Source organism: Macaca thibetana, chromosome 16 (genome assembly GCF_024542745.1).
Source record: "Macaca thibetana thibetana isolate TM-01 chromosome 16, ASM2454274v1, whole genome shotgun sequence".
NCBI lineage: Eukaryota > Metazoa > Chordata > Mammalia > Primates > Cercopithecidae > Macaca > Macaca thibetana.
Window position 1 is genome coordinate 75,591,230 of NC_065593.1, and position 105,499 is coordinate 75,696,728.

At 49.3% G+C, this 105,499-nt stretch overlaps 7 protein-coding genes and 2 pseudogenes across 13 annotated transcripts; all 9 read left to right on the plus strand.

The window, feature by feature from the left end:
* The first annotated feature begins 3,777 nt into the window (after nucleotides 1-3,777).
* LOC126939559 (somatotropin) lies at nucleotides 3,778-12,367 on the plus strand. Of its 4 annotated transcripts, none has more exons than XM_050764981.1 (5): nucleotides 3,778-3,939; nucleotides 4,199-4,359; nucleotides 4,568-4,687; nucleotides 4,781-4,945; nucleotides 5,200-5,505. In XM_050764981.1, the coding sequence occupies exons 1-5, from the start codon at nucleotides 3,930-3,932 to the stop codon at nucleotides 5,395-5,397; spliced, it is 654 nt and encodes a 217-aa protein (XP_050620938.1). In that variant the 5' UTR covers nucleotides 3,778-3,929; the 3' UTR covers nucleotides 5,398-5,505. The 4 variants fall into 4 exon arrangements, with proteins under 4 accessions (XP_050620938.1, XP_050620939.1, XP_050620940.1 ...); XM_050764982.1 differs by lacking the exon at nucleotides 5,200-5,505 and adding an exon at nucleotides 12,062-12,367 and having other exon boundaries at nucleotides 3,781-3,939; XM_050764983.1 differs by having other exon boundaries at nucleotides 3,785-3,939; nucleotides 4,613-4,687.
* On the plus strand, nucleotides 10,661-76,775 carry LOC126939561 (somatotropin-like). Its single transcript, XM_050764984.1, has 5 exons — nucleotides 10,661-10,782; nucleotides 75,451-75,611; nucleotides 75,837-75,956; nucleotides 76,050-76,214; nucleotides 76,476-76,775. Exons 1-5 carry the CDS (start codon nucleotides 10,773-10,775, stop codon nucleotides 76,671-76,673), a joined length of 654 nt encoding a protein of 217 aa, XP_050620941.1. The 5' UTR covers nucleotides 10,661-10,772; the 3' UTR covers nucleotides 76,674-76,775.
* On the plus strand, nucleotides 21,422-26,650 carry LOC126939474 (growth hormone variant). Its single transcript, XM_050764823.1, has 7 exons — nucleotides 21,422-21,466; nucleotides 22,665-22,732; nucleotides 24,364-24,483; nucleotides 25,233-25,503; nucleotides 25,713-25,832; nucleotides 25,926-26,090; nucleotides 26,346-26,650. Exons 1-7 carry the CDS (start codon nucleotides 21,422-21,424, stop codon nucleotides 26,541-26,543), a joined length of 987 nt encoding a protein of 328 aa, XP_050620780.1. The 3' UTR covers nucleotides 26,544-26,650.
* LOC126939557 (somatotropin-like) lies at nucleotides 32,071-33,591 on the plus strand (annotated as a pseudogene). Its single transcript, XR_007720412.1, has 4 exons — nucleotides 32,071-32,243; nucleotides 32,505-32,665; nucleotides 32,891-33,010; nucleotides 33,104-33,591. The product of XR_007720412.1 is annotated as a somatotropin-like (transcript).
* LOC126939566 (growth hormone variant-like) lies at nucleotides 46,586-48,054 on the plus strand. Its single transcript, XM_050764988.1, has 4 exons — nucleotides 46,586-46,595; nucleotides 47,185-47,300; nucleotides 47,394-47,558; nucleotides 47,814-48,054. The coding sequence occupies exons 1-4, from the start codon at nucleotides 46,586-46,588 to the stop codon at nucleotides 48,009-48,011; spliced, it is 489 nt and encodes a 162-aa protein (XP_050620945.1). The 3' UTR covers nucleotides 48,012-48,054.
* LOC126939556 (somatotropin-like) lies at nucleotides 53,546-55,068 on the plus strand (annotated as a pseudogene). Its single transcript, XR_007720411.1, has 4 exons — nucleotides 53,546-53,718; nucleotides 53,980-54,140; nucleotides 54,368-54,487; nucleotides 54,581-55,068. The product of XR_007720411.1 is annotated as a somatotropin-like (transcript).
* Nucleotides 68,176-69,582, plus strand: LOC126939475 (growth hormone variant-like). Its single transcript, XM_050764824.1, has 4 exons — nucleotides 68,176-68,445; nucleotides 68,655-68,774; nucleotides 68,868-69,032; nucleotides 69,288-69,582. The coding sequence occupies exons 1-4, from the start codon at nucleotides 68,176-68,178 to the stop codon at nucleotides 69,483-69,485; spliced, it is 753 nt and encodes a 250-aa protein (XP_050620781.1). The 3' UTR covers nucleotides 69,486-69,582.
* Nucleotides 76,776-87,922: 11,147 nt separating the features above from the next.
* LOC126939562 (somatotropin-like) lies at nucleotides 87,923-105,178 on the plus strand. Of its 2 annotated transcripts, none has more exons than XM_050764986.1 (5): nucleotides 87,923-88,003; nucleotides 103,863-104,023; nucleotides 104,247-104,366; nucleotides 104,459-104,623; nucleotides 104,873-105,178. In XM_050764986.1, exons 1-5 carry the CDS (start codon nucleotides 87,994-87,996, stop codon nucleotides 105,068-105,070), a joined length of 654 nt encoding a protein of 217 aa, XP_050620943.1. In that variant the 5' UTR covers nucleotides 87,923-87,993; the 3' UTR covers nucleotides 105,071-105,178. The 2 variants fall into 2 exon arrangements, with proteins under 2 accessions (XP_050620943.1, XP_050620944.1); XM_050764987.1 differs by lacking the exon at nucleotides 87,923-88,003 and adding an exon at nucleotides 103,429-103,587.
* Nucleotides 88,034-89,485, plus strand: LOC126939476 (somatotropin-like). The gene is given in 6 exon segments (XM_050764825.1): nucleotides 88,034-88,090; nucleotides 88,218-88,424; nucleotides 88,702-88,776; nucleotides 88,871-89,035; nucleotides 89,289-89,328; nucleotides 89,331-89,485. Coding segments are annotated over 6 exon segments (699 nt in total).
* Nucleotides 105,179-105,499: the final 321 nt, after the last annotated feature.

The following is a 105,499-nucleotide window of genomic DNA, read 5'->3' on the forward strand; positions in this document are numbered from 1 at the left end:
CGGGTGGATCACGAGATCAAGAGATCGAGACCATCCTGGCTAACACAGTGAAACCCCATCTCTACTAAAAATACAAAAAATTAGCTGGACATGGTGGCAGGCACCTGTACTACTACTTGGGAGGCTGAGGCAGGAGAATGACATGAACCCATGGGGGCAGAGCTTGCAGTGAGCCGAGATCGTGCCATTGCACTCCAGCCTGGGTGACAGAGCAAGACTCGTCTCAAAAAAAAAAAAAAAAAAAAAAAAAAAAACAAAGAAAGAAAGAAATCAAAATCCAGCCTCAAAGAGCTTACAGTCTGGTAAGAGGAATAAAATGTCTGCAAATAGCCACAGGGCAGGTCAAAGGAAGGAGAGAGGCTATTTCCAGCTGAGGACACCCCATCAGGAAAGCACCCCAGACTTCCTACAACTACTAGACACATCTTGATGCTTTTCACTTCTCTATCAATGGATTGTCTCCCTGGAGAATCATCCCCAAAGTGAAATTACTTAGCACGTCCGGTTAGGTAGATCGTTATATACTTCTTGGTTGTTCAGAGATCATCAACCAGTGCAAACAATACCCCATCAACACACAACAGTGCCTGCCCCTCTCCTCCCCGAGCCTTCTGAGGCCCTTTCTCTGTGCCTGAACCCCCCCCCCCGAGTGCCTGAACCCCCCGGCCATATCATGTGGCAAGCTTAAGGGTCCAACGAGATACAGGAAGTGAAACACGATGTACACTGAAACGTGCAATACAAATAGGCAGCATGATGTGCCTCGGTTCACTAAACCGAGCTACACTGGGTGGTTGTTTTCTACCACTTTCCTTAATGCCTATGGACACCTTATTCCGCAGCTGAAGTTCCTCGTGTTCAATTCCCCCCATCTTCATGGAACATCCTCTGTGCAGGGACTTGACCCCTGTCCTGCTAGCTTTGCACTGAGGCAAGCTCTGTCCATGCCTAGTAGTGCCACCATCTTTACTAGATGAGGTTTCTAAAGATCTTGGCATGGAAGGAAAGCCTGGGGGCCTTGGATAGGCATCACTTAGGAACTGGGAGAGCTCCAGGTAAACCATCTGATCTCTTTGAGCCTCAGTATCCTCACTCACATCCCTATGGCTCAGTAGAGTCCCAAGCACATGGTGGACATGCAGAAGTATTGATCATCTTCCTCACCTCCCCTAGGAGAGCCCTTGGGAATCCCCACATAATATTCCCTGAAGACCTTAATCCAATGAGCTGAGTAATTGACTCGGTACCGAACTCAGAGAAAGGACATTAGAAGCCAAAAGGAGGTAGAGTATGTCCCAGTACGAGAAACAGCCTCTGATCTCAAAGAAGAAAGAACAGAGCTGCAGGTGGGAAGTGTGCACCACAAATCACCAAAGTGGGAGTGGAAGGAGCACCCACTAGTCCCTCGGAGGCGATCCCTAAGACCCGGTGAGTATGGCTTCGAAAAATGTGATTGTCGTCAACCCCACAGTCTTGAACCTAACAGGAGATCTCAAAGCCTGAAAGACACCACTTTAGGATCAACAGCAGATCTGCAACTTTCCACAGCAGGTACACAGAACCCTAGAGTTAGTCAAGGTTGGACACAGGAAGGGCTTCCAAACACACAGAGAAATTCATTAATCCTAAATTATAAAGGGACTTTCTTTAAAAGAACCAAGATGATTCTGAGATCTATCCTGAGATTCTTTTTTTTCGATATGGAGTCTCACTCTGTCGCCCAGGCTGGAGTGCAGTGGCGCAATCTCGGCTCACGGCAACCTCTGCCTCCTGGGTTCAAGCAATTCTTGTGCCTAAGCCTCCCCAGAAGCTAGAATTACAGGGGCATGCCACCAGGCGTGGCTAATTTTTCTATTTTCAGTACAGACAGGGTTTCACCATGTTGACCACGCTGGTCTCAAACTCCTGACCTCAGGTGATCCACCTGTCTCGGCCTCCCAAACTGTTGGGATTACAGGCGTGAGCCACCAGGCCCAGCCTATCCTGAGCCTTTAGAGGCTGAAACCAGAGATGCGAAGCCCAGTGTCTCCCCACTGGCCATGCGGAGGCTGTTGTTGGGTAGTCTCTCAGCCTGCAGGAGCCAGGGATCTGGCCCCAAGTGATGCCCCAACAGTGGGCCATTTCCCAGTACTGTCAGGAAAATCCCAAGTCTAAATCAAAGTTGATTTTTTACTAGCAATGAATGATGGACAAGGTTTCCATTGCTCAAGGCCCTCGGAAGATCTAGACTAGAAATAAGGATCACTGACTTCTACCCACACCTGTGGGCCTCAGTTCTTCCCTCTGGTCCATGGTTACCATGGTAACCCTTTGTAAAGGTGTTTCCCCAGGGGTCCCTAGAGTCCTCTGAGTCACCGTAACTCTGAGGTCAACAGAAGTGGAGAGGTGAGAGGAGACACTCCCGTGCCCTGGCTGGTCCTACGTGTTCCTGGCTGTAACCTGTCTGGGGAGCCTCGCCACCCCCGTGTCCATCTACAGAGTTCTGGATTAGTCCCCAGTTCAGGCTCCTGCTATCCTCATTCCTAAGGGAGGCTGGAGACTTCTTCCATGGCTTAAAGTCCACATCTAAGTCCCCAGCACTAGCAAAAGGGCCCTGTCATGGGGTGCTCCCTGCCTCAATTGACATTGGAGGAACATGGGAGAAGCTAAAATAACTAAATAACTGAGTAGCATCATACTACCTGCTCTAGAGAAAAAAAATTTTTTTCTTTTTTTCTGAGATGGAGTTCTGCTCTGTTGCCCAGGCTGGAGTGCAGTGGCCGATCTCAGCTCACTGCAAGCTCCACCTACTGGGTTCAGGCCATTCTCCTGCCTCAGCCTCCTGAGTAACTGGGACTACAGGTGCCCGCCACCACACCCAGCTAATTTTTTTGTATTTTTAGTAGAGACGGGGTTTCACCATATTAGTCAGGATGGTCTTGAACTCCTGACTTCGTGATACACCGGCCTCGGCCTCCCAAAGTGCTGGGATTACAGGCCTGAGCCACCGCCTCCAGCCTGATAGGGCATCTTTTGGTGTGATGTGTTCGGCGTTCCAAAGCTAGGGAAGACACTCAAACCTTCAAGAGCTCTTCTAACTTTGAGATTCTCTGATGGTTTCAGGGCTAGGGGAGGAAGCGCTTGTGGTCCGTGTCTGTCCCCGAAATTTCTGCTTCTTGGCTTGTATCTCTGCTGCAGGTCCAAGGAGCTGGGGCAATACCCTGAGTCTGGGTTCTTTGTCCCCAGAGACCTGGGGGAGCGCCCCCCACCCCCACCCCATCCCCCAAGGCTCAGGGAAAGGGGAGAGCAAAGTGGGGAGTTGGTTCCCTCTAGTGGTCAGTGTTAGCACTGCATCCAGCTGCCTCAGGCGGGCCCAGGAGGAGTCAACAAAAGTGGAATTCAGGACTGAATCGTTCCCAGAACCCCCACAATCTATTGCCTGTGCTTGGCCCCTTTTCACAGCACACACATTCTCTCTGCTGGGTGGAGGGGAAACATGTGGGGAGGAGGAAAGGGATAGGATAGAGAGTGGGATGGGGTCGGTAGGGGTCTCAAGGACTGGCTATCCTGACATCCTTCCCCGCGTTCAGGTTGGCCACCATGGCGTGCTGCCAGAGGACACCCACCTGCTCCTTAAGGAGAGGACAAGTTGGGTGGTATCTCTGGCTGACACTCTGTGCACAGCCCTCACAATGCTGGTGACGGTGAGAAGGGAAAGATGACAAGCCAGGGGGCATGATCCCAGCATGTGTGGGAGGAGCTTCTCAATTATCCATTAGCACAGGCACGTCAGTAGCCCCATGCATAAATGTACAGAGAAACAGGTGGGGTCTCGCAGCGAGAGATAAGGGGCCAGGGTATAAAAAGGGCCCACAAGAGACCAGCTCCAGGATCCCAAGGCCCAACTCCCCGAACCACTCAGGGTCCTGTGGACAGCCCACCTAGCTGCAATGGCTGCAGGTAAGTGCCCCTAAAATCCCTTTCCGCATGATGTGTCCCGAGGGGAGAGGTGGCACCCTGTAGATGGGAAGGCAGCACTAACCCTCAGGTTTGGGGCTTCTGAATGAGTATCGCCATCTAAGCCCAGATATTTGGTCAATCTCACAATGTTCCTGGTCCCTGGAGGGATAGAGAGAGAAAAACAAACAGCTCCTGGGGCAGGGAGAGCACTGGCCTCTTGCTCTCCAGCTCTGTCTGTTGCCCTTCGGTTTCTCCCCAGGCTCCCGGACATCCCTGCTCCTGGCTTTTGCCCTGCTCTGCCTGCCCTGGCTTCAAGAGGGCAGTGCCTTCCCAACCATTCCCTTATCCAGGCTTTTTGACAACGCTATGCTCCGCGCCCATCGCCTGCACCAGCTGGCCTTTGACACCTACCAGGAGTTTGTAAGCTCTTGGGGAATGGGAGCACATCACAGGTGGCAGGAAGGGGTGACTTCCCTCGCTGGAAAGTAAGGGGAGGAGACTAAGGAGCTCAGGTTGTTTTCTGAAGCAAAAAGGCAGGCAGATGAGCGTACGCTGAGTGAGGTTCCCAGAAAAGTAACAATGGGAGCTGGTCTCCAGCGTAGATCTTGGTGGGTGGTCCTTCTCCTAGGAAGAAGCCTATATCCCAAAGGAACAGAAGTATTCATTCCTGCAGAACCCCCAGACCTCCCTCTGCTTCTCAGAGTCTATTCCGACACCCTCCAACAGGGAGGAAACACAGCAGAAATCCGTGAGTGGATGCCTTCTCCCCAAGACGGGGATGGGGGAGGCCTGTGGTCAGAGCCCCCGGGCAGCACAGCCACTGCGTGTCCTTCCCCTGCAGAACCTAGAGCTGCTCCGCATCTCCCTGCTTCTCATCCAGTCGTGGCTGGAGCCCGTGCAGTTCCTCAGGAGTGTGTTTGCCAACAGCCTGGTGTATGGCACCTCGTACAGCGACGTCTATGACCTCTTAAAGGACCTAGAGGAAGGCATCCAAACACTGATGGGGGTGAGGGTGCTGCCAGGGGTCCCCAATCCTGGAACCCCACTGGCTTTGAGGGCTGGGGGAGAGAAACACTGCTGCCCTCTTTTTAGCAGTCAGGCCCTGACCCAAGAGAACTCACCTTAGTCTTCATTTCCCTGGTGAATCCTCCAGGTCTTTCTCTACACCCTGAAGGGGAGGGAGGAAAACGAATGAATGAGAGAGGGAGGGAACAGTGACCAAGCGCTCTCGGCCTCTCCTTCTCTTTCTTCACTTTGCAGAGGCTGGAAGATGGCAGCTCCCGGACTGGACAGATCTTCAAGCAGACCTACAGCAAGTTTGACACAAACTCACACAACAATGATGCACTGCTCAAGAACTACGGGCTGCTCTATTGCTTCAGGAAGGACATGGACAAGATCGAGACATTCCTGCGCATTGTGCAGTGCCGCTCTGTGGAGGGCAGCTGTGGCTTCTAGATGCCTGGGTGGCATCCTGTGACCCCTCCCAATTGCCAATCCTGGCCATGGAAGGTGCCACTCCAGTGCCCACCAGATGTGTCCTAATAAAATTAAGTTGCATCATTTTGTCTGACTAGGTGTCCTTCTATAATGTCATGGGGAGGAGGGTGGTGATATGGAGCAAGCAGTAGGTTGGGAAGATGACCTGTAGGGCCTGCGGGGTCTATTGGGAACCAGGCTGGAGTGCAGTGACACCATCTTGGCTCACTGCAACCTCCGCCTGCTGGGTTCAGGCAATTCTCCTGCCTCAGTCTCCCGAGTTGTTGGAATTCCAGACATGCATGACCAGGCTCAGCTAATTTTTGTATTTTTGGAAGAGACAGAGTTTCACCATGTTGGCCAGGCTGGTCTCCAACTCCTGACCTCTGGTGATCCACCCACCTCGGCCTCCCAAATTGCTGGGATCACAGGCATGAGCCACGGCACCCTTCCTTGTCCTGTTATTTTAAAATAATTATACCAGCAGGAGGACGTCCAACACAACATGGGCGACCTGGCCATGCCCAGCCTAGTAGACATTTGACTTCTTTGCTTGGCACTGTCCTCTCATGTGCTGGGTCCACCCACTAGATGCTTGTTGAATTCCTGGGCCTGGGGTTGTGCCAGCTGCCTCGTCCCATCACCTTCTGGCTTATTCTCTCCCTCCATATCTTACCTATTTTCCTCATGGGACTGTTCTCTATTCGAAATTTCTATTTTTACTATTTTATATTTACTTTTTTGCTATTATCTCTGCGGCCAGTAGATTGTTAGCTCCAGAAGAGAAAGGATCATGTGTTTTGTTTATCTAGATATGCCCATCTGCCTGGTACAATCTCTGGTACATGTTATAGGCAACAACAACTTGTGGAATCAGTGAATGCATGAATAGAAGAATGAGTGAATGAATGAATGGACGAAAGGCAGAAATCCAGCCTCAAAGAGCTTACAGTCTGGTAAGAGGAACAAAATATCTGCAAATAGCCACAGGACAGGTCAAAGGAAGGAGAGGCTATTTCCAGCTGACGGCACCCCATCAGGAAAGCACCCCAGACTTCCTACAACTACTAGACACATCTTGATGCTTTTCACTTCTCTATCAATGGATTGTCTCCCTGGAGAATCATCCCCAAAGTGAAATTACTTAGCACGTCCGGTTAGGTAGATCGTTATGTACTTCTTGGTTGTTCAGAGATCATCAACCAGTGCAAACAATACCCCATCAACACACAACAGTGCCTGCCCCTCTCCTCCCCAAGCCTTCTGAGGCCCTTTCTCCGTGCCTGAACCCCCCTCTGTGCCTGAACCCCCCGGCCATATCATGTGGCAAGCTTAAGGGTCCAACGAGATACAGGAAGTGAAACACGATGTACACTGAAACGTGCAATACAAATAGGCAGCATGATGTGCCTCGGTTCACTAAACCGAGCTACACTGGGTGGTTGTTTTCTACCACTTTCCTTAATGCCTATGGACACCTCATTCTGCTGCTGAATTCCTCGTGTTCAATTCCCCCCATCTTCATGGAACATCCTCTGTGCAGGGACTTGACCCCTGTCCTGCTAGCTTTGCACTGAGGCAAGCTCTGTCCATGCCTAGTAGTGCCACCATCGTTACTAGATGAGGTTTCTAAAGATCTTGGCATGGAAAGAAAGCCTGGGGGCCTTGGATAGGCCTTGGATAGTGGGAGAACTCCAGGCAAGTCACCTGATCTCTTTGAGCCTCAGTATCCTCACTCACATCCCTATGGCTCAGTAGAGTCCCAAGCACATGGTGGACATGCAGAAGTATTGATCATCTTCCTCACCTCCCCTAGGAGAGCCCTTGGGAATCCCCACATAATATTCCCTGAAGACCTTAATCCAATGAGCTGAGTAATTGACTCGGTACCAAACTCAGAGAAAGGATATTAGAAGCCAAAAGGAGGTAGAGTATGTCCCAGTACGATAAACAGCCTCTGATCTCAAAGAAGAAAGAACAGAGCTGCAGGTGGGAAGTGTGCGCCACAAATCACCAAAGTGGGAGTGGAAGGAGCACCCACCAGTCCCTTGGAGGCGATTCCTAAGACCCGGTGAGTATGGCTTCGAAAAATGTGATTGTCCTCAACCCCACAGTCTTGAACCTAACAGGAGGTCTCAAAGCCTGAAAGACACCACTTTAGGATCAACAGCAGATCTGCGACTTTCCACAGCAGGCACACAGAACCCTAAAGTTAGTCAAGGTTGGACATAGGAAGGGCTTCCAAACACACAGAGAAATTCATTAATCCTAAATTATAAAGGGAGGTTCTTTAAAAGAACCAAGATGCCTGTGAGATTATCCTGAGCTTTTGTTTTTGTTTTTGTTTTTGATACAGAGTCTCACTCTGTCTCCAAGGCTGGAGTGCAGTAGCGTGATCTCGGCTCCCTGCAACCTCCACCTCGCGGGTTCAAGCAATTCCCTGCCTCAGCCTCCTGAGTAGCTGGGATTGCAGGCACCTGCCACCATGCCCGGCTAATTTTTGTATTTTTAATACAGACGTGATTTCGCCATCTTGGCCCGGTTGGTCTTGAACTCCTGACCTCATGATCCACCCACCTTGGCCTCCCAAAGTGGAGGGATTACAGGTGTAAGCCACCATGCCCGGCCTATCCTGAGCCTTTTGAAGCTGAAACCAGTGGTGGGAAACCCAGCCTCTCCTGACTGACCATGAGGAGGCCCTTGTTCGGTAGTCTCTCAGCCTGCAGGAGCCAGGGATCTGGCCCCAAGTGATGCCCCAACAGTGGGCCACTTCCCGGGACTGTCAGGAAAATCTCAAGTCTAATTCAATGTTGATTTTTTACTAGCAATGAATGATGGACAAGGTCTCCATTGCTCAAGGCCCTGGGAAAATGTAGACTAGAGAAAAGGATCACCGACTTCTACCCACACCTGGGGGGCTCAGCTCTTCCCTCTGGTCCATGGTTGCTGTGGTAATCCTTTGTAAAGTTGTTTCCCCAGGAGTCCCTGGAGTCCTCTGAGTCACCATAACTCTGTGGTAAAACAAACGGATAGATGAGAGGAGACACTCACCTGCCCTGGCTGCTCCCACGTGTTCCTGGCAGTAACCCGTCTAGGGAGCCTCACCAGCCCTGTGCCTATCTGTGGAGTTGTGCAGTGATCCCCAGTTAGGGCCCCTGCTAGGGCTCATTCCTAAGGGAGGCTGGAGACTTCTTCCATGGCCGAAAATCCACATCTAAGTCCCCAACACTGGCTAAAAGACCCTGTCATGGGGTGCCGTCTGTCCCAATTCACATTGGAGGAAGGATGGTGGGGGAGGCAGAAGCTACATGGAGCTCAGGGACCCTCCTCCATTCCCACCTGGCTCCTCCTCTTTGCTGGTGCTGGAAGGAGAATGGGGAAAGTGGTGTCTCCACCCTCCCTGGGCCCCAGCTTTCTCAGAACTGGTATCATTGATGACACCCCTCTTGGACCCTCTTGCAGCCCTGCCTGGAGAACAGCCCACAGCCCAGGGCCCTCCCAGCAGATGATGAGTCTGGGCTGCTGGTCGGGTAATGCTTCGGGAATGACGGCAGAAAAAGGAGGTCTGTCTTCTGCTCTGAAAGAGGGGAGACGGCAGGGCCCCAGTATTCACATCCTGGGCCACAGGGCTGTGGGTTTTCAATGTTGGTTGCCAACACCACAGCCAACCACTTCTAGAAGCGTTTCCTTGCTTCCTTCCTTGTGTTTCTACAGCGTCAAGTGCTAGATGCTCTTAAACTCAGCGGGGGATGATTTCAGTGCCCGTGAGGATGTTCTTTCCTGCTCTCACCTCTGGGGGCATCTGATGCTTGTGACCTCCAGATGGTATTGAAATAGCCCCAACTCTGGGCACCAGGAGACAGGAGGCTCAGTCCTGGCCTTCTCTTCCTTCGCCTTGTCCTGCTGTGAGGTTTCTACAAGGCACCCCATGCCACTGGGCCATTCTCACCTGAGAATAGAGAAAGAACAATCTGCCCCTCATGGAAAGACAAAATGAGGCAAAAGGCCCCTTGTGTTGCGGGCAGAATCCCTGCACTCAGAGGGATTTAGAAGCTGAAATTACTGGGTTGGGAGCTGTGGCTTGCGCCAGTGATCTCAGTATTTTGGGAGGCCAGGGAGGGTGGATCACCTAAACTCAAGAGTTTGAGACCAGCCTGGCCAACATACTGAAACCCCGTCTTTACTAAAAGTACAAAGTGCCCGGCATAGTGGTGGGCGCCTGTAATCCCAGCTACTAGGGAGGCTGAGGAGGGAGAATCACTTGAACCCAGGAGGTGAAGGTTGCAGTGAGGCAAGATCATGCCACTGCACTCCAGCCTGGGCAACAGAATGAGACTCCATCTCAAAGAAAATAAAATAAATAAAACTGAAATAAAAAAACTAAAATAACTAAATAACTGAGTAGCACCACACTACCTGCTCTGGAGAGAGGACTTTTTTTTTTTTTTATCCAGGGCATCTTTCCGCGTGACCTGTTCTGAGTTCCAAAGCTGGGGAAGAGTATCAAACCTTCAAGAGCTCTTAAAACTTTCAGATACTCTGATGATTTCTGGGCATAGACGAAGCGCTTGTGGTCCGTGTCTGTCCCCGGGATTTCTGTTTCTTGGTTTGTATCTCTGCTGCAGGTCCAAGGAGCTGGGGCAATACCTCGAGTCTGGGTTCTTCCTCCCCAGGGACCTGGGGGAGCCCCCCAAGACTCAGGGAAAGGGGAGAGCAAAGTGTGGGGTTGGTTCCCTCTAGTGGTCAGTGTTAGCACTGCATCCAGCTGCCTCAGGCGGGCCCGGAAGGAATCAGCAAAAGTGCCATTGAAGACTGAATGGTGCCCAGAACCCCCACAATCTATTGCCTGCGCTTGGGCCCTTTTCCAACACACACATTCTCTCTTCTGTGTGGAGGGGAAACATGGGGGACGGAGGAAAGGGATAGGATAGAGAGTGGGATGGGGTCTGTAGGGGTCTCAAGGACTGGCTATCCTGACATCCTTCCCCACGTTCAGGTTGGCCACCATGGCGTGCTGCCAGAGGACACCCACATGACCCTTAAAGAGAGGACAAGTTGGGTGGTATCGCTGGCTGACCCTCTGCACAACCCTCACAATATTGGTGACCGTGGGAAGGGAAAGATGACAACCCAGGGGGCATGATCCCAGCATGTGTGGGAGGAGTTTCTAAATTAGCCACTAGCACAGGCACGTCAGTGGCCCCATGCGTAAACGTACAGAGAAATAGGCGGGGTCAAGCAGCAAGAGATAAGGGGCCAGGGTATAAAAAGGGCCCACAAGAGACCAGCTCCAGGATCCCAAGGCCCAACTCCCCGAACCACTCAGGGTCCTGTGGACAGCCCACCTAGCTGCAATGGCTGCAGGTAAGCGCCCCTAAAATCCATTTCTGCACGATGTGTCCTGAAGGAAGAGGCTGAGCCCTGTAGATGGGACGGGGAAACTAACCCTCAGGTTTGGGGCTTCTGAATGTGAGTATCGCCATCTAAGCCCAGATATTTGGCCGATCTCACAATGTTCCTGGTCCCTGGAGGGATAGAGAGAGAAAAACAAACAGCTCCTGGGGCAGGGAGAGCACTGGCCTCTTGCTCTCTGGCTCCCTCCGTTGCCCTCCGGTTTCTCCCCAGGCTCCCGGACATCCCTGCTCCTGGTTTTTGCCCTCCTCTGCCTGCCTTGGCTTCAAGAGGCTGGTAGGGTCCCAAGCGTACCCTTATCCAGACTTTTTGACCATGCTATGATCCAAGCCCATCGCCTGCACCAACTGGCCTTTGACACCTACCAGGAGTTTGTAAGCTCTTGGGGAATGGGTGCATGTCAGGGGTGGCAAGAAGGGGTGACTTTCCCCGCCTAGGAAGTCATGGGAGGAGACTAAGGAGCTCAGGGTTGTTTTCTGAAGCGAAAATGCCGGCAGATGAGCATACACTGAGCGAGGTTCTCAGAGAAGTAACAATGGGAGCTGGTCTCCAGCATAGAGACCAGCAGTCCCTCTTGGTGGGGGGGGTCCTTCTAGGAAGAAGCCTATATCCCAAAGGAAAAGAAGCATTCGCTCATGGAGAACCCCCAGGCCTCCTTCTGCTTCGCAGACTCTATTCCCACACCCTCCAACTTGGAGGAAACGCAGCAGAAATCCGTGAGTGGATACCTTCTCCCCAAGGCAGGGATGGGGGAGGCCTGTGGTCAGAGCCCCCGGGCAGCACAGCCACTGCGTGTCCTTCCCCTGCAGAACCTAGAGCTGCTCCGCATCTCCCTGCTGCTCATCCAGTCGTGGCTGGAGCCCGTGCAGTTACTCGGGAGTGTGTTTGCCAACAACCTGGTGCATCACACCTCGGACAGCGACGTCCATGACCTCCTAAAGGACCTAGAGGAAGGCATCGAAACGTTGATGTGGGTGAGGATGGCACCAGGGGTCCCAAATCCTGGAACCCCACTGGCTTCAAGGGCTGGGGGAGAGAAACACTGCTGCCCTCTTTTTAGCAGTCAGGCCCTGACCCAAGAGAACTCACCTTAGTCTTCATTTCCTCTCGTGAATCCTCCAGGTCTTTCTCTACACCCTGAAGGGGAGGGAGGAAAATGAATGAATGAGAGAGGGAGGGAGGGAACAGTGACCAAGCGCTCAGCCTCTCCTTCTCTTCCTTCACTTTGCAGAGGCTGGAAGATGGCATCCCCCGGACTGGGCACATCTTCAAGCAGACCTACAGCAAGTTTGACGCACACTCACAGAACGATGACTCACTGCTCAAGAACTACGGGCTGCTCCACTGCTTCAGGAAGGACATGGATATGGTCGAGACATTCCTGCGCATGGTGCAGTGCCGCACTGTGGAGGGCAGCTGTGGCTTCTAGGTGCCCATGTGGCATCCTGTGACCCCTCCCCAGTGCCTCTCCTGGCCCCGGAAGGTGCCACTCCAGTGCCCACCAGCCTTGTCCTAATAAAATTAAGTTGTATTATTTTGTCTGACTAGGTGTCCTTCTATAATATTATGGGGTGGAAGGTAGTGGTGTGAAGCAAGGGGCAGCTGGGGAAGACAACCTGTAGGGCCTACAGGGTCTATTGGGAACCAGGCCACTGAAATATAAGAGATTTGGTTGTTCCTGTGCCATAAGAAAGCTGACACATCACTGCAGTCTGTTACTCACTAAGGCCATTCCACCAGGTCAGTTGTCCCAGCTCACTGGTCATAGCTCAATGGTCATCCCAGAGATGACTTGAAGGCATTTCTTCCTCCCCCACCATCACGAGCAAAACCAAACCTGGCCCCCCAGGAGTGGGAAGAAATGAAAACAACATGGGTTATTAAGTGCAGAGGCAAAAACTTCACAACAGGCGAGGAAACAATATAATAGAATTACTTGTGTGCAGAACAACTTTAAGATCAATATTCCTTAAGCCCAACTACTTTTATGAGAACAATGCAAAAATGAGTTGGAGACATACAGAACCAGAGCATTTGGGATCTCAATTAGGGCAAGGAAAGTGGAAGAGAGATTTTATTTGGGGTTGCAAATGCAGTGACAACAGGTACCAGGAAGATAACAACGTAAGCAATGAGGGTTGGATGGAATAGGATAAATCCCAGATGACACTCGCTTTCCTTTGGTGGATGCAACACAGAGGGGTGAGAACTAGCACAATCTGCAGCACTTAAGCCCCTGCTGAGGTAGGACCCAGCCAGCCTGTCACCATCAGGACTGCAGGGACAGGGCTTCCAGACCTTCTGATTCTTTAAGACAGCTAGGACATCCAGACTTATACAAAAAATCTAACATTTAAACATTGGAAACACATATCGAAAATATAATAAGGGCAAAAATTAACCCAAACACACATGGTCTCCAAGCTGTCTGTGAGCAAGTTTGTTCTGAGAGATGCTGATTGGGGAATTTGGTGTAAGGGAAAGAATCAGAAAAATTTGGTTTTTATGTAATTTAGTGCTCTTGAGTAAATTACTTGACCAAGCTGAGATAATAATATATTGCTTTACTAGGATTATGAGAGGATTAAACACCATGACATTTTGACATATTATAGTACTCAAGAAATTGTAGTTATTTCTGCATTGAATTTTTGGATGTTTTGTGTTTTCTAATGGAGGGTCTAAATACCTGCTGTGAAATTATATTGTTTTCCTTGGCAATTAGGAAATAATAAACTTCTCAGATGTTTGTTATTTCCAAATAAGCACTAAAGAGCGTGGTTAGTTCTTTAAAGTTAAGAGTTTACTCTCCCAAGCACTTTGGCTAAGTGACTGGCGACCTATAAATCCATACTAAGAGGCTCACAGGAACTCTAATATCCAAAAATGATTTCATGAAGTCAGGAATTATTCTGCAATGCAAAAAATCAACCCCCTAATTAATCTTCTTTAGAAGTTCTGATTCTTATTGCTATAATAAATTTTCTTGATAACAAGATCCACTTGTGTTCATTTTTGGCTATTTTACAGTTAACAATTCAGTCTTTGGGAAGTGGTTGAAAGCTGAAATAATCAGAACTCTGGAGCTGCTGCATTTCTCAGTTCAGAAGTCATTCTTGCATCTTACGTAGTTCTTCTACTATCTGGCTTTAAACTCATGGCATTTTGGAGTTAGAAGGGCCTCATAAGTCAGTCTAGTTTCTTCTACTTTGGGAATCTTATCCTCCGGCATCCATTAAAGTCAATATTCCAAATACAAGTGTGTAGCACTAGAACCAAAGGAATCACTTTCACAAGGCTCCTCATTCTATTAAACCACTCTCACTGTAGAAAACTATTTCTTGTACGGAGCTGGAATCAATATTCCTGCAATGTCCTTCATTCGGCCTTAAAATTATTTAGAAATCTCACGGTCTTTAGAAGTCAATGGAATGAACACAATTATCATTATCTCTTGGCTTGCGTGTTTTTAAAGGAAAGGTGACCCATCTTTGTAAGTATTTGTTGACTGCACGTGACAGGGGAATGACAATGTCCAGCGCCTACCTGGGTGACTAAGAGGGTTCTAAAGTGGGGTGGTCGTAACATATAACTGAACTGCAGGGGGAGCAACACTCCAGAGAGTGTCCACCCAGATCCCCTCGGGTGTAGGTGAATCCACTCAACCACTGCTGGTTGAGAATTAGAAAGATACTACATGACTTTGCACATTTTCGAATATAAAAAGACCTTAAAGACCATCTACTTTAAACTCTTTTGATTTACCCACTGTTATTCTACTTTTCAGCTCATCAACTTGGTATGGACAGCAATTTCCGGTGCAAATTTGAGATGTCTAGGGTGTTTTCTAAACGATGCACACGTAAGCTCTCAGTCCCTGAGATTCTGATGTAATTAGCCTGGAATCTGGTTCAGGCAAGAGTCGTTTGAAAACTTTCCCAGGTGATTCTAATGTGTAAACAAGGTTGATAACCACTGTGTTAGGGACCGCAGAGATGAGATCCTTGTGTCCACAGCTGTTGTATTGGTGGAACAGGGAAAAAGGAGAAAAAGGAGATGAGAGGCCTGGGCCAGTTGTGGTGCCACCTGCTCCGAATTCCAACCAGTCATCTCAAAAGTGTTTCTCAGGAGCCAGTCACAAAAAGACAAATACTGTCTGATACCAGTCATATGAGGTACTCAGAGCAGTCAAATTCATAGAGACAAAAAGTAGGATGGTGGCTGCCAGAGGCTGTGGGGAGGGAGGGAATAGGGAGGTATTTAATGAGCAAAGGGTTTAGACTGTGCAAGATGAAAAGGGTTCTGAAGATGGATGGTGGTGATGGTTGCATGACAATGTGAATGTACTTCGACGTGACTGAACTATATACGTAAAATGGTTAAGATGGAAATTTTTATATCTTCTCACAACTAAAGAATGTTAATAGTCTATTTTTGTTTTGGTTTTGGTTTTTATTTTTGAGACACAGGCTGGAGTGTGGTGATGTGAACTCGGTTCACTGCAACCTCCACCTCCTGGATTCAAATGATTCTCCTGCCTCAGCCTCCTGAGTAGCTGGTATTGTAAGTGTGCACCACCACACAGGAGTAAGTTTTATAGTTTTAGTAAAGACAGGGTTTCACCATGTTGGCCAGGCTGGTCTCAAACTCCTGGCCTCAGCGGATTCACCTGCCTTGGCCTCCCAAAGAGCTAGGACTACATGTGTGAGCCACCACGTTTTACCCTTAATGGTATTTTCTAACGAAAACTCTCCCTGAAGATAGGATTAGCAAGACTGGCACAAGGAGGAGTTCAGTAGGCAGAGCTCGAGTCATCCTTGACCCCTGGGATAATGTTTTCCTGACTCTGTCATTTTTCTGAATTTACCCTAACCTAAAATGACCACTTCTGAATTTCTTCCAAGAGCATTGTTGAAATACACATGGTGAGTTTTGTCCCTTTATACACAGTTGAGAGCAGAACTGACCCCTTCCCTTTTCTTCTGAATTATCAGGTCTGGGCTTCTAGGCCAAGACAAGCTGACACTTTGCCTGGCTGCTTCTTTAATTCAGAAGGCCCTGGAGTGCTGAGGCATGTGATGAGCACCGCTGGGATTAGGGTTACCAACTTGTCCTCATTTTCAGGAGACTTTCTCAATGTCAACACTGAAAGTCCCACGTTCCTTCCAAGAATCCCTCAGCTCAATGCAAACTCAGCTAATAGGACTGGTCACCCTACTAGTAGTCCTAAATCATAGAGGACCAAACTCGGGGGAAAGTAGGGGAAGGAGCAAGAAAAAGACTAGAAAAATCGGAAAGCTGTGCACGGTGTCTATGACTTTTGATGGCCCTCAAGGTCACCATGGATTTCTGATTCTTGCTTTGAGTTTATGTGATTATAATGATGTGCTTAATTCCCACCAGAATTATCAGTGTAATAATTAAAACCAACAAATGTGAACACCATGCTAATTTATTACAAGTATTATGTCATTTCTTTCTAATTATAATCTTCTAAGGTAAATACTATTATTAATCCTATGGTAAGAAGTCCCACTAAAGATATAACTTATGCTTTCTCAGGACTAGAGAGAAAGACACCAAAATGCCACCCTGACCATCCTTGAGAGGATAAACGGCCAGGCACGGTGGTTCATGCCTGTAATCTCAGCACTTTGGGAAGCCAAGGTGGGAGGAGGTCAGAAGTTCAAGACCAGCCTGGCCAACATGGTGTCACCCCATCTTTACTAAAAATGCAAAAATTAGCCAGGTGTGGTGGTGCACACCTGTATTCCCAGCTACTGAGGCATGAGAATCGCTCCAGCCCGGGAGGCAGAGTTGCACTGAGCCGATCATGCCACTGCACTGCAGCTGGGTGGCTGAGCAATATTCTGTCTCAAAAATAATAATAAAGACGACAAACTTTTGGAGTATTAAAGGCCACTCTTCCTCTGGAGATATTCAAGGTAGCTGCAATTTAAGCGTGAGCCACTTGCTTTAATGTTCAGAAAGAATATGATCAAAACCATTTAGGGGGTGGGGCCTCCTCCTATAGACAATGAAGGCAGCTACCCTCAGAAGCTCTATTATACTGGAAGAGAGATGTGAGACCCTTCCTGCTTTAAGAATCAATGAAGCCGGGCATGGTGGCTCAGCCTGAAATCCCAGCACTTTGAGAGGTGGGCAGATCACCTGAGGTCAGGAGTTTGAGATCAGCCTGGCCAACATAATGACACCCTGTCTCTACTAATAACACAAAAATTAGCGGGACATGGTGGCACACACCTGTAATCCCAGCTACTCCAGAGGTGAGACAAGAAAATTGCTTGAAGCCAGGAGGCAGAAGTTGCAGTGAGCCGAGATCACGCCACTGAACTCCAGCCTGGGAGGCAGAGCGAGACTCCATCTCCAAAAAAAAGAAAGAAAGAAAGAAAGAATCAGTGAGAAGGGGCTGCCTGACCCCTGGTGGTGTGGATCCTTCGGGAAGGAAAGCAAACAGAGTTTCCAAGTCTACAAGGGTTCCAAGTAACCCAGCCTACTCTGAAGACCGTTGCGGGACAGCTCTTCCAAACTACTGAGCTCTAAGAACTGGAACCCTGGAAACCCAAGCAAGAGGACAAGCGCAGCTGGACTAGGCCCCGAAGAAGGAGATCATCCTCCCTCAGAGATCCACAGCAGCTGGGAACCTGGATCTGCAGACCCACTTGGTTTGATGGTATTGTGTGGGACCATCTGTCAACACTGATACCCTGTGGCAGTGACAAGCAAAGGCAGCAGCCGGCTAAGTCTCCAGGCTCTCCCTGCTGGAACTAGAAAGTCCAAGTGGCCCCCTTCTTCCCTCCCTTTTTGGTTTTGTTTGTTTTGTTTTGTGTTTGTTTGTTTGTTTTTGTTTTCATTTTCTTCAAGACGGGAGTGTTGCTCGGTTGGCCAGGCTGAAGTGCAATGGCGCGATCTCGGCTCACTGCAACCTCCACGCCCCAGATTCAAGCGATTCTCCTGCCTCAGCCTCCCCAGTAGCTGGGATTACAGGTGCACACCACCACACCTGGCTCATTTTTCCCTTCCTTTTTAGATTTGCTGTGCTTCAAGACACTGAGGCCATGAGGCAGGGTTTGCAGATAAAGGATAACTACAGCCCTGATGCGGCTGATCCTGACACCGAAATGGCTGTGGATCCCCGGATGGGGCGGCTCTATACTCCTGTCTCTGAAACCTGCTTCTTAACTTATTTCCCCAAATGCTCGATTCAGGGAAGGTGGATGATTTATATCAGACTCACAGGATGAGAGAGCAGTAGCTCCACCTAGTGGAAACATCCAGGTTGAAAAGGTCATGTTGGGGGATGATGCTATTTTGCAAAGTCAAGATAATTCATGTCCCTCCAGGAAGCCTTCTTTGATCTGAGTTATGCTTTCTCTTAACAATCTGCTTTCCCAGTCATAGGAATTCATGCACAAATGTAATCTCCTACTTGTTTGTCTAAATAGCTTTCCTAATAAATTTGTGGAAGCCAGGGACAATGTTTTGTTCACCGCTGCATCCCCACTGCTTTGTATGTGGTGAAACCAAAGGGTTATTTTTATACTTAATCTATAACACCAGACTCAGAGGAGGTCTGAGAAGAATGGGAAAATGTTTTCTCTCTGGTGTCTGATGCCACGATTTTTTCTAGCTAGTATCTGCAATTTGGAAGGCTACGCACCTCTCTCTATCTGGAAGTCTGAACTTCAGTTTTTGTTTTTGTTTCATTTGTTTTGTTCTTGAGACAGGGTCTGGCTCTGTCACCCAGGCTGGAGTGCAGTGCATGATCTCAACTAGCTGCAACCCTGCACCTCCCGCGCTCAAGTGATCCTCCCACCTCAGACTCTCTGAGTCCGCAGATTCAAGTAGCTGGGACTACAGGCACGTGCCAGTATAGTACACTAAGTTTTGTATTTTTTGTAGAAATGGGGTTTCACCATGTTGTCCAGGATATTTGCCAACTCTGGGGCTCAAGTGATTCGCCTGCCTCAGCCTCTCAAAGACCTGGGATTACAGGTGTGAGCCACCTCCCCGGCCTGAATTTTAGTTTTGAAAGCAGGTCAAATAGGCTGCTGCCCTGAGCTAATGCACCCCCTGCCCTGGGCTGGTTGTTTATGCTATCAACACGGTGTTTTTTTTCCTTAGAAATTGTCCTTAAAGTTATAAAATGCAGCTGGGAGCGGTGGCTCACACCTGTAATCCCAGCACTTTAGAAGGCCGAGGTGCGTGGATCACGAGGTCAGGACTTCAAGACCAGCCTGGCCAAGATAGTGAAACGCTGTTTCTACTAAAAACACAAAAAATTAGCTGGGCATGATGGTGGGCACCTGTAATCCCAGCTACTCTGGAGGCTGAGGCAGAGAATTCCTTGAACCTGGGAGGTGGAGTTTGAAGTGAGCCGAAATTGCGCGACTGCACTCCAGCCTGGGCAACAGGGCGAGACTCCATCTAAAAAAAAAAGTTATAAAATGCAACTGTTTGACATAATAAGAGCTTTCAGCAATGACACAGAAGGGTAGAGAAATGCATTTGGATATCATAAAATCACTTTTATTTTTACCATAGCAACTTTCCAGTGAACATTTCTTGACTGATTTGGAAGAAAAGATCTGGTTTTATGATTCCTCATGCCTTCTCCGAGGGTGAATATACTCTTTTCCAAGGACAAGAAAGGAAGCTGAATCATAAAATCATATGAACATTTGCACAAGAGGATTCCTCTTGAAGTTTCAGGGAAATTGTTTTCAGACAGATGAAAACATCCACTTGTTGATGAAAAGGGAGAGTAAACATTGGAACTGTAACCTAGACGCCCATATGGGTAAAAAAAATAAAACTGGCAAATGCCAACTCACAGTTGATCTCTCTGTCAAAAGGAATTCAGAGATGTTTGGAGTGCTTAACCTATGACGCCAATTCCGTGGAAGAACTCTACCTTCTACTTCACAGAAAGCACACTGGGCTAGATAGGATGCTTGTCCGGCCCAAAGTGGAATTTCTTACCATCTGTATACTCCCCCAAGACCCACAACAGATGGTTACTGAGTTGAAGCTTGCCACTGATCCTTAATGATGTCAACAAGCTCAGCTCTGGGAGCTGGCACTCCAGAAGCCCAGGTCAGGGGAGCAATGGAAAGTGGAGATGGGAACAGAGCTCTGACTCCTAGCCCCGTATTTGATACTTACTCCCTTCAAAGTCCTGTCCCTGGACTACAAATTGAGTTCCCAGTTAGAAATCAGAAAACCATGAAATATGAGTTGCATTTCTAAGATGTGCCTGTCTTTAGCATGACGTTTAAGAGAAAGGGCAGTGGGAACCATAAAGAAATGGCAGCCAGGCGTGGTGGTGTGCACCTGTAATCCCAGCTACTGGGGAGGCTGAGGCAGGAGAATCACCTGAACCTGGGAGGCTGAAGTTGCAGTGAGCCGAGACTGCATCATTGCACTCCAGCCTAGGTGACAACAGTGAGACTCCATCTCAAAAAGAGAAAAAAAAGGAGGGGAGAGAGAGAGAGGGAAAGGTGAGCTTGTGGACATACTGGACACACAGGACCTGGGACATGGGGGCCTGAAACACTGTTTTACCGACAGAAAAATACAAAGGGAAATGCAGCCTGCCATTCTGTTTCTTCCTTTCTCCTCTATCCCTTCTTCCCTCCCTGGGAAACCACAGTAGCAGAAGTCTCATTCAATCAAATAGCTGTCAATTATATGAGTTGTACTTTTCTCTTCCTCAACAGTAAACTGGCTTTTCTCCTCTTTGTCCTCCTCTTTCTGTCTAGAGAGCAATTTCCTCCCGTCCACTTTGCAGGGCCGATAGCTCAAATACAGTGCTATGGTGATGACACCCACTCCAAGGGCAACGGTAATAACGACAAAGAGGGCAGAGCTGATTCCTTCATCCAATCCTGTCCAAGCACAGAAGACAGAGTTAGGAAGGTCACAAAGTACGAGGATCACCCACCCCAGCCCACCAGGCCCACTTCTGAGTCTCATTCTTCCCAACCTAGTAGAATCTTTCTTATTTTCATCCTTGGATAAGAATCCCAAACCCCTGAGGGATTTCCATCCTCCGCCCGGCAGCAGAGCAGCAAAGTTTACCTTGAACAATGACAGCAATGTCTTTGCTGACAGAGCCCAGCTGGTTAGTGGCTGTGCAGCAGTAGGCTCTGGTGTGGTTCTGGGTTGCCTTCTGTGGCACTTCAAGGTCAAAGACCACCCCATTCCAGGTACACACCAAGGCTGGAGCTGGGTTTCCCTTTGGGACACAAGCAAGCCTGTGTTCCATCCCTTCCAGCCAGGTCTGTTTGCCAGAGCATCGGGATTCCTCTAACCATGGCTTGTCTGCAAAAACGGTTTCCCAAAGAGCTGAGTTCGGTGCACCACACTCCCTCACTACCTTCACACCCTGCTCCCTCTCCTCACCCAAATGTGGTCCCCTCCACCCAACAGCTTTCCTTACTAACGGAGCACTAGCAGATCTCTGCTTTGAGTCAACTCTTCTTTCCCATCTTCCCCATGGGCAGGGAGTCCCAGATGAAACCTAGGGTGTTCTTATGGATTCCGACTAAATGATAATGCTGCTCGAGCCATGGTGGCCCTGGGGCTCCTGCTTCCCATCTGTGCTTCTCAGTGGGTAAGGAGCTAGATAATGGTGACCTCAGAGATTAGGATTTTTCTACCTTTTTTTTCTTTTTTCCTTTTTTTTTTTGGAGACAAAGTCAGTCTCACTCTGTTGCCCCAGCTGGAGTGCAGAGGCATGATCTTGGCTCATGGCAACCTCTGCCTCTCGGGTTCAAGCAATTCTCATGCCGCAGCCTCTCCAATAGCTAGAATTACAGACGCACGTCACCATGAGCAGCTAATTTTTCTATTTTCAGTAGAGATGGGTTTCACCATGATGGCGATGCTGGTCTCAAACTCCTTACCTCAGGTGATCCACCTGTGTCGGCCTCCCAAACTGTTGGGATTACAGGCGTGAGCCACCACGCCCAGCCTATCCTGAGCCTTTTGAAGCAGACGCCAGAGATGCGAAGCCCAGTCTCTCCCGCCTGGCCATGTGGAGGCTCTTATTGGGTAGTCTCTCAGCCTGCAGGAGCCAGGGATCTGGCCCCAGGTGATGCCCCAACAGTGGGCCACTCCCCACGACTGTCAGGAAAATCCCAAGTCTAATTCAAAGTTGATTTTCTACTAGCAATGAATGATGGACATGGTCTCCATTGCTTAAGGCCCTGGGAAGATCTAGACTAGAGAAAAGGATCATCGACTTCTGCCCACACCTGTGGGCCTCAGTTCTTCCCTCTGGTCCATGGTTGCCATGGTAACGCTTTGTAAAGTTGTTTCCCCAGGGGTCCCTAGAGTCCTCTGAGTCACCATAACTCTGAGGTCAACAGAAGTGGAGAGAGGAGACACTCCCTGCCCTAGCTGGTCCCACGTGTTCCTGGCAGTAACCTGTCTGAGGAAACTCACCAGCCCTGTGCCCATCTATGGAGTTCTGGAGTGATCTCCAGTTAGGGCCCCTGCTGCCCTCATTCCTAAGGGAGGCTGGAGACTTCTTCCATGGCCAAAAACCCACATCTAAGTCCCCAGCACTAGCTAAAAGGCCCTGTCACGGGGTGCTATCTGTCCGTCCCAGTTCACATTGGAGGAAGGGGGGTGGGGGGGGGAGGCAGAAGCTACGTGGAGCTCAGGGACCCTCCTCCATTCCCACCTGGCTCCTCCTCTTTGCTGGTGCTGGAAGGAGCATGGGGAAAGTGGTGTCTCCCACCCTCCCTTGTCCCCATCTTTCTCAGAGTTGGTATCATTGATGACACCCCTCTTGGATCCTCCCGCAGCCCTGCCTGGAGAACAGCCCACAGCCCAGGGCCCTCCCAGCAGATGATGAGTCTGGGCTGCTGGTCGGGTAATGCTTCAGGAATGAAGGCAGAAAAAGGAGGTCTGTCTTCTTCTCTGAAAGACGGGAGACGGCAGGGCCCCAGTATTCACATCCTGGGCCACAGGGCTGTGGGTTTTCATTGCTGGTTGCCAACACCACAGCCAACCACTTCTAGAAGTGTTTCCTTGCTTCCTTCCTTGTGTTTCTACAGCGTCAAGTGCTAGATGCTCTTAAACTCAGCGGGGGATGATTTCAGTGCCCGTGAGGATGTTCTTTCCTGCTCTCACCTCTGGGGGCATCTGATGCTTGTGACCTCCAGATGGTATTGAAATAGCACCAACCCTGGGCACCAGGAGACAGGAGGCTCAGTCCTGGCCTTCTCTGCCTTCGCCTTGTCCTGCTGTGAGGTTTCTACAAGGCACCCCATGCCACTGGGCCATTCTCACCTGGGAATAGAGAAAGAACAATTTGCCCCTTATGGAAAGACGAAATGAGGCAAAAGGCCCCTTATGTTGTGGGCAGAATCCCTGCACTCAGAGGGATTTAGAAGCTGAAATAACTGGGTTGGGAGCAGTGGCTCGCGCCATCTCACTATTTTGGGAGGCCAGGGAGGGTGGATCATCTAAACTCAAGAGTTCGAGACCAGCCTGGCCAACATACTGAAATCTCATCTCTACTAAAAAAGTACAAAACTTAGCCTGGCATAGTGGCGGGTGCCTGTAATCCCAGCTACTAGGGAGGCTGAGGAGGGAGAATCACTTGAACCCAGGAGGTGGAGGTTGCAGTGAGGCAAGATTGTGCTACTGCACTCCAGCCTGGGCAACAGAATGATACTCCATCTCAAAAATAAAAATAAAAATAAAATGAAGAAACTAAAATAACTAAATAACTGAGTAGCACCACACTACCTGCTCTGGAGAAAGGACTTTTTTTTTTAATCTGTTTTGAGATGGAGACTCGCTCTGTCACGCAGGCTGGAGTGCAGTGGCACCATCTTGGCTCACGGCAACCTCTGCCTCCTGGGTTCAAGTGAGTCTCCTGCCTCAGCCTCCCACTTTTACAGGCTTGTGCCACCACGCCCAGCTAATTTTTGTATTCTTAGGAGAGATGGAGTTTTGCCATGGTGGCCAGTCTGGTCTTGCACTCCTGACCTTAAGTGATCCACCCACCTCAGCCTCCCAAAGTGCTGGGATTACAGGCATGAGCCACCGTGCCCGGCCCGGAGAAAGGACTTTGAATAACACAATGTGGGAAGAGCAAGGTTGTGGAGATCTGCTGCCCTGGCTGAGGTAGCTCATGCAATCAGTCTCTCTCAGCCTCAGTGTCTTGACCTGTGAAACGGGATGATAATAACACCTCCTTCACAAGACAAGTGGCAGGTCTGACGTGAGAATGCACAGGCAGGCCCTTGGCAACTGGATAAGCTCTATACAGCTCTGGAAAGGAGGGGGAGAAAAAAGAGGAGGGGCTTCCATGGCTGGAGAGGGCATCTTTCGGCCTGATGTGTTCTGAGTTCCAAAGCTGGGAAAGACACTCAAACCTTCCAGAGCTCTTCCAACTTTTCGATTCTCTGATGGTTTCAGGTCTAGGGGAGGAAGCGCTTGTGGTCCGTGTCTGTCCCCGGGATATCTGTTTCTTGGTTTGCATCTCTGCTGCAGGTCCAAGGAGCTGGGGCAATACCATGAGTCTGGGTTCTTCATCCCCAGGGAGCTGGGGGAGCTCCCCCCCACCACCACCGCCCGCCCGAGGCTCAGGGAAAGGGGAGAGCAAAGTGTGGGGTTGGTTCCCTCTAGTGGTCAGTGTTAGCACTGCATCCAGTTGCCTCAGGCGGGCCCCGGAGGAGTCAGCAAAAGTGGAATTCAGGACTGAATCCTGCCCAGAACCCCCACAATCTATTGGCTGTGTTTGGTGCCTTTTCACAACACACACATTCTCTCTGCTGGGTGGAGGGGAGACATGTGAGGAGGAGGAAAGGGATAGGATAGAGAGTGGGATGGGGTCTGTAGGGGTCTCGAGGACTGGCTATCCTGACATCCTTCCCCGTGTTCAGGTTGGCCACCATGATGTGCTGCCAGAGGGCACCCACCTGCTCCTTAAAGAGAGGACAAGTTGGGTGGTATCTCTGGCCGACACTCTGTGCACAACTCTTACGATGCTGGTAACGGTGAGAAGGGAAAGATGACAAGCCAGGGGGCGTGATCCCAGCATGTGTGGGAGGAGCTTCTAAATTAGCCATTAGCACAGGTACATCAGTGGCCCCATGCGTAAACGTACAGAGAAATAGGTGGGGTCAAGCAGCAAGAGATAAGGGGCCAGGGTATAAAAAGGGCCCACAAGAGACCAGCTCCAGGATCCCAAGGCCCGACTCCCTGAAACACTTAGAGTCCTGCGCGACAGCTCACCTAGCTGCAATGGCTGCAGGTAAGCGCCCCTAAAATCCATTTCTGCACGATGTGTCCTGAGGGGAGAGGCGGAGCCCTGTAGATGGGACGGGGGCATCTCAGCCCAGATATTTGGCCAATCTCAGAATGTTCCTGGTCCCTGGAGGGAGGGAGAAAAAAAAAACAGCTCCTGGAGCAGGGAGAGCACTGGCATCTTGCTCTCCATTCCCTCTGTTGCCCTCCGGTTTCTCCCCAGGCTCCTGGACATGCCTAATTCTGGCTATTGCCCTGCTCTGCCTACCTTGGCTTCAAGAGGGCAGTGCCTTCCCAACCATTCCCTTATCCTGGCTTTTTAACACCGCTGTGTTCCGCGCCTATCACCTGCACAAGCTGGCATTTGACACGTACCCGAAGTTTGTAAGCTCTTGGGGAATGGGTGCACATCAGGGGTGGCAAGAAGGGGTGACTTTCCCTCGCTGGGAAGTCCTGGGAGAGAATAAGGAGCTCAGGGTTGTTTTCTGAAGCAGAAATGCAGGCAGATGAGCGTAAGCTGAGTGAGGTTCCCAGAAAAGTAACAACAGGAGCTGGTCTGCAGGGTAGACCTTGGTGGGTGGTCCTTCTCCTAGGAAGAAGCCTATATCCCAAAGGAACAGAAGTATTCATTCCTGCGCAACCCCCAGACCTCCCTCTGCTTCTCAGAGTCTATTCCGACACCCTCCAACAAGGAGGAAACACAGCAGAAATCCGTGAGTGGATGCCTTCTCCCCAAGACAGGGATGGGGGAGGCCTGTGGTCAGAGCCCCCGGGCAGCACAGCAACCGCTGGTCCTTCCTCTGCAGAACCTAGAGCTGCTCCACATCTCCCTGCTTCTCATCCAGTCGTGGCTGGAGCCCGTGCAGTGCCTCAGGAGTGTGTTTGCCAACCACCTGGTGCATGCCAACTCGAACTTCGACATCTATCTCTACCTAAAGAAACTAGAGGAAGGCATCCAAACGCTGATGGGGGTGAGGGTGACCCCAGGGGTTCCCAATCCTGGAACCCCACTGGCTTCGAGGGGTGAGGGAGAGAAACTGCTGCCCTCTTTTTAGCAGTCAGGCTCTGACCTAAGAGAACTCACCTTAGTCTTCATTTCCTCTCGTGAATCCTCCAGGCCTCTCTCTACACCCTGAAGGGGAGGGAGGAAAACGAATGAATGAGAGCGGGAGGGAGGCAACAGTGACCAAGCGCTCAGCCTCTCCTTCTCTTCCTTCACTTTGCAGAGGCTGGAAGACGGCAGCCCCCGGACTGGGCAGATCTTCAAGCAGACCTACAGCAAGTTTGACACAAACTCGCACAACGATGACACACTGCTCAAGAACTACAGGCTGCTCTACTGCTTCAGGAAGGACATGAACAAGGTCGAGACATTCCTGCGCACCGTGCGGTGCCGCGCTGTGGAGGGCAGCTGTGGCTTCTAGATGCCTGGGTGGCATCCCTTGTGACCCCTCCCAATTGCCACTCCTGGCCATGGAAGGTGCCACTCCAGTGTCCAACAGCCTTGTCCTAATAAAATTAAGTTGCATCATTTTGTCTGACTAGGTGTCCTTCTATAATGTTATGGGGAGGAGGGTGGTGATATGGAGCAAGGGGCAGGTTGGGAAGACGACCTGTAGGGCCCACGGGGTCTATTGGGAACCAGGCTGAAGTGCACTGGCACGATCTTAGCTCACTGCAACTTCTGCCTCCTGGGTTCAAGCGATTCTCCTGCCTCAGTCTCCCGAATAGTTGGGATCCAGGCATGCGCGACCAGGCTCAGCTAATTTTTGTATTTTTGGTAGTGACGGGGTTTCACCATATTGGCCAAACTGGTCTCCAACTCCTGACCTCAGGTGATCTGCCCAACTTGGCCTCCCAAATTGCTGGGATTACAGGCATGAGCCATGGCGCCCTTCCCTGTCCTGTCATTTTAAAATAATTATACCAGCAGGAGGACGTCAGGCACAGCATGGGCGACCTGGCCATGCCCAGCCCAGTGGACATTTGACGTCTCTGCTTAGCACTGTCCTCTCATGTGCTGGGTCCACTCAGTAGACGCTTGTTGAATTCCGGGGCCTAGAGCTGTGCCAGCTGCCTCGTCTTGTCACCTTCTGGCTTATTCCCTCCCTCCATATCTTACCTATTTACCTCATGGGAATGTTTCGAATTCCAAATTTCTATTTTATTGTTACATATTTACTTGTTTGCTATTATCTCTGCTGCCAGTAGATTGTTAGCTCCAGAAGAGAAAGGATCATGTGTTTTGTTTATCTAGATATGCCCATCTGCCTGGTACAATCTCTGGCAAATGTTATAGACAACAACTATTGTGGAATCGGTGAATGAACGAATAGAAGAATGAGTGAAAGAATGAATAGACGAAAGGCAGAAATTCAGCCTCAGGCCAGGCACAGTGACTCACGCCTGTAATCCCAGTACTTTAGAAGGCCGAGGCGGGTGGATCACAAGGTCAGGAGTTCAAGACCATCCAGGCTAACACGGTGAAAACCCATCTCTAAAAATACAACATATTAACCGGGTGTGCTGGCGGACAGCCTATAGTCCCACCTACTCAGGAGGCTGAGGCAGGAGAATGGCATGAACCTGGGGTGGGTAGAGCTTGCAGTGAGCTGAGATCGTGCCACTGCACCCCAGCCTGGGCAACAGAGCAAGACTCCATCTCAAAAAACAAAAAGAAAAGAAAAGAAAAGAAATCCAGCCTCAAAGAGCTTACAGTCTGGTAAGAGGAATAAAATGTCTGCAAATAGCCACAGGACAGGTCAAAGGAAGGAGAGGCTATTTCCAGCTGAGGACACCCCATCAGGAAAGCACCCCAGACTTCCTACAACTACTAGACACATCTCAATGTTTTTCACTTCTCTATCAATGGATTGTCTCCCTGGAGAATCATCCCCAAAGTGAAATTACTTAGCACGTCCGGTTAGGTAGATCGTTATGTACTTCTTGGTTGTTCAGAGATCATCAACCAGTGCAAACAATACCCCATCAACACACAACAGTGCCTGCCCCTCTCCTCCCCAAGCCTTCCAAGGCCCTTTCTCCGTGCCTGAACCCCCCGGCCATATCATGTGGCAAGCTTAAGGGTCCAACGAGATACAGGAAGTGAAACACGATGTACACTGAAACGTGCAATACAAATAGGCAGCATGATGTGCCTCGGTTCACTAAACCGAGCTACACTGGGTGGTTGTTTTCTACCACTTTCCTTAATGCTTATAGACACCTCATTCTGCTGCTGAATTCCTCATGTTCAATTCCCCCCATCTTCATGGAACATCCTCTGTGCAGGGACTTGACCCCTGTCCTGCTAGCTTTGCACTGAGGCAAGCTCTGTCCATGCCTAGTAGTGCCACCATCTTTACTAGATGAGGTTTCTAAAGATCTTGGCATGGAAGGAAAGCCTGGGGGCCTTGGATAGGCCTTGGATAGTGGGAGAGCTCCAGGCAAGCCACCTGATCTCTTTGAGCCTCAGTATCCTCACTCACATCCCTATGGCTCAGTAGAGTCCCAAGCACATGGTGGACACGCAGAAGTATTGATCATCTTCCTCACCTCCCCTAGGAGAGCCCTTGGGAATCCCCACATAATATTCCCTGAAGACCTTAATCCAATGAGCTGAGTAATTGACTCGGTACCAAACTCAGAGAAAGGATATTAGAAGCCAAAAGGAGGTAGAGTATGTCCCAGTACGATAAACAGCCTCTGATCTCAAGGAAGAAAGAACAGAGCTGCAGGTGGGAAGTGTGCGCCGCAAATCACCAAAGTGGGAGTGGAAGGAGCGCCCACCAGTCCCTCGGAGGCGATCCCTAAGACCCGGTGAGTATGGCTTCGAAAAATGTGATTGTCCTCAACCCCACAGTCTTGAACCTAACAGGAGATCTCAAAGCCTGAAAGACACCACTTTAGGATCAACAGCAGATCTGCGACTTTCCACAGCAGGCACACAGAACCCTAAAGTTAGTCAAGGTTGGACATAGGAAGGGCTTCCAAACACACAGAGAAATTCATTAATCCTAAATTATAAAGGGAGGTTCTTTAAAGGAACCAAGATGATTGTGAGATTATCCTGAGCTTTTTGTCTTGTTTTGTTTTTGATACAGAGTCTCACTCTGTCACCAAGGCTGGAGTGCAGTGGCGTGATCTCAGCTCACTGCAACCTCCATGTTGCGGGTTCAAGCAATTCCCTGCCTCAGCCTCCTGAGTAGCTGGGATTGCAGGCGCCTGCCACCATGCCCGGCTAATTTTTGTTTGTTTAGTAGAGTCGGGATATCACCATCTTGGCCAGGATGGTCTTGACCTCCTGACCTCATGATCCACCCACCTCGGCCTCCCAAAGTGGAGGGATTACAGGTGTGAGCCACAGTGTCTGGCCTATCCTGAGCCTTTTGAGGCTGAAACCAGAGATGCGAAGCCCAGCCTCTCCCCACTGGCCATGCGGAGGCTCTTGTTGGGTAGTCTCTCAGCCTGCAGGAGCCAGGGATCTGGCCCCAAGTGATGCCCCAACAGTGGGCCACTTCCCGGGACTGTCAGGAAAATCTCAAGTCTAATTCAAAGTTGATTTTTTACTAGCAATGAATGATGGACGTGGTCTCCATTGCTCAAGGCCCTGGGAAGATCTAGACTACAGAAAAGGATCACCGACTTCTGCCCACACCTGTGGGCCTCAGTTCTTCCCTCTGGTCCATGGTTGCCATGGTAACCCTTTGTAAAGTTGTTTCCCCAGGGTTCCCTGGAGTCCTCTGAGTCACCATAACTCTGGGGTCAACAGAAGTGGAGAGGTGACAGGAGACACTCCCGTACCCTGGCTGCTCCCACGTGTTCCTGGCAGTAACCCGTCTAGGGAGCCTCACCAGCCCTGTGCCTATCTGCGGAGTTGTGCAGTGATCCCCAGTTAGGGCCCCTGCTAGGGCTCATTCCTAAGGGAGGCTGGAGACTTCTTCCATGGCCGAAAATCCACATCTAAGTCCCCAACACTGGCTAAAAGACCCTGTCATGGGGCGCCGTCTGTCCCAATTCACATTGGAGGAAGGATGGTGGGGGAGGCAGAAGCTAAGTGGAGCTCAGGGACCCTCCTCCATTCCCACCTGGCTCCTCCTCTTTGCTGGTGCTGGAAGGAGAATGGAGAAAGAGGTGTCTCCACCCTCCCTGGGCCCCAGCTTTCTCAGAACTGGTATCATTGATGACACCCCTCTTGGACCCTCCTGCAGCCCTGCCTGGAGAACAGCCCACAGCCCAGGGCCCTCCCAGCAGATGATGAGTCTGGGCTGCTGGTCGGGTAATGCTTCGGGAATGACGGCAGAAAAAGGAGGTCTGTCTTCTGCTCCGAAAGGGGGGAGATGGCAGGGCCCCAGCATTCACATCCTGGGCCACAGGGCTGTGGGTTTTCAATGTTGGTTGCCAACACCACAGCCAACCACTTCTAGAAGCGTTTCCTTGCTTCCTTGCTTCTGTTTCTATAGCGCGTCAAGTGCTAGATGCTCTTAAACTCAGCGGGGGATGATTTCAGTGCCCGTGAGGATGTTCTTTCCTGCTCTCACCTCTGGGGGCATCTGATGCTTGTGACCTCCAGATGGTATTGAAATAGCCCCAACTCTGGGCACCAGGAGACAGGAGGCTCAGTCCTGGCCTTCTCTTCCTTCGCCTTGTCCTGCTGTGAGGTTTCTACAAGGCACCCCATGCCACTGGGCCATTCTCACCTGGGAATAGAGAAAGAACAAGCTGCCCCTTATGGAAAGACAAAATGAGGCAAAGAGCCCCTTGTGTTGGGGGCAGGATCCCTGCACTCAGAGGGATTTAGAAGCTGAAATTACTGGGTTGGGAGCGGTGGCTCATGCCAGTGATCTCAGTATTTTGGGAGGCCAGGGAGGGTGGATCACCTAAAATCAAGAGTTCGAGACCAGCCTGGCCAACATACTGAAACCCCCTCTCTATTAAAAAAGTACAAAACAGCCCGGCATAGTGGTGGGAGCCTGTAATCCCAGCTACTAGGGAGGCTGAGGAGGGAGAATCATTTCAACCCAGGGGTGGAGGTTGCAGTGAGGCAAGATCATGCCACTGCACTCCAGCCTGGGTGACAGAATGAGACTCCATCACAAAAAAGAAATAAAATAAAATAAAGAAACTAAAATAACTAAATAACTGAGTAGCACCACACTACCTGCTCTGGAGAAAGGACTTTTTTTTTTTTTTTTTATCCAGGGCATCTTTCGGCCTGATGTGTTCTGAGTTCCAAAGCTGGGGAAGAGACTCAAACCTTCAAGAGCTCTTACAACTTTTAGATTCTCTGATGGTTTCAGGGCATAGGACGAAGCGCTTGTGGTCCGTGTCTGTCCCCAGGATTTCTGTTTCTTGGTTTGTATCCCTGCTGCAGGTCCAAGGACCTGGGGCAATACCTCAAGTCTAGATTCGTCCTCCCAGGGACCTGGGGGAGCCCCCGCCCCCGCCCCAAGGCTCAGGGAAAGAGGAGAGCAAAGTGTGTGGTTGGTACCCTCTAGTGGTCAGTATTAGCACTGCATCCAGCTGCCTCGGGCTGGCCCAGGAGGAGTCAGCAAAAGTGGAATTCAGGACTGAATCCTGCCCAGAACCCCTGCAATCTATTGCCTGTGCTTGGCGCCTTTTCCCAAAACACACATTCTCTCTGCTTGGTGGAGGGGAAACATGCGAGGAGGAGGAAAGGGATAGGATAGAGAGTGGGATGGGGTCGGTAGAGGTCTTAAGGACTGGCTATCATGACATCCTTCCCCGCGTTCAGGTTGGCCACCATGGCGTGCTGCCAGAGTGCACCCACCTGACCCTTAAAGAGAGGACAGGTTGGGTAGTATCTCTGGCTGACCCTCTGTGCACAACCCTCACAGTGTTGGTGACGGTGGGAAGGGAAACATGACAAGCCAGGGGGCATGATCCCAGCATGTATGGGAGGAGTTTCTAAATTAGCCATTAGCACAGCCGCATCAGGGGTCCCATGAGTAAACGTACAGAGAAATAGGTGGGGTCAAGCAGCAAGAGATAAGGGGCCAGGGTATAAAAAGAGCCCACAGGAGACCAGCTCCAGGATCTCAAAGCCCGACTGCCCGAACCACTCAGAGTCCTGTGGACAGCTCGCCTAGCTGCAATGGCTGCAGGTAAGCGCCCCTAAAATCCCTTTCGACACGATGTGTCCCGAGGGGAGAGGTGGCGCCCTGTAGATGGGACGGGGGCACTAACCCTCAGGTTTGGGGCTTCTGAATGTGAGTATCGCCATCTAAGCCCAGATATTTAACCAATATTAGAATGTTCCTGGTCCCTGGAGGGATGGAGAGAGAAAAACAAACAGCTCCTGGGGCGGGGAGAGCATTGGCCTCTTGCTCTCTGGCTCCCTCCGTTGCCCTCCGGTTTCTCCCCAGGCTCCCGGACATCCCTGCTCCTGGTTTTTGCCCTCCTCTGCCTGCCTTGGCTTCAAGAGGCTGGTAGGGTCTCAAGCGTACCCTTATCCAGGCTTTTTGACAACATTATGATGCAAGCCCATCGCCTGCACCAACTGGCCTTTGACACCTACCAGGAGTTTGTAAGCTCTTGGGGAATGGGTGCGTGTCAGGGGTGGCAGGAAGGGGTGACTTTCCCCCGCCTGGGAAGTCATGGGAGGAGACTAAGGAGCTCACGGTTGTTTTCTGAAGCGAAGATGCCGGCAGATGAGCATACACTGAGCAAGGTTCTCAGAGAAGTAACAATGGGAGCTGGTCTCCAGCATAGAGACCAGCAGTCCCTCTTGGTGGGGGGGTCCTTCTCCTAGGAAAAAACCTACATCCCAAAGGAAAAGAAGCATTCGCTCATGGGGAACCCCCAGGCCTCCTTCTGCTTCTCAGAGTCTATTCCCACACCCTCCAACAGGGAGGAAACGCAGCAGAAATCCGTGAGTGGATACCTTCTCCCCAAGGTGGGGATAGGGGAGGCCTGTGGTCAGAGCCCCCGGGCAGCACAGCCACTGCGTGTCCTTCCCCTGCAGAACCTAGAGCTGCTCCGCATCTCCCTGCTTCTCATCCAGTCGTGGCTGGAGCCCGTGCAGTTACTCGGGAGTGTGTTTGCCAACAACCTGGTGTATGGCACCTCGGAGAGCGATGCCTATGACCTCCTAAAGAACCTAGAGGAAGGCATCCAAACGTTGATGCGGGTGAGGGTGGCGCCAGGGTTCCCCAATCCTGCAACCTCACTGGCTTCGAGGGCTGGGGGAGAGAAACACTGCTGCCCTCTTTTTAGCAGTCAGGCCCTGACCCAAGAGAACTCACCTTAGTCTTCATTTCCCCTGGTGAATCAATCCTCCAGGTCTTTCTCTACACCCTGAAGGGGAGGGAGGAAAATGAATGAATGAGAGAGGGAGGGAGGGAACAGTGACCAAGCGCTCAGCCTCTCCTTCTCTTCCTTCACTTTGCAGAGGCTGCAAGATGGCAGCCCCCGGACTGGGCAGATCTTCAAGCAGACCTACAGCACGTTTGACACAGACTCACAGAACGATGACTCACTGCTCAAGAACTACGAGCTGCTCCACTGCTTCAGGAAGGACATGGATATGGTCGAGACATTCCTGCGCATGGTGCAGTGCCGCACTGTGGAGGGCAGCTGTGGCTTCTAGGTGCCCGCGTGGCATCCTGTGACCCCTTCCCAGTGCCTGTCCTGGCCCCGGAAGGTGCCACTCCAGTGCCCACCAACCTTGTCCTAATAAAATTAAGTTGTATCATTTTGTCTGACTAGGTGTCCTTCTATAATATTGCGGGGTGGAAGGTGGTGGTGTGAAGCAAGGGGCAGCTTGGGAAGACAACCTGTAGGGCCTGCAGGGTCTATTGGGAACCAGGCCACTGAAATATAAGAGATTTGGTTGTTCCTGTGCCATAAGAAAGCTGACACATCACTGCAGTCTGTTACTCACTAAGGCCATTCCATCAGGTCAGTGGTCCCAGCTCACTGGTCATAGCTCAATGGTCATCCCAGAGATGACTTGAAGGCATTTCTTCCTGTCCCACCATTACCATCAACACCAAACCTGGCCCCCCAGGAATGAGAAGAAATGAAAACAAGATGGGCTATTAAGTGCCGAGGCAAAAGCTTCCCAACAGGTGAGGAAACAATATAATAGAATTACTTGTGTGCAGAACAACTTTAAGATCAATATTCCTTAAGCCCAACTACTCTTGGGAAATGAGAACGATGCAAAAATGAGTTTCAGACATACAGAACGAGAGCTTTTGGAATCAGAATTAGGGTGAGGGAAGTGGAAGAGAGATTTTATTTGGGGTTGCAAATGCAGTGACAACAGGTGCCAGGAAGATATCAATGTAAGCAATGAGGGCTGGATGGAATAGGATAAATCCCAGATGACACTCGCTTTCCTTTGGTGGATGCAACACAGAGGGGTGAGAACCAGCACAATCTGCAGCACTCAAGCCCCTGCTGAGGTAGGACCCACCCAGCCTGTCACCATCAGGACTGCAGGGACAGGGCTTCCAGACCTTCTGATTCTTTGAGACAGCTAGGATATTCAGACCTTTACGTGAAATCTAACATTTAAACACTGGCAACACATATTGAACATATATTAAGAGCAAAAATTAACCCAAACACACATGGTCTCCAAGCTGTTTGTGAGCAAGTTTATTCTAAGAGATGCTGATTGGGGAACTTGGTGTAAGGGAAAGAATCAGAAAAATTTGGTTTTTACATAATTTAGTGCTCCTGAATAAATTACTTGACCAAGCTGAGATAATAATATATTGCTTTACTAGGATTATGAGAGGATTAAACACAGTGACATTTTTGATATATTATAGTACTCAAGAAATTGTAGTTATTTCTGCATTGAATTTTTGGATGTTTTGTGTTTTCTGATGGAGTGTCTAAATATCTGTTGTGAAATTATATTGTTTTCCTTGACAATTAGGAAATAATGAACATTTCAGATGTTTAGTGTTGAGAAGCACTAAAGAGCGGTGGTAGTTCTTTAGAGTTAAGAGTTTACTCTGCCAAGCACTTTGGCTAAGCGACTGGTGACCTATAAATCGATACTAAGATGCTCACAGGAACTCTAGTATCCAAAAATGATTTCATGAAGTCAGGAATTATTCTGCAATGCAAAAAATCAACCCCCTAATTAATCTTCTTTAGAAGTTCTGATTCTTATGTACTATAATGAATTTTCTTGATAATGAGACCCATTTGTGTTCATTTTTGGCTATTTTACAGTTAATAACTCAGTCCTTGGGGAGTGGCCGAAAGCTGAAATAATAAGAACTCTGGAGCTGCTGCATTTCTCAGTTCAGAAGTCATTCCTACATCTTACGTAGTTCTTCTACTATCTGGCTTTAAAATTATGGCATTTTGAAGTTAGAAGGGCCTCATAAGTCAGTCTAGTTTCTTCTACTTTGGGAATCTTATCCTCCGGCATCCATTATAGTCAGTATTCCAATTACGAGTGTGTAGCACTAGGACCAAGGGAATCACTTTTTCACAGCGCTCCTCATTCTATTAAACCACTCTCATTGCAGAAAACTATTTCTTGCACAAAGCTGGAATCAATATTCCTGCAGCGTCCTTCATTCGGCCTTAAAATTATTTAGAAATCTCACGGTCTTTAGAAGTCGATAGAATGAGCACAATTTTAATTATCTCTTGGCTTGCGTGTTTTAAAAGGAAAGGTGACCCATCTTTGTAAGTATTTGTTGAATGCACGTGATAGGGGAATGACAATGTCCAGCGCCTACCTGGGTGACTAAGAGGGTTCTAAAGTGGGGTGGTCGTAACATAAAACTGAACTGCAGGGGGAGCCACACTCCAGAGAGTGTCCACCCAGCTCCCTTCCGGTATAGGAGAATGCACTCAACCACTGCTGGTTGAGAATTAGAAAGATACTACATGACTTTGCACATTTTCGAATATAAAAAGACCTTAAAGACCATCTACTTTAAACTCTTTTGATTTACCCACAGTTATTCTACTTTTCAGCTCATCAACTTGGTGTGGACAGCAATTTCCGCTGCAAATTTGAGATGCCTAGGGTGTTTTCTAAACGATGCATATGTAAGCCCTCAGTCCCTGAGATTCTGATATAATTAGCCTGGAATCTGGTCTAGGCAAGAGTAGTTTGAAAACTTTCCCAGGTGATTCTAATGTGTAAACAAGGTTGAGAACCACTGTGTTAGGGACCGCAGAGATGAGAGCCTCGTGTCCACAGGTGTATTGGTTTAACAGGGAAAAAGGAGAATAAGGAGATGAGACACCTGGGCCAGTTGTGGTGCCACCTGCTCTGAATTCCAACCAGTCATCTCAAAAGTGTTTCTCAGGAACCAGTCACAAAAAGACAAATACTGTCTGATACCAGTCATATGAGGTACTCAGAGCAGTCAAATTCATAGAGACAAAAAGTAGGATCGTGGCTGCCAGAGGCTGTGGGGAGGGAGGGAATAGGGAGCTATTCAATGAGCAAAGGGTTTAGACTGTGCAAGATGAAAAGGGTTCTGAAGATGGACAGTGGTGATGGTTGCATGACAATGTGAATGTACTTCATGTGACAGAACTGTACACATACAATGGTTAAGATGTACACGTAAAATGGTAAAATGCTTATATATTCTCACAACTAAATATGTTAAAAGTCCATTTTGGTTTTTGTTTTTGAAACAGAGGCTGGAGTGCGGTGGTGCGATCTCAGCCCACTGCAACCTCCACCTCCCGGGTTCAAATGGCTCTCATGCCTCAGCCTCCTGAGTAGCTGGGATTATAAGCGTGCACCACCACACACGGTTAATTTTTGTGTTTTTTGTAAAGACAGGATTTCGCCATGTTGGTCAGGCTGGTCTCAAACTCCTGGCCTCAGGGGATCCACCCGCCTTGGCCTCCCAAAGTGCTAGGATTGTAGGCATGAGCCACCGCGCCTGACCCTTAATGGTATTTTATAATGAAAACTCTTCCTAAAGATAAGACTAGTGAGACTGGCACAAGGAGGAGTTCAGTAGGCAGAGCTCGAGTCATCCTTGACCCCTGGGATAATGTTTTCTTGACTCTGTCATTTTTTTGAATTTACCCTAACCTAAAATGACCACTTCTGAATTTCTTCCATGAGCGTTGTTGAAATACACATGGTGAGTTTTGTCCCTTTATACACAGTTGAGAGCAGAACTGACCCCTTCCCTTTTCTTCTGAATTATCAGGTCTGGGCTTCTAGGCCAAGACAAGCTGACACTTTGCCTGGCTGCTTCTTTAATTCAGAAGGCCCTGGAGTGCTGAGGCATGTGATGAGCACCGCTGGGATTAGGGTTACCAACTTGTCCTCATTTTCAGAAGACTTTCTCAATGTCAACACTGAAAGTCCCACGTTCCTTCCAAGAATCCCTCAGCTCAATGCAAACTCAGCTAATAGGACTGGTCACCCTACTAGTAGTCCTAAATCATAGAGGACCAAACTCGGGGGAAAGTAGGGGAAGGAGCAAGAAAAAGACTAGAAAAATCGGAAAGCTGTGCACGGTGTCTATGACTTTTGATGGCCCTCAAGGTCACCATGGATTTCTGATTCTTGCTTTGAGTTTATGTGATTATAATGATGTGCTTAATTCCCACCAGAATTATCAGTGTAATAATTAAAACCAACAAATGTGAACACCATGCTAATTTATTACAAGTATTATGTCATTTCTTTCTAATTATAATCTTCTAAGGTAAATACTATTATTAATCCTATGGTAAGAAGTCCCACTAAAGATATAACTTATGCTTTCTCAGGACTAGAGAGAAAGACACCAAAATGCCACCCTGACCATCCTTGAGAGGATAAACGGCCAGGCACGGTGGTTCATGCCTGTAATCTCAGCACTTTGGGAAGCCAAGGTGGGAGGAGGTCAGAAGTTCAAGACCAGCCTGGCCAACATGGTGTCACCCCATCTTTACTAAAAATGCAAAAATTAGCCAGGTGTGGTGGTGCACACCTGTATTCCCAGCTACTGAGGCATGAGAATCGCTCCAGCCCGGGAGGCAGAGTTGCACTGAGCCGATCATGCCACTGCACTGCAGCTGGGTGGCTGAGCAATATTCTGTCTCAAAAATAATAATAAAGACGACAAACTTTTGGAGTACTAAAGGCCACTCTTCCTCTGGAGATAATCAAGGTAGCTGCAATTTAAGCGTGAGCCACTTGCTTTAATGTTCAGAAAGAATATGATCAAAACCATTTAGGGGGTGGGGCCTCCTCCTCCTATAGACAATGAAGGCAGCTACCCTCAGAAGCTCTATTATACTGGAAGAGAGATGTGAGACCCTTCCTGCTTTAAGAATCAATGAAGCCGGGCATGGTGGCTCAGCCTGAAATCCCAGCACTTTGAGAGGTGGGCAGATCACCTGAGGTCAGGAGTTTGAGATCAGCCTGGCCAACATAATGACACCCTGTCTCTACTAATAACACAAAAATTAGCGGGACATGGTGGCACACACCTGTAATCCCAGCTACTCCAGAGGTGAGACAAGAAAATTGCTTGAAGCCAGGAGGCAGAAGTTGCAGTGAGCCGAGATCACGCCACTGAACTCCAGCCTGGGAGGTCAGAGCGAGACTCCATCTCCAAAAAAAAAAAAAGAAAGAAAGAAAGAATCAGTGAGAAGGGGCTGCCTGACCCCTGGTGGTGTGGATCCTTCGGGAAGGAAAGCAAACAGAGTTTCCAAGTCTACAAGGGTTCCAAGTAACCCAGCCTACTCTGAAGACCGTTGCGGGACAGCTCTTCCAAACTACTGAGCTCTAAGAACTGGAACCCTGGAAACCCAAGCAAGAGGACAAGCGCAGCTGGACTAGGCCCCGAAGAAGGAGATCATCCTCCCTCAGAGATCCACAGCAGCTGGGAACCTGGATCTGCAGACCCACTTGGTTTGATGGTATTGTGTGGGACCATCTGTCAACACTGATACCCTGTGGCAGTGACAAGCAAAGGCAGCAGCCGGCTAAGTCTCCAGGCTCTCTCTGCTGGAACTAGAAAGTCCAAGTGGCCCCCTTCTTCCCTCCCTTTTTGGTTTTGTTTGTTTTGTTTTGTGTTTGTTTGTTTGTTTTTGTTTTCATTTTCTTCAAGACGGGAGTGTTGCTCGGTTGGCCAGGCTGAAGTGCAATGGCGCGATCTCGGCTCACTGCAACCTCCACGCCCCAGATTCAAGCGATTCTCCTGCCTCAGCCTCCCCAGTAGCTGGGATTACAGGTGCACACCACCACACCTGGCTCATTTTTCCCTTCCTTTTTAGATTTGCTGTGCTTCAAGACACTGAGGCCATGAGGCAGGGTTTGCAGATAAAGGATAACTACAGCCCTGATGCGGCTGATCCTGACACCGAAATGGCTGTGGATCCCCGGATGGGGCGGCTCTATACTCCTGTCTCTGAAACCTGCTTCTTAACTTATTTCCCCAAATGCTCGATTCAGGGAAGGTGGATGATTTATATCAGACTCACAGGATGAGAGAGCAGCAGTAGCTCCACCTAGTGGAAACATCCAGGTTGAAAAGGTCATGTTGGGGGATGATGCTATTTTGCAAAGTCAAGATAATTCATGTCCCTCCAGGAAGCCTTCTTTGATCTGAGTTATGCTTTCTCTTAACAATCTGCTTTCCCAGTCATAGGAATTCATGCACAAATGTAATCTCCTACTTGTTTGTCTAAATAGCTTTCCTAATAAATTTGTGGAAGCCAGGGACAATGTTTTGTTCACCGCTGCATCCCCACTGCTTTGTATGTGGTGAAACCAAAGGGTTATTTTTATACTTAATCTATAACACCAGACTCAGAGGAGGTCTGAGAAGAATGGGAAAATGTTTTCTCTCTGGTGTCTGATGCCACGATTTTTTCTAGCTAGTATCTGCAATTTGGAAGGCTACGCACCTCTCTCTATCTGGAAGTCTGAACTTCAGTTTTTGTTTTTGTTTCATTTGTTTTGTTCTTGAGACAGGGTCTGGCTCTGTCACCCAGGCTGGAGTGCAGTGCATGATCTCAACTAGCTGCAACCCTGCACCTCCCGCGCTCAAGTGATCCTCCCACCTCAGACTCTCTGAGTCCGCAGATTCAAGTAGCTGGGACTACAGGCACGTGCCAGTATAGTACACTAAGTTTTGTATTTTTTGTAGAAATGGGGTTTCACCATGTTGTCCAGGATATTTGCCAACTCTGGGGCTCAAGTGATTCGCCTGCCTCAGCCTCTCAAAGACCTGGGATTACAGGTGTGAGCCACCTCCCCGGCCTGAATTTTAGTTTTGAAAGCAGGTCAAATAGGCTGCTGCCCTGAGCTAATGCACCCCCTGCCCTGGGCTGGTTGTTTATGCTATCAACACGGTGTTTTTTCCTTAGAAATTGTCCTTAAAGTTATAAAATGCAGCTGGGAGCGGTGGCTCACACCTGTAATCCCAGCACTTTAGAAGGCCGAGGTGCGTGGATCACGAGGTCAGGACTTCAAGACCAGCCTGGCCAAGATAGTGAAACGCTGTTTCTACTAAAAACACAAAAAATTAGCTGGGCATGATGGTGGGCACCTGTAATCCCAGCTACTCTGGAGGCTGAGGCAGAGAATTCCTTGAACCTGGGAGGTGGAGTTTGAAGTGAGCCGAAATTGCGCGACTGCACTCCAGCCTGGGCAACAGGGCGAGACTCCATCTAAAAAAAAAAGTTATAAAATGCAACTGTTTGACATAATAAGAGCTTTCAGCAATGACACAGAAGGGTAGAGAAATGCATTTGGATATCATAAAATCACTTTTATTTTTACCATAGCAACTTTCCAGTGAACATTTCTTGACTGATTTGGAAGAAAAGATCTGGTTTTATGATTCCTCATGCCTTCTCCGAGGGTGAATATACTCTTTTCCAAGGACAAGAAAGGAAGCTGAATCATAAAATCATATGAACATTTGCACAAGAGGATTCCTCTTGAAGTTTCAGGGAAATTGTTTTCAGACAGATGAAAACATCCACTTGTTGATGAAAAGGGAGAGTAAACATTGGAACTGTAACCTAGACGCCCATATGGGTAAAAAAAATAAAACTGGCAAATGCCAACTCACAGTTGATCTCTCTGTCAAAAGGAATTCAGAGATGTTTGGAGTGCTTAACCTATGACGCCAATTCCGTGGAAGAACTCTACCTTCTACTTCACAGACAGGACACTGGGCTAGATAGGATGCTTGTCCGGCCCAAAGTGGAATTTCTTACCATCTGTATACTCCCCCAAGACCCACAACAGATGGTTACTGAGTTGAAGCTTGCCACTGATCCTTAATGATGTCAACAAGCTCAGCTCTGGGAGCTGGCACTCCAGAAGCCCAGGTCAGGGGAGCAATGGAAAGTGGAGATGGGAACAGAGCTCTGACTCCTAGCCCCGTATTTGATACTTACTCCCTTCAAAGTCCTGTCCCTGGACTACAAATTGAGTTCCCAGTTAGAAATCAGAAAACCATGAAATATGAGTTGCATTTCTAAGATGTGCCTGTCTTTAGCATGACGTTTAAGAGAAAGGGCAGTGGGAACCATAAAGAAATGGCAGCCAGGCGTGGTGGTGTGCACCTGTAATCCCAGCTACTGGGGAGGCTGAGGCAGGAGAATCACCTGAACCTGGGAGGCTGAAGTTGCAGTGAGCCGAGACTGCATCATTGCACTCCAGCCTAGGTGACAACAGTGAGACTCCATCTCAAAAAGAGAAAAAAAAGGAGGGGAGAGAGAGAGAGGGAAAGGTGAGCTTGTGGACATACTGGACACACAGGACCTGGGACATGGGGGCCTGAAACACTGTTTTACCGACAGAAAAATACAAAGGGAAATGCAGCCTGCCATTCTGTTTCTTCCTTTCTCCTCTATCCCTTCTTCCCTCCCTGGGAAACCACAGTAGCAGAAGTCTCATTCAATCAAATAGCTGTCAATTATATGAGTTGTACTTTTCTCTTCCTCAACAGTAAACTGGCTTTTCTCCTCTTTGTCCTCCTCTTTCTGTCTAGAGAGCAATTTCCTCCCGTCCACTTTGCAGGGCCGATAGCTCAAATACAGTGCTATGGTGATGACACCCACTCCAAGGGCAACGGTAATAACGACAAAGAGGGCAGAGCTGATTCCTTCATCCAATCCTGTCCAAGCACAGAAGACAGAGTTAGGAAGGTCACAAAGTACGAGGATCACCCACCCCAGCCCACCAGGCCCATTTCTGAGTCTCATTCTTCCCAACCTACTAGAATCTTTCTTATTTTCATCCTTGGATAAGAATCCCAAACCCCTGAGGGATTTCCATCCTCCGCCCGGCAGCAGAGCAGCAAAGTTTACCTTGAACAATGACAGCAATGTCTTTGCTGACAGAGCCCAGCTGGTTAGTGGCTGTGCAGCAGTAGGCTCTGGTGTGGTTCTGGGTTGCCTTCTGTGGCACTTCAAGGTCAAAGACCACCCCATTCCAGGTACACACCAAGGCTGGAGCTGGGTTTCCCTTTGGGACACAAGCAAGCCTGTGTTCCATCCCTTCCAGCCAGGTCTGTTTGCCAGAGCATCGGGATTCCTCTAACCATGGCTTGTCTGCAAAAACGGTTTCCCAAAGAGCTGAGTTCGGTGCACCACACTCCCTCACTACCTTCACACCCTGCTCCCTCTCCTCACCCAAATGTGGTCCCCTCCACCCAACAGCTTTCCTTACTAACGGAGCACTAGCAGATCTCTGCTTTGAGTCAACTCTTCTTTCCCATCTTCCCCATGGGCAGGGAGTCCCAGATGAAACCTAGGGTGTTCTTATGGATTCCGACTAAATGATAATGCTGCTCGAGCCATGGTGGCCCTGGGGCTCCTGCTTCCCATCTGTGCTTCTCAGTGGGTAAGGAGCTAGATAATGGTGACCTCAGAGATTAGGATTTTTCTACCTTTTTTTTCTTTTTTCTTTTTTTTTTGGAGACAAAGTCAGTCTCACTCTGTTGCCCCAGCTGGAGTGCAGAGGCATGATCTTGGCTCATGGCAACCTCTGCCTCTCGGGTTCAAGCAATTCTCATGCCGCAGCCTCTCCAATAGCTAGAATTACAGACGCACGTCACCATGAGCAGCTAATTTTTCTATTTTCAGTAGAGATGGGTTTCACCATGATGGCGATGCTGGTCTCAAACTCCTTACCTCAGGTGATCCACCTGTGTCGGCCTCCCAAACTGTTGGGATTACAGGCGTGAGCCACCACGCCCAGCCTATCCTGAGCCTTTTGAAGCAGACGCCAGAGATGCGAAGCCCAGTCTCTCCCGCCTGGCCATGTGGAGGCTCTTATTGGGTAGTCTCTCAGCCTGCAGGAGCCAGGGATCTGGCCCCAGGTGATGCCCCAACAGTGGGCCACTCCCCACGACTGTCAGGAAAATCCCAAGTCTAATTCAAAGTTGATTTTCTACTAGCAATGAATGATGGACATGGTCTCCATTGCTTAAGGCCCTGGGAAGATCTAGACTAGAGAAAAGGATCATCGACTTCTGCCCACACCTGTGGGCCTCAGTTCTTCCCTCTGGTCCATGGTTGCCATGGTAACGCTTTGTAAAGTTGTTTCCCCAGGGGTCCCTAGAGTCCTCTGAGTCACCATAACTCTGAGGTCAACAGAAGTGGAGAGAGGAGACACTCCCTGCCCTAGCTGGTCCCACGTGTTCCTGGCAGTAACCTGTCTGAGGAAACTCACCAGCCCTGTGCCCATCTACGGAGTTCTGGAGTGATCCCCAGTTAGGGCCCCTGCTGCCCTCATTCCTAAGGGAGGCTGGAGACTTCTTCCATGGCCAAAAACCCACATCTAAGTCCCCAGCACTAGCTAAAAGGCCCTGTCACGGGGTGCTATCTGTCCGTCCCAGTTCACATTGGAGGAAGGGGGGTGGGGGAGGCAGAAGCTACGTGGAGCTCAGGGACCCTCCTCCATTCCCACCTGGCTCCTCCTCTTTGCTGGTGCTGGAAGGAGCATGGGGAAAGTGGTGTCTCCACCCTCCCTTGTCCCCATCTTTCTCAGAGTTGGTATCATTGATGACACCCCTCTTGGATCCTCCCGCAGCCCTGCCTGGAGAACAGCCCACAGCCCAGGGCCCTCCCAGCAGATGATGAGTCTGGGCTGCTGGTCGGGTAATGCTTCAGGAATGAAGGCAGAAAAAGGAGGTCTGTCTTCTTCTCTGAAAGACGGGAGACGGCAGGGCCCCAGTATTCACATCCTGGGCCACAGGGCTGTGGGTTTTCATTGCTGGTTGCCAACACCACAGCCAACCACTTCTAGAAGTGTTTCCTTGCTTCCTTCCTTGTGTTTCTACAGCGTCAAGTGCTAGATGCTCTTAAACTCAGCGGGGGATGATTTCAGTGCCCGTGAGGATGTTCTTTCCTGCTCTCACCTCTGGGGGCATCTGATGCTTGTGACCTCCAGATGGTATTGAAATAGCACCAACCCTGGGCACCAGGAGACAGGAGGCTCAGTCCTGGCCTTCTCTGCCTTCGCCTTGTCCTGCTGTGAGGTTTCTACAAGGCACCCCATGCCACTGGGCCATTCTCACCTGGGAATAGAGAAAGAACAATTTGCCCCTTATGGAAAGACGAAATGAGGCAAAAGGCCCCTTATGTTGTGGGCAGAATCCCTGCACTCAGAGGGATTTAGAAGCTGAAATAACTGGGTTGGGAGCAGTGGCTCGCGCCATCTCACTATTTTGGGAGGCCAGGGAGGGTGGATCATCTAAACTCAAGAGTTCGAGACCAGCCTGGCCAACATACTGAAATCTCATCTCTACTAAAAAAGTACAAAACTTAGCCTGGCATAGTGGCGGGTGCCTGTAATCCCAGCTACTAGGGAGGCTGAGGAGGGAGAATCACTTGAACCCAGGAGGTGGAGGTTGCAGTGAGGCAAGATTGTGCTACTGCACTCCAGCCTGGGCAACAGAATGATACTCCATCTCAAAAATAAAAATAAAAATAAAATGAAGAAACTAAAATAACTAAATAACTGAGTAGCACCACACTACCTGCTCTGGAGAAAGGACTTTTTTTTTTAATCTGTTTTGAGATGGAGACTCGCTCTGTCACGCAGGCTGGAGTGCAGTGGCACCATCTTGGCTCACGGCAACCTCTGCCTCCTGGGTTCAAGTGAGTCTCCTGCCTCAGCCTCCCACTTTTACAGGCTTGTGCCACCACGCCCAGCTAATTTTTGTATTCTTAGGAGAGATGGAGTTTTGCCATGGTGGCCAGTCTGGTCTTGCACTCCTGACCTTAAGTGATCCACCCACCTCAGCCTCCCAAAGTGCTGGGATTACAGGCATGAGCCACCGTGCCCGGCCCGGAGAAAGGACTTTGAATAACACAATGTGGGAAGAGCAAGGTTGTGGAGATCTGCTGCCCTGGCTGAGGTAGCTCATGCAATCAGTCTCTCTCAGCCTCAGTGTCTTGACCTGTGAAACGGGATGATAATAACACCTCCTTCACAAGACAAGTGGCAGGTCTGACGTGAGAATGCACAGGCAGGCCCTTGGCAACTGGATAAGCTCTATACAGCTCTGGAAAGGAGGGGGAGAAAAAAGAGGAGGGGCTTCCATGGCTGGAGAGGGCATCTTTCGGCCTGATGTGTTCTGAGTTCCAAAGCTGGGAAAGACACTCAAACCTTCCAGAGCTCTTCCAACTTTTCGATTCTCTGATGGTTTCAGGTCTAGGGGAGGAAGCGCTTGTGGTCCGTGTCTGTCCCCGGGATATCTGTTTCTTGGTTTGCATCTCTGCTGCAGGTCCAAGGAGCTGGGGCAATACCATGAGTCTGGGTTCTTCATCCCCAGGGAGCTGGGGGAGCTCCCCCCCACCACCACCGCCCGCCCGAGGCTCAGGGAAAGGGGAGAGCAAAGTGTGGGGTTGGTTCCCTCTAGTGGTCAGTGTTAGCACTGCATCCAGTTGCCTCAGGCGGGCCCAGGAGGAGTCAGCAAAAGTGGAATTCAGGACTGAATCCTGCCCAGAACCCCCACAATCTATTGGCTGTGTTTGGTGCCTTTTCACAACACACACATTCTCTCTGCTGGGTGGAGGGGAGACATGTGAGGAGGAGGAAAGGGATAGGATAGAGAGTGGGATGGGGTCTGTAGGGGTCTCGAGGACTGGCTATCCTGACATCCTTCCCCGTGTTCAGGTTGGCCACCATGATGTGCTGCCAGAGGGCACCCACCTGCTCCTTAAAGAGAGGACAAGTTGGGTGGTATCTCTGGCCGACACTCTGTGCACAACTCTTACGATGCTGGTAACGGTGAGAAGGGAAAGATGACAAGCCAGGGGGCGTGATCCCAGCATGTGTGGGAGGAGCTTCTAAATTAGCCATTAGCACAGGTACATCAGTGGCCCCATGCGTAAACGTACAGAGAAATAGGTGGGGTCAAGCAGCAAGAGATAAGGGGCCAGGGTATAAAAAGGGCCCACAAGAGACCAGCTCCAGGATCCCAAGGCCCGACTCCCTGAAACACTTAGAGTCCTGCGGACAGCTCACCTAGCTGCAATGGCTGCAGGTAAGCGCCCCTAAAATCCATTTCTGCACAATGTGTCCTGAGGGGAGAGGCGGAGCCCTGTAGATGGGACGGGGGCATCTCAGCCCAGATATTTGGCCAATCTCAGAATGTTCCTGGTCCCTGGAGGGAGGGAGAAAAAAAAACAGCTCCTGGAGCAGGGAGAGCACTGGCATCTTGCTCTCCATTCCCTCTGTTGCCCTCCGGTTTCTCCCCAGGCTCCTGGACATGCCTAATTCTGGCTATTGCCCTGCTCTGCCTACCTTGGCTTCAAGAGGGCAGTGCCTTCCCAACCATTCCCTTATCCCGGCTTTTTAACACCGCTGTGCTCCGCGCCCATCACCTGCACAAGCTGGCATCTGACACGTACCCGAAGTTTGTAAGCTCTTGGGGAATGGGTGCACATCAGGGGTGGCAAGAAGGGGTGACTTTCCCTCGCTGGGAAGTCCTGGGAGAGAATAAGGAGCTCAGGGTTGTTTTCTGAAGCAGAAATGCAGGCAGATGAGCGTACGCTGAGTGAGGTTCCCAGAAAAGTAACAACGGGAGCTGGTCTGCAGGGTAGACCTTGGTGGGTGGTCCTTCTCCTAGGAAGAAGCCTATATCCCAAAGGAACAGAAGTATTCATTCCTGCGCAACCCCCAGACCTCTCTCTGCTTCTCAGAGTCTATTCCAACACCCTCCAACAAGGAGGAAACACAGCAGAAATCCGTGAGTGGATGCCTTCTCCCCCAGGCGGGGATGGGGGAGGCCTGTGGTCAGAGCCCCCGGGCAGCACAGCAACCGCTGGTCCTTCCTCTGCAGAACCTAGAGCTGCTCCAAATCTCCCTGCTGCTCATCCAGTCGTGGCTGGAGCCCGTGCAGTTACTCAGGAGTGTGTTTACCAACAACCTGGTGTATGGCACCTCGAACTTCAACGTCTATCTCTACCTAAAGAAACTAGAGGAAGGCATCCAAACGCTGATGGGGGTGAGGGTGACCCCAGGGGTTCCCAATCCTGGAACCCCACTGGCTTCGAGGGGTGAGGGAGAGAAACTGCTGCCCTCTTTTTAGCAGTCAGGCTCTGACCTAAGAGAACTCACCTTAGTCTTCATTTCCTCTCGTGAATCCTCCAGGCCTCTCTCTACACCCTGAAGGGGAGGGAGGAAAACGAATGAATGAGAGCGGGAGGGAGGCAACAGTGACCAAGCGCTCAGCCTCTCCTTCTCTTCCTTCACTTTGCAGAGGCTGGAAGACGGCAGCCCCCGGACTGGGCAGATCTTCAAGCAGACCTACAGCAAGTTTGACACAAACTCGCACAACGATGACACACTGCTCAAGAACTACAGGCTGCTCTACTGCTTCAGGAAGGACATGAACAAGGTCGAGACATTCCTGCGCACCGTGCGGTGCCGCGCTGTGGAGGGCAGCTGTGGCTTCTAGATGCCTGGGTGGCATCCCTTGTGACCCCTCCCAATTGCCACTCCTGGCCATGGAAGGTGCCACTCCAGTGTCCAACACAGCCTTGTCCTAATAAAATTAAGTTGCATCATTTTGTCTGACTAGGTGTCCTTCTATAATGTTATGGGGAGGAGGGTGGTGATATGGAGCAAGGGGCAGGTTGGGAAGACGACCTGTAGGGCCCACGGGGTCTATTGGGAACCAGGCTGAAGTGCACTGGCACGATCTTAGCTCACTGCAACCTCTGCCTCCTGGGTTCAAGCGATTCTCCTGCCTCAGTCTCCCGAATAGTTGGGATCCAGGCATGCGCGACCAGGCTCAGCTAATTTTTGTGTTTTTGGTAGTGACGGGGTATCACCATATTGGCCAAACTGGTCTCCAACTCCTGACCTCAGGTGATCTGCCCAACTTGGCCTCCCAAATTGCTGGGATTACAGGCATGAGCCATGGCGCCCTTCCCTGTCCTGTCATTTTAAAATAATTATACCAGCAGGAGGACGTCAGGCACAGCATGGGCGACCTGGCCATGCCCAGCCCAGTGGACATTTGACTTCTCTGCTTAGCACTGTCCTCTCATGTGCTGGGTCCACTCAGTAGACGCTTGTTGAATTCCTGGGCCTAGAGCTGTGCCAGCTGCCTCGTCTTGTCACCTTCTGGCTTATTCCCTCCCTCCATATCTTACCTATTTACCTCATGGGAATGTTTCGAATTCCAAATTTCTATTTTACTGTTACATATTTACTTGTTTGCTATTATCTCTGCTGCCAGTAGATTGTTAGCTCCAGAAGAGAAAGGATCATGTGTTTTGTTTATCTAGATATGCCCATCTGCCTGGTACAATCTCTGGCAAATGTTATAGACAACAACTACTTGTGGAATCAGTGAATGAACGAATAGAAGAATGAGTGAAAGAATGAATAGACGAAAGGCAGAAATTCAGCCTCAGGCCAGGCACAGTGACTCACGCCTGTAATCCCAGTACTTTAGAAGGCCGAGGCGGGTGGATCACAAGGTCAGGAGTTCAAGACCATCCAGGCTAACACGGTGAAAACCCATCTCTAAAAAATACAACATATTAACCGGGTGTGCTGGCGGACAGCCTATAGTCCCACCTACTCAGGAGGCTGAGGCAGGAGAATGGCGTGAACCTGGGGTGGGTAGAGCTTGCAGTGAGCTGAGATCGTGCCACTGCACCCCAGCCTGGGCAACAGAGCAAGACTCCATCTCAAAAAACAAAAAGAAAAGAAAAGAAAAGAAATCCAGCCTCAAAGAGCTTACAGTCTGGTAAGAGGAATAAAATGTCTGCAAATAGCCACAGGACAGGTCAAAGGAAGGAGAGGCTATTTCCAGCTGAGGACACCCCATCAGGAAAGCACCCCAGACTTCCTACAACTACTAGACACATCTCAATGTTTTTCACTTCTCTATCAATGGATTGTCTCCCTGGAGAATCATCCCCAAAGTGAAATTACTTAGCACGTCCAGTTAGGTAGATCGTTATGTACTTCTTGGTTGTTCAGAGATCATCAACCAGTGCAAACAATACCCCATCAACACACAACAGTGCCTGCCCCTCTCCTCCCCAAGCCTTCCAAGGCCCTTTCTCCGTGCCTGAACCCCCCGGCCATATCATGTGGCAAGCTTAAGGGTCCAACGAGATACAGGAAGTGAAACACGATGTACACTGAAACGTGCAATACAAATAGGCAGCATGATGTGCCTCGGTTCACTAAACCGAGCTACACTGGGTGGTTGTTTTCTACCACTTTCCTTAATGCTTATAGACACCTCATTCTGCTGCTGAATTCCTCATGTTCAATTCCCCCCATCTTCATGGAACATCCTCTGTGCAGGGACTTGACCCCTGTCCTGCTAGCTTTGCACTGAGGCAAGCTCTGTCCATGCCTAGTAGTGCCACCATCTTTACTAGATGAGGTTTCTAAAGATCTTGGCATGGAAGGAAAGCCTGGGGGCCTTGGATAGGCCTTGGATAGTGGGAGAGCTCCAGGCAAGCCACCTGATCTCTTTGAGCCTCAGTATCCTCACTCACATCCCTATGGCTCAGTAGAGTCCCAAGCACATGGTGGACACGCAGAAGTATTGATCATCTTCCTCACCTCCCCTAGGAGAGCCCTTGGGAATCCCCACATAATATTCCCTGAAGACCTTAATCCAATGAGCTGAGTAATTGACTCGGTACCAAACTCAGAGAAAGGATATTAGAAGCCAAAAGGAGGTTGAGTATGTCCCAGTACGATAAACAGCCTCTGATCTCAAGGAAGAAAGAACAGAGCTGCAGGTGGGAAGTGTGCGCCGCAAATCACCAAAGTGGGAGTGGAAGGAGCGCCCACCAGTCCCTCGGAGGCGATCCCTAAGACCCGGTGAGTATGGCTTCGAAAAATGTGATTGTCCTCAACCCCACAGTCTTGAACCTAACAGGAGATCTCAAAGCCTGAAAGACACCACTTTAGGATCAACAGCAGATCTGCGACTTTCCACAGCAGGCACACAGAACCCTAAAGTTAGTCAAGGTTGGACATAGGAAGGGCTTCCAAACACACAGAGAAATTCATTAATCCTAAATTATAAAGGGAGGTTCTTTAAAGGAACCAAGATGATTGTGAGATTATCCTGAGCTTTTTGTCTTGTTTTGTTTTGTTTTTGATACAGAGTCTCACTCTGTCACCAAGGCTGGAGTGCAGTGGCGTGATCTCAGCTCACTGCAACCTCCATGTTGCGGGTTCAAGCAATTCCCTGCCTCAGCCTCCTGAGTAGCTGGGATTGCAGGCGCCTGCCACCATGCCCGGCTAATTTTTGTTTGTTTAGTAGAGTCGGGATATCACCATCTTGGCCAGGATGGTCTTGACCTCCTGACCTCATGATCCACCCACCTCGGCCTCCCAAAGTGGAGGGATTACAGGTGTGAGCCACAGTGTCTGGCCTATCCTGAGCCTTTTGAGGCTGAAACCAGAGATGCGAAGCCCAGCCTCTCCCCACTGGCCATGCGGAGGCTCTTGTTGGGTAGTCTCTCAGCCTGCAGGAGCCAGGGATCTGGCCCCAAGTGATGCCCCAACAGTGGGCCACTTCCCGGGACTGTCAGGAAAATCTCAAGTCTAATTCAAAGTTGATTTTTTACTAGCAATGAATGATGGACGTGGTCTCCATTGCTCAAGGCCCTGGGAAGATCTAGACTACAGAAAAGGATCACCGACTTCTGCCCACACCTGTGGGCCTCAGTTCTTCCCTCTGGTCCATGGTTGCCATGGTAACCCTTTGTAAAGTTGTTTCCCCAGGGTTCCCTGGAGTCCTCTGAGTCACCATAACTCTGGGGTCAACAGAAGTGGAGAGGTGACAGGAGACACTCCCGTACCCTGGCTGCTCCCACGTGTTCCTGGCAGTAACCCGTCTAGGGAGCCTCACCAGCCCTGTGCCTATCTGCGGAGTTGTGCAGTGATCCCCAGTTAGGGCCCCTGCTAGGGCTCATTCCTAAGGGAGGCTGGAGACTTCTTCCATGGCCGAAAATCCACATCTAAGTCCCCAACACTGGCCAAAAAGACCCTGTCATGGGGCGCCGTCTGTCCCAATTCACATTGGAGGAAGGATGGTGGGGGAGGCAGAAGCTAAGTGGAGCTCAGGGACCCTCCTCCATTCCCACCTGGCTCCTCCTCTTTGCTGGTGCTGGAAGGAGAATGGAGAAAGAGGTGTCTCCACCCTCCCTGGGCCCCAGCTTTCTCAGAACTGGTATCATTGATGACACCCCTCTTGGACCCTCCTGCAGCCCTGCCTGGAGAACAGCCCACAGCCCAGGGCCCTCCCAGCAGATGATGAGTCTGGGCTGCTGGTCGGGTAATGCTTCGGGAATGACGGCAGAAAAAGGAGGTCTGTCTTCTGCTCCGAAAGGGGGGAGATGGCAGGGCCCCAGCATTCACATCCTGGGCCACAGGGCTGTGGGTTTTCAATGTTGGTTGCCAACACCACAGCCAACCACTTCTAGAAGCGTTTCCTTGCTTCCTTGCTTCTGTTTCTATAGCGTCAAGTGCTAGATGCTCTTAAACTCAGCGGGGGATGATTTCAGTGCCCGTGAGGATGTTCTTTCCTGCTCTCACCTCTGGGGGCATCTGATGCTTGTGACCTCCAGATGGTATTGAAATAGCCCCAACTCTGGGCACCAGGAGACAGGAGGCTCAGTCCTGGCCTTCTCTTCCTTCGCCTTGTCCTGCTGTGAGGTTTCTACAAGGCACCCCATGCCACTGGGCCATTCTCACCTGGGAATAGAGAAAGAACAAGCTGCCCCTTATGGAAAGACAAAATGAGGCAAAGAGCCCCTTGTGTTGGGGGCAGGATCCCTGCACTCAGAGGGATTTAGAAGCTGAAATTACTGGGTTGGGAGCGGTGGCTCATGCCAGTGATCTCAGTATTTTGGGAGGCCAGGGAGGGTGGATCACCTAAAATCAAGAGTTCGAGACCAGCCTGGCCAACATACTGAAACCCCCTCTCTATTAAAAAAGTACAAAACAGCCCGGCATAGTGGTGGGAGCCTGTAATCCCAGCTACTAGGGAGGCTGAGGAGGGAGAATCATTTCAACCCAGGGGTGGAGGTTGCAGTGAGGCAAGATCATGCCACTGCACTCCAGCCTGGGTGACAGAATGAGACTCCATCACAAAAAAGAAATAAAATAAAATAAAGAAACTAAAATAACTAAATAACTGAGTAGCACCACACTACCTGCTCTGGAGAAAGGACTTTTTTTTTTTTTTTTATCCAGGGCATCTTTCGGCCTGATGTGTTCTGAGTTCCAAAGCTGGGGAAGAGACTCAAACCTTCAAGAGCTCTTACAACTTTTAGATTCTCTGATGGTTTCAGGGCATAGGACGAAGCGCTTGTGGTCCGTGTCTGTCCCCAGGATTTCTGTTTCTTGGTTTGTATCCCTGCTGCAGGTCCAAGGACCTGGGGCAATACCTCAAGTCTAGATTCGTCCTCCCAGGGACCTGGGGGAGCCCCCGCCCCCGTCCCAAGGCTCAGGGAAAGAGGAGAGCAAAGTGTGTGGTTGGTACCCTCTAGTGGTCAGTATTAGCACTGCATCCAGCTGCCTCGGGCTGGCCCAGGAGGAGTCAGCAAAAGTGGAATTCAGGACTGAATCCTGCCCAGAACCCCTGCAATCTATTGCCTGTGCTTGGCGCCTTTTCCCAAAACACACATTCTCTCTGCTTGGTGGAGGGGAAACATGCGAGGAGGAGGAAAGGGATAGGATAGAGAGTGGGATGGGGTCGGTAGAGGTCTTAAGGACTGGCTATCATGACATCCTTCCCCGCGTTCAGGTTGGCCACCATGGCGTGCTGCCAGAGTGCACCCACCTGACCCTTAAAGAGAGGACAGGTTGGGTAGTATCTCTGGCTGACCCTCTGTGCACAACCCTCACAGTGTTGGTGACGGTGGGAAGGGAAACATGACAAGCCAGGGGGCATGATCCCAGCATGTATGGGAGGAGTTTCTAAATTAGCCATTAGCACAGCCGCATCAGGGGTCCCATGAGTAAACGTACAGAGAAATAGGTGGGGTCAAGCAGCAAGAGATAAGGGGCCAGGGTATAAAAAGAGCCCACAGGAGACCAGCTCCAGGATCTCAAAGCCCGACTGCCCGAACCACTCAGAGTCCTGTGGACAGCTCGCCTAGCTGCAATGGCTGCAGGTAAGCGCCCCTAAAATCCCTTTCGACACGATGTGTCCCGAGGGGAGAGGTGGCGCCCTGTAGATGGGACGGGGGCACTAACCCTCAGGTTTGGGGCTTCTGAATGTGAGTATCGCCATCTAAGCCCAGATATTTAACCAATATTAGAATGTTCCTGGTCCCTGGAGGGATGGAGAGAGAAAAACAAACAGCTCCTGGGGCGGGGAGAGCATTGGCCTCTTGCTCTCTGGCTCCCTCCGTTGCCCTCCGGTTTCTCCCCAGGCTCCCGGACATCCCTGCTCCTGGTTTTTGCCCTCCTCTGCCTGCCTTGGCTTCAAGAGGCTGGTAGGGTCTCAAGCGTACCCTTATCCAGGCTTTTTGACAACATTATGATGCAAGCCCATCGCCTGCACCAACTGGCCTTTGACACCTACCAGGAGTTTGTAAGCTCTTGGGGAATGGGTGCGTGTCAGGGGTGGCAGGAAGGGGTGACTTTCCCCCGCCTGGGAAGTCATGGGAGGAGACTAAGGAGCTCACGGTTGTTTTCTGAAGCGAAGAAATGCCGGCAGATGAGCATACACTGAGCAAGGTTCTCAGAGAAGTAACAATGGGAGCTGGTCTCCAGCATAGAGACCAGCAGTCCCTCTTGGTGGGGGGGTCCTTCTCCTAGGAAAAAACCTACATCCCAAAGGAAAAGAAGCATTCGCTCATGGGGAACCCCCAGGCCTCCTTCTGCTTCTCAGAGTCTATTCCCACACCCTCCAACAGGGAGGAAACGCAGCAGAAATCCGTGAGTGGATACCTTCTCCCCAAGGTGGGGATAGGGGAGGCCTGTGGTCAGAGCCCCCGGGCAGCACAGCCACTGCGTGTCCTTCCCCTGCAGAACCTAGAGCTGCTCCGCATCTCCCTGCTTCTCATCCAGTCGTGGCTGGAGCCCGTGCAGTTACTCGGGAGTGTGTTTGCCAACAACCTGGTGTATGGCACCTCGGAGAGCGATGCCTATGACCTCCTAAAGAACCTAGAGGAAGGCATCCAAACGTTGATGCGGGTGAGGGTGGCGCCAGGGTTCCCCAATCCTGCAACCTCACTGGCTTCGAGGGCTGGGGGAGAGAAACACTGCTGCCCTCTTTTTAGCAGTCAGGCCCTGACCCAAGAGAACTCACCTTAGTCTTCATTTCCCCTGGTGAATCAATCCTCCAGGTCTTTCTCTACACCCTGAAGGGGAGGGAGGAAAATGAATGAATGAGAGAGGGAGGGAGGGAACAGTGACCAAGCGCTCAGCCTCTCCTTCTCTTCCTTCACTTTGCAGAGGCTGCAAGATGGCAGCCCCCGGACTGGGCAGATCTTCAAGCAGACCTACAGCACGTTTGACACAGACTCACAGAACGATGACTCACTGCTCAAGAACTACGAGCTGCTCCACTGCTTCAGGAAGGACATGGATATGGTCGAGACATTCCTGCGCATGGTGCAGTGCCGCACTGTGGAGGGCAGCTGTGGCTTCTAGGTGCCCGCGTGGCATCCTGTGACCCCTTCCCAGTGCCTGTCCTGGCCCCGGAAGGTGCCACTCCAGTGCCCACCAACCTTGTCCTAATAAAATTAAGTTGTATCATTTTGTCTGACTAGGTGTCCTTCTATAATATTGCGGGGTGGAAGGTGGTGGTGTGAAGCAAGGGGCAGCTTGGGAAGACAACCTGTAGGGCCTGCAGGGTCTATTGGGAACCAGGCCACTGAAATATAAGAGATTTGGTTGTTCCTGTGCCATAAGAAAGCTGACACATCACTGCAGTCTGTTACTCACTAAGGCCATTCCATCAGGTCAGTGGTCCCAGCTCACTGGTCATAGCTCAATGGTCATCCCAGAGATGACTTGAAGGCATTTCTTCCTGTCCCACCATTACCATCAACACCAAACCTGGCCCCCCAGGAATGAGAAGAAATGAAAACAAGATGGGCTATTAAGTGCCGAGGCAAAAGCTTCCCAACAGGTGAGGAAACAATATAATAGAATTACTTGTGTGCAGAACAACTTTAAGATCAATATTCCTTAAGCCCAACTACTCTTGGGAAATGAGAACGATGCAAAAATGAGTTTCAGACATACAGAACGAGAGCTTTTGGAATCAGAATTAGGGTGAGGGAAGTGGAAGAGAGATTTTATTTGGGGTTGCAAATGCAGTGACAACAGGTGCCAGGAAGATATCAATGTAAGCAATGAGGGCTGGATGGAATAGGATAAATCCCAGATGACACTCGCTTTCCTTTGGTGGATGCAACACAGAGGGGTGAGAACCAGCACAATCTGCAGCACTCAAGCCCCTGCTGAGGTAGGACCCACCCAGCCTGTCACCATCAGGACTGCAGGGACAGGGCTTCCAGACCTTCTGATTCTTTGAGACAGCTAGGATATTCAGACCTTTACGTGAAATCTAACATTTAAACACTGGCAACACATATTGAACATATATTAAGAGCAAAAATTAACCCAAACACACATGGTCTCCAAGCTGTTTGTGAGCAAGTTTATTCTAAGAGATGCTGATTGGGGAACTTGGTGTAAGGGAAAGAATCAGAAAAATTTGGTTTTTACATAATTTAGTGCTCCTGAATAAATTACTTGACCAAGCTGAGATAATAATATATTGCTTTACTAGGATTATGAGAGGATTAAACACAGTGACATTTTTGATATATTATAGTACTCAAGAAATTGTAGTTATTTCTGCATTGAATTTTTGGATGTTTTGTGTTTTCTGATGGAGTGTCTAAATATCTGTTGTGAAATTATATTGTTTTCCTTGACAATTAGGAAATAATGAACATTTCAGATGTTTAGTGTTGAGAAGCACTAAAGAGCGGTGGTTAGTTCTTTAGAGTTAAGAGTTTACTCTGCCAAGCACTTTGGCTAAGCGACTGGTGACCTATAAATCGATACTAAGATGCTCACAGGAACTCTAGTATCCAAAAATGATTTCATGAAGTCAGGAATTATTCTGCAATGCAAAAAATCAACCCCCTAATTAATCTTCTTTAGAAGTTCTGATTCTTATGTACTATAATGAATTTTCTTGATAATGAGACCCATTTGTGTTCATTTTTGGCTATTTTACAGTTAATAACTCAGTCCTTGGGGAGTGGCCGAAAGCTGAAATAATAAGAACTCTGGAGCTGCTGCATTTCTCAGTTCAGAAGTCATTCCTACATCTTACGTAGTTCTTCTACTATCTGGCTTTAAAATTATGGCATTTTGAAGTTAGAAGGGCCTCATAAGTCAGTCTAGTTTCTTCTACTTTGGGAATCTTATCCTCCGGCATCCATTATAGTCAGTATTCCAATTACGAGTGTGTAGCACTAGGACCAAGGGAATCACTTTTTCACAGCGCTCCTCATTCTATTAAACCACTCTCATTGCAGAAAACTATTTCTTGCACAAAGCTGGAATCAATATTCCTGCAGCGTCCTTCATTCGGCCTTAAAATTATTTAGAAATCTCACGGTCTTTAGAAGTCGATAGAATGAGCACAATTTTAATTATCTCTTGGCTTGCGTGTTTTAAAAGGAAAGGTGACCCATCTTTGTAAGTATTTGTTGAATGCACGTGATAGGGGAATGACAATGTCCAGCGCCTACCTGGGTGACTAAGAGGGTTCTAAAGTGGGGTGGTCGTAACATAAAACTGAACTGCAGGGGGAGCCACACTCCAGAGAGTGTCCACCCAGCTCCCTTCCGGTATAGGAGAATGCACTCAACCACTGCTGGTTGAGAATTAGAAAGATACTACATGACTTTGCACATTTTCGAATATAAAAAGACCTTAAAGACCATCTACTTTAAACTCTTTTGATTTACCCACAGTTATTCTACTTTTCAGCTCATCAACTTGGTGTGGACAGCAATTTCCGCTGCAAATTTGAGATGCCTAGGGTGTTTTCTAAACGATGCATATGTAAGCCCTCAGTCCCTGAGATTCTGATATAATTAGCCTGGAATCTGGTCTAGGCAAGAGTAGTTTGAAAACTTTCCCAGGTGATTCTAATGTGTAAACAAGGTTGAGAACCACTGTGTTAGGGACCGCAGAGATGAGAGCCTCGTGTCCACAGGTGTATTGGTTTAACAGGGAAAAAGGAGAATAAGGAGATGAGACACCTGGGCCAGTTGTGGTGCCACCTGCTCTGAATTCCAACCAGTCATCTCAAAAGTGTTTCTCAGGAACCAGTCACAAAAAGACAAATACTGTCTGATACCAGTCATATGAGGTACTCAGAGCAGTCAAATTCATAGAGACAAAAAGTAGGATCGTGGCTGCCAGAGGCTGTGGGGAGGGAGGGAATAGGGAGCTATTCAATGAGCAAAGGGTTTAGACTGTGCAAGATGAAAAGGGTTCTGAAGATGGACAGTGGTGATGGTTGCATGACAATGTGAATGTACTTCATGTGACAGAACTGTACACATACAATGGTTAAGATGTACACGTAAAATGGTAAAATGCTTATATATTCTCACAACTAAATATGTTAAAAGTCCATTTTGGTTTTTGTTTTTGAAACAGAGGCTGGAGTGCGGTGGTGCGATCTCAGCCCACTGCAACCTCCACCTCCCGGGTTCAAATGGCTCTCATGCCTCAGCCTCCTGAGTAGCTGGGATTATAAGCGTGCACCACCACACACGGTTAATTTTTGTGTTTTTTGTAAAGACAGGATTTCGCCATGTTGGTCAGGCTGGTCTCAAACTCCTGGCCTCAGGGGATCCACCCGCCTTGGCCTCCCAAAGTGCTAGGATTGTAGGCATGAGCCACCGCGCCTGACCCTTAATGGTATTTTATAATGAAAACTCTTCCTAAAGATAAGACTAGTGAGACTGGCACAAGGAGGAGTTCAGTAGGCAGAGCTCGAGTCATCCTTGACCCCTGGGATAATGTTTTCTTGACTCTGTCATTTTTTTGAATTTACCCTAACCTAAAATGACCACTTCTGAATTTCTTCCATGAGCGTTGTTGAAATACACATGGTGAGTTTTGTCCCTTTATACACAGTTGAGAGCAGAACTGACCCCTTCCCTTTTCTTCTGAATTATCAGGTCTGGGCTTCTAGGCCAAGACAAGCTGACACTTTGCCTGGCTGCTTCTTTAATTCAGAAGGCCCTGGAGTGCTGAGGCATGTGATGAGCACCGCTGGGATTAGGGTTACCAACTTGTCCTCATTTTCAGAAGACTTTCTCAATGTCAACACTGAAAGTCCCACGTTCCTTCCAAGAATCCCTCAGCTCAATGCAAACTCAGCTAATAGGACTGGTCACCCTACTAGTAGTCCTAAATCATAGAGGACCAAACTCGGGGGAAAGTAGGGGAAGGAGCAAGAAAAAGACTAGAAAAATCGGAAAGCTGTGCACGGTGTCTATGACTTTTGATGGCCCTCAAGGTCACCATGGATTTCTGATTCTTGCTTTGAGTTTATGTGATTATAATGATGTGCTTAATTCCCACCAGAATTATCAGTGTAATAATTAAAACCAACAAATGTGAACACCATGCTAATTTATTACAAGTATTATGTCATTTCTTTCTAATTATAATCTTCTAAGGTAAATACTATTATTAATCCTATGGTAAGAAGTCCCACTAAAGATATAACTTATGCTTTCTCAGGACTAGAGAGAAAGACACCAAAATGCCACCCTGACCATCCTTGAGAGGATAAACGGCCAGGCACGGTGGTTCATGCCTGTAATCTCAGCACTTTGGGAAGCCAAGGTGGGAGGAGGTCAGAAGTTCAAGACCAGCCTGGCCAACATGGTGTCACCCCATCTTTACTAAAAATGCAAAAATTAGCCAGGTGTGGTGGTGCACACCTGTATTCCCAGCTACTGAGGCATGAGAATCGCTCCAGCCCGGGAGGCAGAGTTGCACTGAGCCGATCATGCCACTGCACTGCAGCTGGGTGGCTGAGCAATATTCTGTCTCAAAAATAATAATAAAGACGACAAACTTTTGGAGTACTAAAGGCCACTCTTCCTCTGGAGATAATCAAGGTAGCTGCAATTTAAGCGTGAGCCACTTGCTTTAATGTTCAGAAAGAATATGATCAAAACCATTTAGGGGGTGGGGCCTCCTCCTATAGACAATGAAGGCAGCTACCCTCAGAAGCTCTATTATACTGGAAGAGAGATGTGAGACCCTTCCTGCTTTAAGAATCAATGAAGCCGGGCATGGTGGCTCAGCCTGAAATCCCAGCACTTTGAGAGGTGGGCAGATCACCTGAGGTCAGGAGTTTGAGATCAGCCTGGCCAACATAATGACACCCTGTCTCTACTAATAACACAAAAATTAGCGGGACATGGTGGCACACACCTGTAATCCCAGCTACTCCAGAGGTGAGACAAGAAAATTGCTTGAAGCCAGGAGGCAGAAGTTGCAGTGAGCCGAGATCACGCCACTGAACTCCAGCCTGGGAGGTCAGAGCGAGACTCCATCTCCAAAAAAAAAAAAAGAAAGAAAGAAAGAATCAGTGAGAAGGGGCTGCCTGACCCCTGGTGGTGTGGATCCTTCGGGAAGGAAAGCAAACAGAGTTTCCAAGTCTACAAGGGTTCCAAGTAACCCAGCCTACTCTGAAGACCGTTGCGGGACAGCTCTTCCAAACTACTGAGCTCTAAGAACTGGAACCCTGGAAACCCAAGCAAGAGGACACGCGCAGCTGGACCAGGCCTGGAAGAAGGAGATCATCCTCCCTCAGAGATCCACAGCAGCTGGGAACCTGGATCTGCAGACCCACTTGGTTTGATGGTATTGTGTGGGACCATCTGTCAACACTGATACCCTGTGGCAGTGACAAGCAAAGGCAGCAGCCGGCTAAGTCTCCAGGCTCTCCCTGCTGGAACTAGAAAGTCCAAGTGGCCCCCTTCTTCCCTCCCTTTTTGGTTTTGTTTGTTTTGTTTTGTGTTTGTTTGTTTGTTTTTGTTTTCATTTTCTTCAAGACGGGAGTGTTGCTCGGTTGGCCAGGCTGAAGTGCAATGGCGCGATCTCGGCTCACTGCAACCTCCACGCCCCAGATTCAAGCGATTCTCCTGCCTCAGCCTCCCCAGTAGCTGGGATTACAGGTGCACACCACCACACCTGGCTCATTTTTCCCTTCCTTTTTAGATTTGCTGTGCTTCAAGACACTGAGGCCATGAGGCAGGGTTTGCAGATAAAGGATAACTACAGCCCTGATGCGGCTGATCCTGACACCGAAATGGCTGTGGATCCCCGGATGGGGCGGCTCTATACTCCTGTCTCTGAAACCTGCTTCTTAACTTATTTCCCCAAATGCTCGATTCAGGGAAGGTGGATGATTTATATCAGACTCACAGGATGAGAGAGCAGTAGCTCCACCTAGTGGAAACATCCAGGTTGAAAAGGTCATGTTGGGGGATGATGCTATTTTGCAAAGTCAAGATAATTCATGTCCCTCCAGGAAGCCTTCTTTGATCTGAGTTATGCTTTCTCTTAACAATCTGCTTTCCCAGTCATAGGAATTCATGCACAAATGTAATCTCCTACTTGTTTGTCTAAATAGCTTTCCTAATAAATTTGTGGAAGCCAGGGACAATGTTTTGTTCACCGCTGCATCCCCACTGCTTTGTATGTGGTGAAACCAAAGGGTTATTTTTATACTTAATCTATAACACCAGACTCAGAGGAGGTCTGAGAAGAATGGGAAAATGTTTTCTCTCTGGTGTCTGATGCCACGATTTTTTCTAGCTAGTATCTGCAATTTGGAAGGCTACGCACCTCTCTCTATCTGGAAGTCTGAACTTCAGTTTTTGTTTTTGTTTCATTTGTTTTGTTCTTGAGACAGGGTCTGGCTCTGTCACCCAGGCTGGAGTGCAGTGCATGATCTCAACTAGCTGCAACCCTGCACCTGCCCCCCGCGCTCAAGTGATCCTCCCACCTCAGACTCTCTGAGTCCGCAGATTCAAGTAGCTGGGACTACAGGCACGTGCCAGTATAGTACACTAAGTTTTGTATTTTTTGTAGAAATGGGGTTTCACCATGTTGTCCAGGATATTTGCCAACTCTGGGGCTCAAGTGATTCGCCTGCCTCAGCCTCTCAAAGACCTGGGATTACAGGTGTGAGCCACCTCCCCGGCCTGAATTTTAGTTTTGAAAGCAGGTCAAATAGGCTGCTGCCCTGAGCTAATGCACCCCCTGCCCTGGGCTGGTTGTTTATGCTATCAACACGGTGTTTTTTCCTTAGAAATTGTCCTTAAAGTTATAAAATGCAGCTGGGAGCGGTGGCTCACACCTGTAATCCCAGCACTTTAGAAGGCCGAGGTGCGTGGATCACGAGGTCAGGACTTCAAGACCAGCCTGGCCAAGATAGTGAAACGCTGTTTCTACTAAAAACACAAAAAATTAGCTGGGCATGATGGTGGGCACCTGTAATCCCAGCTACTCTGGAGGCTGAGGCAGAGAATTCCTTGAACCTGGGAGGTGGAGTTTGAAGTGAGCCGAAATTGCGCGACTGCACTCCAGCCTGGGCAACAGGGCGAGACTCCATCTAAAAAAAAAAGTTATAAAATGCAACTGTTTGACATAATAAGAGCTTTCAGCAATGACACAGAAGGGTAGAGAAATGCATTTGGATATCATAAAATCACTTTTATTTTTACCATAGCAACTTTCCAGTGAACATTTCTTGACTGATTTGGAAGAAAAGATCTGGTTTTATGATTCCTCATGCCTTCTCCGAGGGTGAATATACTCTTTTCCAAGGACAAGAAAGGAAGCTGAATCATAAAATCATATGAACATTTGCACAAGAGGATTCCTCTTGAAGTTTCAGGGAAATTGTTTTCAGACAGATGAAAATATCCACTTGTTGATGAAAAGGGAGAGTAAACATTGGAACTGTAACCTAGACGCCCATATGGGTAAAAAAAATAAAACTGGCAAATGCCAACTCACAGTTGATCTCTCTGTCAAAAGGAATTCAGAGATGTTTGGAGTGCTTAACCTATGACGCCAATTCCGTGGAAGAACTCTACCTTCTACTTCACAGACAGCACACTGGGCTAGATAGGATGCTTGTCCGGCCCAAAGTGGAATTTCTTACCATCTGTATACTCCCCCAAGACCCACAACAGATGGTTACTGAGTTGAAGCTTGCCACTGATCCTTAATGATGTCAACAAGCTCAGCTCTGGGAGCTGGCACTCCAGAAGCCCAGGTCAGGGGAGCAATGGAAAGTGGAGATGGGAACGGAGCTCTGACTCCTAGCCCCGTATTTGATACTTACTCCCTTCAAAGTCCTGTCCCTGGACTACAAATTGAGTTCCCAGTTAGAAATCAGAAAACCATGAAATATGAGTTGCATTTCTAAGATGTGCCTGTCTTTAGCATGACGTTTAAGAGAAAGGGCAGTGGGAACCATAAAGAAATGGCAGCCAGGCGTGGTGGTGTGCACCTGTAATCCCAGCTACTGGGGAGGCTGAGGCAGGAGAATCACCTGAACCTGGGAGGCTGAAGTTGCAGTGAGCCGAGACTGCATCATTGCACTCCAGCCTAGGTGACAACAGTGAGACTCCATCTCAAAAAGAGAAAAAAAAGGAGGGGAGAGAGAGAGAGGGAAAGGTGAGCTTGTGGACATACTGGACACACAGGACCTGGGACATGGGGGCCTGAAACACTGTTTTACCGACAGAAAAATACAAAGGGAAATGCAGCCTGCCATTCTGTTTCTTCCTTTCTCCTCTATCCCTTCTTCCCTCCCTGGGAAACCACAGTAGCAGAAGTCTCATTCAATCAAATAGCTGTCAATTATATGAGTTGTACTTTTCTCTTCCTCAACAGCAAACTGGCTTTCCTCCTTTTTGTCCTCCTCTTTCTGTCTAGAGAGCAATTTCCTCCCATCCACTTTGCAGGGCCGATAGCTCAAATACAGTGCTATGGTGATGACACCCACTCCAAGGGCAACGGTAATAACGACAAAGAGGGCAGAGCTGATTCCTTCATCCAATCCTGTCCAAGCACAGAAGACAGAGTTAGGAAGGTCTGATAGTACGAGGATCACCCACCCCAGCCCACCAGGCCCACTTCTGAGTCTCATTCTTCCCAACCTACTAGAATCTTTCTTATTTTCATCCTTGGATAAGAATCCCAAACCCCTGAGGGATTTCCATCCTCCGCCCGGCAGCAGAGCAGCAAAGTTTACCTTGAACAATGACAGCAATGTCTTTGCTGACAGAGCCCAGCTGGTTAGTGGCTGTGCAGCAGTAGGCTCTGGTGTGGTTCTGGGTTGCCTTCTGTGGCACTTCAAGGTCAAAGACCACCCCATTCCAGGTACACACCAAGGCTGGAGCTGGGTTTCCCTTTGGGACACAAGCAAGCCTGTGTTCCATCCCTTCCAGCCAGGTCTGTTTGCCAGAGCATCGGGATTCCTCTAACCATGGCTTGTCTGCAAAAACGGTTTCCCAAAGAGCTGAGTTCGGTGCACCACACTCCCTCACTACCTTCACACCCTGCTCCCTCTCCTCACCCAAATGTGGTCCCCTCCACCCAACAGCTTTCCTTACTAACGGAGCACTAGCAGATCTCTGCTTTGAGTCAACTCTTCTTTCCCATCTTCCCCATGGGCAGGGAGTCCCAGATGAAACCTAGGGTGTTCTTATGGATTCCGACTAAATGATAATGCTGCTCGAGCCATGGTGGCCCTGGGGCTCCTGCTTCCCATCTGTGCTTCTCAGTGGGTAAGGAGCTAGATAATGGTGACCTCAGAGATTAGGATTTTTCTACCTTTTTTTTCTTTTTTCTTTTTTTTTTGGAGACAAAGTCAGTCTCACTCTGTTGCCCCAGCTGGAGTGCAGAGGCATGATCTTGGCTCATGGCAACCTCTGCCTCTCGGGTTCAAGCAATTCTCATGCCGCAGCCTCTCCAATAGCTAGAATTACAGACGCACGTCACCATGAGCAGCTAATTTTTCTATTTTCAGTAGAGATGGGTTTCACCACGATGGCGATGCTGGTCTCAAACTCCTTACCTCAGGTGATCCACCTGTGTCGGCCTCCCAAACTGTTGGGATTACAGGCGTGAGCCACCACGCCCAGCCTATCCTGAGCCTTTTGAAGCAGACGCCAGAGATGCGAAGCCCAGTCTCTCCCGCCTGGCCATGTGGAGGCTCTTATTGGGTAGTCTCTCAGCCTGCAGGAGCCAGGGATCTGGCCCCAGGTGATGCCCCAACAGTGGGCCACTCCCCACGACTGTCAGGAAAATCCCAAGTCTAATTCAAAGTTGATTTTCTACTAGCAATGAATGATGGACATGGTCTCCATTGCTTAAGGCCCTGGGAAGATCTAGACTAGAGAAAAGGATCATCGACTTCTGCCCACACCTGTGGGCCTCAGTTCTTCCCTCTGGTCCATGGTTGCCATGGTAACGCTTTGTAAAGTTGTTTCCCCAGGGGTCCCTAGAGTCCTCTGAGTCACCATAACTCTGAGGTCAACAGAAGTGGAGAGAGGAGACACTCCCTGCCCTAGCTGGTCCCACGTGTTCCTGGCAGTAACCTGTCTGAGGAAACTCACCAGCCCTGTGCCCATCTACGGAGTTCTGGAGTGATCCCCAGTTAGGGCCCCTGCTGCCCTCATTCCTAAGGGAGGCTGGAGACTTCTTCCATGGCCAAAAACCCACATCTAAGTCCCCAGCACTAGCTAAAAGGCCCTGTCACGGGGTGCTATCTGTCCGTCCCAGTTCACATTGGAGGAAGGGGGGTGGGGGAGGCAGAAGCTACGTGGAGCTCAGGGACCCTCCTCCATTCCCACCTGGCTCCTCCTCTTTGCTGGTGCTGGAAGGAGCATGGGGAAAGTGGTGTCTCCACCCTCCCTTGTCCCCATCTTTCTCAGAGTTGGTATCATTGATGACACCCCTCTTGGATCCTCCCGCAGCCCTGCCTGGAGAACAGCCCACAGCCCAGGGCCCTCCCAGCAGATGATGAGTCTGGGCTGCTGGTCGGGTAATGCTTCAGGAATGAAGGCAGAAAAAGGAGGTCTGTCTTCTCTGAAAGACGGGAGACGGCAGGGCCCCAGTATTCACATCCTGGGCCACAGGGCTGTGGGTTTTCATTGCTGGTTGCCAACACCACAGCCAACCACTTCTAGAAGTGTTTCCTTGTTTCCTTCCTTGTGTTTCTACAGCGTCAAGTGCTAGATGCTCTTAAACTCAGCGGGGGATGATTTCAGTGCCCGTGAGGATGTTCTTTCCTGCTCTCACCTCTGGGGGCATCTGATGCTTGTGACCTCCAGATGGTATTGAAATAGCACCAACCCTGGGCACCAGGAGACAGGAGGCTCAGTCCTGGCCTTCTCTGCCTTCGCCTTGTCCTGCTGTGAGGTTTCTACAAGTCACCCCATGCCACTGGGCCATTCTCACCTGGGAATAGAGAAAGAACAATTTGCCCCTTATGGAAAGACGAAATGAGGCAAAAGGCCCCTTATGTTGTGGGCAGAATCCCTGCACTCAGAGGGATTTAGAAGCTGAAATAACTGGGTTGGGAGCAGTGGCTCGCGCCATCTCACTATTTTGGGAGGCCAGGGAGGGTGGATCATCTAAACTCAAGAGTTCGAGACCAGCCTGGCCAACATACTGAAATCTCATCTCTACTAAAAAAGTACAAAACTTAGCCTGGCATAGTGGCGGGTGCCTGTAATCCCAGCTACTAGGGAGGCTGAGGAGGGAGAATCACTTGAACCCAGGAGGTGGAGGTTGCAGTGAGGCAAGATTGTGCTACTGCACTCCAGCCTGGGCAACAGAATGATACTCCATCTCAAAAATAAAAATAAAAATAAAATGAAGAAACTAAAATAACTAAATAACTGAGTAGCACCACACTACCTGCTCTGGAGAAAGGACTTTTTTTTTTAATCTGTTTTGAGATGGAGACTCGCTCTGTCACGCAGGCTGGAGTGCAGTGGCACCATCTTGGCTCACGGCAACCTCTGCCTCCTGGGTTCAAGTGAGTCTCCTGCCTCAGCCTCCCACTTTTACAGGCTTGTGCCACCACGCCCAGCTAATTTTTGTATTCTTAGGAGAGATGGAGTTTTGCCATGGTGGCCAGTCTGGTCTTGCACTCCTGACCTTAAGTGATCCACCCACCTCAGCCTCCCAAAGTGCTGGGATTACAGGCATGAGCCACCGTGCCCGGCCCGGAGAAAGGACTTTGAATAACACAATGTGGGAAGAGCAAGGTTGTGGAGATCTGCTGCCCTGGCTGAGGTAGCTCATGCAATCAGTCTCTCTCAGCCTCAGTGTCTTGACCTGTGAAACGGGATGATAATAACACCTCCTTCACAAGACAAGTGGCAGGTCTGACGTGAGAATGCACAGGCAGGCCCTTGGCAACTGGATAAGCTCTATACAGCTCTGGAAAGGAGGGGGAGAAAAAAGAGGAGGGGCTTCCATGGCTGGAGAGGGCATCTTTCGGCCTGATGTGTTCTGAGTTCCAAAGCTGGGAAAGACACTCAAACCTTCCAGAGCTCTTCCAACTTTTCGATTCTCTGATGGTTTCAGGTCTAGGGGAGGAAGCGCTTGTGGTCCGTGTCTGTCCCCGGGATATCTGTTTCTTGGTTTGCATCTCTGCTGCAGGTCCAAGGAGCTGGGGCAATACCATGAGTCTGGGTTCTTCATCCCCAGGGAGCTGGGGGAGCTCCCCCCCACCACCACCGCCCGCCCGAGGCTCAGGGAAAGGGGAGAGCAAAGTGTGGGGTTGGTTCCCTCTAGTGGTCAGTGTTAGCACTGCATCCAGTTGCCTCAGGCGGGCCCCGGAGGAGTCAGCAAAAGTGGAATTCAGGACTGAATCCTGCCCAGAACCCCCACAATCTATTGGCTGTGTTTGGTGCCTTTTCGCAACACACACATTCTCTCTGCTGGGTGGAGGGGAGACATGTGAGGAGGAGGAAAGGGATAGGATAGAGAGTGGGATGGGGTCTGTAGGGGTCTCGAGGACTGGCTATCCTGACATCCTTCCCCGTGTTCAGGTTGGCCACCATGATGTGCTGCCAGAGGGCACCCACCTGCTCCTTAAAGAGAGGACAAGTTGGGTGGTATCTCTGGCCGACACTCTGTGCACAACTCTTACGATGCTGGTAACGGTGAGAAGGGAAAGATGACAAGCCAGGGGGCATGATCCCAGCATGTGTGGGAGGAGCTTCTAAATTAGCCATTAGCACAGGTACATCAGTGGCCCCATGCGTAAACGTACAGAGAAATAGGTGGGGTCAAGCAGCAAGAGATAAGGGGCCAGGGTATAAAAAGGGCCCACAAGAGACCAGCTCCAGGATCCCAAGGCCCGACTCCCTGAAACACTTAGAGTCCTGCGGACAGCTCACCTAGCTGCAATGGCTGCAGGTAAGCGCCCCTAAAATCCATTTCTGCACGATGTGTCCTGAGGGGAGAGGCGGAGCCCTGTAGATGGGACGGGGGCATCTCAGCCCAGATATTTGGCCAATCTCAGAATGTTCCTGGTCCCTGGAGGGAGGGAGAAAAAAAAAACAGCTCCTGGAGCAGGGAGAGCACTGGCATCTTGCTCTCCATTCCCTCTGTTGCCCTCCGGTTTCTCCCCAGGCTCCTGGACATGCCTAATTCTGGCTATTGCCCTGCTCTGCCTACCTTGGCTTCAAGAGGGCAGTGCCTTCCCAACCATTCCCTTATCCCGGCTTTTTAACAACGCTGTGCTCTGCGCCCATCACCTGCACAAGCTGGCATCTGACACGTACCAGAAGTTTGTAAGCTCTTGGGGAATGGGTGCACATCAGGGGTGGCAAGAAGGGGTGACTTTCCCTCGCTGGGAAGTCCTGGGAGAGAATAAGGAGCTCAGGGTTGTTTTCTGAAGCAGAAATGCAGGCAGATGAGCGTACGCTGAGTGAGGTTCCCAGAAAAGTAACAACAGGAGCTGGTCTGCAGGGTAGACCTTGGTGGGTGGTCCTTCTCCTAGGAAGAAGCCTATATCCCAAAGGAACAGAAGTATTCATTCCTGCGCAACCCCCAGACCTCTCTCTGCTTCTCAGAGTCTATTCCGACACCCTCCAACAAGGAGGAAACACAGCAGAAATCCGTGAGTGGATGCCTTCTCCCCCAGGCGGGGATGGGGGAGGCCTGTGGTCAGAGCCCCCGGGCAGCACAGCAACCGCTGGTCCTTCCTCTGCAGAACCTAGAGCTGCTCCACATCTCCCTGCTGCTCATCCAGTCGTGGCTGGAGCCCGTGCAGTTACTCAGGAGTGTGTTTACCAACAACCTGCTGTATGGCACCTCGAACTTCAACGTCTATCTCTACCTAAAGAACCTAGAGGAAGGCATCCAAACGCTGATGTGGGTGAGGGTGACCCCAGGGGTTCCCAATCCTGGAACCCCACTGGCTTCGAGGGGTGAGGGAGAGAAACTGCTGCCCTCTTTTTAGCAGTCAGGCTCTGACCTAAGAGAACTCACCTTAGTCTTCATTTCCTCTCGTGAATCCTCCAGGCCTCTCTCTCAACCCTGAAGGGGAGGGAGGAAAACGAATGAATGAGAGCGGGAGGGAGGGAACAGTGACCAAGCGCTCAGCTTCTCCTTCTCTTTCTTCACTTTGCAGAGGCTGGAAGACGGCAGCCCCCGGACTGGGCAGATCTTCAAGCAGACCTACAGCAAGTTTGACACAAACTCGCACAACGATGACACACTGCTCAAGAACTACAGGCTGCTCTACTGCTTCAGGAAGGACATGAACAAGGTTGAGACATTCCTGTGCACCGTGCGGTGCCGCGCTGTGGAGGGCAGCTGTGGCTTCTAGATGCCTGGGTGGCATCCCTTGTGACCCCTCCCAATTGCCACTCCTGGCCATGGAAGGTGCCACTCCAGTGTCCAACAGCCTTGTCCTAATAAAATTAAGTTGCATCATTTTGTCTGACTAGGTGTCCTTCTATAATGTTATGGGGAGGAGGGTGGTGATATGGAGCAAGGGGCAGGTTGGGAAGACGACCTGTAGGGCCCACGGGGTCTATTGGGAACCAGGCTGAAGTGCACTGGCACGATCTTAGCTCACTGCAACCTCTGCCTCCTGGGTTCAAGCGATTCTCCTGCCTCAGTCTCCCGAATAGTTGGGATCCAGGCATGCGCGACCAGGCTCAGCTAATTTTTGTATTTTTGGTAGTGACGGGGTATCACCATATTGGCCAAACTGGTCTCCAACTCCTGACCTCAGGTGATCTGCCCAACTTGGCCTCCCAAATTGCTGGGATTACAGGCATGAGCCATGGCGCCCTTCCCTGTCCTGTCATTTTAAAATAATTATACCAGCAGGAGGACATCCAGACACAGCATGGGCGACCTGGCCATGCCCAGCCCAGTGGACATTTGACTTCTCTGCTTAGCACTGTCCTCTCATGTGCTGGGTCCACTCAGTAGACGCTTGTTGAATTCCTGGGCCTAGAGCTGTGCCAGCTGCCTCGTCTTGTCACCTTCTGGCTTATTCCCTCCCTCCATATCTTACCTATTTACCTCATGGGAATGTTTCGAATTCCAAATTTCTATTTTACTGTTAGATACTTACTTGTTTGCTATTATCTCTGCTGCCAGTAGATTGTTAGCTCCAGAAGAGAAAGGATCATGTGTTTTGTTTATCTAGATATGCCCATCTGCCTGGTACAATCTCTGGCAAATGTTATAGACAACAACTACTTGTGGAATCGGTGAATGAACGAATAGAAGAATGAGTGAAAGAATGAATAGACGAAAGGCAGAAATTCAGCCTCAGGCCGGGCACAGTGACTCACGCCTGTAATCCCAGTACTTTAGAAGGCCGAGGCGGGTGGATCACAAGGTCAGGAGTTCAAGACCATCCAGGCTAACACGGTGAAAACCCATCTCTAAAAATACAACATATTAACCGGGTGTGCTGGCGGACAGCCTATAGTCCCACCTACTCAGGAGGCTGAGGCAGGAGAATGGCGTGAACCTGGGGTGGGTAGAGCTTGCAGTGAGCTGAGATCGTGCCACTGCACCCCAGCCTGGGCAACAGAGCAAGACTCCATCTCAAAAAACAAAAAGAAAAGAAAAGAAAAGAAATCCAGCCTCAAAGAGCTTACAGTCTGGTAAGAGGAATAAAATGTCTGCAAATAGCCACAGGACAGGTCAAAGGAAGGAGAGGCTATTTCCAGCTGAGGACACCCCATCAGGAAAGCACCCCAGACTTCCTACAACTACTAGACACATCTCGATGTTTTTCACTTCTCTATCAATGGATTGTCTCCCTGGAGAATCATCCCCAAAGTGAAATTACTTAGCACGTCCGGTTAGGTAGATCGTTATGTACTTCTTGGTTGTTCAGAGATCATCAACCAGTGCAAACAATACCCCATCAACACACAACAGTGCCTGCCCCTCTCCTCCCCAAGCCTTCCAAGGCCCTTTCTCCGTGCCTGAACCCCCCGGCCATATCATGTGGCAAGCTTAAGGGTCCAACGAGATACAGGAAGTGAAACACGATGTACACTGAAACGTGCAATACAAATAGGCAGCATGATGTGCCTCGGTTCACTAAACCGAGCTACACTGGGTGGTTGTTTTCTACCACTTTCCTTAATGCCTATAGACACCTCATTCTGCTGCTGAATTCCTCATGTTCAATTCCCCCCATCTTCATGGAACATCCTCTGTGCAGGGACTTGACCCCTGTCCTGCTAGCTTTGCACTGAGGCAAGCTCTGTCCATGCCTAGTAGTGCCACCATCTTTACTAGATGAGGTTTCTAAAGATCTTGGCATGGAAGGAAAGCCTGGGGGCCTTGGATAGGCCTTGGATAGTGGGAGAGCTCCAGGCAAGCCACCTGATCTCTTTGAGCCTCAGTATCCTCACTCACATCCCTATGGCTCAGTAGAGTCCCAAGCACATGGTGGACACGCAGAAGTATTGATCATCTTCCTCACCTCCCCTAGGAGAGCCCTTGGGAATCCCCACGTAATATTCCCTGAAGACCTTAATCCAATGAGCTGAGTAATTGACTCGGTACCAAACTCAGAAAAAGGACATTAGAAGCCAAAAGGAGGTAGAGTATGTCCCAGTACGATAAACAGCCTCTGATCTCAAGGAAGAAAGAACAGAGCTGCAGGTGGGAAGTGTGCGCCGCAAATCACCAAAGTGGGAGTGGAAGGAGCGCCCACCAGTCCCTCGGAGGCGATCCCTAAGACCCGGTGAGTATGGCTTCGAAAAATGTGATTGTCCTCAACCCCACAGTCTTGAACCTAACAGGAGATCTCAAAGCCTGAAAGACACCACTTTAGGATCAACAGCAGATCTGCGACTTTCCACAGCAGGCACACAGAACCCTAAAGTTAGTCAAGGTTGGACATAGGAAGGGCTTCCAAACACACAGAGAAATTCATTAATCCTAAATTATAAAGGGAGGTTCTTTAAAAGAACCAAGATGATTGTGAGATTATCCTGAGCTTTTTGTCTTGTTTTGTTTTGTTTTTGATACAGAGTCTCACTCTGTCACCAAGGCTGGAGTGCAGTGGCGTGATCTCAGCTCACTGCAACCTCCATGTTGCGGGTTCAAGCAATTCCCTGCCTCAGCCTCCTGAGTAGCTGGGATTGCAGGCGCCTGCCACCATGCCCGGCTAATTTTTGTTTGTTTAGTAGAGTCGGGATATCACCATCTTGGCCAGGATGGTCTTGAACTCCTGACCTCATGATCCACCCACCTCGGCCTCCCAAAGTGGAGGGATTACAGGTGTGAGCCACAGTGTCTGGCCTATCCTGAGCCTTTTGAGGCTGAAACCAGAGATGCGAAGCCCAGCCTCTCCCCACTGGCCATGCGGAGGCTCTTGTTGGGTAGTCTCTCAGCCTGCAGGAGCCAGGGATCTGGCCCCAAGTGATGCCCCAACAGTGGGCCACTTCCGGACTGTCAGGAAAATCTCAAGTCTAATTCAAAGTTGATTTTTTACTAGCAATGAATGATGGACGTGGTCTCCATTGCTCAAGGCCCTGGGAAGATCTAGACTACAGAAAAGGATCACCGACTTCTGCCCACACCTGTGGGCCTCAGTTCTTCCCTCTGGTCCATGGTTGCCATGGTAACCCTTTGTAAAGTTGTTTCCCCAGGGTTCCCTGGAGTCCTCTGAGTCACCATAACTCTGGGGTCAACAGAAGTGGAGAGGTGACAGGAGACACTCCCGTACCCTGGCTGCTCCCACGTGTTTCTGGCAGTAACCTGTCTGGGGAGCCTCACCAGCCCTGTGCCTATCTGCGGAGTTGTGCAGTGATCCCCAGTTAGGGCCCCTGCTAGGGCTCATTCCTAAGGGCAGCTGGAGACTTCTTCCATGGCCGAAAATCCACATCTAAGTCCCCAACACTGGCTAAAAGTCCCTGTCATGGGGTGCTGTCTGTCCCAGTTGACATTGGAGGAAGGATGGTGGGGGAGGCAGAAGCTAAGTGGAGCTCAGGGACCCTCCTCCATTCCCACCTGGCTCCTCCTCTTTGCTGCTGCTGGAAGGAGAATGGAGAAAGAGGTGTCTCCACCCTCCCTGGGCCCCAGCTTTCTCAGAACTGGTATCATTGATGACACCCCTCTTGGACCCTCCTGCAGCCCTGCCTGGAGAACAGCCCACAGCCCAGGGCCCTCCCAGCAGATGATGAGTCTGGGCTGCTGGTCGGGTAATGCTTCGGGAATGACGGCAGAAAAAGGAGGTCTGTCTTCTGCTCCGAAAGGGGGGAGATGGCAGGGCCCCAGCATTCACATCCTGGGCTACAGGGCTGTGGGTTTTCAATGTTGGTTGCCAACACCACAGCCAACCACTTCTAGAAGCGTTTCCTTGCTTCCTTGCTTCTGTTTCTATAGCGTCAAGTGCTAGATGCTCTTAAACTCAGCGGGGGATGATTTCAGTGCCCGTGAGGATGTTCTTTCCTGCTCTCACCTCTGGGGGCATCTGATGCTTGTGACCTCCAGATGGTATTGAAATAGCCCCAACTCTGGGCACCAGGAGACAGGAGGCTCAGTCCTGGCCTTCTCTTCCTTCGCCTTGTCCTGCTGTGAGGTTTCTACAAGGCACCCCATGCCACTGGGCCATTCTCACCTGGGAATAGAGAAAGAACAAGCTGCCCCTTATGGAAAGACAAAATGAGGCAAAGAGCCCCTTGTGTTGGGGGCAGGATCCCTGCACTCAGAGGGATTTAGAAGCTGAAATTACTGGGTTGGGAGCGGTGGCTCATGCCAGTGATCTCAGTATTTTGGGAGGCCAGGGAGGGTGGATCACCTAAAATCAAGAGTTCGAGACCAGCCTGGCCAACATACTGAAACCCCCTCTCTATTAAAAAAGTACAAAACAGCCCGGCATAGTGGTGGGAGCCTGTAATCCCAGCTACTAGGGAGGCTGAGGAGGGAGAATCATTTCAACCCAGGGGTGGAGGTTGCAGTGAGGCAAGATCATGCCACTGCACTCCAGCCTGGGTGACAGAATGAGACTCCATCACAAAAAAGAAATAAAATAAAATAAAGAAACTAAAATAACTAAATAACTGAGTAGCACCACACTACCTGCTCTGGAGAAAGGACTTTTTTTTTTTTTTTTTTATCCAGGGCATCTTTCGGCCTGATGTGTTCTGAGTTCCAAAGCTGGGGAAGAGACTCAAACCTTCAAGAGCTCTTACAACTTTTAGATTCTCTGATGGTTTCAGGGCATAGGACGAAGCGCTTGTGGTCCGTGTCTGTCCCCAGGATTTCTGTTTCTTGGTTTGTATCCCTGCTGCAGGTCCAAGGACCTGGGGCAATACCTCAAGTCTAGATTCGTCCTCCCAGGGACCTGGGGGAGCCCCCGCCCCCGCCCCAAGGCTCAGGGAAAGAGGAGAGCAAAGTGTGTGGTTGGTACCCTCTAGTGGTCAGTATTAGCACTGCATCCAGCTGCCTCGGGCTGGCCCAGGAGGAGTCAGCAAAAGTGGAATTCAGGACTGAATCCTGCCCAGAACCCCTGCAATCTATTGCCTGTGCTTGGCGCCTTTTCCCAAAACACACATTCTCTCTGCTTGGTGGAGGGGAAACATGCGAGGAGGAGGAAAGGGATAGGATAGAGAGTGGGATGGGGTCGGTAGAGGTCTTAAGGACTGGCTATCATGACATCCTTCCCCGCGTTCAGGTTGGCCACCATGGCGTGCTGCCAGAGGGCACCCACCTGACCCTTAAAGAGAGGACAGGTTGGGTAGTATCTCTGGCTGACCCTCTGTGCACAACCCTCACAGTGTTGGTGACGGTGGGAAGGGAAACATGACAAGCCAGGGGGCATGATCCCAGCATGTGTGGGAGGAGTTTCTAAATTAGCCATTAGCACAGCCGCATCAGGGGTCCCACGAGTAAACGTACAGAGAAATAGGTGGGGTCAAGCAGCCAGAGATAAGGGGCCAGGGTATAAAAAGAGCCCACAGGAGACCAGCTCCAGGATCTCAAAGCCCGACTGCCCGAACCACTCAGAGTCCTGTGGACAGCTCGCCTAGCTGCAATGGCTGCAGGTAAGCGCCCCTAAAATCCCTTTCGACACGATGTGTCCCGAGGGGAGAGGTGGCGCCCTGTAGATGGGACGGGGGCACTAACCCTCAGGTTTGGGGCTTCTGAATGTGAGTATCGCCATCTAAGCCCAGATATTTAACCAATATTAGAATGTTCCTGGTCCCTGGAGGGATGGAGAGAGAAAAACAAACAGCTCCTGGGGCGGGGAGAGCATTGGCCTCTTGCTCTTTGGCTCCCTCCGTTGCCCTCTGGTTTCTCCCCAGGCTCCCGGACATCCCTGCTCCTGGTTTTTGCCCTCCTCTGCCTGCCTTGGCTTCAAGAGGCTGGTAGGGTCCCAAGCGTACCCTTATCCAGGCTTTTTGACAACATTATGATGCAAGCCCATCGCCTGCACCAACTGGCCTTTGACACCTACCAGGAGTTTGTAAGCTCTTGGGGAATGGGTGCGTGTCAGGGGTGGCAGGAAGGGGTGACTTTCCCCCGCCTGGGAAGTCATGGGAGGAGACTAAGGAGCTCACGGTTGTTTTCTGAAGCGAAGATGCCGGCAGATGAGCATACACTGAGCAAGGTTCTCAGAGAAGTAACAATGGGAGCTGGTCTCCAGCATAGAGACCAGCAGTCCCTCTTGGTGGGGGGGTCCTTCTCCTAGGAAAAAACCTACATCCCAAAGGAAAAGAAGCATTCGCTCATGGGGAACCCCCAGGCCTCCTTCTGCTTCTCAGAGTCTATTCCCACACCCTCCAACAGGGAGGAAACGCAGCAGAAATCCGTGAGTGGATACCTTCTCCCCAAGGTGGGGATAGGGGAGGCCTGTGGTCAGAGCCCCCGGGCAGCACAGCCACTGCGTGTCCTTCCCCTGCAGAACCTAGAGCTGCTCCGCATCTCCCTGCTTCTCATCCAGTCGTGGCTGGAGCCCGTGCAGTTACTCGGGAGTGTGTTTGCCAACAACCTGGTGTATGGCACCTCGGAGAGCGATGCCTATGACCTCCTAAAGAACCTAGAGGAAGGCATCCAAACGTTGATGCGGGTGAGGGTGGCGCCAGGGTTCCCCAATCCTGCAACCTCACTGGCTTCGAGGGCTGGGGGAGAGAAACACTGCTGCCCTCTTTTTAGCAGTCAGGCCCTGACCCAAGAGAACTCACCTTAGTCTTCATTTCCCCTGGTGAATCAATCCTCCAGGTCTTTCTCTACACCCTGAAGGGGAGGGAGGAAAATGAATGAATGAGAGAGGGAGGGAGGGAACAGTGACCAAGCGCTCAGCCTCTCCTTCTCTTCCTTCACTTTGCAGAGGCTGCAAGATGGCAGCCCCCGGACTGGGCAGATCTTCAAGCAGACCTACAGCACGTTTGACACAGACTCACAGAACGATGACTCACTGCTCAAGAACTACGAGCTGCTCCACTGCTTCAGGAAGGACATGGATATGGTCGAGACATTCCTGCGCATGGTGCAGTGCCGCACTGTGGAGGGCAGCTGTGGCTTCTAGGTGCCCGCGTGGCATCCTGTGACCCCTTCCCCAGTGCCTGTCCTGGCCCCGGAAGGTGCCACTCCAGTGCCCACCAACCTTGTCCTAATAAAATTAAGTTGTATCATTTTGTCTGACTAGGTGTCCTTCTATAATATTGCGGGGTGGAAGGTGGTGGTGTGAAGCAAGGGGCAGCTTGGGAAGACAACCTGTAGGGCCTGCAGGGTCTATTGGGAACCAGGCCACTGAAATATAAGAGATTTGGTTGTTCCTGTGCCATAAGAAAGCTGACACATCACTGCAGTCTGTTACTCACTAAGGCCATTCCATCAGGTCAGTGGTCCCAGCTCACTGGTCATAGCTCAATGGTCATCCCAGAGATGACTTGAAGGCATTTCTTCCTGTCCCACCATTACCATCAACACCAAACCTGGCCCCCCAGGAATGAGAAGAAATGAAAACAAGATGGGCTATTAAGTGCCGAGGCAAAAGCTTCCCAACAGGTGAGGAAACAATATAATAGAATTACTTGTGTGCAGAACAACTTTAAGATCAATATTCCTTAAGCCCAACTACTCTTGGGAAATGAGAACGATGCAAAAATGAGTTTCAGACATACAGAACGAGAGCTTTTGGAATCAGAATTAGGGTGAGGGAAGTGGAAGAGAGATTTTATTTGGGGTTGCAAATGCAGTGACAACAGGTGCCAGGAAGATATCAATGTAAGCAATGAGGGCTGGATGGAATAGGATAAATCCCAGATGACACTCGCTTTCCTTTGGTGGATGCAACACAGAGGGGTGAGAACCAGCACAATCTGCAGCACTCAAGCCCCTGCTGAGGTAGGACCCACCCAGCCTGTCACCATCAGGACTGCAGGGACAGGGCTTCCAGACCTTCTGATTCTTTGAGACAGCTAGGATATTCAGACCTTTACGTGAAATCTAACATTTAAACACTGGCAACACATATTGAACATATATTAAGAGCAAAAATTAACCCAAACACACATGGTCTCCAAGCTGTTTGTGAGCAAGTTTATTCTAAGAGATGCTGATTGGGGAACTTGGTGTAAGGGAAAGAATCAGAAAAATTTGGTTTTTACATAATTTAGTGCTCCTGAATAAATTACTTGACCAAGCTGAGATAATAATATATTGCTTTACTAGGATTATGAGAGGATTAAACACAGTGACATTTTTGATATATTATAGTACTCAAGAAATTGTAGTTATTTCTGCATTGAATTTTTGGATGTTTTGTGTTTTCTGATGGAGTGTCTAAATATCTGTTGTGAAATTATATTGTTTTCCTTGACAATTAGGAAATAATGAACATTTCAGATGTTTAGTGTTGAGAAGCACTAAAGAGCGGTGGTTAGTTCTTTAGAGTTAAGAGTTTACTCTGCCAAGCACTTTGGCTAAGCGACTGGTGACCTATAAATCGATACTAAGATGCTCACAGGAACTCTAGTATCCAAAAATGATTTCATGAAGTCAGGAATTATTCTGCAATGCAAAAAATCAACCCCCTAATTAATCTTCTTTAGAAGTTCTGATTCTTATGTACTATAATGAATTTTCTTGATAATGAGACCCATTTGTGTTCATTTTTGGCTATTTTACAGTTAATAACTCAGTCCTTGGGGAGTGGCCGAAAGCTGAAATAATAAGAACTCTGGAGCTGCTGCATTTCTCAGTTCAGAAGTCATTCCTACATCTTACGTAGTTCTTCTACTATCTGGCTTTAAAATTATGGCATTTTGAAGTTAGAAGGGCCTCATAAGTCAGTCTAGTTTCTTCTACTTTGGGAATCTTATCCTCCGGCATCCATTATAGTCAGTATTCCAATTACGAGTGTGTAGCACTAGGACCAAGGGAATCACTTTTTCACAGCGCTCCTCATTCTATTAAACCACTCTCATTGCAGAAAACTATTTCTTGCACAAAGCTGGAATCAATATTCCTGCAGCGTCCTTCATTCGGCCTTAAAATTATTTAGAAATCTCACGGTCTTTAGAAGTCGATAGAATGAGCACAATTTTAATTATCTCTTGGCTTGCGTGTTTTAAAAGGAAAGGTGACCCATCTTTGTAAGTATTTGTTGAATGCACGTGATAGGGGAATGACAATGTCCAGCGCCTACCTGGGTGACTAAGAGGGTTCTAAAGTGGGGTGGTCGTAACATAAAACTGAACTGCAGGGGGAGCCACACTCCAGAGAGTGTCCACCCAGCTCCCTTCCGGTATAGGAGAATGCACTCAACCACTGCTGGTTGAGAATTAGAAAGATACTACATGACTTTGCACATTTTCGAATATAAAAAGACCTTAAAGACCATCTACTTTAAACTCTTTTGATTTACCCACAGTTATTCTACTTTTCAGCTCATCAACTTGGTGTGGACAGCAATTTCCGCTGCAAATTTGAGATGCCTAGGGTGTTTTCTAAACGATGCATATGTAAGCCCTCAGTCCCTGAGATTCTGATATAATTAGCCTGGAATCTGGTCTAGGCAAGAGTAGTTTGAAAACTTTCCCAGGTGATTCTAATGTGTAAACAAGGTTGAGAACCACTGTGTTAGGGACCGCAGAGATGAGAGCCTCGTGTCCACAGGTGTATTGGTTTAACAGGGAAAAAGGAGAATAAGGAGATGAGACACCTGGGCCAGTTGTGGTGCCACCTGCTCTGAATTCCAACCAGTCATCTCAAAAGTGTTTCTCAGGAACCAGTCACAAAAAGACAAATACTGTCTGATACCAGTCATATGAGGTACTCAGAGCAGTCAAATTCATAGAGACAAAAAGTAGGATCGTGGCTGCCAGAGGCTGTGGGGAGGGAGGGAATAGGGAGCTATTCAATGAGCAAAGGGTTTAGACTGTGCAAGATGAAAAGGGTTCTGAAGATGGACAGTGGTGATGGTTGCATGACAATGTGAATGTACTTCATGTGACAGAACTGTACACATACAATGGTTAAGATGTACACGTAAAATGGTAAAATGCTTATATATTCTCACAACTAAATATGTTAAAAGTCCATTTTGGTTTTTGTTTTTGAAACAGAGGCTGGAGTGCGGTGGTGCGATCTCAGCCCACTGCAACCTCCACCTCCCGGGTTCAAATGGCTCTCATGCCTCAGCCTCCTGAGTAGCTGGGATTATAAGCGTGCACCACCACACACGGTTAATTTTTGTGTTTTTTGTAAAGACAGGATTTCGCCATGTTGGTCAGGCTGGTCTCAAACTCCTGGCCTCAGGGGATCCACTCGCCTTGGCCTCCCAAAGTGCTAGGATTATAGGCATGAGCCACCGCGCCTGACCCTTAATGGTATTTTATAATGAAAACTCTTCCTAAAGATAAGACTAGTGAGACTGGCACAAGGAGGAGTTCAGTAGGCAGAGCTTGAGTCATCCTTGACCCCTGGGATAATGTTTTCTTGACTCTGTCATTTTTTTGAATTTACCCTAACCTAAAATGACCACTTCTGAATTTCTTCCATGAGCGTTGTTGAAATACACGTGGTGAGTTTTGTCCCTTTATACACAGTTGAGAGCAGAACTGACCCCTTCCCTTTTCTTCTGAATTATCAGGTCTGGGCTTCTAGGCCAAGACAAGCTGACACTTTGCCTGGTGCTTCTTTAATTCAGAAGGCCCTGGAGTGCTGAGGCATGTGATGAGCACCGCTGGGATTAGGGTTACCAACTTGTCCTCATTTTCAGGAGACTTTCTCAATGTCAACACTGAAAGTCCCACGTTCCTTCCAAGAATCCCTCAGCTCAATGCAAACTCAGCTAATAGGACTAGTCACCCTACTAGTAGTCCTAAATCTTAGGGGACCAAATTCGGGGGAGAGTAGGGGAAGGAGCAAGAAAAAGACTAGAAAAATCAGAAAGCTGTGCACGGTGTCTATGACTTTTGATGGCCCTCAAGGTTACCATGGATTTCTGATTCTTACTTTGAGTTCACTGTGATTACAATGATGTGCTTAATTCCCACCAGAATTATCAGTGTAATAATTAAAACCAACAAATGTGAACACGTCTCTAGTACCATGCTACTTCACTACAAGTATTATGTCATTTCTTTCTGACTATAATTCTCTAAGGTAAACATTATTATTAACCCTATGGTAAGAAGTCCCACTAAAGATATAACTTATGCTTTCTCAGGTCTAGAGAGAAAGACACCAAAATGTCACCCTGACCATCCTTGAGAGGATAAATGGCCAGGCACGGTGGTTCACGCCTGTAATCTCAGCACTTTGGGAGGCCAAGGCGGGAGGGGGTCAGAAGTTCGAGACTAGTCTGGTCAACATGGTGGCACCCCATCTCTACTAAAAATATAAAAATTAGCCAGGTGTGGTGGTGCACACCTGTATTCCCAGCTACTGAGGCACGAGAATCGCTCCAGCCTGGGAGGCAGAGTTGCACTGAGCTGATCATGCCACTGCACTGCAGCTGGGTGGCTGAGCAAGATTCTGTCTCAAAAATAATAATAAAGACGACAAACTTTTGGAGTATTAAAGGCCACTCTTCCTCTGGAGATATTCAGGGTAGCTGCAATTTAAGCGTGAGCCAATTGCTTTAATGTTCAGGAAGAATATGATCAAAACCATTTAGGGGGTGGGACCTCCTCCTATAGACAATGAAGGCAGCTACCCTCAGAAGCTCTATTATACTGGAAGAGAGATGTGAGACCCTTCCTGCTTTAAGAATCAATGAAGCCGGGCGTGGTGGCTCAGTCTGAAATCCCAGCACTTTGAGAGGTGGGCAGATCACCTGAGGTCAGGAGTTTGAGATCAGCCTGGCCAACATGATGAAGCCCTGTCTCTACTAATAACACAAAAATTAGCGGGACATGGTGGCACACACCTGTAATCCCAGCTACTCCAGAGGCGAGACAAGAAAATTGCTTGAAGCCAGGAGGTGGAAGTTGCAGTGAGCCGAGATCACGCCACTGAACTTCCAGCCTGGGAGGCAGAGCGAGACTCCATCTCCAAAAAAAAAAAAAAGAAAGAAAGAAAGAATCAGTGAGAAGGGGCTGCCTGACCCCTGGTGGTGTGGATCCTTCGGGAAGGAAAGCAAACAGAGTTTCCAAGTCTACAAGGGTTCCAAGTAACCCAGCCTACTCTGAAGACCGTTGCGGGACAGCTCTTCCAAACTACTGAGCTCTAAGAACTGGAACCCTGGAAACCCAAGCAAGAGGACACGCGCAGCTGGACCAGGCCTGGAAGAAGGAAATCATCCTCCCTCAGAGATCCACAGCAGCTGGGAACCTGGTTCTGCAGACCCACTTGGTTTGATGGTATTGTGTGGGACCATCTGTCAACCCTGACACCCTGTGGCAGTGACAAGCAAAGGCAGCAGCCGGCTAAGTCTCCAGGCTCTCCCTGCTGGAACTAGAAAATCCCAGTGGCCCCCTTCTTCCCTCCCTTTTTGGTTTGTTTTGTTTGTTTTGTTTTGTGTTTGTTTGTTTTTGTTTTTATTTTCTTCAAGATGGAGGTCTCGCTCTGTTGCCCAGGCTGGAGTGCAACGCCGCCATCTTGGTTCACTGCAACCTCCGATCCCCGTGTTCAAGCGATTCTCCTGCCTCAGCCTCCCCAATAGCTGGGATTACAGGTGCACACCACCACGCTTGGCTCATTTTTCCCTTCCTTTTTGGGTTCACTGTGCTTCAAGGCACTGAGGCCATGAGGCAGCGTTTGCAGATACAGGATAACTACAGCCCTGATACGGCTGATCCTGACACCGAAATGGCTGTGGATCCCCGGATGGTGCAGCTCTATACTCCTGTCTCTGAAACCTGCTTCTTAACTTACTTCCCCAAATGCTCAATTCAGGGAAGGTATGATTTACTTTAGACTCACCGGATGAGAGAGCAGTAGCTCCACCTAGTGGAAACATCCAGGTTGAAAAGGTCATGTTCGGGGATGATGCTATTTTGCAGAGTCAAGATATTTCATGTCCCTCCAGGAAGCCTTCCTTGATCTGAGTTATGCTTTCTCTTAACAATCTGCTTTCCCAGTCATAGGAGTTCATGCACAAATGTAATCTCCTACTTGTTTGTCTAGCTTTCCTAATAAACTTGTAGAAGCCAGGGACAATGTTTTGTTCACCACTGTATCCCCACGGCCTTGTATGTGGTGAAACCAAAGGGTTATTTTTATACTTAATCTGTAACACCAGACTCAGAGGAGGTCTGGGAAGAATGGGAAAATGTTTTCCCTCTGCTGTCTGATGCCACGGTTTTTTCTAGCTAGTATCTGCAATTTGGAAGGCTACGCACCTCTATCTGGAAATCTGAAGTTTAGTATTTTTGTTTCCTTTGATTTGTTTTTGGGACAGGGTCTGGCTCTGTTGCCCAGGGTGGAGTGCAGTGCATGATCTCAACTCGCTGCAACCCTCTACCTCCCACGCTCAAGTGATCCTCCCACCTCAGACTCTCAAGTAGCTGGGACTACAGGAACGTGCCTCTATACGTGGCTAAGTTTTGTACTTTTTGTAGAAATGAGGTTTCGCCAAGCTCCCCCAGCTATTCGCAAACCCCGGGGCTCAAGTGATTCGCCCGCCTCAGACTACCAAAGAGCTGGGGTTACAGGTTTGAGCCACCGCCCCTGGCCTGAGTTTCAGTTTTGAAAGCAGGTCAAATAGGCTGCTGCCCTGAGCTAATGCACACCCTAACCTGGGCTGGTTGTTTATGCTATCGACACGGTGTTTTTTCCTTAGAAATTGTACTTAAAGTTATAAAATGCAGCCAGGAGCGGTGGCTCACACCTGTAATCCCAGCACTTTAGGAAACCAAGGTGGGTGGATCACGAGGTCAGGACTTCAAGACCAGCCTGGCCAAGATGGTGAAACCCTGTCTCTACTAAAAACACAAAAAATCAGCCGGACATGGTGGTGGGCGTCTGTAATCCCAGCTACTTGGGAGGCTGAGGCAGAGAATGGCTTGAACCAGGGAGGTGGAGGTTGAAACGAGCTGAAATCGCGCCACTGCACAACAGCCTGGGTAACAGAGCAAGACTCCATCTTAAAAAAAAAAAGAAAAGAAAAAAAAAGTTATAAAATGTAACCATTTGACATAATAAGAACTTTCAGAATATAATGGAAATGCATTTGAATATCATAAAATCACTTTTATTTTTACCATAGCAACATTTCAGTGAACATTTCTTGACTGATTTGGAAGAAAAGATCTGGTTTTATGATTCCTCATGCCTTCTCCGAGGGTGAATATACTCTTCCCCAAGGACAGGGAAGGAAGCTGAATCATAAAATCGTATGAACATTTTCACAAGAGGATTCCTCTTGAAGCTTCAGGGAAATTGTCTGCAGACAGATGAAAATATGTACTTATTGATGAAAAGGGAGAATAAACATTGGAACTGTAACCTAGACGCGCACCTGGGTAAAAAAAAAGAAAACTGGCAAATGAGAACTCACAGTTGATCTCTCTGTCAAAAGGAATTCAGAGATGTTTGGAGTGCTTAACCTATGATGCCAATTCCGTGGAAGAACTCTACCTTCTACTTCACAGACAGAACACTGGGCTAGATAGGATGCTTGTCCGGCCCAAAGTGGAATTTCTTACCATCTGTATACTCCCCCAAGACCCACAACAGATGGTTACTGAGTTGAAGCTTGCCACTGATCCTTAATGATGTCAACAAGCTCATCTCTGGGAGCTGGCACTCCAGAAGCCCAGGTCAGGGGAGCAAGGAAAAGTGGAGATGGGAACAGAGCTCTGACTCCTAGCCCCGTATTTGATACTTACTCCCTTCAAAGTCCTGTCCCTGGACTACAAATTGAGTTCCCAGTTAGAAATCAGAAAACCATGAAATATGAGTTGCATTTCTAAGATGTGCCTGACTTTAGTATAATGTTTAAGAGAAAAGGGCAGTGGGAAGCATGAGGAAAGGACAGATTCTTTTTTTTTTTTTTTTTTTTTTTTTTTGGATCTAAGAGTGGACTGATGATGCAACTGGCAAGGCACAAGAGGCCTTCTTACAAATCAAACATTGAGACTGAGATTCCTAATGACTAGAATGGGCTCTAAAGAGAAAGGTGGCTGGGCGCGGTGGCTCACACCTGCAATCCCAGCACTTTGGGAGGCCGAGGTGGGCGGATCACTTGAGGTCAGGAGTTTGAGACCAGCCTGGCCAACATGGTGAAACCCCGTCTCTACTAAAAATACAAAAATTAGCCTGCTGTGTTGGTGTGCACCTGTAATCCCAGCTCCTGGGGAGGCTGAGGCAGGAGAATCGCCTGAACTCGGGAGGCTGAAGTTGCAGTGAGCCAAGATCGCATCATTGCACTCCAGCCTAGGCGACAAAAACAAGACTCCATCTCAAAAAAAAAAAAAAAAAGAGAGAGAGAGAAAGGTGAGCTTCTGGACATATTGGACACATGGGACATGGGGGCCTGAAACACTGTTTTACAGACAGAAGAACACAAAGGGTAACGTAGCCTGCCATTCTGTTTCTTCCTTTCTCCTCTATCCCTTCTTCCTTGCCTGGGAAACCACAGTAGCAGAAGTCTCATTCAATCAAATAGCTGTCAATTATATGAGTTGTACTTTTCTCTTCCTCAACAGCAAACTAGCTTTCCTCCTCTTTGTCCTCCTCTCTCTGTCTATAGCGTAATTTCCTCTGGTCCACTTTGCAGGGCCAATAGCTCAAATACAGTGCTATGGTGATGACACCCACTCCAAGGGCAACGGTAATAACGACAAAGAGGGCAGAGCTGATTCCTTCATCCAATCCTGTCCAAGCACAGAAGACAGAGTTAGGAAGGTCTGAAAGTTGAGGATCACCCACCCCAGCCTACCAGGCCCACTTCTGAGTCTCTTTCTTCCCAACCTAGTAGAATCTTTCTTATTTTCATCCTTGGATAAGAATTTCAAACCCCTGAGGGGTTTCCATCCTCGGCCTTGCAGCAGGGCAGCAAAGGTTACCTTGAACAATGACAGCAATGTCACCACAGTCAACCACTTCTAGAACCGTTTGCTTGTTTGCTTGCTTGTGTTTCTACAGCATTGAGTGCTAGATGCTCTTAAACTTAGGGGTGGAAGATGTCAGTGCAGGTGAGGATGTTCTTTCCTGCTCTCATCTCTGGGGGCATCTGATGCTTGTGACCTCCAGATGACAGTGAAACAACCCCAACCCTGGGATCCAGGAGACAGGAGGCTCAGTCCTGACCTTCTCTGCCTTCACCTTGTCCTGCTGTGAGGTTTCCACAAGGCACCCCATGCCACTGGGCCATTCTCACCTGGGTATAGAGAAAGAACAATCTGTCCCTTATGGAAAGACATAATGAGGCAAAGATCCGCTTGTGTTGGGGGCAGGATCCCTGCACTCAGAGGGATTTAGAAGCTGAAATTACTGGGTTGGGAGCGGTGGCTCATGCCAGTGATCTCAGGACTTTGGGAGGCCAGGGAGGGTGGATCACCTAAAGTCAAGAGTTTGAGACCAGCCTGGCCTACATGGTGAAACCCTGTCTCTACTAATAAAGTACAAAACTTAGCCCGGCATAGTGGCGGGCGCCTGTGATCCCAGCTACTAGGGAGGCTGAGGTGAGAGAATTACTTGAACCCAGGAGGTGGAGGTTGCAGTGAGGCAAGATCATGCCACTGCACTCCAGCCTGGATGACAGAATGAGACTCCATCGAAAGAAAGAAAGGAAGGAAGGAAGGAAGGAAGGAAGGAAGGAAGGAAGAAGAAAGAAAGAAAGAAAGAAAGAAAGAAAGAAAGAAAGAAAGAAAGAAAGAAAGAAAGAAAGAGAGAAAGAAAGGAAGGGAGGGAGGAAAGAAAAGAAAGAAACTAAAATAACTATGTTACTGAGTAGCACCACACTACCTGCTCTGGAAAAAGGACTTTTTTTTTTTTTTGAGAGGGAGTCTCCTTCTGTCCCCAAAGCTGGAGTGCAGTGGCCCGATCTTGGCTCACTGCAACCTCTGCCTCCTGGGTTCAAGCGATTCTACCACCTCACCCTCCCGAGTAACTGGGATTAAAGGCTTGTGCCACCATGCCCAGCTACTTTTGTATTTTTAGTAGAGAGGGAGTATTGCCATGTTGGCTAGTCTGTCCTTGAACTCCTGACCTCAAGTGATCCACACACCTCAGCCTCCCAAAGTGCTGGGATTACAGGCATGAGCCACCGCGCCCGGCCTGGAGAAAGGACTTTGAATGACACTATGTGGGAAGAGCAAGGTTGTGGAGATCTGCTGCCCTGGCTGAGGTACCTCATGCAATCAGTCTCTCTCAGCCTCAGTCTCCTGATCTGTGAAACGGGATGATAATAATACCTATTACACAAGACAAGTGGCAGGTCAGACGTGAGAATGCATAGGCAGGCCCTTGGCAACTGGATAAGCTCTATACAGACCTGGAAAGGAGGGGGAGAAAAAAGAGGAAGGGCTTCCACGGCTGCATAGGGCATCTTTCTGCCTGATGTGTTCTGAGTTCCAAAACCGGGAAAGACACTTAAACCTTCAAGAACTCTTCTAACTTTGAGATTCTCTGATGATTTCAGGGCTAGGGGAGGAAGCACTTGTGGTCCGTGTCTGTCCCCAGGATTTCTGTTTCTTGGCTTGTATCTCTGCTGCAGGTCCAAGGAGCTGGGGCAATACCTTGAGTCTGGGTTCTTCCTCCCCAGGGACCTGGGGGAGCACCCACCCCCACCCCCACCCCAAGGCTCAGGGAAAGGAGAGAGCAAAGTGGGGGGTTGGTTCCCTCTAGTGGTCAGTATTAGCACTGCATCCAGCTGCCTCAGGCGGGCCCGGGAGGAATCAGCAAAAGTGGAATTCAAGACTGAATCGTGCCCAGAACCCCCACAATTTATTGGATATGTTTGGCTCCTTTTCCCAAAATGTACATTCTCTCTGCTAGGGTGGAGGGGAAACATGTGGGGAGGAGGAAAGGGATAGGATAGAGAGTGGGATGGGGTCTGTAGGGGTCTCCAGGACTGGCTATCCTGACATCCTTCCCCACGTTCAGGTTTTCCACCATGGCGTGCTGCCAGAGGTCACCCACCTGACCCTTAAAGAGAGGACAGGTTGGGTAGTATCTCTGCCTGACACTCTGGGCACAACCCTCACAATGCTGGTGACGATGGGAAGAGAAAGATGACAAGCCAGGGGGCATGATCCCAGCATGTGTGGGAGGAACTTCTAAATTATCCATTAGCACAGGCACGTCAGTGACGTACAGAGAAACAAGTGGGGTCAAGCAGCGAGAGATAAGGGGCCAGGGTATAAAAAGGGCCCACAAGAGACCCGCTCCAGGATCCCAAGGCCCAACTCCCCGAACCACTCAGGGTCCTGTGGACAGCCCACCTAGCTGCAATGGCTGCAGGTAAGCGCCCCTAAAATCCATTTCTGCACGATGTGTCCCGAAGGAAGAGGCGGCCCCTGTAGATGGCACAGAGACACTAATCCTCAGGTTTGGGGTTTCTGAATGTGAGTATCGCCATCTAAGCCCAGATTTTTGGCCAATCTCAGAATGTTCCTGATTCCTGGAGGGATGGGGAGAGAGAAAAAAAAAATTCCGGGGGCAGGGAGAGTGCTAGCCTCTTGCTCTTCGGCTCCCTCCGTTGCCCTCCGGTCTCTCCCCAGGCTCCCGGACCTCCCAGATCCTGGCTTTTGCCCTGCTCTGCCTGCCATGGCTTCAGGAGGCCGGTGCCGTCCAATCCGTTCCCTTATCCAGGTTTTTTGACAACGCTATGCTCCACGCCCATCGCCTGCACCAGCTGGCCTTTGACACCTACCAGAAGTTTGTAAGCTCCTGGGGAATGGGGGCGCGACATCGGTGGCAAGAAGGGGTGACTTACCCCCGCTGGGAAGTAATGGGAGGAGACTAAGGAGCTCAGGATTCTTTTCTGAAGCGAAAATGCAGGCAGATGACCATATGCTGAGTGAGGTTCCCAGAAAAGTAACAATGGGAGCTGGTCTCCAGCATAGAAACCGGCGATCCTTCTTGGTTGGTGGGGTGGGTGGTCCTTCTCCCAGGAAGAAGCCTATATCCCAAAGGAAAATAAGTATTCATTCCTGCAGAACCCCCAGACCTCCCTCTGCTTCTCAGAGTCTATTCCCACACCCTCCAACATGGAGGAAAGGCAACAGAAATCTGTGAGTGGATGCCTTCTCCCCCAAGGCAGGGATGCAGGAGACCTGTGGTCAGAGGCCCCGGGCAGCATAGCCACTGCCGGTCCTTCCCCTGCAGAACCTAGAGCTGCTCCGCATCTCCCTGCTGCTCATCCAGTCATGGCTGGAGCCCGTGCAGTTCCTCAGGAGTGTGTTTGCCAACAGGCTAGTGTGTGGCACCTCGGACAGCGACGTCTATGACCTCCTAAAAAGCCTAGAGGAAGGCATCCAAACGCTGATGGGGGTGAGGGTGGCGCCAGGGGTCCCCAACCCTGGAACGCCACTGGCTTCGAGGGCTGGGAGAGAGAAACACTGCTGCCCTCTTTTTAGCAGTCAGGCCCTGACCCAAGAGAACTCACCTTATTCTTCATTTCCCCTGGTGAATCCTCCAGGCCTTTCTCTACACCCTGAAGGGGAGGGAGGAAAATGAATGAATGAGACAGGGAGGGAACAGTGACCAAGCACTTGACCTCTCCTTCTTTTCCTTCACTTTGCAGAGGCTGGAAGATGGCAGCCCCCGGACTGGGCAGGTCTTCAAGCGACCTACATCAAGTTTGACACAAACTGACACAACAATGATGCACTGCTCGAGAACTACAGGCTGCTCCACTGCTTCAGGAGGAACATGGACAAGGTCGAGACATTCCTGCGCATGGCGCAGTGCTGCTCTGTGGAGGGCAGCTGTGGCTTCTAGGTGCCCATGTGGCATCCTGCAACTCTTCCCAGTGCCTCTCCTGGCCCCAGAAGGTGCCACTTCAGTGCCCACCAGCCTTGACCTAATAAAATTAACTTGTATCATTTTGTCTGGCTAGGTGTCCTTCTATAATATTATGGAGTGGAAGGTGGTGGTGTGAAGCAAGGGGCAGCTTGGGAAGACGACCTGTAGGGCCTGCAGGGTCTATTGGGAACCAGGCCACTGAAATATAAGAGATTTGGTTGTTCCTGCACCAGAAGAAAGCTGACACATCACTGCTGTCTATTACTCACTAAGGCCATTCCACCAGGTCAGTGGTCACAGCTTTCTGGTCATAGCTCATTGGTCATCCCAGAGATAACTTGAAGTCATTTATTCCTCCTCCACCATCACCAGCAACACCAAACCTGGCCCTCCAGGAGCAGGAAGAAATGAAAACAAGACGGGCTATTCAGTGCACAGGCAAAAACTCCCAACAGGTGAGGAAACAATGTCATAGAACTACTTCTGGGCAGAAGAATTCTAAGATGAATTTTCCTTAAGCCCAACTACTTTGGGAAATGAGAACAATGCAAAAATGAGTTTCAGACATACAGAACCAGAGTATTTGGAATCTGAATTTGGGCAAGGGAAGTGGAAGAGAGAGTTTATTTGGGGTTGCAAATGCAGTGACAACAGGTGTCAGGTAGATAACAACGTAAGCAATGAGGGCTGGATGGGAGGGGATAAATCCCCGATGACACTCGCTTTCCTTTGGGGAATGCAACACAGACGGGTGGGAACCAGCACAATCTACAGAACTCAAGCCCCTGCTGAGGTAGGACCCACCCAGCCTGTCACCATCAGGACTGCAGGGACTGGGCTTCCAGACATTCTGATTCTTTGAGACAGCCAGGACATCCAGGCTTTTATGTGAAATCTAACATTTAAACACTGGCAACACATACTGAAAATATATTAAGGGCAAAAATTAACCCAAACACACATGGTCTCCAAGCTGTTTGTGAGCAAGTTTGTTCTAAGTGATGTTGATTGGGGTAACTTGGTGTAAGGGAAAGAATCAGAAAGATTTGGGTTGTACGTCATTTGTTGCTCCTGAATAAATTACTTCACCAAGCTGAGATAATAATATTGCTTTACAAGGATTATTTGAGGATTAAACGCAACGATATTTTTGACATATTATAGTACTCAAATTGTAGTTATTTCTGCATTGAATTTTTGGATGTTTTGTGTTTTCTGATGGCATGTCTAAACACCTGTAGTGAAATTATATTGTTTTTCTAATGACAATAAGGAAATATAAACATATCAGATGTTTATTATTTCCAAATAAGCACTAAAGAGTGGTGATTAGCTCTTTAGGGTTAAGATTTTACTCTCCCAAGCACTTTGGCTAAGTGACTGGTGACCTATAAATCCATACTAAAATGCTCACAGGAACTCTAGTATCCAAAAATGATTTCATGAAGTCAGGAATTATTCTGCAATGCAAATAATCAACTCCCTAATTAATCTTCTTTAGAAGTTCTGATTCTTATGTACTATAATAAATTTTCTTGATAACAAGACCCACTTGTGTTCATTTTTGGCTATTTTACAGTTAATAACTCAGTCTTTGGGAAGTGGTTGAAAGCTGAAATAATCAGAACTCTGGAGCTGCTGCATTTCTCAGTTCAGAAGTCATTCCTGCATCTTACGTCGTTCTTCTACTATCTGGCTTTAAACTCATGGCATTTTGGAGTTAGAAGGGCCTCATAAGTCAGTCTAGTTTCTTCTACTTTGGGAATCTTATCCTCCGGCATTCATTAAAGTCAATATTCCAAATACAAGTGTGTAGCACTAGAACCAAAGGAATCACTTTCACAAGGCTCCTCATTCTATTAAACCACTCTCACTGCAGAAAACTATTTCTTGTACGGAGCTGGAATCAATATTCCTGCAATGTCCTTCATTCGGCCTTAAAATTATTTAGAAATCTCACGGTCTTTAGAAGTCAATGGAATGAACACAATTATCATTATCTCTTGGCTTGCGTGTTTTTAAAGGAAAGGTGACCCATCTTTGTAAGTATTTGTTGACTGCACGTGACAGGGGAATGACAATGTCCAGCGCCTACCTGGGTGACTAAGAGGGTTCTAAAGTGGGGTGGTCGTAACATATAACTGAACTGCAGGGGGAGCAACACTCCAGAGACTGTCCGCCCAGCTCCCCTCGGGTGTAGGTGAATCCACTCAACCACTGCTGGTTGAGAATTAGAAAGATACTACATGACTTTGCACATTTTCGAATATAAAAAGACCTTAAAGACCATCTGCTTTAAACTCTTTTGATTTACCCACTGTTATTCCACATTTCAGCTCATCAACTTGCTGTGGACAGCAATTTCCACTGCAAATTTGAGATGCCTAGGGTGTTTTGTAAACGATGCATAGGTAAGCCCTCACTCTCTGAGATTCTGACATAATTAGCCTGGAATCTGGTACAGGCAAGAGTAGTTTGAAAACTTTCCCAGGGGATTCTAATATGTAAACAAGGTTGATAACCACTGTGTTAGGGACCGCAGAGATGAGACCACGTGTCCACAGCTGTTGTATTTGTGGAACAGGGAAAAAGGAGAAAAAGATGAGAGGCCTGGGCCAGTTGTGGTTCCACCTGCTCCTAATTCCAACCAGTCATCTAAAATGTGTTTCTCTTGAGCCAGTCACAAAAAGACAAATACTGTCTGATATCAGTCATATGAGGTACTCAGAGCAGTCAAATTCATAGAGACAAAAAGTAGGATGGTGACTGCCAGAGGCTGTGGGGAGGAAGGGAATAGGGAGCTATTTAATGAGCAAAGGGTTTAGACTGTGCAAGATGAAAAGGGTTCTGAAGATGGATGGTGGTGATGGTTGCATGACAATGTGAATGTACTTTGACGTGACTGAATTATATACGTAAAATGGTTAAGATGGAAATTTTTATATCTTCTCACAACTAAAAAATGTTAATAGTCTATTTTTGTTTTTGAGACAGAGGCTGAAGTGTGGTGGTGTAATCTCAGCTCACTGCAACCTCCACCTCCTGGGTTCAAATGATCCTCATGCCTCAGCCTCCTGAGTAGCTGGGATTATAAGTGTGCACCACCAGACAGGGCTACGTTTTGTATTTTTAGTAAAGACAGGGTTTCACCATGTTGGCCAGGCTGGTCTCAAACTCCTGGCCTCAAGGTATTCACCCGCCTTAACCTCCCAAAGTGCTGGGAATATAGGCATGAGCCACCGCGCCTGACCCTTAATGGTATTTTCTAATGAAAACTCTCCCTGAAGATAAAATTAGCAAGACTGGCACAAGGAAGAGTTCAGTAGGCAGAGCTCGAGTCATTCTTGACCCCTGGGATAATGTTTTCCTGACTCTGTCATTTTTCTGAATTTACCCTAACCTAAAAATGACCACTTCTGAATTTCTTCCATGAGCATTGTCGAAATATACATGGTGGGTTTTTTCCCTTTATACACAGTTGAGAGCAGAACTTATCTGTTCTCTTTTCTTCTGAATTATCAGGTCTGGGCTTCTAGGCCAAGACAAGCTGATACTTTGCCTGGCTGCTTCTTTAATTCAGAAGGCCCTGGATGCTGAGGCACAAAATGAGCACCGCTGGGATTAGGGTTACCAACTTGTCCTGGTTTTCAGCAGACTTTCTCAATGTCAACACTAAAAGTCCCACGTTCCTTGAAGAATCCCTCAGCTCAATGCAAACTCAGCTAATAGGACTGGTCACCCTACTAGTAGTTCTAAATCTTAGGGGACCAAACTGGGGGGAAAGTAGTGGAAGGAGCAAGAAAAAGACTAGAAAAATCGGAAAGCTGTGCACGGTGTCTATGACTTTTGATGGCCCTCAAGGTTACCATGGATTTCTGATTCTCCCTTTGAGTTTACTGTGATTATAATGATGTGCTTAATTCCCACCAGAATTATCAGTGTAATAATAAAAACCAACAAATGTGAACACATGTCTCCAGTACCATGTTACTTTATTACAAGTATTAGGTCATTTCTTTCTAACTATAACTCTCTAAGGTAAATACTATTATTAATCCTATGGTAAGAAGTCCCACTAAAGATATAACTTATGCTTTCTCGGGTCTAGAGAGAAAGACACCAGAATGCCACCCTGACCATCCTTGAGAGGATAAACAGCCAGGCACGGTGGTTCACACCTGTAATCTCAGCACTTTGGGAGGCTGAGGCGGGAGGAGGTCAGAAGTTCGAGACCAGCCTGGCCAACATGGTGGCACCCCATCTCTACTAAATATATAAAAATTAGCCAGGTGTGGTGGTACACACCTGTATTCCCAGCTACTGAGGCACAAGAATCATTCCAGCCCAGGAGGCAGAGTTGCACTGAGCCGATCAGGCCACTGCACTGCAGCTGGGTGGCTGAGCAAGATTCTGTCTCAAAAATAATAATAAAGACGATAAACTTTTGGAGCATTAAAGGCCACTCTTCCTCTGGAGATAATCAAGGTAGCTGTAACTTAAGCCTAAGCTGATTGTTATAATGTTCAGAAACAATATGATCAAAACCATTTAGGGGTTAGGGCCTCCTCCTATAGACAATGAAGGCAGCTACCCTCAGAAGCTCTATTATACTGGAAGAGAGATGTGAGACCCTTCCTGCTTTAAGAATCAGTGAAGCCAGGCATGGTGGCTCAGCCTGAAATCCCAGCACTTTGGGAGGTGGGCAGATCACCTGAGGTCAGGAGTTTGAGAACAACAAGGCCAACATGATGAAACCCTATCTCTACCAGTAACACAAAAATTAGCCGGGCGTGATGGCGCACACCTGTAATCCCAGCTACTCCAGAGGCTGAGGCAGGAAAATTGCTTGAAGCCGGGAGGTGGAATTTGCAGTGAGCCGAGATCGCGCCACTGAACTCCAGCCTGGGAGACAGAGCGAGACTCGGTCTCCAAAAAAAAAAAAAAGAGAGTCAAAGAGAAGGGGCGCCTGACCCCTGGTGGTGGGGAATATCCTTCAGGAAGGAACTGGAACCCTGGAAACCCAAGCAAGAGGACACCCGCAGCTGGACCAGGCCCCGAAGAAGCAGATCCTCCTCCTCAGAGATCCACAGCAGCTGGGAACCCGGATCTGCAGACCCACTTGGTTTGATGGTACTGTGTGGGACCATCTGTCAACACTGACACCCTGTGGCAGTGACAAGCAAAGGCAGCAGCCGGCTAAGCCTCCAGGCTCTCCCTGCTGGAACTAGAAAGTCCAAGTGGCCCCCTTCTTCCTCCCTTTTTGGTTTTGTTTGCTTTGTTTTGTATTTGTTTGTTTGTTTTTGCTTTAATTTTCTTCAAGACAGGAGTCTCACTCGGTTGCCCAGGCTGAAGTGCAATGCCGCCATCTCAGTTCACTACAACCTCCGCGCCCCGGGTTCAAGCGATTCTCCTGCCTCAGCCTCCCCAGCAGCTGGGATTACAGGTGCACACCACCACGCCTGGCTCATTTTTCCCTTCCTTTTTGGATTCGCTCTGCTTCAAGGCACTGAGGCCATGAGGCAGCATTTGCAGATACAGGATAACTACAGCCCTGATGCAGCTGATTCTGACACCGAAATGGCTGTGGATCCCCGGATGGGGCGGCTCTATACTCCTGTCTCTGAAACATGCTTCTTAACTTACTTCCCCAAATGCTCAATTCTGGGAAAGTGGATGATTTATATTAGACTCACAGGATGAGAGAGCAGTAGCTCCACCTAGTGGAAACATCCAGGTTGAAAAGGTCATGTTCGGGGATGATGCTATTTTGCAAAGTCAAGATACTTCATGTCCCTCCAGGAAGCCTTCCTTGATCCGAGTTATGCTTTCTCATAACAATCTGTCTGCCCAGTCATAGGAGTTCATGCACAAATGTAATCTCCTACTTATTTGTCTAAATAGCTTTCCTAATACATTTGTGGAAGCCAGGGACAATGTTTTGTTCACTGCTGTATCCCCACAGCCTTGCATGTGATGAAACCAAAGGGTTATTTTTACTCTTAATCTACAACACCAGACTGAGAGGAGGTCTGGGAAGAATGGGAAAATGTTTTCCCTCTGCTGTCTGATGCCACCGTTTTTTCTGGCTAGTATCTGCTATTTGGAAAGCTATGCACCTCTCTCTATCTGGAAATCTGAACTCTAGTTTTCGTTTTTGTTTCCTTTGATTTGTTTTTGGGACAGGGTCTGGCTCTGTAGCCCAGGCTGGAGTGCAGTGCATGATCTCAACTCGCTGCGACCCTCCACCTCCCGCACTCAAGTGATCCTCCCACCTCAGACTCTCAAGTGCTGGGACTACAGGAACGTGCCACTAGATGTGGGTTAAGAAATGGGGTTTCGCCATGTTGCCCCAGCTATTTGCAAACTCCAGGGCTCAAGTGATTCGCCCACCTCAGCCTCCCAAAGTGCTGGGATTGCAGATGTGAGCCACCGCCGCTGGCCTGATTTTCACTTTTGAAACAGGTAAAATAGTCTGCTGCCCTGAGCTAATGCACACCCTAACCTGGGCTGGTTGTTTATGCTATCAACACCGTGTTATTCCCTTTGAAATTGTACTTAAAGTTATAAAATGCAGCCGGGAGCGGTGGCTCACACCTGTAATCCCAGCACTTTAGGAGGCCAAGGTGGGTGGATCACAAGGTCAGGACTTCAAGACCAGCCTGGCCAAGATGGTGAAACCCTGTCTCCACTAAAACACAAAAAGTTAGCTGGGCATGGTGGTAAGCACTTGTAATTGCAGTTACTTGCGAGGCTGAGGCAGAGAATTGCTTGAACTGAGGTTGAAGGTTGACGCGAACCGAAATCACGCCACGGCACTCCAGCATGGGCAACACAGTGCGACTCCATGTAAAAAAAAAAAAAGAAAAGTTATAAAATGCAACTATTTGACATAATAAGAGCTTTCAGCAATGACACAGAAGGGAAGGGAAATGCATTTGGTATCACAAAATCACTTTTATTTTTACCACAGCAACATTTCAGTGAACATTTCTTGACTGATTTGGGAGAAAAGATCTGGTTTTATGATTCCTCATGCCTTCTCCAAGGGTGAATATACTCTTTCCCAAAGACAGGGAAGGAAGCTGAATCATAAAATCATATGAACATTTTCACAAGAGGATTCCTCTTGAAGCTTCAGGGAAATTGTTTGCAGACAGATGAAAATATGCAGACAGATGAAAAGGGAGAGTAAACATTGGAACTCTAACCTAGACACCCATATGGGTAAAAAAAAGAAAACTGGCAAATGAGAACTCACAGTTGATCTCTCTGTCAAAAGGAATTCAGAGATGTTTGGAGTGCTTAACCTATGAGGCCAATTCCATGGAAGAACTCTACCTTCTACTTCACAGACAGAACACTGGGCTAGATAGGATGCTTGTCCGGCCCAAAGTGGAATTTCTTACCATCTGTATACTCCCTCAAGACCTACAACAGATGGTTACTGAGTTGAAGCTTGCCACTGATCCTTAATGATGTCAACAAGCTCATCTCTGGGAGCTGGCACTCCAGAAGCCCAGGTCAGGGGAGCAAGGAAAAGTGGAGATGGGAACAGAGCTCTGACTCCTAGCCCCGTATTTGATACTTACTCCCTTCAAAGTCCTGTCCCTGGACTACAAATTGAGTTCCCAGTTAGAAATCAGAAAACCATGAAATATGAGTTGCATTTCTAAGATGTGCCTGACTTTAGTATGATGTTTAAGAGAAAAGGGCAGTGCGAAGCATGAGGAAAGGACAGATTCTTTTTTTTTTGTTTGTTTTTTAAGATCTAAGAGTGGACTGATGATGCAACTGGCAAAGCACAAGAGGCCTTCTTAAAAATCAAACATTGGGCCGGGCGCGGTGGCTCAAGCCTGTAATCCCAGCACTTTGGGAGGCCGAGACGGGTGGATCACGAGGTCAGGAGATCGAGACCATCCTGGCTAACACGGTGAAACCCTGTCTCTACTAAAAAATACAAAAAACTAGCCGGGCGCGGTGGCGGGCGCCTGTAGTCCCAGCTACTCGGGAGGCTGAGGCAGGAGAATGGCGTGAACCCGGGAGGCGGAGCTTGCAGTGAGCTGAGATCCGGCCACTGCACTCCAGCCTGGGCGACAGAGCGAGACTCCGTCTCAAAAAAAAAAAAAAAAATCAAACATTGAGACTGAGATTCCTAATGACTAGAGTGAGATCAAAAGAGAAAGGTGGCTGGGCGCAGTGGCTCACACCTGTAGTCCCAGAACTTTGGGAGGCCATGGTAGGCGAATCACTTGAAGACAGGAGTATGAGACCAGCCTGGCCAACATGGTGAAACCCCACCTCTAAGACAAATACAAAAATTAGCCTGCTGTGGTGGTGTGCACCTGTAATCCCAGCTCCTGGGGAGGCTGAGGCAGGAGAATCACCTCAACCCGAGAGACTGAAGTTGCAGTGAGCCAAGATCGCATCATTGCACTCCAGCCTAGGTAACAAGAGCGAGACTCTATCTTGGAAAAAAAAAAGGTGACAGAGAGAGAAAGGTGAGCTTCTGGACATATTGGACACATGGGATATGGGGGCCTGAAACACTATTTTACAGACAGAAGAACACAAAGGGAAATGCAGCCTGCCATTCTGTTTCTTCCTTTCTCCTCTATCCCTTCTCCCTGGGAAACCACAGTAGCAGAAGTCTCATTCAATCAAATAGCTGTCAATTATATGAGTTGTACTTTTCTCTTCCTCAACAGCAAACTGGCTTTCTTCCTCTTTGTCCTCCTCTTTCTGTCTATAGAGCAATTTCCCCCGGTCCACCTTGCAGGGCCGATAGCTCAAAGACAGTGCTATGGTGATGACACCCACTCCAAGGGCAACGGTAATAACGACAAAGAGGGTAGAGCTGATTCTTTCATCCAGTCCTGTCCAAGCACAGAAGATTGAGTTAGGAAGACCACAAAGTACGAGGATCACCCACCATCGCCCACCAGGCCCACTTCTGAGTCTCATTCTTCCCAACCTAGTAGAATCTTTCTGATTTTCACATTTGTTTAAGAATCCCAAACCCCTAAGGGGTTTCCATCCTGCGCCTGACAGCAGGGCAGCAAAGGTTACCTTGAAAAATGACAGCAATGTCTTTGCTGACAGAGCCCAGCTGGTTAGTGGCTGTGCAGCAGTAGGTTCCGGTGTGGTTCTGGGTTGCCTTCTGTGGCACTTCAAAGTCAACGACCACCCCATTCCGGGTACACACCAAGGCTGAAGCTGGGTTTCCCTTTGGGACACAGGCGAGCATGTGTTCCATCCCTTCCAGTGAGGTCTGTTTGCCAGAGCAACGGGTTCCTCTAACCGTGGCTTGTCTACAAAAACAGTTTCCCAAACAGCCGAGTTCAGTGCACCACACTCCCTCCCTCCCTTCACACCCTGCTCCCTCTCCTCCCCTCACCCAAATGCTGTCCACTCCACCCAACAGTTTTCCTTCCCGAGGGAGCACTAGCAGCTCCCTGCTTTTTGCCAACTCTTCTTTCCCACCTTCCCTATGAGCAGGGAGTCCGAGATGAAACCTAGGTTGTTTTTATGGATTCAGACTAAATGATAATGCTGCTCTGTCCCTGGTGGCCCTGGGGCCCCTGCTTCCCATTTTTGCATCTCAGTGGATAAGGAGCTAGGTAATGGTGAACTCAGAGATGGGGATTTTTCTACTTTTCTTTTGTTTTGTTTGTTTCTTTTTTTTTTTTTTTTTTTTTTTTTTGGAGACAAAGTCAGTCTCACTCTGTCGCCCAGGCTGGAGTGCAGTGGTGCAGTCTTGGCTCAAGGCAACCTCTGCCTCCTGGGTTCAAGCAATTCTTGTGTCTCAGCCTCCCCAGTAGCTAGAATTACAGGGGCAGTGCCACCACGCAAGGCTAATTTTTCTATTTTTAGTAGAGTCAGGGTTTCACCATCTTGGCCAGGATGGTCTTGAACTCCTGACCTCATGATCCACCTGCCTCGGCCTCCCAAAGTGGAAGGATTACAGCTGTGAGCCACCGCATCTGACCTATCCTGAGCCTTTTGAAGCTGATACCAGAAGTGCGAAGCCCAGTCTCTCCCCACTGGCCATGCAGAGGCTCTTGTTGGGTAGTCTCTCAGCCTGCAGGAGCCAGGGATCTGGCCCCAAGTGATGCCCCAACAGTGGGCCACTTCCCAGGACTGTCAGGAAAATCCCAAGTCTACCTCAAAGTTGATTTTTTACTAGCAATGAATGATGGACATGGTCTCCATTGCTCAAGGCCCTGGGAAGATCGAGACTAGAGAAAAGGATCACCGACTTCTGCCCACACCTGTGGGCCTCAGTTCTTCCCTCTGGTCCATGGTTGCCATGGTAACCCTTTGTAAAGTTGTTTCCCCAGGGGTCCCTGGAGTCCTCTGAGTCACCATAACTCTGGGGTCAACAGAAGTGGAGAGGTGAGAAGAGACACTCCCCTGCCCTGGCTGATCCCACGTGCTTCTGGCAGTAACCTGTCTGGGGAGCCTCGCCAGCCCTGTGCCCACCTGCGCAGTTCTGGAGTGGTCCCCAGTTAGGGCCCCTGCTGCCCTCATTCCTAAGGGCGGCTGGAGACTTCTTCCATGGCCGAAAATCCACATCTAAGTCCCCAGCACTGGCTAAAAGACCCTGTCATGGGGTGCCGTCTGTCCCAGTTCACATTGGAGAAAGGATGGTGGGGGAGGCAGAAGCTACGTGGAGCTCAGGGACCCTCCTCCATTCCCACCTGGCTCCTCCTCTTTGCTGGTGCTGGAAGGAGAATGGGGAAAGTGGTGTGTGCACCCTCTCTTGGCCCCATCTTTCTCAGAGCTGGTACCATTGATGACACTGCTCTTGGACCCTCCTGCAGCCCTGCCTGGAGAACAGCCCACAGCCCAGTGCACTCCCAGCAGATGATGAGTCTGGGGCGCTGGTCGGGTAATGCTTCGGGAATGACGGCAGAAAAAGGAGCCCTGTCTTCTGCTCTGAAAGGGGGGAGATGGCAGGGCCACAGCATTCACATCCTGGGCCACAGGGCTGTGGGTTTTCAATGTTGGTTGCCAACACCACAGTCAACCACTTCTAGAAATGTTTCCTTGTTTCCTTGCTTGTGTTTCTACAGTGTCAAGTGCTAGATGCTCTTAAATTCAGCGGGGCATGATTTCAGTGCCCGTGAGGATGTTCTTTCCTGCTCTCACCTCTGGGGGCATCTGATGCTTGTGACCTCCAGATGACAGTGAAACAACCCCAACCCTGGGCACCAGGAGACAGGAGGCTCAGTCCTGGCTTTCTCTGCCTTTGCCTTGTCCTGTTGTGAGGTTTCCACAAGGCACCCCATGCCACTGCGCTATTCTCACCTGGGAATAAAGAACAATCTGCCCCTTATGGAAAGACAAAATGAGGCAAAGATCCCCTTGTGTTGGGGGCAGGATCCCTGCACTCAGAGGGATTTAGAAGCTGAAATAACTGGGTTGGGAGCGGTGGCTCATGCCACTAATCTCAGGACTTTGGGAGGCCAGAGAGGGTGGATCACATAAAGTCAAGAGTTTGAGACTAGCCTGGCCAACATAGTGAACCCCATTTCTAATAAAAAAGTACAAAACTTAGTCTGCCATAGTGGAGGGTGCCTGTAAACCCAGCTACTAGGGAGGCTGAGGCAGGAGAATTACTTGAACCCAGGAAGTGGAGGTTGCAGTGAGGCAAGATCATGCCACTGCACTCCAGCCTGGACAACAGAATGAGACTCCATCTCCAAAGAAAGAAAGAAAGACGGAAAGAAAGAAAGAAAGACAGAAAGAAAGAAAGAAAGAAAAGAAAGAAAGAAAGAAAGAAAGAAAGAAAGAAAGAAAGAAAGAAAGAAAGAAAGAAAGAAAGAAAGAAAGAAAGAAAGAAAGAAAGAAAGAAAGAAAGAAAGAAAGAAAGAAAGAAAGAAAGAAAGAAAGAAAGAAAGAAAGAAAGAAAGAAAGAAAGAAAGAAAGAAAGAAAGAAAGAGAGAGAAAGAGAGAGAGAGGAAGGAAGGAAGGAAGGAAGGAAGGAAGGAAGGAAGGAAGGAAGGAAGGGCCAGGCGTGGTGGCTCAAGCCTGTAATCCCAGCACTTTGGGAGGCCGAGACAGGCGAATCACGAGGTCAGGAGATCGATACTATCCTGGCTAATACGGTGAATCCCCGTCTCTACTAAAAAATACAAAAAAACTAGCCGGGCGAGGTGGCAGGCGCCTGTAGTCCCAGCTACTCGGGAGGCTGAGGCAGGAGAATGGCGTGAACCCGGGAGGCGGAGCTTGTAGTGAGCCGATATAGCGCCACTGCACTCCAGCCTGGGTGACTGAGCGAGACTCCGTCTCAAAAAAAAAAAAAAAAAAAGAAAGAAAGAGAAAGAAAGAGAGAGAGAGAGAGAAAGAAAGAGTAAGAGAGAAAGAGAGAAAGAGAAAGAAAGAAAGAGAGAGAGAAAGAAACAAGGAAGGAAAGAAAGAAAGAAAGAAAGAAAGAAAGAAAGAAAGAAAGAAAAAGAAAGAAAGAAAGAAAGGAAGGAAGGAAGGAAGGAAGGAAGGAAGGAAGGAAGGAAGGAAGGAAGGAAGGAAGGAAGGAAGGAAGGAGAAAGAAACTAAAATAACTATGTAACTGAGTAGCACAATACTACCTGCTCTGGAGAAAGGACTTTTTTTTTTTTCTATGGAGACTTGCTCTTTCCCCAAGGCTGGAGTGCAGTGGCACGATATTGGCACACAGCAAACTCTGCCTCCTGGGTTCAAACGATTCTACCACCTCACCCTCCTGAATAACTGGGATTAAAGGCTTGTGCCACCATGCCCAGCTAATTTCTGTATTTTTAGGAGAGATGGAGTTTTGCCATGTTGGCTAGTCTGGCCTTGAACTCCTGACCTCAGCTGATCCACACACCTCAGCCTCCCAAAGTGCTGGGATTACAGGCATGAGCCACCGTGCCACGCCTTGAGAAAGGACTTTGAATGACACAATGTGGGAAGAGAGCAAGGTTGTGGAGATCGACTGCCCTGGCTGAGGTAGCTCATGTAGTCAGACTCTCTTAACCTCAGTGTCTTGACCTGTGAAATGGGGTGATAATAATACCTCCTTCACAAGACAAGTGGCAGGTCAGACGTGGGAATGCACAGGCAGGCCCTTGGCAATGGATAAGCTCTATACAGATCTGGAAAGGAGGAGGAGAAAAAAGAGGAGGGGCTTCCACGGCTGCATAGGGCGTCTTTCGGCCTGATGTGTTCTGAGTTTCAAAACCGGGAAAGACACTCAAACCTTCAAGAGCTCTTCTAACTTTGAGATTCTCTGAAGATTTCAGGGCTAGGGGAGGAAACGCTTGTGGTTCCTGTCTGTCCCCGGGATTTCTGTTTCTTGGTTTGTATCTCTGCTGCCGGTCCAAGGAGCTGGGGCAATACCTTGAGTCTGGGTTCTTCATCCCCAGGGACCTGGGGAAGCCCCCAAAGGCTCAGGGAAAGGGGAGAGCAAAGGGCAGGGTTGGTTCCCTCTAGTGGTCAGTGTTAGCACTGCATCCAGCTGCCTCAGGCGGGCCCAGGAGGAGTCAGCAAAAGTGGAATTCAGGACTGAATCGTGCCCAGAACCCCCACAATTTATTGGCTGTGTTTGGCCCCATTTCGCAACACACACATTCTCTCTGCTTGGTGGAGGGGAACCATGCGGGGTGGAAGAAAGGGATAGGATAGAGAGTGGGATAGGGTCAGTATGGGTCTCAAGGACGGGCTATACTGATATCCTTCCCTGTGTTGAGGTTGGCCACCATGGCGTGCTGCCAGAGGACACCCACCTTCTCCTTAAAGAGAGGACAAGTTGGGTGATATCTCTGGCTGACACTCTGTGCACAACCCACACAGTGTTGGTGACGGTGGGAAGGGAAACATGACAAGCCAGGGGGCATGATGCCAGCATGTGTGGGAGGAGCTTCTAAATTAGCCATTAGCACAGGCACGTCAGTGGCCCCATGCATAAACGTACAGAGAAACAGGTGGGGTCAAGCAGCGAGAGATAAGGGGCTAGGGTATAAAAAGGGCCCAAAAGAGACCACTCCAGGATCCCAAGGCCCAACTCCCCGAACCACTCAGGGTCCTGTGGACAGCCCACCTAGCTGCAATGGCTGCAGGTAAGCGCCCGTAAAATCCATTTCCACACGATGTGTCCCGAAGGAAGAGGCGGCGCCCTGTAGATGGGACGGGGAAACTAATCCTCAGGTTTGGGGCTTCTGAATGTGAGTATCACCATCTAAGCCCAGATATTTGGCCAATCTCACAATGTTCCTGGACCCTGAAGGGATGGAGAGAGAGGAAAAAAAAAAAAAAAAAAAAACAGCTCCTGGGCCAGGGACAGTGCTGGCCTCTTGCTCTCGGCCTCCTCCGTTGTCCTCCGGTTTCTCCCCAGGCTCCCAGACGTCCCTGCTCCTGGCTTTTGCCCTCCTCTGCCTGCCTTGGCTTCAAGAGGCTGGTAGGGTCCCAAGCGTACCCTTATCCAGGCTTTTTGACAACGCTATGATCCACGCCTATCGCCTGCACCGGCTGGCCTTTGACACCTACCAGGAGTTTGTAAGCTTTTGGGGAATGGGTGCGCGTCTGGGGTGGCAAGAAGGGGTGACTTTCCCCCCTGGGAAGTCATGGGAGGAGACTAAGGAGTTCAGGGTTGTTTTCTGAAGCGAAAATGCAGGAAGATGAGCATATGCTGAGTGAGGTTCCCAGAAAAGTAACAATGGGAGCTGGTCCCCAGCATAGAAACCGGCAGTCCTTCTTGGTGGCGGGGTCCTCCTCCTAGGAAGAAGCCTATATCCCAAAGCAACAGAAGTATTCATTCCTGCGGAACCCCCAGACCTCCCTCTGCTTCTCAGAGTCTATTCCCACACCCTCCAACATGGAGGAAACACAACAGAAATCCGTGAGTGGATGCCTTCTCCCCCAGGCAGGGATGGGGGAGGCCTGTGGTCAGAGCCACGGGCAGCACAGCCACTTCCGGTCCTTCCCCTGCAGAACCTAGAGCTGCTCCACATCTCCCTACTGCTCATCCAGTCCTGGCTGGAGCCCGTGCAGTTCCTCAGGAGTGTGTTTGCCAACAGGCTGGTGTATGGCACCTCGGACAGCGACATCTATGACCTCCTAAAAAGCCTAGAGGAAGGCATCCAAACGCTGATGGGGGTGAGGGTGGCGCCAGGGGTCCCCAACCCTGGAACCTCACTGGCTTCGAGGGCTGGGGGAGAGAAACAATGCTGCCCTCTTTTTAGCAGTCAGGCACTGACCCAAGAGAACTCACCTTATTCTTCATTTCCCCTGGTGAATCCTCCAGGCCTTTCTCCCTTGGAGGGGAGGGAGGAAAATGAATGAATGAGACAGGGAGGGAACAGTGACCAAGCACTTGGCCTCTCCTTCTCTTCCTTCACTTTGCAGAGGCTGGAAGATGGTAGCCCCCGGACTGGGCAGATCTTCAAGCAGACCTACAGCAAGTTTGACACAAACTCGCACAATGATGACACACTGCTCAAGAACTACTGGCTGCTCCACTGTTTCAGGAAGGACACGAACAAGGTCGAGACATTCCTGCGCATGGTGCAGTGCCGCTCTGTGGAGGGCAGCTGTGGCTTCTAGGTGCCCATGTGGCATCCTGTGACCCCTTGCCAGTGCCTCTCCTGGCTCCGGAAGGTGCCACTCCAGTGCCCACCAGCCATGTCCTAATAAAATTAAGTTGTATCATTTTGTCTGGCTAGGTGTCCTTCTATAATATTTTGGGGTGGAAGGGGGTGGTATGGAGCAAGGGGCAGCTTGGGAAGATGACCTGTAGGGCCTGCAGGGTCTATTGGGAACCAGGCCGCTGAAATATAAAAGATTTGACTGTTCCTGGGCCAGAAGAAAGCTGACACATCACTGCAGTCTGTTACTCACTAAGGCCATTCCACCAGCTCAGTGGTCCCAGCTTGCTGGTCATAGCTCATTAGTCATCCCAGAGATGACTTGAAGGCATTTCTTCCTCCCCCACCATCACCAGTAACACCAAACCTGGCCCTCCAGGAGCGGGAA

Excerpts from the sequence above, each read along its gene's own strand:
- LOC126939559 (XM_050764980.1), top strand. Across the intron at positions 4,360-4,567 it reads TTGACACCTACCAGGAGTTT|GAAGAAGCCTATATCCCAAA; the intron begins GTAAGCTCTTGG and ends TCCTTCTCCTAG. Across the intron at positions 4,946-5,199 it reads GCATCCAAACACTGATGGGG|AGGCTGGAAGATGGCAGCTC; the intron begins GTGAGGGTGCTG and ends TTCACTTTGCAG.
- LOC126939561 (XM_050764984.1), top strand. Across the intron at positions 75,957-76,049 it reads AGGAAACGCAGCAGAAATCC|AACCTAGAGCTGCTCCGCAT; the intron begins GTGAGTGGATAC and ends CTTCCCCTGCAG. Across the intron at positions 76,215-76,475 it reads GCATCCAAACGTTGATGCGG|AGGCTGCAAGATGGCAGCCC; the intron begins GTGAGGGTGGCG and ends TTCACTTTGCAG.
- LOC126939474 (XM_050764823.1), top strand. The coding sequence starts at position 21,422 with ATGGTGGCCCTGGGGCTCCTGCTTCCCATCTGTGCTTCTCAGTGG. Across the intron at positions 25,833-25,925 it reads AGGAAACACAGCAGAAATCC|AACCTAGAGCTGCTCCACAT; the intron begins GTGAGTGGATGC and ends CTTCCTCTGCAG. Across the intron at positions 26,091-26,345 it reads GCATCCAAACGCTGATGGGG|AGGCTGGAAGACGGCAGCCC; the intron begins GTGAGGGTGACC and ends TTCACTTTGCAG.
- LOC126939566 (XM_050764988.1), top strand. Across the intron at positions 47,301-47,393 it reads AGGAAACACAGCAGAAATCC|AACCTAGAGCTGCTCCAAAT; the intron begins GTGAGTGGATGC and ends CTTCCTCTGCAG. Across the intron at positions 47,559-47,813 it reads GCATCCAAACGCTGATGGGG|AGGCTGGAAGACGGCAGCCC; the intron begins GTGAGGGTGACC and ends TTCACTTTGCAG.
- LOC126939475 (XM_050764824.1), top strand. The coding sequence starts at position 68,176 with ATGTTCCTGGTCCCTGGAGGGAGGGAGAAAAAAAAAACAGCTCCTGGA. Across the intron at positions 68,446-68,654 it reads CTGACACGTACCAGAAGTTT|GAAGAAGCCTATATCCCAAA; the intron begins GTAAGCTCTTGG and ends TCCTTCTCCTAG. Across the intron at positions 68,775-68,867 it reads AGGAAACACAGCAGAAATCC|AACCTAGAGCTGCTCCACAT; the intron begins GTGAGTGGATGC and ends CTTCCTCTGCAG.
- LOC126939562 (XM_050764986.1), top strand. Across the intron at positions 104,367-104,458 it reads AGGAAACACAACAGAAATCC|AACCTAGAGCTGCTCCACAT; the intron begins GTGAGTGGATGC and ends CTTCCCCTGCAG. Across the intron at positions 104,624-104,872 it reads GCATCCAAACGCTGATGGGG|AGGCTGGAAGATGGTAGCCC; the intron begins GTGAGGGTGGCG and ends TTCACTTTGCAG.